Below are 117,584 nucleotides of genomic sequence, written 5' to 3' on the forward strand. Positions count from 1 at the left end.
CCGTGACCGCCCCCACGTCTGACCATCCCCACCCGGTCCCGGTGAGGGGCTGGACCGTGTCCTGGCTCGCAGAGAGCACAGGGGGTGTCCCCAAACCGCGTCACCCCAAAGCCTCCAGCCGCTCCCCACATCACCCCCAAGTTTCACTCCTTTGCCCAGAGCACCGAGACCACCGTGGGGCTGGGAGACAGCACTGGGGAGGGGGCAGATGGGGAGGGGGCACCGGGCAGCCAGCTGCCTACAGACAGACAGACAGACAGACGGACAAACAGCCAGCCTTCCCACACACAGGCTGCTGGGGGATGCACACTGCTTGGTAACAGGGGTGTATCAACAGCAAAACAGGGGGGCTGGCAGGACCTTGTGCTGCCCTTGGCTGGTGAGGAGCTCACCCATCCTGTACCCACGGACATCTCTCCCACAACCCACCTCCCCAAAGGTGGGTTAATTTAATGTAATAATTAACTTAATAAAAGGCTTGATTGGGAGCAGAACAGAGCTCCAGCTGGAGAGAGAGTGTGTGTGTGTGTGTGTGTGTGTGTGTGTGGAGGGGGGTGGAGGGGAGGGGGGTGGTTTGGACAAACAAATGTTGACAAACAGCCTTTTTCTGTGTAATGAGATCTTTAGGATGTTATGTCAACAGCGAAGGGGAACTGTTTACATTTCACCAACGGGGAAAATTCCCATTGAGTCAAAGCCATTTCCTCCCCCACACCATCCTTGGCTTCCATGGGAATCGCTTCTTTTCCAAACAGTGTTTTCCCCCCAGTCCCAGAAGCAAGAGACAAGAGGTTGTTCCACCCCTCCCAGGACTCCCAGCTCTCCCCCCAGACACCATGAAATAATCAGGGATATGGGGTTTCTGGAGGGGGTTGGGTGGTTTGGGTGCCTGCATCCCACCCAGACACACAGTCCCCCCACCTTGACCCGTTCCCATGATGAGCAGAACCAGGCAGGAAGGATTCAGAGCAAGTTTCCCAGTTGGCATCTTCACCCAGGAGCTTAAACACCAAGGATGAACACTGCATTTGGAAATCAGAGGCTGGGGTGCACCCACAGCCCCCAAAACGTGGTGGAGCTTGGTGCTCCACCTTCCCATTTCACAGGTGGGGAAACTGAGGCTTGGAGAGGACACAGCCACGCAGCAAGTCCCCAACCTGCAGCAAGGCAGGATGCCAAGGCACCTCCTCCTCTGCCAGCCACCCCCCCACACCAAACCCCCCCGCCAGCCCTTCTGAAGCTCCATCAGCTGCTCCTGCTGCCATCCCACCCAAGGGCAGCCTGTGCACCCACCAGAGCCCCTCTCTGCTGATGCCACCAAGGGGTCCCAGCTCTGGAGAAGACCCCACGAGGTCACATGAGGGAGATGGTGACCTATGGGGGCTCTGGGGGCTCCAGCTGCCCCAGCAAGGTACCCCCCAAGCCCCTCCGGGGGCAGGAGGAGGGGCAGTGACCCCCCCCCCCCAAACTGGACAGGGAAACAATTAACAAAGGGGCCGAGGACCCACAGGACTGAGCCAAAAATGAGGGAGCAGGAGCTTTGTTCAGGTCGTCATAGCAACAGCCAGGCCGGAGCAGCAGCCGTGGACTTTCACTTTCCTTTCCTTCCTCCCTGTCCCCAGGGGCCGTGGTGGCTGGTGGGTCCCCCAAGGTGCTACTCACACTGCGGCCCCCTGAGCCAGCATCCCCCCCACCCCCCAGGCAGGTACTGAGAGGTGGTGGCCCAACTGCCCACCCCTGGGTGTCACCACCCTGCATTCATGGGTCCTGTCCCTACCCTGGCTCTGCTTCTCCCCGTGTCTTCCTCTGAACCCCACCAGCTCTACCTGCATCTTCTCTCCACCTTGCTGAAGGTGTTCCCAGGATGTGTGGGGCATCCATGGGAACTCCTTAGCACCCTCAGGACCTGCTGAGCATCCCTGGGAGCACCTTGGCATCCTCAGGACCTGCTGAGCAGCCCTGGGAACTCCTTGACATCCTCAGGACCTGCTGGGCATCCCCAGGACCACCAGCATGAGGTTGGACATGAGAGAGTCCCCATCCTTTCAGACAGGTTTGCACCAGGGCTGCTCAACTCCTGCTCCATCTCTCCCCACCTGGCTGCACCCAGGGCCAGCAACCAGAGCTGCTCCTGCCCTGCAATCCCTCCCCCTGGTTTTCTGCTTCCCTCAGCAGAAGGAAATCAGGACAATGGGTGGAGGGACCAGGAAAACTGGTGGGGGCAAAGATCCCACTGCCCCCAGCACACAGGGCACAGAGGGGAAAGGCATGGCCAGTACTTGCCTTCCTTTTCCCAAGCCCCCCCCCCCACCCTGCGGTGCTGCTGGGCGCAGGAGCTGTGCCTCCTGCTCTGCTGGCTGCAAGTCCTGGCCTCCCCATGGCAGGATACTGGTGACTGAGTCATGGAAACGGTTCAGACAATGGCTTGGCCCCTTTAGAACTGGCCAGAGGGGGCAAAGCAGGGAGAACAAGTCCGACCTTGCTTCCTGCAAGGAAGCAGCCCCATTGTTTGGGAATGGGCATGTGCTCTGCTCCTCACCAGCCTGGGAAAGCTGCAGAGGGAGTGAGCTGCAAGGGGCCTGTCAGCCACCCTGGGGCTCCCCACCTCATGGGCTGCCCCTGACATTGGAGGGAAGATGCAGGTGGAGGTGCTGCTGTTGCCTGGGGGGTCACTGCCACACCACACCCCAGGGCTGTTTGGCCAGTGAGTTGCTTGGCTGGCCCAGGCTGGGATGGTGGCACTGCCCAGGCTGGGATGGTGGCATTACACATGCTGGGATGGTGGCACTACACATGCTGGGATGGTGGCATTGCCCAGGCTGGGATGGTGGCATTGCCCAGGCTGGGATGGTGGCACTGCCCGTGCTGGGATGGTGGCATTACACATGCTGGGATGGTGGCACTGCCCATGCTGGGATGGTGGCATTACACATGCTGGGATGGTGGCACTGCCCATGTTGGGATGGTGGCACTGCCTATGCTGGAATGGTGGCATTGCCTGTGCTGGGATGGTGGCACTGCCCATGCTGGGATGGTGGCACTGCCCATGCTGGGATGGTGGCAGCTGTGTACCAGCTCATCTCCTCACTGTCTCAGAGAAGTTGGGCTCACTGGGCCCCTCTCCTGCCTCCCTTCTCTGCTCCTGTCTGAGCCCCCTCACAGCACGCAGAGGAAGGGGCTGTACTGTTGGGTGTCTCACAAACATCACCAGCCTCTCCAAAAACCCATGAGCCTGGTGTTATCCTTGCACTGGGCCTGGGGATGTGGAGTGACCCTGAGAAACAGCTTCAAGGCTTCATAGCCAGGGGAAGGAGAGGAGCCAGGGAACAGCTCAGGAGCTTTGGCCATCCACAGATTTGAGAGATGCTGGGGTCCAAACCTTCCCCTGCCTCCACCTCCAGACCTGCCTCATGCATCCCCCAGTAACCCAGTCACATGGGATGAGGGCATCCCTGCTGTGTCCCCATCTGCATGCCAAGTCCTTGTGCTGCTGCGGGGCAGTGGGCACAGCCACGTTCCTCTTCTTGGAAAGGAGGAGCCGTGCTGGACTGGCAGAGCGAGCAGAGGCACCAAAAAGGGTCCCTTGCAACCCAGTAGGCCCAGTGACAAGCCTCCAGCCAAGAGGCTGGATGTGCTGGATGAGCAGCCATGTGGGCAGACAGACAGACAGACAGACAGACACCTGCAGCCCATCAAACCCAAGCTGATATGATGATAGAGGGAAGCTCAAACTGACCAGAACCACGGTGGCTCTGAGGCTGTTCCCAGCTCTCGTGGTCCTGAGGGATGCAGCACCCCAAGACCCTGCAGCAGAGTTCTGTCAGGGACCTGCCCTGCCCCTACACCTGGGGGTGCTGGTGATGGTCTGGGGTGCTCTGTGCCTCCCAGGAGCTCCTGTTCCCTGTGTCCAGCTCCCTGGCAGAGCTCTGCCACTCACTGCCTGCCCAGTCTGGGGCTCAGGGGAGGGATCGTGGCTGGGGATGTGATGCTGGGAAAACAGCACATCTCAAACCACCCTGCCTGAGCCAACAGCTTCCCCCCTGCTCCCTGCCCAGTGCCTGTCCTCACGGGCTCCCAGCAGGGTGGTGGGTGAGCTCCAGGAATCCACCTACCCATTATTTCCACCCAAACACCAGGATTTATCCTGGCCACTTCAGAGGGTTTTCCAGCTGCTGGGAGCCCGGTGCTGCCTTCCTACCCCCGTACTGGGAGCACCCAGCTACTGCAGGGAGTCAGGGCTGGGTGAGTGAGTCCATCCTCAGCAGAAGGGGCTCTGATCCTGGCCTAATGAAGCCAAGATGTTCCTGGATTGCTCTCTGGGAAGTGCTGCTGGGAGCAGCTCAGGTCTCAGCCAATGCTCAGAGAGAGCCTGACCCCAAAGCAAAGTGAAAAATGGGGTAAATAATGATTCTGTGGGAGACCAGAACTGGGGGTGGGGGTGGGGAGTGGGGGGGGTGTAGGCTGGTACCATGGGTGAGCCCCAGATGGTCCCTGAGCAGAAATACCTGGGCAGGATGCTTAGAAACAAAAGGAATGCTGTGGCTGTGGCAGGCACGGGAGATGATGCTGTGGCTGTGAGTGTTTGGATGCCCACTAAACCCCCACACCCCCCCTGCCCCAGCCCCCTCCCCACCCAGCCCCCAGCCTCTGCCCAGGGTGATGTGCTGGTGGCAGAGGGTGGCTTTGGCCAGCACAAAAGGACACAGAGGAGGTGCCACATCCTGGCTCATGGGGAAGATGAAGGAGAACAGAGCCTGGACCACGTTTGGGGGCTGGAAGGGGGATTTTTCAGCAAGCCCCTGGCTCTGGCTGCACAGTACTGCATCTGCCTGAGAGCTGCCAGGCTACCACCTCCAAACGAGCTAACATCACCCACCACTTCCAAAACCATCACAACTACAAGCAGCCAAAGCACCTCTGGGTGGGCTCCCATCCACCATCACCATCCTCACCTGGCAGCAGCCGGGGGGACTCATCACATCCCCCCCACAATGCAGAACACAGCCAGACCCGTGCGTGCCAGTGACCCTTCCAGGGACTTTCAGCTCCAAACAGGGATTTGACAGGGAGAGGAAACAAAGTGCCAACTGCATCCCGGTGACTCCCTATTCCCAACCTGAATGCTGCTGTTGTTTTTAATCCAGGCACTGGGAATCGTCCTCCCTGGAGTGCAGCCCAGCACGCTGGCCCCATGGACCCTGGTCTAGCCACACACACAGCACCGACCAAGGGATGGCTCCTTTCCTAAGGGAAAAGCACAGCATGGGGTGGATGCAACCCAGGCTGGCAGCCACCCCAGAGCATCCCCAGCTGTCCCCACGCCGCGGGGCTGGGGCAGCAGCCTGGGCAGGGGGCTGCGCCGGGGAGTCTGCGGCGAGGGAGAGGAGGGAGGGGAGCGCAGAGGGGTGATGCTGAGCAGGCTGTGTGGGGAGGGATGGGATGGGATGGGATGGGATGGCCAGACCACACAGTGGGATGGGAGTGGGCCTGGCTGGAGGGCAGCTAGGGAGCAAAGCTGCATCCCTGGGGGTGCTGCCGACCTCCACGCAGTGCCCAAGACAGCATCGCACTGGGGGGGGGGGGGCTGGGCCCATCACCCCCAATTCAAAGATGAAACTGGGCTCCTGGGGCCTCCGCTCCCAGACTTTGGGCTCTATCGGGGACCCACAGCACCACCCATGCCACCCACCTCCCCCAGACCAAGACCCTCCAGCTCAGCCCCACAGAGGGGCTTTTCTTGTCCCCTGCCTTTGTTTTCTATTTAGTCCTTTTGTTCTCCCCTCTTTGGTCCTTTGTTCCAGCTTGTCCTTTGTTCCCAGCCTTTGGTTTCTCTTCCCTTTGATGCTTTGTCACTCCCTTCATCTTGGTGCTTTTCTTTTCCCCGGGTTTTTAAGCTGGCTGTTGGTTTTTCTCTCCAGCAGCTCTGTGCTTGGCATTTTTATCCTTTCTCCTGCCTGGTCCATTCCTCGGGTCACATGGACCCGGCCCGGATTGTCTTCAAATCCCCATTTGTCTTGTTTTGGTGCCTGGATTTCCCTGCCTTTATGTCCTTTCTTAAGAGACTCTTAGGGATTTCTTCTCCTCAGCCAGGAAAGTGTGTATGGGGGGGGGTTGAGACTTAATTAATTAGCCAGTGTAATCTTTAGCTGCGTGGCACCGCGGGACGTGTGGAGCATCGTTATTATCGTCATTAGGCTGTGAAGGGTTAGCAAGGGTTTAAATACCAGCTAATTGCAGCAAAGAGCACCAACTTGGAAAATTTATATCAGGAAGAGCCAGGCTCATGTTCCCTCACTGTAGATTCCAAAGGGAAGCAGAGGATGAGCAGAGGCAACATGCCCTGGGCTCAGCCCCGAGGCCCTGGTGATGGTTTGGAAAGGGCTGCTCTGGGACAAGGAGGAGCAGGGCTGCCTCTCCCAAGAAGACTGAAGAGCATCTTGTCCCCATGCTGGGGATTTTGAGGCCAGGGATTGGCAGCTGGCTGACACGCAGAGCCTGGGGGATGCTCGAGGGGTGCTGCACCCACAGGACAGGACGAAGGCCCCGGGGTTGGTGATTTTTTGCTGGCACTCCTCATGTGGCAGGGCCGGTGTTCCCTTTGGAAACTGGGACTTGGAAAGGGTTTGGCCTCACCAAGCTCCTGCCATGGGCAGGGAAGAGCTGCTTCTCTGGCAAGCCATGGAGAGGGCTTGAACCCAGGGAGAAGGAAGGACTGTTTCCACGCCTGCTTTGCACACTGGGAGCGTGTGCACAGCCAGAGAACCAGACCCCGGGCAGGCAGGATTCAGGGAACCCTTTTCCCAAGAACAACTTCAGACACAGGCTCTTTGCTTTGATTTTTTGGGGCCCAAATATTGCCCCCCCCTTCCCAGCCCCAGCATCGTGCCCTCAGCATCTGGTCATGATTCACGTGGCTGGGCAGGAAAGGGCAGGATGAAACCCCTGCTCACCGTGGTGGCTCTGAGATGTCACATCCCTCTGGCTCACCATGGTCAAACAAAACCCAGAATCCATTTCCACCAGCACCAAAGCACCCCCCATACACCCCTCACCCCCCCCTCCAACACACATCACCCCTGCCACACAGGTTTAAAGCAGCTGTAGCTGCACAACAGCTGTTGAAGGGAGGAAGCAGCCAAAGTTAGCAACAGGATGTACCCTCAGATAACGTGATGGATATCAGAAATACTGCTTTTCAAGTGAGAGCTAAGCCCATCTGCTCAACCTGGGTGTCTCAGGAGATCGGCACCGATACGGGGGCATCTCTGCCTCTGTCTTCACAACACCCTGAGTTCACCTCTCCCCAGTCACTTAGGGGAACTGGGTGACGTCCTCACATCCTCACAGTTTGTGGCAGCTCTGGGCAGGGCTATGGAGGAGGGATGGCTTTCCCACTGTGGGATCTGAGGGGGAAAAGGCATGGGAGCTCTGGGAAGGGACAGGTGCCTTGTGGAACATCATTCCTTGCTCAAACAGATGGGTCCAGCTGGATCTGAAAGCATCTGGGTGCTGCAGATGGGGTGTTCTGATAACGTGCCCCCCCCCAAAATAACAACCCCACGCTGTTGGTAACCACATCAGGGTGACTCCAGGTTCACAAGAGAGCTGGGCTGTTACCAGGCAGGACCAGACATCAGGAGACAACCAGGCCCTCTCCTTGGAGGCCTCAAAGGAGGGTTTCCCAGGCAAAAAGCTGGAGGAAACCAGTGCCAACTCCACTGAAGCCCACAAACCATCACAGGTGAGCAGCTCTCTGTGGCCAGGCCAGGAAAGCCAGTCTGATGGGAGCAGCCACACACCGACTCCCAGGGCACATCCCCAGGGATGCCACTGAGTTCAGCCAGCAGAGGATGTGGGGTGCTGGGGCCAGCAAGGAGAGGAAACCTGCACAAGCAGGAGGCAAGAGAAAGAGGGCACAGAGCAGAGCCAGGTCCAGCCCCAGCCCCGTTAGCTGTGGCAGAGCCTGCACGGCTCCTGCCAGCCTCACAAGGGAAAAGGGGAGCTGCCAGCCCACCCCTTCCTGCAGCTCCAGGAGGTACAAACAACCTGAGCTTGGCAGGAAGATGCTGGGAACATCAGGAACATCCTGACCAGGGTGGACAGACTCTGCTCTGGGCCTGCAGTGCCCAAGCTCTGACCTACAGATTAACCCCCCCCCACCCCAAGCAGTGCCACCACCTCTTCTGAGGGACTCACCAGAGGATGGGCAGGGAGGGATGCCTGGAGCTGTTCCTGGCAGCATCTCAGGTGGCTTCTCAGCCCACCAGACACCTCTATTCCTGGTCACACACTCCAGAGGTTAAAAACTTTAAGAGTTTGCACCAAAAGCTGCTGGGTAAAGTGGAATTTCTGGTCTGCCCAGTTCTGGTTTCAGGCCTGGGAGTGCAGCTGGCTGAATGCAAACCAATGCTTGATAAGCCCTGGACATGAGTCATCAACCACCCTGCCCCAGAGCCCTCCACTCCCATTCCTACTGGGGTCCCAACCTGCCCCTTGCAGGAGGTGGCATCACCTCCAGCACCTTCCTTAGCATCAGTGGGGCAGCTCAGGCAGCTCTGCCCACTCATCCCCCCCTACTCTGCCCTGCTCTCCCAAGGGCTGAACCTGGTTTTGTTCCAGAGCTGCCACCGGGGAGGCAAAAAAAAAAAAGAGAAGAAAAAATAAGAAAAAAAAAAAAGTTTAAAAAGAGAAAGGGACCCAAACCCCCCTCATCTCTCTCTCCGCAGCCATGCAAGGAATATTGTTCAGCCCAGCACAAAAGCATCCCTGAAAATAGAAGCGCCAGGGCCAGGGCTGCCAGTGGCTGTGTGAGATAACGTCTACTCGCAAACAGTGTGCCTTTGTGCCGCTGTCACTGTCCCCATTGTTCAGGAGCCTATTGCCTCGGGGATATTGTTCCCTTCTTTTGTCTCAGCCCCGGCTCCTTTTTGTGTGACTTTACTTACCATTTCATTCCTCTCCTTTGTGCTGGCATTCTTTCTTTTGTCTCCCCCTCTCTCTCTCTTTCTCTCTCTCCCCTTTTTCTCTGTGTGATTTGTATTTAGCAATTGTTCCGTGGAAACACAATGTGCTCCGGGCTCTTTTCTCCCCCCATTCATTACCTATTCAGGTGGGTCTGTGTCTGCACATAGGTAACTGGGAGGGGGAATGGGGCAGGCAGCTCCCTTGGGGTGCAGGAGGAGGTTGGAAGTGGCCTTTGGGGACATCAGGGTGGCCCCAGAGACTGGCACCAGGTTCCCCTCTCCTTCTGTAACAAATGGGACCCCAGCAAGGTGCTGCCCTGCTCCTGGGGGTGCTGGCACAGTCATGGTGGGGGACAGTGTGGCACAGGCACAGCTGGGGCAGCAGAAGCCCAAGGTCCAGCGTGATGCCTGCTCTGAATCCCAGAGCCAGGATGGGAACTGAGCCCCGGATCCAAGCCTGGCCCAGCAACCCTGGGATTGGTGGTCCCTGGATAACACAACCTTGGATCTCCCCCACCCCTGCTTTTTGGGAGCAGTGAAGGGAAGAGGAGAGTGTTTGATGGCAGGAAACACCAAGGCTGGAAACACCAAGGCTGCCTTGCAGCATCATTCCCTCTGCCCAATGACCCCCCCAGCATCTCCCCCACACTGCACAGCGACTGGGTGTCCCCTGAGAGGGACCCTTGGGGCTGCAGGGTGGGCACCCACTCCCCCACACTGCCAGTCACCAGTGCCCAGACCTGCTGCAGCCCACCCAGCCGAGCAGGGAGGGGATTCAATTCACCCCTCTGCTCCCAGACAGCGCCCAGCAGCCTCTGGGGACCAGAGGGCTGCAAAGAGCAGAGCAGGGCTGGATCCTTCTCCTGTGGAGCATGGGGTGGTCTCTGCAGTAACCAGGGTGGGCACAGCCACCAGGGCTGTTTGTAACCCCAGGAGGAGGAGGAGGACACCCCAGGAAGCCTTCAGGGAGTGCCCTGACAGCAAGAGCTGACAAGTGGCCATCCCCAGAGACAACAAAGCCCTGCTGTTCTCCAGGCCAGAGACTGTGTGACCTGACTGGACTTCTCCATCCCTCCCTCTGATGAAACCCCGAGGATCAAAGCCCACTAAAAGCCACCTCCTCCTCCACCTCCTCCTCTCTGACACAACCCCTGCAGATGGGGAGGCCATGAGGACCTCCAAGACTCACCCTGTAAACGAGGGACAGGACCGTGTGGGATGAGATGGGATTGGGGGGGCAGCGAGCAGCAGCGGTGGGTCCTCAGTGATGGTGTGAACCCCCCAAAATGTAGATGGTCCCGGGGCCACGGGCTGGGGCTGCATGGGGGGGGGTGGGGGGGGCAGGGAGGCGTGCCTGGGAATAAAGGGAGCAGACTGTGGGCTATTGTTTCATTGTTATGGCTTCAAAGGACAATGGGGCATTGTTGTCTCTGGGGATCCCATTGTTTGCTTTCGCTGCAGATCCCAGCCACGCAGTGGATGGAGGTTTCCTGAGGGCCAGGCCAGCTCCGTGTGTGGGACACTAAATAACCAGGCAGGCATGTTCCCTTCCCCACCCCCCTTCCTAAAAAGGCACAGCACACTCTATGTGCCCACACAAGCCAGGGCATGGCCTGGCACAGCACAGGCAGAGGTGCCAGGACCACCCATCCAAGCAGGGAGCATGCAGAGAAACCCCCATGCCCCAGGGAGAGGGGGTGAGAGCTGGGGGGGGTTCCAGCTGGAGGGGCTGAGGTCGCTCTGTCTGTCCCCACAGACCCCAGCAAACCTGTGTCAAGGGCAAAGGGAAAATACAAATCCCACAGAGCATTAACAGAGGGACCCAAAACCTCCCCTGCTCCCAGAAGCCAGGATGGAGCTGCTGCTGCCTGGCAGCCCCAGGGGTGCCCAGGCTCTAGCCATGCTGCATGGGGCTGTGACCCTGCTGCCTTCCCAGTGCTCTGCTCTCCATTCCCACAAGAGCTGAACCGTGGCTGTTCTGCAGCCTCCCTGTATTTTTGCTGCCTCATCCCCTAGAGACCAACATCCCCCTGGCAGGCAGAGCAAGGGGCCTCCACCGTTACCCTCTGCACAGCCCCACTTCTCAATCAGCACCCAGGAAAAGGCACTTGGGGATGGAGGGTGCAGCCCTGGGTCCTCCCTTGGCTCTTAGGGATGGGGATGCTGCACAATTTGCATAGCTGCTTCCTATGTAAAAACAAATCTGGGTGCTATGCAAAGGCTGGGGGGTGAGGGGTGGGGAAGGAGCCATCTCCAGCCATCAGCCTGTCGCTGCCCCAGCACATCAGGCACTGCTGGAGGTGGGTTGGGAGATTGATGGAGCAGGAAAGAGATACGTTCTCCCCAGAGACACCCTTTCAGCATGAGGCTGCTCACAACAGCTGGGGAAGGGAGTAACTCATCCAGGGAGCCCAGGCTGAGCCCTGGGAGGGGGCTGGGGCTGGGTGAAGCAGCGCTGGCGAGTTCTGCTGGGGGGAAGGGGACTCCTGCCCTGTCACCGTGCAGGGAGCTGAGCTCAGACCCAGAGGAACTCACCTCCTCAGCAGTCTGACCACCCTCCTAGATAACTCACAGAGAGGGTCTGGATGAGCTGGAAGGGATGGCTTGAAGAGCCTGCCCCCCCTTCACTGCTCCCCCTGCTCCCTGGACCGCAGCCCAGAGAGGCTGCCCAAGGTCTGGGCTCAGCTCAGCTGCCACCGAGCATCTTTCCCCACTGCACAAATGCACCTTGGTGCTGCCTGTGCCAGCTGAACCCCTGGGCCTGTCCCCTCAGAGGGGGAAAAGTGCAGCCCAGGGGGCTGGTAGCCCCAGCCCAAGTTTGGCTTCACAAGAACAAATGGCAGGGGCTGGGTTTGTCAAAGAGAGGGAAGAAACTGCAGTTAATAAAGGTATAAATTCAGCCTGGATTTATTTGCTTGGGTTTTAATCCTGGGAATTCCCACTGTTTCTTAGCAGAAGATGAGGGAGCACCTTGCCTCTTAAATAACTTAATTTCTGGGAGAAGCACTGAGGGATTTGTTCAGGGATCAGTAGGAGCGATTTGGGAAAAGCAGGGAAGGTGTGATGAGAGATGCTGGCTGTGGGCACTGCTGCACTGCCTGCCCCTAACCAACCTCTCCTGCTCCTCAGGTCCTTGTGTCTCTCCCACAGAGCAAGGGGGATGTTTCCTGCCCCTGAGGAGCCCAGCTCTAGTTTGTAGAGGTCAAGCACACTGGATACCAAAGGCACCCCATCCCTTGGGGACCACACTCTGCAGCTCTGGGAGCTGTGACGCTGCTCCTGCCACGGTCCCTTGTCTCTGGGTGACCAGTTCTCAAGCTGCCAGCCCATGGAGGTGGCAGGATTGAGCCCAATTTGGGTGCACAGGGCTCAGCCTGCACTTGCAACGTGCTGACCTCATCCCAGGAGCTGGCAGCAATCTCACCCTGCTCCGGGGGCTCTCTCACACCCCTGGCAAACGTTATTTGCACAACTGTGCACACACACACACGTGTCAACATGCATGCACATGCTCTCCCCCCCCCTCACACCCCCAAAACCCTTGAATAGAGCAATTTCCTCTCAGATAAAGAGCTCCCACCGCAGGCCCCCTTTCCCTCTCCCCCCAAACTTGTGCCTGTCTCACGCACCCATTTCAGAGCCCACCTTGGGCTCTGATACTATCTCACTTCCTCAATATGATTATTAGCTCTGGTGTTGATGTATGATACGGGCTCCAAAGCCCTGCATTTTGGGGAGGAGGCTGTGCTGCAGCACGGGCTGGTGTGCCCCAGCTGAGGGAGAGAGAAGAGAGCAAAGCCTTTTCAAGAGCGGATGCCGGTACCTGCTGCACTGCTAACTCCACAGCCCATCTCCCCCAAAGCGTGGCTCCTGCCAGCTCTGCTTCTCCTGGCCCCCAACCCTCTGACACCTGCACAAGGAGGAGGGGGCCTTGAGAGTAGCTCAGAGCTGTTGGTGCTCCACAGGGTGCCAGGGGCTCGAGGAGCAGCTCTGCAAGTGCCACCGACACCAAGCAGCACGCTGGCTGTGCCCTGTGCTGGGGGGATGCTGGGTGAGGTCCTCAGGGTACAGCGGCCAGTCAAACGTCCTACAGAATCTGGAGCAGCTTCACTATGGCTCCTATCATAGAATCAGGGGATGCTTTGGGCTGAGAGGGACCTCAAAGCCCACCTAGTCCCAACCCCCTGCCGTGGGCAGGGAAACCTTCACTCGATCAGGCTGCTCAAAGCCCTATCCAACCCAGCCTTGGATACCTCCAGGGATGGAGATGACCCCTGTGCCAGGGTCTCACCGTCCTCAGAGTAAAGAATTTCTTCCTCACATCTAATCCAAACCTATCATAGAATCATAGAATGGCCTGGGTTGGAAGGGACCCCAAGGATCAGAGAGCTCCAACCCCCCTATCACAGGCAGGGCCACCAACCTCCAGGCCTGGAGCTACACAAGGTTGCCCAGGGCCCCATCCAACCTGGCCTTATATTTTATATCAAGCACTAATGTTTGGTGACCCTTTGAGATCACTCAGCAGCTGGAGCCATCTACTTCTAGCTCAGTTTACAAGGTGAAAAACAGCCACCTGAAATAGTCTCCTTAACTCTTAACTCCCCCCGCCACACACACACCAGGGAGCAGGGGGAAGGAGAGGAGCATCCCCAGAAAATTCGGGTTTATTTACAGACCAGATTGCCTGGCAGCAGGAGAGCTGCAGAGACAGCAGCTCAGTGCACAGAGCTGTTCCACTCAGCTGAGGACACCGCACCACTCCATCAGCCATCACCCCCCCAGGGGACTGTTAGATATTGCTCCTCTCTTGCAGAGCAGAGGCTGAAGAAGAGCAGATAAAGGGAAAATCTGAGAATCAGGGCCAGACCCAATGGAAAGCTCAGTCTGGTTTTGAAGCACCGGCCCCTGTGCAACAAGGGGAGTTCTCCCACCTACAACTACCTGGCAGAGAGGTGGGCGATGGTCTCTTCAGCCAGGGGACAGGAGATGGGACAAGGGGCAATGGGCTCAAGCTGCCCCAGGGCAGGGTCAGAGCAGATGGGAGGGAAAAGTTCTTCCCTGGCAGAGTTGTCAGGGCCTGGCACAGGCTGCCCAGGGAGGGGGCTGAGTCCCCACCCCTGGGGGTGTTTAACAGAGGGGAGATGAGGTGCTGAGGGATCTGGGTCAGCACAGGACAGGGACAGTTGGACTCAATGGTCTTAAAGTGCTTTTCCAACCTTGGGATTCTGCAAACCCCACCCCAGATAGGGGTTTTTTTTGGGAGATGGGCAAACCCTGGAATGGGATGGAGCATCCTGGGCTGTAATAAATACTCATAAGTGAGAAAAACAAACTGCTCAAACCTGAAGCCATCGCGTGCCCTTTGTTTCACCACATCTGTACCATGAACCCCACAGGCACGGGGAGAGATGTAAATAACAATCCCTGCCTCTGCTGCTCTGGTATCCTTACAGGAAACACCCCAGGAATCCTTATCCAGCAGGAACACACCCCAAAGACACAGCACAAGAAAACTGGGTTTAAATATCCCAGCTCAAGGCACAGAAGGGAAGCAACCTATGGGACTGGGGTTGTTTTCTAGGTGATGGGAGTTTGCTTGGATACCTTGGGCTGAAATCCATCTGGGTTTTTGTGGATGGGGAACAACACCCTTCCCACAGCCCAGGTTACTGCTGGAACATCGACAGACCTCAGGGAAGCAAGTCCAGCTCCTTGCACAAAGGGGCCTGCTGGTATGCAAGGCGGCAGCGTGGGGAGGGAGAGGGGAGGGGGGTTGGGGGGGGGGTAGGGGGAGAGGGCGTTGCTGCTGTTAATGTGGCAGAGTTTCCCTGCTGAGGGCAGGCAAAATGCCCATGACTCATTTTTCCAAGAGATGTTACAAACAATAGTAATGATGCCCCTGGTGTGTATGAATGTGAAAAGGCACGGCAGGGGGGCAGCCATGCTGGGCACCTTGTGTGTGGGCTGCCAACCCAAGGGTACTGCCACCAACAAAACCTGCCCCAGCCAGTTCTTTAGCCTGGTGTGTGGGACAATGCCAAGTACTTGTGCAAGGGGTTAGGGAAGGGGGGAAGAAAGGCCAAAGGGCTGCCCAGCAAACTCCTGGCTCCACGGTGTCCTGTTTGCCATGGGTACCAACCCCAGGCTCAGCTAAAAACGGGACCAGTTTTAGTGGCTGCTGAAAAAAAACCCAGCAAAACCAATCCTCAGCAGCACATCCCAGTGCAGGACTGGGACAAGAACAGGCAGGGAATTTTTGGAAAGCATTACAGCACGCTTTAAGACTGCTGACCCCCAGCTCCTGCCTCTACCCTCCACACAAGTTTGCCATATTCAGATGCTGCCCTAAGGGGACAGCTTCTAAGCCGTTTGAGTCCTTGACCTTCCCCTGTTGTCAGCCTGATACTATTATTTTTAGGCACAGACAATCCTTAAAACATCCCAGCACTCGAAATGAGTTCCCAGATAACGTGCCCTAAAGCAGGAGGTGGTGAGGCTTCAGGAGAAGGGAGCTCTGGGGGATCCTGGGTGGCAAAGCACCGTGGGTGGGGAAGGTGATTTCCCCCTCGTACAGCAACACACCCCATCTCCCTGTTTACTTCAGACACTCTGGAGGTTACAGGCCTGAAAAGACAGTGAGAGCTGAAGGTTGCCCCTGCAGCCATGGGTTATGCAAGGTGCCTGCTCCTGTTTGTAGCACTCCTGCCAACACAGCCCCATGGCCTGGCTGAGGATGGAGCTCGCCGCATGCCGTGACGCCTGAGGAAAAGCCCAATGATGCCTTTCAAGAGCCAGGCAGGACACTACAGAACACCCACAGGCAGACAGTTGGGTTGGAGGTTTAAGGTCAAGTGTCTATAAAACCATTCTGCAAATCATTGAGTCCTACCAAAGAACCACAGAGAAGCTGTTCCATCCCCCTTGGAGGGACAGGGCCACTCTTGCCCCCCTCCTTGGGAGGCTCTTTCACAAGCATGGAGCATCTCATAGAATCCCTGACTGGTCTGGGTTGGGAGGGACCCCAAGGGTCACAGAGCTCCAACCCCCTGCCACAGGCAGGGACACCAACCTCCAGGCCTGGAGCTACACAAGGTTGCCCAGGGCTCCATCCAACCTGGCCTTGAACACCCCCAGGGATGGGGCACCCACCCCCTCTCTGGGCAGCCCATTCCAACATCCCACAGAAGGATTGGGCTTGCCCAGACCAAGCAATTCCCAAGCACAAAAAAAGGGCAGAACTGCAGCCTTTTTTCCCCCAGAACCCCAAAGCCACAGGGACAAAGATTTACTCAAAGCACCTTCCAGTGTTCGTCAAGGTGTTAAAGCTTTTAAGAAAGGAAAAAAAATACAAAAATAATAAAACCAAAGAGCACAGAGCCCCACCTGGGTCTGAGAGGGCTCTCATCTGCCTGCCACCACCAGCACAACGCTCTCAAACTGAAAGGCTGCGTGGTAGAGAGCTCTGGCTCCTGTAAGCTGAGCCATGATGAGTGCAGAAGCAGGTCACATCTGGTTTTTAAGAAAGAGAGAGCTCTATTTCTAGAGAACAGACTTTTGGGAATCTAAACCCACCGTTGGCTCCATTCTGAGATGTGACCTATTGGAGTGGTGGTAGCAGTAAGGAAACTTTCTCCAGCAAATCCCACTCTGCTTCCTGGAGATGCTGCAGCACAGTGGGACATCCCCCTGCAAGCATCCAGCTGGGGCACTCCTAATAACATCACCTCAAGGGATCTGCTTAAAAAAGAGCCTTGGCACACCCACACCCACACCCACCCCCCTCTCCCCTCCCCTCACCCCTCCCTGCACTGTCAGGGAAGGAATTTGCCCATTCTGGATAAAAACCCAGTTTGGAAAAGCAAACCCGATGGGCTTCACAGCACCGGGAACCGAGCCCCGGGGGCGCTCAAAGCACAGCAGTCACTCTACCTTGCTCCTCCTCACCGCCTCCTGCTCAGCCAAAACCTGCCACTCCTCATCCCCTCCTGGCGCCAGGACACCCCAGGGTGCGGATGAGCTGGAGAAGGTGCTGGTAGCCGGGAGATTTGGGCACCCTGTGTCGTGTTCTGAGCGCGGCCCCGCGCCAGGCAGCCCAGTTTGCTTTCTTCCAGGTTGTTTCGGGAGCCAATAGAGCTGCTCGAAGGTTGGGGAACGCTGTGTTCCTGCGGAGGCTTGTGACACTTCGCTGGAGGGGCAGGGGGAGCTGGCCGAGGCCGCAGCACCCTCTTCTGTCTACCGCACTCTTTTGCAGCCAGTTCCCAGTCTCATTCCGTCCCTGGACGGTTCAGGCAGCTCATGAGCAGTTACCTCTTGCTGCCTGCAGCTTGAAAACGCTCAGGAAGCTGGAAGGATTCAGGGTTAAAATAAAAAAAACCCCAGCAAGCGTTTAGATGAGTCAGTCCTGTGGTTTTTTATGAGGACAGACAAGTGCTTCTTGGGAAGCCAATTTTGGCAAAGGCAGAATTGTTTCTGTGCCCCATCTATGTGCTGGTAATGCCCAGAAGCTCTGTTCTAGGACCACAAACACTCCCTGCTGCCAGGAGCTGGGCAGACAATGGGGCTGTGTGTTTCCTCCTGGACATCCCCACGGGCAGGCCTTCTACACTGCTCCCAGCTTCCTGCTGGGGAGCCTCTCCTTTCCTTCTCCAGCTCCCCCCCCCACACATAATTGCTGCCTATTTTGGTACCTCGTCATGAGATGCCTCCGAGCTGATTAGCTCTGGACTTCCTTCCTCCCATCATCAACCTCCTCCAATATTGACGTTCGCTCGCGCTAACTCGATCATATCAAAGAGCAGAGGAGCTTTCAGAGGCATTACGGTGTCTTGAAGTGCCCAATTTGGAGCTGGCAGCAGCACTGCTGATAAGGAGGAGCCATTTCTCTTCATATCCAGCCCTTCTCCAAACGCAGCCGCTCGCCAGCCACGTACGAGGTGGAAGGAGGACAGACCCTGGTGGGCTCCCAGCCAGTTTTGTCTTGGTGGCCCTGGATGAACACGGTGGAACATTAAATAACCCACCTGCCCCATCAAAGAACCCCCCCTGCCCCATCCAATAGCCCACCTGCCCCATCAAAGAGCCCGCCTGCCCCATCAAAGAGCCCCCCTGCCTCATCAGAGCCCCCCTGCCCCACCAGTTACCCCCCCTGCCCCATCGAACAGCCTGCCTGCCCCATCGAACAGCCTGCCTGCCCCATCGAACAGCCCCCCTGCCCCATCAAACAGCCCCCCTGCCCCATCAAATAGCCCCCATGCCCCATCCAATAGCCCCCCTGCCCCATCGAACAGCCCCCCTGCCCCATCGAACAGCCCCCCTGCCCCATCGAACAGCCCCCCTGCCCCACCAATTAGCCCCCCTGCCCCATCCAACAGCCCGCCTGCCCCATCCAACAGCCCCCTGCCCCACCAATTAGCCCCCCTGCCCCATCAAAGAGCCCCCCTGCCCCACCGAACAGCCCCCCTGCCCCACCGAACAGCCCCCCTGCCCCATCCAACAGCCCCCCTGCCCCATCCAACAGCCCCCCTGCCCCAGCGAACAGCCCCCCTGCCCCAGCGAACAGCCCCCCTGCCCCAGCGAACAGCCCCCCTGCCCCAGCGAACAGCCCCCCTGCCCCATCAAATAGCCTCTGACACAAACACACCCCACTAGTGGAAAGTTTATACACACTTGGGAAGAGAAATCATCACTTCAGAGCCCCTTGAGAGCCCCTTCAGCCTGCACTGCCAGCGGGTCTCAAGGCCATCACCTCTCCGTAACAAGGAGCCAGAGGCAGGTCAATTCTACAAACACCCCCTGCTGCAACACCCGAACTACAGGGAAAACAGACACAGGTGACCTCTTCCACCACTTGTATTCCATCCCTGCTGGCTCCTGGTGATGATTCCTGCTACTGCTGGCAGCTGAAAGGACCTCCCAAGCTTGTGAACACAAATCTGAGCGTGTTGGCAGGCCACAGCTGGAGCTGTCGGGCACTGAGCCGTGTCCTGCTGCCTCTCCCAGGTTTCCTGCCTGATGTGATACTCCTGCAGACAACTCCTTGGAATGGGAGAAGCACGTGGGATGATCTGGGCCAGGGACACTCATGTGTTTCTGTCCTTTGAAGGAAGAACTCTTCCATCTTGAAGTTTTCATGCAGAAAATGATACACACAATTAATTTCAAGACACCAAAATGAATTCTGGGGCAGCCTGTGTATCAAGATGAACTTCTCAGCATCCAGGTAACCTTCATTCCTAAGTTACAATCACAGCTCCAGCTTCTCTTTCTCCTCTTCCTTTGCATCCAGAAAGCAGCAGAGGGGAGTGATGTCCTGATGACAGTGATGGTCCTGAGGAAGCTGTGAATTTACCTTGTGGGTGTGAGAAGTGACACAGCTCTCTTGTGGAAATGTGAAGTAGAACAGCCAGACCCTCAAAATGGGTAATAAAAACCAAACCAACATGGTAAAATCCCAACTGGTAACTGATACCTCAACTTATTTAACAGGTTTAATCTAGAGACTGGCTAAAGAAACAAAAGAAAACAGAGATTTAATCCAAACCAACTGCTCTCTCTGCTCTGGAGGTAAGTTGTTTTACCTACCAGGGAAGCTTGTGAGTGTTTGATTGCTACACCACAGCCCCAAGTCCCCCACTAAAACCACACAGATTCAAGAACCATGAGTCACTCCAGTGCCCTGAACAAGCCCCCCTTGTGCACCCACAGAGACTGCACAGACCCAGGGTGAAAACCACCCCCTCTCCCCTACTCACAGAAGGGCAGGAGACTGAAATCAAGCAGATCTACATGGACAATTCCTGTGAAAAACGTTTATTTGTGACATACATTAGGCATCATTTCAAACTACAAAACCCCCCCCCCCAACGTTACTCCAGGTCTGTGTGTGAGCCTGGCTACATGTAACTCCCCACCCACTGGCTGCTCCTGCTCCCAGCAGTGGCTCTCAAGCCCAGCAGCCACTGCTCTGCGTGCACAACACCAGGGCCTAGTTAGACACACTCTGCAGAAGTGTGATATTGTCCCCTTTTAACATGATCCGACCTGCAACACAGAGAAAGGAAAGGGGGAGGGGGATTAGGCAGACCCCAGACTCTGTCAGTAACCTCCTGTCTTCAGAAAGCATTGCACAGAGGCAGAGGTGGTCACACAGAGACACTCAGACTGTAACCCAAAAGGCTTTTACAGGTAACAGAAGGTCCCTTCCTGTCCCAGGTGTGGTCATGCAGGACCCACGTTGCCAACTGACACCACAGCATGTGAGACACAACCTCCCCTTCCTGTGCTCTGTGTCTGAACAGAGCTCTGTCCCCACTCAGAGCCCAGACAAGTCACTTGTCATGCATAAGATGACACACACATTTAATTTTGAGACACCAAAAGCTTGTTCAATGAATTCTGGGGCAGCCTGTGTATCAAGCCTCAACAAATCACTTGTCACAACCTGCAGCTCATCCTCATCAGCAGGTGGTAAAGAGGAAATACAGCCACCCAGGCAGCTCCCTGCTTCAGGGCATGGGTGCTACACGACTGAGGAGCCTGTTGGGAGCCCCCCAGCCACCCTGGCTGCAGAGGAAGGGCAGCTGTACAGCCCACAGGTTGTTACACACATTTGAAAGACAAAAACCACTCAGGCAGGGGCAGATTGTCCCACACACTCAACAAAACCACCTGCAACAGCAGGAACAGAGCCCTAGCTGGTATCTGCTCCCCTGCACCTCACAATCACAGCTCTTCACATGCTGTGGATGTTAAGAGGGGATATTTGGAAGCCCCCCCCCCAACCCCCCCCCCGCCAGGCACTGTGCAGGTTCCACACACACTGACATACCCAGCTGTTTCCTTGATTTTGTTTTGGAGTGAATCTCCTCTGCATCATCCAGCACCAGGTTCATGTATTCATCAAAGCCCTGAAAATCCACCACAAAAGCAGCCAGTGAGCCAAGTCCCCCAGTCTAAACAATCATTAGGTGTGCTGATGCAGGCTGGATAATTAAAAGACCACTCATTAGGGAGGCATCAAGTATTTCCAACCCCTCATGGTAGTTTTTTTCTTGACAAAGAGTTTTATGAATCTGAACAAAGGAAACCAAGCCCCCAACAAAGACTAAGGAGTCCCACTCTGATACTCACAATGATGCAGCCTTCTATCCGCATGTTCACTTGCTCATAGAGCCACACCTGGATCCTGGATCTCTGGAAAGTGATGGAGAAGAGTATGAACCACAGAATGCTTTGGATTGGAAGGAACCCTAAAGATCATCCAGTCCCACCCCCCTGCCATGGGCAGGGACACCTCTCACCAGCCCAGGCTGCTCAAGGCCCCATCCAGCACCCACCACCTTCCTGGGAGGCTGCCCCACCACCCTTGGAGTGAAGAATTTCTTCCTAATACCCAACCTAAATCTAGCCCCCTTCCAACTTCAACTCATCCCCCCATATCCTATCACTCCAAGCCCTTCTAAAAAGACCCTTCCCAGCTTTTCTGCAGCCCTTTCAGGGACTGGAAGGTGCTGTAAGATCCCCCCAGAGCCTTCTCTTCTCCAGGCTGAACAACCCCAGCTCTCTGTCACTCTTCACAGGAGAGGTGCTCCAGCCCTCTAATCATCTTCCTGGCTTCCTCTGGACCCACTGCAACAGTTCCACATCCTCCTAATGCCTGTTCCCCAAGGGCTCCTGGCACTGGGCCCTCAGAACCGTGTGTGTGGGGACCTGCAGCAGCCCCGCCCCGCGGTACTCACGTTCTGCAGGTAGCGGAAGATGAGGTTCTGCAGCGGAGCGTTAAGGACGCAGCCAACGGCAACCAACGGCAACAAACCCTCGGCGACCCGGCCCTCGGGAGTCGGACCCCGCGGCGGCTCTGCGGCACCTCGCGGGCTGACGCTGCAGCTCTTTTCCTCACCCCACCCCCGCCTCCCGCCTCACCGGGCCCACCGCCTCACGGGCCTCTGCCTCGCCGGGTCCTCGCCTCACCGGGCCTCCCGCCTCGCTGGGTCCCTGCCTGGCCAGGCCTCCCACACCACCGGGTCCCCGCCTCACCAGGCCTCCGCCTCGCTGGGCCCACCGCTCCGCTGGGTCTCCCTCCTCACCGGGCCTTCCACACCGCTGGGTCCTCGCCTCACCGGGCATCCCGCCTCACCGGGCCTTCCACACCGCCGGGTCCCCGCCTCACCAGACCCACCGCTCCACTGGGTCTCCCTCCTCACCGGGCCTCCCACACTGCCCGGTCCTCGCCTGGCCGGGCCTCCCACACCACCGGGTCTCCGCCTCGCCGGGTCTCTCATACCGCCGGGTCCCCGCCTCACCGGGCTCCCGCCCCACCAGGCCTCCCGCACCGCCCGGTCCCCGCCTCACCGGGCCCACCGCTCCGCCGGGCCTCCCGCCTCACCGGGCCTCCCACACCACCGGGTCCCCGCCTCACCGGGTCTCCGCCTCGCCGGGCCTCCCGCCTCGCCGGGTCCCCGCCTCGCCGGGCCTCCCGCCTCACCGGGCCTTCCACACCGCCGGGTCCCCGCCTCACCGGGCCCAACGCTCCGCTGGGTCTCCCTCCCCACCGGGCCTCCCGCACCGCCCGGTCCCCGCCTCACCGGGTCCCCGCCTCGCTGGGTCCCCGCCTCACCGGGCCTCCCGCCTCACCGGGCCTCCCACACCGCCCGGTCCCCGCCTGGCCGGGCCCACCGCTCCGCTGGTTCTCCCTCCTCACCAGGCCTCTCGCCCCGCCCGGCAAGTCCGCCCCCGCTCCCCGCCTCCCCCAGCCCCCAGGCAGGATACGATGGGCTGCACCATCACCTTCTGCACCTTCTGTCCCTGCCCGCGGTACGCCATGGCCCCGGCCGCTGCCCCGTCCCGCCTCACACGCTCCCGCCGCCTCAGCCGCCCCCGCCGGACGCAGCTCAGCACGGCGGGAGCGCGCAAGGAACCCTGGGATGCCGAGGGACCCGGCCGCTCTAGGAAGCTGGAGGACCGCCGTCTCTATAGCCCCCAGCGCTAGGTCCTAACCGGGTGTTTGGGGGGGGGTCCCTCCGGTGTACCCCTCCCTCTCCGCCCACAGAGCACGCAGCCACAGCGTTCCGAGGCCAGGTTTATTTAAAAACACCAGTAACTGCTGTCCCGGGGAGCTAGCGGTGCCTACGCTGAATACAACACCTGAAATAGAGACAAATAGAAAAGGGGAGAGGGAAACAGTCCCAGGAGACCCCTCCCCACCCCCACAGCCTGGGCCAGGGGGGATGCAGCAAGGGAGAAGCCTTCCTGGCAGGGCTCTGGTGTTCTTCCTTTCTCCTGCAGCCAGGTGGGTGTCTCTGTGAGGAAGTCCTGTCCTGCTGCAGGGTGGGAGGTGGCTGGAGCCCCAGCAGCAGGCTGGAAGTGCTGTTTCCAAACCTTTCCTCTAGGAACCAAGCCATACATCACAGAGGGGTATCAGAGCACACCAGTGTTTTCTTCCAAAGTGAAACAACCCCCCAAAAAACACAACTATTTACAATCAACTCAAACAACTGGGTTTTAACTCTGCCAGCAGCAAATGCCTGAGGGCCCCCAAGAGCTTCACAAATCATACTGGGAAGAGGCAGAAAGTTCTTCTGGAAAGTTAAGAAAATAATTCAAAATCCAACTGCAAGGGAGAACAATCACTGGTGGCAGGGTACACAATACACCCCTGGCTAACAGGCAATACACCTCTCTTCTGCAGGGTCACCAATTCAGACTGGGAGGGAGGCATACCAGTCACCTCCAGTCCTGTCTCCAGCACCCATGTCTACATGGAGCAAAAGCCTCAGTGATGGGGCAAGGGGGGCAGTGGAGACCAAGGGGGGGATGTCCCAAAAGCAGAACAGGGTTGGTCCTGCAGTGGTACCAGGTTCCCAGCCTGCTGGCTTGGGAAGATGTTCCCACCTTGGGTTGGTGAGTGTCCCACAGCTGTTGGGATGTCAGACAAAGCCAACGGTGTTCCAAGAGGCTGAAGAGCTGCTGCTTCCTGGTGGAAAACAAGCCAGTGGCTCAGGGGAGTCATTCTTGGAACCAAGAGGCACTTAAACCAATCAATCAGCTTACCCATTTACTGCAGGCTGTGAGAGGAATCCTGACTACCTGCCCCCAAATCCTACTGGACATCAGCAAAAAAGCACCAACACCCCCCTCTCTACCCCCTCTCCAAGCTTTGGTACAGTACAACAAACCAGGAGGGGGGTATTCCAGCTGTACTGCAGAGCTGCTGCTCTTCACACTGATAATTGTATCATCCCTGATAATTCCAAGTAAGGCTGGATGGACTGACCCCAACCACCACCCCTGGCAGCATGTTTGGTCCAAAATGCTCCCTCCCACCCTGACATTTTCATTAAGTTCCCCTAAAAGATCAACATCAAACTGAGAGTGTACATATATAAAACTCAAGAGTTGACATAGTAACTCCAGGCTTTAGAGATCAACTGTCCAAGAACTCAAAATACCAAAGCTTTGAAACACACTGAACGTTGAGTTTTGCCAAAAGGGGGTCGAGGAAGGAAGGAAGGAAGGAAGAAGCTTTAAGTTTAAACCTTCAGAGCATCACTGAATTCATACATCAGTTCACAACCACCACAGTTCATAGATGGGCATGTTTCTGTCCCAAAATAAACAAGTGCTTTGTCCTCTTAATGTCCAAGGTAGTTACAGACCAGGTGAGGAGGACCTTGACTCTGACCAGCAGGGAAGTTTAAAACAACAGAGTGCAGATGCTGCCAATCTCTACCAGTTCGACTGTGCTTTAAGACTCATTGCAAAGCCTCAGCTAGAAAAAGGATCATCTCCAGGAATCCAAGAAAATAGAGTTTTAATTTGTTTTGCTGTTGGATGTGGGTTGGTTTTGGGGTTGGGTTGGTTGGTTTGGTTTTTTTTTTGCCTTTATGACTATGGAGTTCAGCTGTCAATCATTTCAGAAAGTTCCAGGAGGAGGTCATCCTCATCCTTCCCGGGGTCCAGGTCAATTTCTGCTTCCAGTTTGCCTCCTGAGATTTCCCAAATAAGCTTCTCAAAGTCATCTTCTACAGATAAAGGTGCTTTCCCAGCCCCTGTTGAGCTCAGCCGACGTGTCTTCATCACTACTTGTGGAGAAGCTGAAGTTGAGCTTGAGACCTCTGACTGTGCCACGGAGTCTCCCTGGCTTCCAATATCCAGTGCAGGACTTGGGAGAAGAAGAAGAGAGAGAGAGAGCAAATCAGCACATGACATTCTTTAACCAGAGAGATGTTACTCCCTCCAACACCTCAGCCTTACACAGGGATTGTTATTCCATCAACCTCAGGCTACTTTTACAGCCCAGTGTATCAGGAATCTCATTTTATCTTCCAAGAGAGAACACCTGAGGGCTGGCAAAGAAGGTCCCACTTCTGTAGCCAAAAGCACTTTGCCACCTTTACTAATTTGACTGTAAAAAGGGTGAGAAGTCAGCCCCCACAGGCATTCACAACACCCAAGAAGTCATTGAAAAGCTGAACCAACCTGCAGCTTTTTAAGAAAAGAATCTAAATAAGCCCTCCTGACAGCTGCTAGGAAATGATTTCAGATTAATTGCTCCTTTGTTGGATTTTGGCATGAATTGTATCAATTCCTGATTTTTCCATAGGTGAAAGAAACCTTGTGTTTCACATGAAAGACTCACTGATCAAGGAAAAGAAGTAGTTGGGGTTGTTACCTGGGTGTGGGTTTTTCTCTTCCAGGTATGGAGACCGGGCTGGCCTCTGGCAAAGCAGGAACAACAGCCTAGGAAGAAGAGAGTTTTTATGAGACACAGGTAAAAGATTTCTTTAGTAGATTCTTCCTCTGCTGCTTCTCCTCTGGTTGAGCCTTAACCAGAATACAGAACCAGGGCACTCCTGAAGAGAAGGCAGTGTTCACTTCACGTTTACTAGTGACACTGTGTGGTCTTTAGGAACATGGCATCAATACACAAAATCCTTCATGCTACAGAAAAACCACAGGGGTGTAGTATTTAAACACCACCCTTCACCTAATGGGAAGCATTTCTGGATTTAAAAAGGAACAAAAGACCCACAGAACATCCAGAGTTTCCCTCTTTTCTCCAAGAGGAGGGTAGAACTTGGGCAGCAATTTTATGAGAGACCAAGTACAGCCACTGTCCTTACCACAGCTGTTTTTTTAGCTGCAGGCCCCTTCATATTGCCAGCAGTGGTATTCAGTGGTTTCACAGCTGCCACAGCAGAAGGATGGCTCTCAGCTGCCTTGCGTTTCAGTGTCTGCTTGGTGGGGGAGGTGGTTTTCCCATCCGCAAGTTTCAGGCACACCTTGGATTTGGCTGGAAGAGGAGAGAACTGATGGAGTCTTGCTGTGCCTTAGGAAAAGAAGCAGGTTCTCTTAACAGTCCTGAATTCTGGGCTCCTCACCCTCAGAAGGACATTGAGGTCCTGGAGTGAGGCCAGAGAAGGGCAACCAGGCTGGGGAAGGGGCTGGAGAGCAAATCCTCTGAGGAGCAGCTGAGGGAGCTGGGGGTGTTGAGCCTGGAGAAGAGGAGGCTGAGGGGAGACCTTCTCACCCCTCCACTGCCCTGCCAGGAGGGTGCAGAGAGGTGGGTGATGGTCTCTTCAGCCAGGGGACAGGAGATGGGACAAGGGGCAATGGGCTCAAGCTGCCCCAGGGCAGGGTCAGAGCAGATGGGAGGGAAAAGTTCTTCCCTGGCAGAGCTGTCAGGGCCTGGCACAGGCTGCCCAGGGAGGGGGCTGAGTCCCCACCCCTGGGGGTGTTTAACAGAGGGTAGATGAGGTACTGAGGGATCTGGGTCAGCACAGGACAGGGATGGTTGGACATGATGGTCTTAAAGGGCTTTTCCAACCTGGTGATTCTGTGAATCTTTTGGTTAAACAGATGTGGGCAGCACAATTCCACCCCTGCTCACCCGATTCTCAGCGGTATTTTCCACACAGTAAAAATGCTGTTTACCAACAAGCCATAAAAAGGAGCAAAAAAGTTACAAACAGGAGCCTGAGTTACAGTGTGAAAACTGCAATCCTCTGCCTTTCCTTCCAAACATGGCCTAAAGCAGCTCCTCAGCACACAGCCAACACTTACATTTAGCTTTCCGTTCCGGAAGCGGAGCTGCCTGTTTGCCTGGTAATACAGCAGCTTCTTTCCCTGGGTTCTCAACCCCCCCTTCTGGAGATTTCACCAATACCCTCTTAGCAAGCTGATAAGATGATCCTGAAACTATGGTGGATTCAGGACTCCCTGATGCTGGAGTTTTATTGTCCTTTTTTGTTTTTTCAACAGGAGATGGCACAGCAGCAGCTGCCTTCTGAAGCTTCTCCTCTTGGCATTGTTTTACTTGCCGCTTCTCCCTCATTATCTCTTCAAGACTCTTCACTTGAACTTTAGAATTCGTTGCACTCTGATCAGAGGGCTGGAAAGAAACAAAAGAGGAGGGTTAATTTGGGGGAAAATATCATCTGTAGAGGATTCATTACGAAAACCTGAGTGGCAAGCCCTCTGAAATGACTCCATGTGGAACACAGCACGTTAATGCCATTCAGCTCCAACACTTCCTCCAGAAAACGTTGCCTGTCACAAGATCCAGCCTTTGCTATGGAAATACTGTTTCAAAAACCTGCAATTCCCAACACAGCAAGCTTCTTTACTAGAACAGAAGGCTCTAGCTGTAATCTACTACATTCTTTTTAAGCACTAGAAAGCCATTCAAGCTCCCTGATACAGCATTCACTGACAGACTGATTTCCTGTCATACAAAGCTCCAGCCTCTTCTATTAAAATACTCACCTCAGGATTTTAAGGTAACCTTCAAGTCTTGACAGATTAAATCACTGAGAAGAAAAACATTCCCTTCACATTAATCTCACAAAATTTATCTGGCACTAACAGGGCTTCTTATTCATCAGCAGGTATAATCAGATTTATTCAGTATGTCTTCAGAAAGGACTCACCTCTGCAGGTGCAGAGACTGCTTTGGGAGAAGGTTTGTTCAATTCCACTACCTTCTTTTCTTCTCTTCCAGGTGCTTTAAAAACAAGGCCCAAAATATTAATCAGTTGGGTTACTTTTGTGTGCTTGGTGTGTTTGTTTCCTCATATCTACCCAGCACTGGAACTCTCTCTCCTCAGTCACACTCTCTCTTCACATGGTTGGTATAATCTTAATGATGAGGTCATTAATGCTCTACCACTTTTGACCAAAACTGGCTTTGCAAACACATACACATCAATAATTAAAGCTAAGCAACACAAAGAGGAAGGGAACCTTGGATTCAGCACAGGGAAAAGCTCGTACCACAAACAAGCAAGAAATTAGACTACAAAGTTCCTCAACAAATGAATTTTCCACTGGGAAGTATGGAAAACTATATTATTTTCCATGAATTACATGACAGTTGTATATTCTGGCACTTTATTGCTTTCTGATTTTGTAGCCTTAAAGCCTTTTATCCTCTAGCATCCATGAAAAGGAAAAAGCAAAGTGAATCTGGAGCAAATAGAATTTGAATCATAGAACTGTATGGGTTGGAAGGGACCCCAAGGATCACACAGCTCCAACCCCCTGCCACAGGCAGGGACACCAACCTCCAGGCCTGGAGCTACACAAGGTTGCCCAGCGCCCCATCCAACCTGGCCTTGAACACCCCCAGGGATGGGGCACCCACCCCCTCTCTGGGCAGCCCCTTCCAGCCCCTCACCACTCTCTCTGGAAAGAGCTTCCCCCTAATCTCTCATCTCCCCCTTCCCTCCTCCAGCTTCACTCCATCCCCCTTGTCCTGCCAGTCTCTGCCCTTTAACAAGCCCATTCCCCTCCTGTTCCTCTGCTCCCTTCAGGCACTGGAAGGCTGCAATGAGGTCCCCCCACAGCCTTCTCTTCTCTTCTCCAGGCTGACCCAGCCCAGCTCCCTCAGCCTCTCTCCGTAGGGGAGCTGCTCCAGCCCTCTGAGCATCTCCATGGCTCCTCTGGCCCCTCTCCACCAGTCCCACATCTTTCTTGTCCTGGGGCCCCAGCTCTGGACACAGGACTCCAGCTGGGGCCTCCTGAGGGCAGAGCAGAGAGGGACAATCCCCTCCCTGTCCCTGCTGCCACCCCTCTGCTGCTGGAGCCCAGGATCCCATCGCCCTTCCCAGCTGCCAGAGCCACTGCTGCCTCAGGGGAAGTTTCTCATCCACCAAATGAGAAATTTCAAGTTGCTGGAAAGCAGCAGCACTTCACCAAGGCAGGTATCAAACCATCCCCTTACCTATCACCTTTGTGATCCGTAACAACCTCCTCCCTGTCAGGGCAGGTTCAGGCTGTGCTGGTGGAACTGGGGAGTTCTCCCCACTCTGCTGCATCCGCAGAGCTTTCTCCTGCTTGATTTCTTCCAAGGTTTTAATCCTCACTTCTCCTCCCAGCTTGGTTTTACCCCCTGGCTCTGTCAGCTGCACTTTGCTGGGCAGAGAGGACGGTGCAAGGACGCTCTGTTTCCTGGGCTCACTCTCAGGCTTTGTCTTGGCACGAAACTCATCTGGTTTTTGCTTCTCTTCTTCCACCCTCTTGTGGTTCTTTTCAGCCAGGGCTCCTGAGAAGGTTTTGATGCGAACTGCTGGGGAAGGTCTCACCCCTGAGCTGGGATCTTCTGGTTTACAACGTGTTTCAGCCTGGGGTTTGGCTTGAGGTTCTCCTCGTCTCTGATTCGCCCTCTCAAGGCGAATTTCCTCCAGTGTTTTCACATGGATCTCTCCTGCTGGCTTGGCAGCCTTTTCTGTCATTGCTAAAAGAAGAGAAGCACCAACATTTAAAGAGAGTCCAACAGAATTCGAAGTACTAAGGAAAACTACATTTGAGTGTTCCCAAGAATACATCTTAGGGCAGTCTAATTCTGCCTAATCCTTTCCTCTCCTCTATGCCACTTGCATTTTGCAACCCAGTGCTATCCAGAGAAAGTGCAACACAAATAAATGAGTCTAATTTATTTTCCTTTCTCAGACTCTGTGTCCCTCTCTCACCCCAGGCTCCTGCTCCTGGCAGTGGGTCTATTCCACTTGTGCACAAGCACACTGAAGCCTCCCACAGTTCACAGCTGGAGCATGAAACCTTGGCAAGGCACAAGTGGAAATCACACATGCTCCCAGAGCCAGTTCTCTGAGAGGAGCCATCAGGACAGCTTCAGCACTCCAGGAAGAGGAATCAAGTGGGGTTTTTAACTTTCAGGACTGTAAGTTCATGGTAAAGAAAAAAGGGAAGGCATATTTAACACTGTGTTATTACCTGTCTCTGTACCAGCCTGTTCAGAGGCCAATCCTAGCCTCTCCTTCAGAGACTTGGGGACTTGAACTACAAGACAGAAGAGAAAACGTTAGGGAGATGGCATAAATACCAACTTTGTGTTCACATCTAGACATGAGATAGGAGATGACTTCAATGTGATTCCAAGTTACCCTGAGCCCTCAACCAACATGCAAAAAGAACCATAGAAGAAAGGACAGACAGAAAACCTTAAGAGAAAATCCATGCATGAAATTGAAGTGTGTGTTTAGGAGCTGTACCTCTCTTTGGGGCTTTGTCAGTGTTCTCCAGAACCTCCATCTTCTTCCCCAGCCTTTCAGCAAGGTTGCGCTTCAGTGGAATGACACTTTTACCAGCTTCAGAGAGAAAGAAAACACAAAATACTTTAAGAACGTTTCTCTGGAGGAGGATTTTACATCAGGCAGCCACAAACCTCAGTCCTTCCAGGTTTATTTCCCTCTATTTGCTTTTCAACTGCTAACAAAATTTGCCATTTCTGCAGACAATCCAGATCGCCACCAATATCCTATTTTCATCCCACATGCAGCCAAAATACCCTTAAATAGAGTTGTGTTTAGATGAGGGCACCCAAACAAGGCTCTTACCTATGGAGGTTTTCCGTTTTCCCAGTCTCTCAGCAAGATTCAGCTGAATCACAGGGTCCTCCCCTAAAACAAGGAATAATCTCTTCAGCACATGGAAACCAGCACCCAGTAAAAGCACTGTCCTCCTAGCCCACATCCCAGAGAAGACATTCTTTTGGTAGCCAAACCATACACACCAACAACTACAAGTAGTAGTAGCAGTTTTAAGCCTTTTGTGCCTTTAAAAAGGAATTTGTGCAGATCTAAACATCACCCTTTGCAGACTCATATTACACTACTGTCCACAACCAACGCTGTCAGCATCTTCAATGCTTCAACAATCAGTTCCTTGCATGATCCCACCACGTACAGGTCTTCTCTTCCATTACTCCCCTTTTTAAGTTACCCTGATTTGCTTACTGACACTTGTTTTGACATTAGCCTCTCTCTGCTGCTACTGCATCTAACCCAGCCCATTCATTCTGTCACACGCTGTCAACACATCAGCTCATTCACAAATCTCACTTCACTTCAGGAACACCAAAGTCAAATTAAGCACATTTCAGAGTCTGTAGGATGGTGATAATGTCTGTTTAGCTACAGTTTGATGTCAGGCTGATAGGAAAAAAAGCCCTTCTTGATCTTTTGTTGTAATACAATAAACCTACAGACGCCAAATCCTCCCAATACAACCAGGGACTTTCAGCAAAAAGACATGGTTTTAATTAGACAAGGCAGCACCATCAGACTAACAGAGCTAAATGATCTTAATTGTTACTTAACCTTTTGGTTTAGGAGGCAAAATGGAAGGAACAGCATTCTCTGTTACCTTGCTTTGCTGAGAGAGTCACAGTTCTCACTACGGTCCGCACGTTTTCCTTCTCTGGCACAGGTATCGTCCGGGATTGGAGCGGATGAACAGACACCCCTGAAGGGCCTTCTGATCAGAGCAAGCAAAACACAAGGATGTTTAGGAAAAAAACACCCAACTAAACAAAACAGAAGAGCTGTCACAAAGACCAAAGCCATTAGTTATTCATTACTGTCAGATCTACAGTGACCAGTGCCCAGAGATAAGAGAAATGAGCCATTTCCCTCTGATTTCTGCTCAAATCTGGAATGCCAATCTAGACTACTGGCTGTTTAAGATAACACATTGCATGCCAAAGTAACTCAAGGGCCACAGCTAAACATGGAAGTCTGTCCCACAAGCAGCTCTCAGTCATGATCATCTCCCAGTCTGAGCCCAGTAACACAGTAAAATCTCCATTCTTTGCAGACAGTTGTATTCACCAATGACAGCAACCTGCCAGGGTGTTATCAGAAGGAATAAAAGGCACACAAAGGCAGCAGGATAGGAAAGTAGTAACTCACCACCTTGTTTTTTTGTTTTTTCCCTTAGTTTCTTCAATTTGATTTCTTCTAGTGTTTTGATTCCAAAATTTAAGTTGTCACCTGAAAACACGAAATGGCTAATGAAACCAAGGCTTAAAGGCACATGTTGAAGATGCTTCAGGTTCTTTCCAAAGTATTTTGAATAAACCCTGTCAACAATCCCCAGAAGTTAAAAAAGCCAAGAAAGGGATGGTGTTTTGGTAAGCAATTAGCACCTTTCTTCACCCCTCCTCCCACCCTTTCGAGTAAAACCTATGGAATTAAGCGTATCAATCCATCTACTCAATATTAGATTCCTCTATCATAAGACATGGCTTTCCACAATGACTCACAGGCCACATCTGCAGGCATTTAAACTCCACTCTGTGGCTCTACTTTGATCTACTAAAGGAACCAAGGAGATCACCTGTCTGACCCAAAGGACACTCAACATTACTAGGCAGCAACGAGCTCATGGAAGTAACTGACTCCACCCAGCTACCATGGGCTCTATTGTATTCTTCAACAACTTGCTTTTGAGTTAATTGCCAAATTCTCCTTCCAATTCACCCTGTGAGAGGTGTCAGAATACCTTGTTTTGTATTAACACTGGATTTCCTAGTTGAAATCATTCTCAATCCATTGTGGGCTTCTGTAGTTGGTTGCTGGACAGGTGTTTTAGCTTCATCTCCTTCTTCAGAAAGCTGGTCTGAAAGGCAAAAATCAACCTGTTTCAGTTATACAGCAGGGAGTAGGCAAAGATTTTTTCATGTTTCTGGAGCTCATGCAATGGCATTTCAGTCCATGGTTTGTATTGTTTGTATTCTTAACTACAAACACAAATGCTTATAGAAGAGAGTTTTTTAAACTGCTGTATTGACTTGATGATCTTCTAACTAAAACTATACTGGGAATAAACCATTTAGGACTCCAGACTCTCACCTGCAGCTTTAACTACACCACAAATCAGGTATTTATGCTGTCACTTACAGCAGAAATGCCTTCAAGAAGTAAAACCCACTTACCATCATCATCTTCATCATCATCTGCGGCATTGATTACAACAGGAGGATGGGTAGGGCTTGGGACATTCTCAGAATTTTCCACTTTCATCACACCCCTCAGCTGTGGAGAGGGATTGGACTGGACAGAGAGTTTGTTTTGTTGCAGTGACATCTGAGCCATTTTCACATCATCTTCAGCAGACTCAGGTGGATTTGGAAGCGTAGCTAGAGAAAGAGGAGGATCACCTGTAATTTGGCTATTGAAAGCTTTGACCCCAAGGTCACACTCAGTGTGTAAATACAGAATCACAGAGCTGTAGGGTTTGGAAGGGACCCCCAGAACCCATCAAGTCACTCTCCTGCCAAAGCAGGGTCCCTAGGACAGATGGGGCTGGAATCTCTCCAGAGATGGAGACTCCACACCCCCCTGGGCTGCCTGTCCCAGGGCTCCCTCACCGGGAAGTTCTTCCCCAGATTGGTGTGGAACTCCCTGTGCTCCAACTTGAGGCCATCACCCCTTGTCCTGTCCCCACAGACACTGAGAAGAGGCTAGATAAGGTAGGTAACCCATCCAGCTACTGAATTTAGACTCCCCTATCCCCCACCCCTGGTTACCCTAACAACAGCAGCATCCCCTTCACACACAAATCTCACCATCCTACCCCTCCAAAAGAGGGAAAGCAACTTGAAAAGTCACCAATCACACACAGCACAGAGAAGCTGAGTGTGAACAAAGAAATCAAACATCAGAATTACATTCTGTTTAGCTGAGAGCCTATGCCTGCAGACTTCTCCCTGCACTCATAACCAAACAGTTACTTTGGTACTGTACCCACTCATAAGTAACACTGAAAATAACTCTTTAATACTTAAAGAAAAGGACTTAAACTCACTTTTGCTTGGTGGCAAGAAGAGTCCATCAACGTAACGTCCTTTTGTGTGATGAAAAGCACAGTTGGATTTCTGACAGCCTACTGGCTGGTTCTCCCAGTAGCAAGGAATCTCACTGCGTTTCTTCTGGAGACAGAAAGAAACACAAGCTCATGGCAACACTCCCCTTTAGACTTGCAAAGAGACACAGTTTCCCATCACACCAGAGGCAGGACTGAAGCACAGTGCTGAAACATCATTCCAAAGTCCAATTTATCACTACAAGTATTCCAGGATATATACAGACAAGTTTGCACAAGCTGTAACAACCATGGATAATCAGGTTTTCCTGGAATTTGTTTTCAGATAGCAGGCAGTCACACACATCAATTCAGTGTGGGTTAAACTAATACAACATGCAAAATATTCCACAGGGAAAATGTCTTTAGTTGGCTACATCAAATCTGTCTGACTTTATCTTTCAGAGCCATGGTTCCTTCCTGTCTTTTTCTCTCCCCACCCTGTACCCACCCCCAGAGGTCAGAACAACGTTATCTGAAAAATCCAGGAGAGAAGAGATCCAACAGGTCATCATCCAACCCTTGGGATGGTAGTGCAGGCTGTTCACTGCCACCCTGCTCCAGCACGTTTAGGCAGCCTGATCAATGTGGTTGTTCCTCCCTCTATTAAAAATACAACGTCAGCACCTAATCTAGAAAGTTCTTGCTGAGATAGAACCAAGGAATTGATTTTTCTTCCCACAATTTCCTCCCCCTAATAACAGAAGCCACTATCATTTTAAACCAAGTAAATCTATCAGGTAAAAGCACATTCAGGCCTCCTGGAGGAAGGGAAGATGCTTTTGGTGATTTAGTTTGAGAACAGATCTTTACCCAAACACTCACATCAATTTCCATGTGTCTGAACCTGCAGATGTTCCTGAAGCAGCGACCCTCCTGCCAGAGGGTGCAGACTGTCTCATTGCCCAGAGCAGCTTCGCAGTGGCGGAAGGAGCAGCTGTCTCCCTGGGAGCACAAGGAAATCAGCAAAAAGGAAAAGAAAATGGTACAGCCTTATAAAAAAACAAAGTCTGTGCTGATGGGATTGAATCATAGAATCATAGAATGGCAAGGGACCCCAAGGATCACGGAGCTCCAAGCCCCTGCCACAGGCAGGGACACCAACCTCCAGGCCTGGAGCTACACAAGGTTGCCCAGGGCCCCAGCCAACCTGGCCTTGAACACCCCCAGGGATAGGGCACCCACCCCCTCTCTGGACAGGCCCTTCCAGCCCCCTCTCTGTAAAAAACTTCCCCCTAATATCTAATCTAAACCTTCCTTTAGCTTGAATCCATTCCCCTCTGAAATCCACTCCCCCGTGAAAGCAGAGTCCAACTGCTTATTAATTCATCATAAATCTGTATGTCTCCTCCCACACTTCACCTTCCTCTCTTAAAAAAAAAAAAGGCAACCCCCCCCCACCCCAAACCCCAAAGTAAAAGAAACCCAAACACACCTTGTTACATGTGGAATAGAAATAGAAGTAGCAGTCATCTCCTTGGTTAGACATAACGGGGGAATTCTTAGGACAGGTGCTAAGGGCTCACACTCAACAGCGACTTACTCCAGTCTTGACAAAGGCTGGCTTCACTCTTTCTTGAACTGAAAGTCTTCTACTGGCTTGATCAGTGAAATCTTCTTTTTAAAAGTAACCCTATCAATAAGTGAAGAAGAATTAAGTAATAGTTCTCATGGAATTTTTTAACAGTTGCTTTCTGTTAATTAGATTAGTCTCTTGAGGGAGGGGACAAAACAAAAACTATCCCAACTATCCCAACACTGAGTCAAACTTCTGTAAAACTACATGTTTTTTGTCAGCAGGCATTCTCTTTGGTGTCCTTACCAATAGTTAAACACAGAAAAAAACTACTGCATGTGGCTGTAAACCAACAAGAGAGCCCATTCTTCAAAAAATAGGTCACCCATTAGAGTTACCCACCACCAATTAACTGTGAGCACTAACAAGTCCTCTAAAATGCAATTAACCACATTAAGCATTAATTTCCCATCACCACAGTCCACGTACCTGGACACACTTCAGCACAGGTATTGATCTTCAAAGACTTCCAGTTAACTTCTCCTGTAGGCCGAACCAAGACTGAATCCGTGAATTAATAATAAAGGGGTAGAAAGAATTTTCCTCCTCACATTGCCAAGGGAACCTCTCATCCACAATTCAAACATAGGATGTGCTTTTAAACATCTTACAATTAATGGAGGAAGCGAGTCCATTGGAATAACTGTCAGACTGGAGACAGCCAGGGTTAGTTAGCTCTTCAAAAAATTTAAAAAAAAAAAAAATTTAAAAAAAAAACCAAAAAGAAAAAAACCACAAAAAAAAAAAACCACCAACAAAAAACCCCTGGGTATTTAAAGATGAACTTGTGGCTGCAAAAATGAGGATCCATCTTCCACAGCCGGATAATTTTTAATTTTGGGTTTGGTTTTGGGTTGGGTTTTGGGTTTTGGTTTTTTTTTTTACATTTAAAATTCAGGAAAGTTGCAATTTCTTGTCTTCCAGATTTCTTCACCTATTAAGAAAACACAAAAACCTTCCCCCATCTTTATTACCTGCACAGCAAAAAACATTAACTTGTGGGTATAAATACACAGCTATGTATATATACATACACATATGTGTTTATACACACATCAAGAGCAAGTGATAATAAAGTCAGCAAGAGTGATAGGAAAAATTAGAATTTTGGGCTATTTGCCACGTAAGACTGACTAAAAAGTCTCTTTTTTTGTGGGAATTGGCAAAAAAATGCAAGATCTATGTAATATTTGGATGGATATGCCTTTGAGGCTGATGGTTTATGAGTGGTTTGGGGGCCAGCACACAAATATGCATACATATGTACATGCATACAGGAGAAACATCTCTATACACACAGCGTGCACAGTGTATGTTGTATGGGGTCTGTACTGAGAACGACTTTCAGCCCTGATCAGACACAGGAGAGTTGCAATCCATTAACAGCAGGAAGACAGCAGATCCAGGATACAGCAAGCTTGGAGGCAGGGAAATGCTCACTTTGCAAGTGGTGTGGCTGCATGAGACCAGGAATTTGGAATGATTTTGATTTTTTTGGAAAGAATTTAATGTCTTTTTTTTTAACACCAGAGCAAATATTACACCTTTGCCATCACATGCTGTTTCCTAATCCATATATCCAGCATTAGCCATTGCTGCAAGATCACAGGAGGTTTGAAAAGATGGCTTAGGTCCAATTCAACAGCTGATTTTGGGGGGTTTCTTTGAGCGCCATCGGAGCTGAAACCAATTTTCTTTATCCACAAGCACTTTTGATTTTGTTTATTTGTTCTTTAAACACGTCAAGTCACATACTTTGACTCTTATTTTTTTAAAAAAACCTACTAATACACCATAAAACCTGCAACCAGACCAGATAAAAGTTCAAATTAAAGTGATTCTGACCCCTTTCATTAAGATGCTGCACAATTCCGTGCAAAGGTTGGGTTTTTTTGGACTCTTTTGGACAAAACCAAATGAAATAGTTCTTAAAAATTAACAATAAAAGGTTGGAACCTTTTACTCACACAAACACTAGTGAATTTTCCAGGGTATTTTTTTTTTGGCAGGGAATTTCCCCAAATCTAAAATAAAGAGAGGAGAAGTCGAGTTCTCATATTAGTTATTGGTTTTCAACTGCTTGACAAAGGGAATAAAAACAGTAGTTAAGTGCAAGGTTTTCTTCCCTTCTTCAGTACTTCTGTGACTATTCACTTTTGACCTTCAGCACCTTCAAAAACAGACTTAGTGCATAGATTCCTGTGCCATCTCCTTCTGAAAATCACTGGTGCTCCTTCTACTGGTGTAGAAGTCTGACAAGAAACTTTTTCCCAAAGGTATTTCCAACACCACCAAGAGCTAAATGGAATTTCAAGCACATTTCTTCAGTTTGCACAATAGATGGCAATTAAGGACAAGGAGCAGAGGCATTCAAATCCAAATCAGAAGGAATTAATTGTCTAGAAAGCAGCATTTCTTTTCCCTAGGAAGTAGACACCTTTAATATAACCACCACCTTAGGGGAACAAATAAAAAAATAGAAGAAATCCCCTTGGATTTAGCTCTTTTGAATGCCCAAACAGTTCAGCAGTTTGCTTGCTGCCTTCCATATTCCTGAGAAGGCTTCAGGAGCTGGTCAGAACTTGTATGGGTCTTGTTTAAGGAATGGGAAAAAGTAAAACTTTAAACCAAAAACAAAGCAGAACAAAGAAACAACCCCCTGAAAAAATAGGAAAGTCCTTTAGCTTTAAGGAAAAGGTTAAGTCAAAAAGTGTTTGGGGCTTTTTGTTTTGCTGCTATCAGTTGACTGACAATCTGAATGCTGAACAGGAACCAACTGAACTAACCCTGAGAATCTGAATAACCATGAGTAACTCTGGTGCACTCAGCAAGTCTCTAGTAGTAGTGGAGAAGAATTTTAAACACTTCTTTTTTTTCTCCACAACTCTAGTCATGTTTATGTATTAAAAGAGATTTTGAATTTGTTTTATTAAAAAAATAAAGAAAAATAGAATATAATGACAGATGCAGTAGCTAGGGGTCAGGAAAAACAGGCCAACAAGTGCCATAAACTGTACCTTTCCTAAGGGAAGATAAACAGTATGACAGTCTGTGTAGTTTGAGAAACAAACAATTCCCTGCTCTACCTCTCCAGCTGGCTGACGTGCTTTTGCCTTGTACTGAAGAGCAAGAAGGGACCAAACTGTTGTTTGCACCTCAACAAATGCACAAGAGAAGTCTTATCTCCACTTACCTAGGGGAACTCTGTGGTTATAAAGCACAAAGTTTCTCACCTGGACTCTTGCTGGTCAACTCTGCACCTTTAATTTCTTAAAGGTGGTTAATGCCCCTGTGTATTGGGACAGCAAGATGACAGGGAAGGAAGGGCAGCAGGCACTCTGTGTTCTAGCCCTGTTCTGGCCTGCTTTACCTTACTACAAACCTCCTGCTGGTGGCTGTGGTAAGGCTGGCAGAGCAGTGTGTGCCAGGTGTCACCAACAGCAGTGCATTATTATGCATATGCAAGTCACGTCAGCTGAAGCACAGAAGAACCTCTTGCTAACACATCTCATCCTCTGTATGAAAATCTAAAGGTAAGCTGTCCAAAGCTGAAGCAGAATAGTCATGTTTTCTACTCTTTATGTTTGTTTTAGTCAGTTCAAGCTGTTAAAACAGTGTCTAAACATGGCCTGGGGCTGGGGGGTTACAGAACTCAAGACCTTCTCAGAGCAAAGACTGCATGGGTGCCAGCCAAGAAGGCAAAGGTTACAGCACAAGATCATCTCAGCTTCCTCCATCAGTGAGCCAGGGTCACCTTTCATCATGGTCTAGGAGAGTCAGAGCCATAAGTTACCACAACCACGAGGCCCAGGTTTCCCTTGCTGGTTGGGCTGGAACAGCTCTTTGAAGATGTGCCACCTCAGAGACCTGAATCAGGATGTTCTTCCTCAAGATGAGTGGCAAATCAATGCAATGCTGAAAGGGCTGACTAGCCTGGTGTTCCTTTAACTGTCAAAGAATAACCTCATACTGAAGCACCCCTGAGATCAGACACTGCTCAGTACAGACCTGTCTTTAGCTTGACACCTCCAGCCTCAGGAGAAGCAAATTCTTCAAATCAGCCTTTAGCAGGGATGCAGTAAAGTGGCCAAGAGAAAGTGTTTGAGAGGAGCACATCACTCTGTAGAAAACCAGTTTCAGGCCTGAGATATTTCACCCACTGAGCAGTTCAAGAGTGACAGTGACACCTTTGATTTGAAAGTCTTGCAAAGCCAGGAGGACATGACATGACTGATGCCTGACAAAGAACTGCAGCTCCCCACCTGCCTCCACCTGAAGGCCAAAAGTCTTGCAGCCAGCAGACATCTGGGGCCACTGGAACTGGCTGTGAACAGCTTCATTCTCTCTCCTCATTCTGTTCCACCTGCTGCTATTTCAAAGTCACTTTAATGTAAGAAAAGGTGGAGAGAGGTTCACTGAGCAGCTTTTTCCTGCTGCAAGTGATCCCATGGAAGATGGTTTGAATGCTGGAGCTCCTGAAGAATCACAGGGTTGGAAAGGACCTCAAGAGATCATCGTGTCCAACCCCCCCCCCAATTTCCTTGGGACAGAAAATTCCATGGGCCTAATGACAGAAAATCCAATGGGCCTCAGCAGAATGAGTCAGTCTCTCTCTTAAGCACTTGCAAACCTGTTCTCAGGTAAAGTCCCCAATTATTAATTTTAAAATACAAGTAAAACATGGCAGCTGGCACCTACCACTGCAAACACAACACTGGCAGTGTTGTCAGAAGCTGGAAAGCTGGGGTGAGGGGATTAAGGGAAAGCCACACATTAATTTGGTAACTTGGCTCTTGTAGGACACTGCAGAAGTCTTACCAAAGCCACTGTGAGGAAGCTGCCTGGTTTCTAAAAGGGGACACTTCTGCTGGTGCAGTATACCAAGATAAGTAAGATGTCTGAAAGATATCCACTGTCAGGCAGCCCATGGTTGGTTCAGGGTCCAGGTTTTGACAGTTAAATCCACATTTTTGTGTTGTGCTTTCTCCAAAAGCCATGAAGAATGTTTCTTCTACAACATCCTACAGGCACACCTTGTAAGTGGACAATGACTGTCTAGTGTCAGGATCTGTATGAACTTCTAATAAGCTGGCATTGGAAAAAAAAAGTGTCTTCAACAGTCAATTTTAGAACAGTTCCATTTAGCAGTTATTTAAGTGTGTTCCAATACTCAAGTTTCTTCATAACAGTAAACAGTTGAGAGTCTCCAAACCCCATGTTCAAGATTTATGTCCTTCCTCCTAAGATGCACGTGGTCAGCAGGCAAAGATGGAACAGGAACACCCAAGTATGGAGCTGTTAAACCACAACTGGCTCTAAGACTAGCTGCTGAAAAGGAATAGCTCAATACATCACCTTCATGGGGCAAGAGTTCATGTGGAACAGTAGGAGAATCCAGCAGTGTTTCCCAAGCTTCAGGTTACCAACAGCATCAGCACATTTAGGCCCTGGCCCAGGGTGTGTGGTCCTTTCAACCCCAGCAAGGTGTGTGCCAGGCATACTGAAGGTCAGCTGAGAAGTTCCAGACATTCAATGTGTTAGTCCTTATTTCTGGCATCAAAAGGCTTTTCCCAGTGTTGCTTCCATGGAGAAAACTCCATCTTCTCAGACCTTCCAGAAGCCACTATTGCTGCCACAGCTGCACCAGTACAACCAGCACCTATGGCAAACTTCTGTCAGCTGCATTTGCAGTCCACTCCTCTTCCAACTGGAAAACCATCCTGGGGGCTCTGTCCTGCTGTCACTGCCAACGTACACAACGCTCTGCCTGGAGATGTCACCAAAGAGCCAAGTGTCCCCACAGATGAGGCTTGCCATGGTTGATTACCTAATTAATTTTTTAAAAACATGATGGATATGGCACACCAGGTAAACCACAGATCTGAAATGCCACACAATGGAAGTCTTTGCTTTCCTCCTAGGCAGCAACACGTGCTTTAACATACTGCATGCAATGGGGAAGCTCTCTCCATCTTGCTCAGTGGCAACAGGTGTGACTGCAGCACACACTGGTGTAGCAGTACCTGCAGCTCCCAAATCCTTAATAACTTTTGATATAGCAATGATTTTTTTTAATGCAGTGGCTTTCCCTTAATGCATAACCCCTTCTCTCCCATATTTTTAGTGGGTGGCTCTGTTTATCATTCTTTTCCTCCTTTCAGTCCAAATGGGCATCAGGAATCAATTCCAAGCTAAGATGACTGCTAAAGCTGCTACTTCCACACTGAGAGACATACTTAAAAGACACTAATTCTTTTCTATTTCTGAAATTAGCACCAAGGCCTGGCAGCCATTCACTAGGATGATTCATCTTCCTCACCGAAATGTTTTATTAAAGCTCAAAAAGAGCCCATTTCCCCTGGAAGCAGTCATTTGGAAAGATGCCATTTCAGATGTGAAGCAACAGCAAGAGGAAGTTTTCTCCAGACTAGCTTTTCTCCTGAAACACCCCATCATCCAGCAACAAATTCAGCCCGAGCAGCTTAATGTGCACCCAATTCAGCCAGGCATGGCAGCAGAGTGGTTCTGATATCATGTCAAAATCCCCTATGCCCAGGAGTTCTCCTTTTTTTTTTTACAAGTAAATAACACAGGGCTGTGTTTTGAAAGCATGGCCTTGAGCTCAATCTCAGAGAGCAGCACACACCCCAAAGCAGTTCTGGCAACAATCTGGAGGCTCCACATACTGATCCCTCTCCCCCCAACAGTAAAAATCACCCTCACAGTTTCACTATAAACATCAGCATAAGAAAACTGAAACCTCTTCGATCCAATGCTTAAGAAACAAAACCAAACATCAGCCCACTGGGTTGTTTTAAACAACCTAAAGGGGAAATTAAGGTGACAAGCGTGTGCATCCAGAGTTAGTCAGATCCTGAAGGCAGCTCCTTCGGGGAACAGAGGAGCAATTTGTTGATGGCTACATTACAGCACACCCCTTGTACGCATTGCTACAAAAGGAAGACACAAAGATTCAGCTGAAAATAATGTATCCTCATAAGAAACCCGCTCTGGGATCTTCAGTTTGCCCACCCGAACCTCTCCAGAGCCTGCCCGAGGACGCTGTTCCACCGGGGAGACCAGCGGGAGGGCCGGGGGGCTGCTGACAGCTGAGCCCTATAGAACGGTGACCAGCCCATGGAAGGGCCGCGGTGAGGGACGGGAGAGCTGCGGCCCTGTCGCCGGGGGGACAGGTAGCTCCCCCCCCCCCCCTCGCTGAAGTCCCGCGTTGCCGAGGCCGGGGAGACCACCTCAGCCCCACCACTGTTCCCAGAGGGCCCGCGCTGCGCCAGGGGCCTCCCTCCCTCCCGCCCGCCCGCCCCACAGTGGCTACGGAAGCCCCGGTGAGGAGAGGCCGGGGCCGCGGCCTGGGCCGCCCGGCCCGCCGGACGCGGGGGCCGCGGCCTGCTTCCCCCGAGGGGAGCGGAGGGGACGCGGGCCTGGCGAGAGGCCATTCCCCCCCCCGCCCCCGCGGTCTACGAACGGCTGTAGTTACCGGCGAGCGGGGACTTTACCGAACCCCAGGGGACCGCCGCTGCCGTCGCCACTGTGTCCCCCTCGATCCGCCGGGGCCGTCGCTCCGACCGTCGCCTTCCCCGCTGCCAACCTCAAAGATGGCGCCCAGCAGACGGGCAACCTCATCCCGCCCGCTGCCAAGATGGCGGGCGGAACGGCTTCACCAAGACCCACTTCCGCCCGTCGGAGGAGGCGGAGGGCGGGGCTCTGCGCGGGAGCAGCGGCCGGGCGGTCTCGCCCACGGGAGCGGCAAAAACAAGCGCGGGCGGGGCCCGTAAACAAAGCGGGCGGGCGGCTTTTCTCTCTGGTCTTTTAACAAAGGCTCTCGCCAGCACCCCCCAACCCAAAACAAAGCCCTTCCCTGTGGGGCGCACGGGAGGGTGCCCCCTTCCCGCCCGCCTCCTCCCTCAGCGCCCACCTTCCCGTCGAGGTGCGTGGCTGAGGTGCCCATCTCCTCCCTCACGCTACCGGCTGCTGCCTCAAGGTTACTCTTTCCGGGCTGGAAGCTGTTCCATACTTTCCACCCGGCTTCCCGGCATGGCAGGCGCTTGTCCTGCAAACCCTGGAGGTTTGGGACACTTCCCAGCACGCTGCACCCCGGCCTGGGAGCGGCCGTTTCTCTCTGGGAATGGCACCAGCCCGGTAAAACTTCATGACACACCTACCCCTAAACGCTGCCCTATTTTCCCCATTGAAATGGCTAAAAGTCCCGTGATTTGTTTCTTACCACCCAGCCTGAACCATTTTGGGGTTTGTTTTGTGGGTTTTTTTTAAATAAAAGAAGCAATTGTAGAACCAACTGTGGTTATGGAGTTTAATGAAGAGGCGGAGGATGGTGTCAGCGCAGACACATCCCTGAGGAAGCGGGGAAGAGGGTGACGCTGCACCATAAAGCTCCCACGCCCTGCGCCTGTCACTTGGCATCGGCTCCAAAGGTCAGATGCTGGGCTGGGAAGGGTTGGATTGCTGAGTTTCACGCTGACAGCCTCACCCAGCTCCCTCTTCCCATCAGGGCTTGGCCCCGCAGTTATTGCAGACCCAGAGAAGCCACCGCCAAGGAGTTAAACAAACAGCTCCAGCGCTATCAGCTGGCTGGGGAATGAGTTATTTCAAAGGCCAGTTGCTTTCATTTCCCACTGTCAGTCTTGTTTGGTACAAAAATGCCTCTGTGGAGGCAAAAACCCTCTCAGCTCAGAGGCAGGACACAGCTCAAAGCCAGTCCCCGGGAGATGGAGATCACACCCTCCACCCTGCGTCACCTTAGAGGCACCAGAGACACAAGGCATCAGGGAAGGGGACAAGGGAGGATCTTTGCTCCAGGGCAGCTGGCACAGCCCAAGGACACTGGTTCGGGTGGCATCTGACAGCTTGTTTTAGATTTTGCTGTGCTTCAGGCCAGATCCTGCCTCTCAAGAGCGACGCTTATACAGAGAGCAAACCCCACGCTAAGAGGTGTGTCATAATGGCAGAGCTGCTTTTAATCCCCATCCCTCTTTCCACCTCCCCCAGGCCCCACTTTGGGAAGCCCAGCCACTCATCCAGTGCTAGGAGAGGAAGTGGGATTGATTTTACAAGCTGGTGGACACACTGAGGACGTCAGTTACACGTGGGCACATTTTATTCTCCGGATGCACTCGCGCATTGTTTCTGCTCAACAGCCAAAGCTTTATTGATTCAAAACCACCACCCCTCTCCTCCACCCCGCAGCAGGCTTGATTTTTTTTTGGCTATGTACCCCCTTTCCCACCCCACAAACCCCTCTTCTGCTTCCACTTTGAGTATTATCTCTGCTTGGAGTCTTGTTTTCTCAGAAGCCAACTGACAATTCATTTAAATTGGTTTGTTTTGTCTTTTTTTTTTTTCTCTCCCAAGAACCATATAAATTACATGCAAAACATTGTACATAGAGATTAATATCAAAATGCAATACAGATCAGGTGCACTTGAAGCTGGACTCTAGGATATGGCAAACACACCAGGGTACATATTGCTTTGAAACCACCATTATTTTTTTTTTTTAATATATCATGCATACCACATAATATTCAGTCTTTTGTTTTGTATTTTTTCCCCCGTTTTTTATACAAAAATACCAGTGCTTATTATAGTTAGTTACTGGAAAAGAAAAACTCAGATCCACGTGCCCTCTTCAAAAGAAAGTTTTGTTGTGAGAGCATTGGATAAATATATATACACACACAAATGTTGGTTTAATACTGTATATATATATATATTTATTTAAGGGGAGGAAATAAACTAAAGGCAGTTTTAGCCATGGGCTTTGCTGAATGAAAATCCTAATTTCTGTCGAGCAGGAGGAGAGCAGAGGTGGGACAGCCAGAGAAAAACCAGTCTCGGTGGCAAGGGACAGCCTTGGCAGAGGGATGCTGGAGAGGAACAGCCAAGTGCCCAGACCCACGCTGGTGTTGCCCCGTAGCTTCACTGTTTGGGGCAGGACCAGGAAACAATGTCCCCACGTCACTGTGCCCCGATGGGGTTTGCAGGAGGGATGTTTTACAGATGAACTTGTAGGAGGAGCTGGACCCAACGGTGAGCAGCGATGGCAGGCAGGTACACGTCCTTCCCCTGAGAGGTACAAAAGCTTGCAGGGACTCTTCGTTGAGGTGCTTGGTCCCTGCAGTCATGGAGGGCAAGAGGAGTTGGCTATGGCGACTTGAAGATGCCCTCCTTGGGGCTGAGATGGGGCTTTTCCATTCACCCCAATGTCACAGCGCCCCGAAAAGCATTTCTAAAGGGGCTGAGCACAGCAGGATATCTAACTCCTCGGCTGGGGAAAAGCCAAAGGCCGCCCATGCTAAAATGTGGTTTAGTTTTTTTCCTTCTTGAGATTGTTTCAAAATTATTTTTTTGTTTTCCTCAAAGCTTATTGCACAAAACCTTTAAAATTAAGTGTAACCCCTGTGCAAATCAAAGGAAACCTCATCACATAATGCAAATGCCTAAAAATGCCTGTTCAGCAATGCACACAGGACATGGTGTAATAATGTCTTTGGTACCGATCCACCAATTTATTTCACAGAAAACCACCACCACCACCACCACCAGAGACCCTACTGGTATTAAGAACTGGATGCAAAATTATGTTCAGAGTGTTTTAATAACAAAGCATTCCAAGGCAAAGTTAACACGTATCACAGGGTATGACTTCGGTTCCTGTCTGGCATGGCACTCTCCCCACGTGCACACTCGTGGCAGTTCAAACAAAGCAAAAAAAAAAAAAATCAATTAAAAAATAATATATATATATATATATAATCTCCCCCTCTTTCAAGGCATGTTGCAAAGTCCCCAGAAGTTCATGCTGCCGACCATGCCGTTCAGCGTAGAGCACCAATCTCACCCAACTCTTTTTGTAATGTCCTCAATAACTTAACCCAATAGTCATCTGCTGCAAGGATATCGCTGAAACTAAACAGAAAATAAAAAAACAAAACCACTTTACAGAAAAGATGTATGCACAATAAACGTTTATACTTTAAGCAACCAGCCATACCAACATAATTTATATAAAAAAAAAAAAACAAACCCCAAAACCACCTCATTTGTGTCATCCAACTAAGTATAAAGATGGCTGCTCAGAGAAAAGGAAGCTGGACTGGCATCCGATCGCTGAGATATGGAATTAATTCATTACCTGTCACTTTGAACTGCCGTCACACAGCCCCGTGCCACCACGGGCACGGGACTCGAGATTTCTTTTATTTATTTTTATTTTCTTTAAACAAAATACATATGGCTGACGTAAAAATATCCGTTTCTGATCTAAAGAAAACTATATTTCTTTTTTTCTCTTTTTTTTTTTGCATAATATTTTATATATAATTATTTCTCCCCCTCCTTTATATGGAAACTAGAACAAGAAGAACAAAAATATAGAGCAACTAAAGAACAACCAGACCCTTGTGGCAAGAGGCCAGTCAGAGATTTCTGGGAGCGGCTTTGAGAGCCTCCAAAGTTGGCTTTTTTTGTTGGTTTGCATCGGTTTAAGTCTCTATTTTTTATTTGAAACAGGTCTGAGGTAATTAAAAAAAATAATATCAAAAGAATAAAGAAAAAAAAATTGGTGTATCCCCCCAAAGTATTTAATAAATATTTATGTAAGCTCATAAGAACACCATATTTTCACCCCTTTTTTTTTTTTGCAAGTATTTAAAATAGAAAAAAGTGATCTTTTTAAGCAATGTCACCTTTAATACAGAACCAAACCCCACAACCACCCCCCCTTTGTGTCTTTCCTGTCACCGCTTGCGTATAACCCAAAATAACCCCCCCCTTTCCCCCTCAAACACCCCCCTCCCCGGTCCTGCTCAAGGTATTTGTATGTTTTAGCTCATGCAAAGAAGGGATGGGGAGGGCAGCGCTGGGTTTTGTCTGCGCAGAGGGGGGGTTTTGACACTGAATTTACAATTGAGATGGGCAGTGGTGGCAATTTCTTCTTGCTGTTGGCAGTGTATGGAGCCCGGCCTTCACCCCCAGCACCGAGGCAGGAGGCCCGGGAGAAGGCCCTTTCCTCAGGGAAGGAATATGGGGTGACCTCGTCCTTCCTTCCTCCCACCCCGAGGAAGGGACGAGTCGGTGCTGGGCTGGAAACAAAACAAAGACACTTGAGTTTGTGTTGTGGTTTTAAGGAACACTTAAATTTCTTGGCAAAGTACTGGGCCCTCGGCGTGGCAGGCGGTGCTGCAGGCAGTGCTCGGAGAAGGCACGGGAGATTCTGCTGTGCGTTCTTAAAGGAAAGAAAAAGAAAGGAAAAAAAAAACAAAAAACCACCCCAACAAACTAAAACCAGCCAGCCCATCCTCTCACTGAAACCTCTCTGCTTCTAGGGATGGAGGCTGGGCAAAGATGATGGTGCTGTGCAGCCTGTTACAACCAGGTTCTCTCTGCTTCCAACCAAGTCAAAGGGGATGAAGGAGAGAAGGCGGCATCTTCCTTCAGCCCTGCCCCCAGGGCCAGTAACCAGGGGTGCACCAACAAGAGCCAACAGGGAAGAAATTAAGCCCAAACCAAGCAAACTCCTGTCTCATGGCTTCACAAAGAGGGTCAAGTTCAGAACCGGCCTGCTCAGGACCCCTGGGCCCTCTGCTCCAAAAAACAAGACTCTTACCAAACGGTTACATGAGACTTGAGGTAAGGCAGGACACGAGGTGAAGACAACCTTCAAAAAATATCAGCAAGTGAGGAAAAGCCTCCATGAAGCACCTTCTCTGGAGGTCAGGCATCCCAACTGACCCGCCACCTCTGCGAGGAATTGCCTCCATGGCAAACCAGCTGCAGAAGTTGTAGGGAAATGAAGGGTCCTCCTCATCAGCCCTGAGGCCTTCCTCCCTCCTTCTCACCAGCTAAAGGGACAACCTGACTCATCCCACCCCTGATTTACAAGCTGTACTGTCAATAACCGGGTGCCTGTCCTCCCCTCAGCCTGCTAACGCTTTGGCAGCAACACGGAGCTGGTGGGCATGGCTTGAGCATCCTCTGGGAGCTCCTCAGCAGTAACCAGGAGTTCATACATCAAGGCTGAAGGATTATTTAACCCGACAATACAGACAAGCCAGAACAGGCCAAAAAAGTAATCATTCCCTTTGCTCCTGATGGCAAGACTCCCCAAGAAGGAGCCCTGTTTCTTACAGCCACAGGGTTTTTCTTCACCACCTTCCACTGCCACCTCGCTTGGCAGAAAAATCAGCATCATTTACACCCAGCAAGGTTACAGCCCAGTCACTCCCCTAACACCCCCCACACCCTCTGCCTTGTCTACTAATCACTGCTTTGGCAACAGAGAGGAAAGCATGTGTGCACACACACAGGAGGGGCTAGTAAAGGCTGGGTACCATTTTCAAGGTGGAAGACTGGTATACATCCCTGTATCAACCTGTGATTAAAACACCTTTTCCCTGGCTGGGTTTGGTTGTTTTTCTTTAATTTATTTTTAAAGTTTTGCACTAGAGTGCTAACTCCCCCCCCCCCCCCACTTTCCACTGAGGAGTTACTGGGGGGTAAATCCCATGAGCTAAGAACAAACCCCAATGTTAGAAGAAAGCCCTAAAAACTGGAAGTGGAGGAAACAAAAAAGTCCTAAGTGCACCCCAGCCCTTGGGCTGAGAGCATGTGTGTAAGACTATGATCTGAAGTTCCTTTGAACATGCATTTTTCAAAGTGAAACCCCCCCCCCAACAGACACGTGGAGCCCAACTCTTGGAGAGAAAATAATCTGTCTGCTTCATTTGGGCAAGTACCACTGAAAATGAGGGATGGAGATGCACAATTTTGGCTTAGCCTCTCTCCCAACACCCAGCATCGTGGTACTCTGGTTCCCACTGCTAAATAATTGGGTTATTTTAAAACAAAACAAAAACCCCTGAACAAAACAACCCCCAAACAAAACCACCAGAATTATATACGTATGAGCAGTTTGACACGAAGTGACCGCAGTGTGTGATCAGTTACTGGTGCCAATATCACACAGGGCGAGGGACGAAGGTGGAAGAGGAGGAGGAGGGGGGTTTCATAGTTCTAAGGTCAAACCGATGTCTCCAAGCTGTGTAAGGGGCTTTCAGGCTCCGGGACGGTGACCTCAGCTTGATCGCTGTCCACTGCATTGTTATTTCTGTTGAGGGATGTAGATCCACCCAGGCTACCCCCACCTCGCTTTTTGAGTCCGTCAGTCTCGGGGTCGTCTTCAGCGCCGTCAAGGAATGGTGTTCGAGGCTCGTCTTCCTCCAGGATGAACTCTGGGTGAGTCATGAAGTTATGGATGGAGCTTCTGGATTCGGGTTTCTCGAGGCCTTCGTACAAGGAGCTACGGAACGCATTCACCACTTTGATCTGGCGGGAGGCAAGGAGCGTGGGGGATAAACAAAAGAGGGGTTAGTAACGGCTGTGAGAGGCTGGAGCTCCCAGGAGAAAGTAAAAATAAATCAAAAAAAGACACAAAGAAAACAAAAAAGCACAACAAAACCAACAACAACAACAACATCACCACCACTGAACAGACAGCTGAGTCAGAATGAGAGATCTATGGTGAACTAGGAGGGCCAACATGGATCAGACTCAGGCACTACGGGTGTGTGATGGGGAATCAACCGACTATGGGGCGGCTTCAGAAGCTGCAAGAAAAGACATAAAAAAACCCAAAAACACTTAAAAAAAATATTAAAACAAACCCCCAAACCCCCAGATCACTTTGAATGAATGGAAGCCAGAATGCATTAGTTGTCATGACGTGTGCGCACGTGGATCTGTGGGGACCAACGAGGACAAAAATAATAAAGGTGGAACTACGACTCAAAAGAAGAGGTGGGTTAGACAAACAGTGGGGTCACCCCAAGGCAAGGACCCCACTCTACTGTGGGAGCGCTGTGCGTGTTTGCTCTAGTTCATTTTTAGGCCAACAGACAGGAACGGGCTTTGAAACGGTGTCGCACACTTTTCAAGCCCAGGTGAAGCAGCAGTTCCAAGTGAATGCCATGACCAGTAAAACAAGACCCAGCTAAACATGCAAGAAGGAAGCTGGATCTGTGGGAGCTTCCCCACACAGCTGCCACCTGGATGGAGCTCTGCATCCTTCCCTACGCCAACATGCTGAAGAAGACCCAGTGGCTTCCAAAGGCTGCATCTTTCGGATGCTCTGCACGAAAAACAAGTCTCCAACTTGGCTAGAAAGCCCAGTCACACACCCTTCCTGTGAAACCCACGGGCTGTCAGCACCTCCAAAAGCCAGGCTTAAAGTGTTACAAGCAGGAGATCCAGAGCCTGGTTTGGATAACTGGGGTATGGCTCTGCTACCTCCATTGCACTGGAAGGGAGAGGTCTGGAAACAAGCCCAGAGGGTGGTTAGTGAACTCACTTCTCTGTCCTGGTCCTCTGGAAATCCAGCCTTGAGCTGACCCAGCTCTCTCCCTTCCTTGCAGCCAAGTCATAATGATTCAGTCAGATGGGTGACAAGCATCCGATCCAGCATACAAAGGGGCAGGGGGGCTGCAGCAGACCTCTCTGTCCCAGCACGGATGCTGGCATGGGTGAGACAACCAACATGCACACCTTGGGTGCAGCAGAGTGCTCCAGCTCTCCTGGATGACTCATGGCTATAATCGCTCGCTGAAGGAGAGCGATGTGGTAAGTGGGCTTTTGAAGCAGAACCAACAAGGTTTTGAAGCTGAAGATCTTGCAGATCTTGAGAGGATCAGGTGGAATCAGACATGGGGCTTTGCCTTCTGCTGCAACGCTCAGTGCTACCCACCAGAAGTGCCCTCTAAAGCATGCCCCGGGCTGCTGCACCATGTGCTATGCCAGTGTTCTCCCACTGACTCCTCTTCAAGCTGGAACCAGCAAGCTGCCTCTCTCCAAGGGGTCCTGTCCCCTCCCCGTCCTGCTTCAGCAGGTCACACCAGCACCCTCTTGGCTTGTGGCATCCTCCCAGTCACCTGGGAAGTGGGTCATCTGCTCCCCTTATAGAGGGAGAAGCTCGTGGCAAGAGCAAGAACCAAGCATCTCGCATTGTATGGAATCAATGGAAGTCTCTGCTTTGTTAAGCAAGTTCATCTGGGATGAGAAGGTGTGCTCACCTCCTCCTCTCAGGAGAAAATACCTCCAGACCACTGTGAGACTTTGTTCAACAACCCAGAAGCAGTGGGGAAGGTGGTAACATCTCCCCGTAGCAGTGCCAGTCGCATCCTGCTCCCTCTCCTGCCCCAGAGAAGCAGCATTGCTACTCAGGAACTACTTTCTCCTGCTCCCAGCACCAGAGGAACGCAGTCCCCACCCATGTCCCCTGCCCTCAAGATGTTCCTGGGTGCTGAAGCTGGGGGCACCAAGGGGAGGTGACCCACAGATCCCACAGAAGGGGTGGCTCCACCACAGCATCCTCGTGCTACACCCCAGAGAGCCTCCCCATCATTCAGCCACCAGCCGAGGGAGCAGAGAGTGTGCAGAGCTGCTGGAGGGAGAAGGATTTAGGTATCTCCTTGTACAGATGTGTGTTCTGCCACTTGTTTACGAATGGGCTGCAGATCTGGTGGGAGACAATGCCCCCCTCTTCCTGGTGAGATGAGCTGGGTTAAACTGTCCTCCTTGGTCTGGTACAGAGGCAGGCTAGGAGGGAAGTCACCAACCAGCACAGGCAGCGAGGGGCTCCTAGGGATCTTTGGTCTCAGCACAAACAGCACTCACAAAACCAGACCAGAGAAGTTACTCAAAGAAGAGTCTCATGCCTGGAACCCTGGAGATTTTACCTGCAAGGTGTGCCAGGGTTCCCCTTTCACAAGGGATGCCCTTTGAGTCCGCTCTCCATCTGGCTCAGGAAGATGGTGCTGCCCTACACAGGGCAGCAACGGGGCATCCCCTGGCACAGGCTCAGCAGATCCAGGCTAGAAACGAACAAGCCAGCTCTTCCACACACACACACAGGCACACAGAGGCACACACACGAGCTGGATGATGGACACTCATGGAGATGAGCATGGGCCTGGTAACCCCCCCATGACACTGGAGCACCAGCTTGGCCTGCAGAAATGGAAGGTTTATATAGCTGGGAACAGACATTCCAAGTCGTGGGCACCGTGCTAACCACCACAGTAAGATCAGGGATAAATTCGGTGTTTAGTGTGAGTGCACCATACAAGGGACACCACCAAGCAGGTCTTCCCCTACCAAGGCTGATAAGCTGTCGCATCATCAACATCTTGAGAACAAAAAAGCAGCACCAACAAAAGCACGGCCCTTAAACTGCAGTGGGCAAAGCCAACTACACCCAGTATCACTAACCTGAACCGGCCACCAAGTCACCCTAGGTGACTGCCAAAGAACTAGCTGGTCAGGCCAGTCCAAGCTCAGAGGTAAGAGCAGCTTCACAGACACCTCCCTGCTCCACCACCTCAAGCATTGGTGAGGTCCAACCCTACCTACCACCTCACTTGTCTTCAGCTCCACCAATAAACTTCCACTAGAGATTTCCTCAGATTTTCTCTCTTTCATTCAACCACCTCTGTCAGCAACCATTCCCTCAGAAAAGGAATTTAACAACAAGGAAATGTGTTTTGAGGGAACCAGGCAGAGCAAACAAACCCCAAATCCTCCCCAACCAAGCTGAGAGGTCACCTCCCTCCTGCCCATGGCCAGACTCACCCCTCCTCACCACCTGAAACCTTTTCCACCCATGTAACCTCCAAACTGGGGATTTCTTCTTGTTTCACACCATCACCACAGCACCCCAATGTGCTGGGCAAACCCCACAGAGGTGGAAGTTATATCTGTGTGAAGCCAGGACCAGCTCCACTGCCGGCTCCTGCCTTGCTTTCCCTCAAACCAGGGCAAAACCCCCAAGGGAAACCAGCTTGGCTCTGCCAACCACCTCAGGATCGACCCTCGGGAGACCTCCCTCTCCTCCATCACCAGGAGCAGCACAGCAGGCAGGGCTGCCAAGGTCCAGCCCTGGAAAAAACACTCATCCCCAGAAGGGAAAGGGACACTGTTAATCTGTATGGAGCGAAATGGGAGCTGAGAAAGAGGGAAGGGAAGCAGCAGAGGTAGAGAGGGAGAAGTCTAGGCAGAAAATAGAGGGGAAACTTAGCGATCTGGGTTAGCTCCTGGGAAAGCTGTTTGCTGCCTGGAAGCACACAATCTACCCAAGTTACCTATTCCCTTGCTGCACATCAGGGAAAATATTAACCCAGAGACTGCAAAACCCCCATGTTTTGGTCTTTTCCACCCAAGTCTCCTACTCTGAGACCCCTCAAAGCCGGTTTTCTTCTGATTAGAAGAAAGTCTTGGTGGTGCACAGATGCAGCTGGGAGCAGAAACACTGGGGTTAAACAAAATTCAAGCATCAGTGTTGGCTAAATAGAGGAAAAAACACCCTAAATTATCAGAAATTCTCTCTTCTCTCCCACAGTGCACAAACAGCAGAGCCTGTAAGCTATTCCAAAAGTCACCAAGGGTATTTCTTTAATAAGAAGAGAACACGGAAAATGATTGTGTAATAAAAAAAGCCAATTACCAGGGAAAGATGTGGTACCCACTCCTAGCCTGGCACAGCCCTGCAGAGAGAATTCACAAGCCCATCTACACAGCTCACAACCAACACAGAGAGGGGCCCTACACCACAACCAGCTTCTCTTTGAGCTGGAAACCTGGGGGTGAGCTCCAGGACCCAGCTTTGCTGTTGAGTTTCCAGCAAGGCCACGCTTTTTCCCTCTCCGTCAGCATGCAGAGAGCTGCGTGTCTCCCCAGACACTGAGAACCAGAGTGTGCAGGACAAGCTGGGCACCCAGGAGCCAGTGCTCTGGCTATGACAGGGAGCCAATGGAGCCCCAACGCTGTCCCCCCAGAGCTCTGGGGCACACGTAGGTGGGTGGGCTCGCTCAGCTCTGTCTCACACAGCATGCAAGTTCAAGGGAAGGCTGCTTGCTTACAAGCCAGCTCTGAGCTGTGGGTGAGCAGCTCTGAGGTGTCACCACCGGCCAAGCTGAGCCACGGTAACCGGCTGCTCATCCAACCTCCCAAACGAGGGAGCCAGGAGGAAATCCCCCTCCTCACAGCAAAGAGCACATGCAGGCAGCCTGTTACAGCAGCTCAGCCCACCCCAGTAACACCCTAACTGCTGTGAGAAGGTCTGAGCGGCCGCTTTGCCTCCAAACACACTTCTAGCTTTGGTAAAAGCAACAGCTCTGCCCATCCCTGGGGATGCCCCGAGCTGCAGTGGAAAGGAACAGCAGCTTCTGGGCGCAGCGTGCCCTTTTCACAGCGATGCTTTTAGTTGCTCATGAATGATATGTGGTTCTTTTAACAAGAACCGCCCCGTTTTTGCACCCCCTCGGGAGGGTGGACTCATACATCAGTCCTGCAAAGGAGGAGAAGAGGTAAAAACGGAGGGAAGCAACAAGGAGTGGGGGGGAGGGAAGGACCAGAGAGTATTGTAAACTTATTAAAGATGCAACAGCATAAAAACTTGGTTGGTTGGGGTTTTTTTTTTCCTCCTCCTTAAAATGCTCTCCCGCCCCATCCTTCATTTTGGCTATCAGTGTGCGAGTCAAGGTGTAAAGGGAGAGAGAACAGGCTGGGTTAGGTTGGTGCAGGTGCTCTCTGTGGTTATTAGAAGTCATGCATCGTAATAGACTATCACTCACTGCCCGCAGGAGGAGATGCAGCAGCAGCAGCAACAGCAGAAGTGGTGGGAGTGGAATTGACGGAGGAAAGAGCTACATGGGTTGGGCTAGAAACATTTTTTACATCGTGGTGCTGGCTCACGATGGAAGGCTGTCTCCTGAGGGCTCCCTGCAAAGAGGAGGCGCCGGTCTGGAATGTGTAAACTACGTCCATCTGCAAAGAACCAGAGAGTGAGATAGCGTCGCCCCGGCCAGAGACAGGGAGAGGGGGTCAGGGATGGAAGGGGAGCAGGGAGGTTGGGCAGACACACACACACAGACAGGAAGGAAGGAAAAGGATGGAGAGGTGGGGAGGAGGGAGGAGAAAGGCCCCCCCCTCCCAAGCCCCAACATCCCCAACACCCCATGCTCCAGTAAACCCACACCGTGTATATGGCTGGTGTTTCTGGAAGCTTCCAGCTTCTGCCCCACTCTCACAGGCAGGAGAGGGACAGGGTTTAATCCCACCACCCAGAAAGAGACCGCAGTGGGAGGGAGCAACAGAGGAAACACCTTGGGTGATCCTGACAGGAGGAGCAGAGGAGAGAGAGGGCAGGCAGAGGTGCGAGCTGGCAGGCGATGCTCCAGGAGGAATCTGCACTGGGAAAGGGCTGCTGGCCCCATGGGATGTACACTTGAGGTGCTGAACCCTGGGACACACCGTGCTGGAAGGTGTTCCAGCCCCTCTCCCAGGAGCAGGGCTCAGCAGAGGGCTCAGAAGCAGAGCTGGCAGGGGTGGGCAGGGATGCAGCAAGGGAGCATCGCCCTTGGTGACAAGCCACAGTTGGATGCACACCAAGGCTGGAGGAACCAAGTAGCAGCCAGGTGCCACCATGGCTTCCCAGACAGTTTGCAGCTGGACTGTCCCTGGCCCTGTGCTGGCCAGGATGAAGGCACAGCCCTGCACCAGCTCAGCTGCACGGCTCCTGGGGCAGGGGCACCTCATCCAGAGCCAGTGCAGCTCTACTTCACCCTGGAGGTATTTACACACAGCAGCTTGACCTCACGTGCAGGGCAGAGCCCTGTGCTCTCACTTCAGACACACAGAGTTGGGACAGAAGACTTCAAGATGCCCAGGTTGGACCTGCCAGCTGCTCTGCTCGATGCACCACAGCCAGGAAAGGAGATATCAAAGAGGCTTCAAGACGTGCCGACATCCAGGAGCATCTTTCATGTTGCAAAAGCTCATTTGAGCCCAGGTCTGGCCCACAGCTACAGGGAGAGATTTTCCTGGAGGCCCTGGGCTCCATCCTGGCAGCACTCCTGGCCACTGGCACTGCAGCTGTTCACACTTACCAGGCCTCCAACACATCTGGACCACTTCTGGAACAGCCTGGTGCTCCCAGCACATCTGTCATGTGAACAAGCTGGACCAAGCTGGCAGCTCAGCCCACTGCAGCACCAGGGACCAGCACAGCCGTGGGCCCCCAAAAGAGCCCAGTTGCCCCTCACCGTGGGCAGGGAATCAAGGCTGAACCTCACCTTGAAACCATCAGGGCAACATCTCACAGAGGAGAAGCAAAAGTTAGCACAGCACAGCATGGCTGCTGTGCTTGCTCCAGTCCCCATGTCTGGGGAATTTTGGTTATCCCCATCTGTCCAGGGGCCACAGGAGGAAGAACAAAGAGGCAACGCAGCAGCCCTGAGTGCTGGGAGCTACTGGGGACCTACAACTTTCTCCCAATGGGCAGCTCTGCCCAGACCTCAAGGAAAAGGTGAGGGGCAGCGACCTCGCTGCAAGGAGCTCACCCTGCCCTTCCCAGACAGCAGTCCTGGGGAAAAAACTTCCCTTTCAGGATAAAAATGAGTCAGCTGATGTCAAAAAAAGACATTAATGGATAGATTCTACTCCCCTTAGGTTCTGCTCTAGGGCCAAGAGCTCCAGGTGAGGAGCCTAGAGCACTGGCAGGGAGGGGTGGCCAGATGAAGGAGAGAGCGGCAGAGCGAGACCAGAGAGGGTCTCATGGAGGCAGATCCCTCCTGGTTACGTTCCCCACTGGGAACAGCATCCCAGCAGCAACCAAGAGCAGCCTCAACACTGCCCTGCTCACTGTGCAGCTTGGTAAAAGCCCAGGGTGGCTCTGGGGCCACCCCACAGCTTCCAAGCATCTTCCTCTGCCACCCGAGGTGCCCATCAGCAGCACGTCCAGCCTCCTGCAGCCCAGCCCAGCCTCAGGCTGCAGGACAGCACATTCTGCATCAGAACAGCCCCAAATGTCTTCCTGCCACAGTCTGTCTCTGACAGCCAGGCTTGTCCTGGTTCCCCAACCAGGACACAACCCTAAAGGCACAGGTGGTGGGAGAAGTCTAGCCCAGGAGGCGACGGCATCCTCCGAGCAGCATCCGAAGACTCTTTCCAGACAGAGCCCCTGGAGAGAAAGGAAGAGAAAGAAAAAAAAGAGAGAGAGAGAGAGAAGGAAGAGCCCCCCAGTACCCGCTGCCCCACAGTACCTGTGTCTGTATCCTGTTGAGACCCCGGAACCAGAGGATCTGCCCACGCCGCAGCTCCATTTCGGCATGGTCGATCTCATCCACATCTTCGGGAAGCTCCTCCTCTGGGATCTCCTCCTTGGTGATGCCGTGCCCAGCTTCCTTCAGGAACTTCAGGTGGCTGGTTGGGACAGTGCAGATCAACTGGGGAGAGGCAGGGAGAGAGCAGCTCCTTAAGCTCATAGGCTATGACAGCACCAAGCCCACCGCCCTCCTCGAGCAAGATCCCACAGCGAGCTGCCAGGGACTCAGCCCAGAATCAGGGGAGCAAGGAGTAGATTAGCAATCTCCTCTCCTCACTGCTGGCATGATACTGGGATGCAGCATCGCCCAGTTCCAAAGCTGCCTTGAACTGGGAAGAACAAAGGCATGAGGCAGCAAGGAGAAGCGGGCTGGGCTGTGAGCACACCGTGGCATGGAGAGATGTGGTTTGCTTTGCAGACCAACTCTTACCTGGCCCCAGAGGAGCTCTCCCACTCCAATAAAGATACACCAGAACCACTGGCTCAGGGTGAGCCCAGAGCAGCTGAATGGCTTCCCACCGAACTCCACAATGATGATCTGCAGCACAGGAAAGAACCAGTCACACACTGAAGAGCTCCAAGGGCTGTGGGGCACAGCCATGGGATGACAAGGTCCCCCAGGAGCACATGTCTTTCCCCTGCCTTCCCCAGGATTATGAGTGGAGCAAGGATGTCGCATCTAGGCCAGTAACTTTACAGGACACCAGAGGCACACTGCCTGGCCAGTTCTGGCATCTCCCAACACACACTAGACCCCAATACTCAGGTTTTGTGTCCCCAAGAAGCTGCTGGAGAAGAAAAAGGGGACAGGACAGAGTTATGAGCTGTGACTGCAGCAAACACAGGTCCTGCCTACATCATGGTCCCTTCCCAGCCCTCCCATCTTATTCCTGGGCTGTTCCTTCAGCTTCACCTGAGCTGCAAACGTGCCCAGCACCACGGTGCAGAAGATGGGGTTGCGGTAGATGGACTCAAAGACGTTCCTTTCCCCGTGGATCTTGCGTGCGTTGATCTCGTTGAACAACTGCATCATGACAAAGGTGTTGAAGACGATGGTGTAGTGCTCGGTGGGTGGGGAGTGGAGCGGGGCGTTCCGGCCACTGTCGATGTCAAAAAACTTCTCCCCTAAGTAGACAAGGGGTTTTAGGGCAAGGATGGGGAAAGGCAGGGAAGAGAAGATGAGATCCTGTTGCTTCTGCTCTGCTCCAGGTGGAATTAGGATCCCAGGGTCTTGCTGAAGATCCCTCAAGCCAGCTGGAGCCCCCTGTGTTAGCCTCACCGAACCCTTATTTCCTTCAAAATGATGAAAACCTGTTGTCCTGGTTAAAAACTGTCTCTATACCCAGTGAGGTCTTGAGCAACCCCACACCCCCAAAGTACATCCTCTTCCTTAACACCCCCCCACTTCACATCCATCATTAAACACTCCTGATCCTGGCCAAGGTGAGGTCACCAAGAACAAGGGTCCCCAACACTGGTGAGGGAAAGTGGCTGACGAGATAGTGCTGGAAGTTCATCCCCTTCCTTCCTCCTACCCCATTTCTCAGGGTGTCCCAAGCTCACCTGCAAAAAGCAGCGTGAAGATGATAGTCAGCTGGTACACGGCGTGTCCCAGGATGTTCTTCATCATGGTGCGGGAGATGAGCGGCTTGTTGCGGCCGTACGGCTTGCGCAGCAGCAGCGATTCAGACGGGGGCTCCGTGGCCAGGGCTAGGGAGGCGAAGGTGTCCATGATCAGGTTCACCCACAGCATCTGGACAGCCTTAAGGGGAGAGTCCTACAGAGAAAGCAGGAGGGGGGGGGGAAATAACGAACCAACCATGTCACACCCCCAAAACCACCTTCTCTTCACTCTTCCCCAGGGCTTTCCTCCTGCTGAGCCCAAGGGGCCCTGTACCTGCGTGATGCAGGCGCCCGTGAAGGCCACGATGACGGCCACCACGTTGACGGTCAGCTGGAACTGCAGGAACTTGGAAATGCTGTCGTAGACGTTGCGGCCCCACATCACCGCCTTGACGATGCTGGTGAAGTTGTCATCCGTCAGGATGATGTCCGAAGCCTCCTTCGCCACATCCGTCCCCGCGATGCCCTTGAGGACCCAGGAGAAAGCGATGGGGTGAGTCACAGAGTGAGCTCTGCCATTCAGCCAGCTCTGCTTCTTCCCAGAAACAGCCCCAAAAGAACACCCCCCCCCCCCAGAGCCAGAGGAGCTGGTGTCCGTCCTCTGTTGGACAGTGAGTCCTGCTGCGGCTGCTCCAAGCCACCTGGGAGAGCAGAGGCTCCAAAGCAGGAAAGCTTTCAAGGACAGACACCAGCTTGGCTCCAGGACAGGGCTCTGAGTCAGTGCAGCCTCAAAGCCTGTCACCGTGAGTGTCCCCAACAAGGGCCACAGTACAACAAAGCTGGAAAACAACTCGGAAGGGCAGCTTCCTCCTTATGCCAGGGAACACAAGGATCCCTGGCTGGGCATCTCTGCTGCACGCAAGGGTTGGGAAACCCCCCCAAAATGAGAGGGCGGGCTCAACAGCTTAAAGCCCCAGCACCTTCCTACTGCCCCCCTGCCCCATCCAGGGCAGATGAGAGCTCTGCAGCAAGCAGGGTTGCCTACAGCCTCCCAGAAAGTCACCTGCAGCATCTTGGAAGGATGCTGGGCTCACTGTGTTTCTCACCACCTGCACACAGAGGCACTGGCTTTGAGGTAATTAAATGCACCACCTGTAATGAGCCTGTTCCTATAATGAGCTGGTTGGTTCCCCTGTGCTTTCCCCAAAAAGCTCTCCCAAAATTTGCAAGACCCAGCTCAGGAGGGAACCCCCCAGCTGTTGCCAGACATAAGCTTGAGGTGACTGGACAGACCTACCCCGTGTGTGGTTTGATCTCCTCTCCTCAGAGCCCCAAGGGCAGCACAGCACCAGTGCTGAGCTCTCAGCAAAGCCCATGGCTGGCCAGGGAATGTTCCTGCACACAAGGGCAAAATCCCCCCACCCCATATGGTGCCCAAGAGCCTGCCTTCTGCTGCTCACCCTAAAGGCTCCAGAACTCACCTGGATATTTTAACACCTTCCTAAAAACACCATCTCCCCCAAACTTTGCTCAGAGCTCCCTGATGGGCTCACATAAGGCTCCATCCAGGAGCTGCCCCCTGCTCACACACCCAACAATTCACAGGAATCCTGTTGAAGCTGATGGGTTTATTTGTTTGCTGCTTTCAGACTGGGCAAAGAAAAGCAGCAAACCAGGACATAAAGAGGTCTTCTCCTTAAGTAACCCCCCAAAGTCAGCATCAGCACAACACTCATACCCTGGGTGAAGAACTGCAGGGACAAACCAAATCACAATGGGCTCCCCCAGCTCTCCTGGATCCCACAGCTCAAAAACCAGGGCCAGAAAGGTCCCTGCAATCACTGTGTCACCTTCAGGTTGACATGGTCCCTCCAGGTGGGACAGAGGAGCCCACCCCAAAGCCAGAGGATTGCTTCTCATCAATCTTTTGCTAATTGTCCTATAAAGCTCAGAAGAATTAAATCAAGCCTCCAAAGGAAGTTTCCTTTTCAATCCACCCTGCAGATTCCGAAAAGAAAGAGATTTCCCCTGGTTCAGAAAGAATTCCAGTGCTGGGAAGGAACCCATCATGAAGTTCTCACCCCAGAGAGCAAAGGCCACCCCTGGGGACACCCCACCACCCAACTGTACCATGGCAAACCCAACGTCAGCTTTCTTCAGAGCTGGGCCATCGTTGGTCCCGTCCCCAGTCACAGCCACCACCTGCCTCTGGTCACCAACGGTGCTGTCGATGATTCCTGAAACAAGGACAAGCAACTCAGAGAAAAAACGCCCCAAGAGCTGGTCCCCAGCATGGGTTATGGTGGAAAGCAGGTGGGCAGAGCAGGATGAGACCCTCTAGTGAGGATGCTGGGGATGCCAGCAGGCACTCACTCACCTTTCACCAGCGTGTGCTTATCTGTCGGGGAGGAGCGGGCCAGCACACGCAGCTTGGGCCAGATCTTATCCAGCTGCTCCTGCTCTACCTGCAGGATAAAGCAGATGTAAGAAAGGGAACAGGACTCCCCCATTGCCCCCCCAACCCCAGAAACCCTCTGGCCCACCAGAGAGCAAACCCTAACTGGGACAGGATGGAGCTTTGTCTCCAAGCATCCAGCCATGGCGCTGGATAAGCATCCCAGCTGGCAGAGGGACCAGCTGCATTTATCCAAGGAGAGGAGGAAAACCCAGTGGGATTCAGCTCCTCACACTGCTGGGGCTGTCAGAAAGGCCACCCATACCCTCTGAGGACCCAGGGCTGCTCTCCCACCTCTCCCTTCTCGTTGCGGATGAGCCGGTTGAACTCCTTCCCCTCCAGGCACAAGAAGTCCTCCCCTGGCAGCAGGATGCCACACTTGGTGGCGATGGCACGGGCAGTGTTGATGTTGTCCCCTGTCACCATCCGGACAGTGATCCCTGCACGCTGGCACTTCAGGATGGCATCTGGCACCTGGGGGATGGGGACAGAGCTGTCAGGGAGGGTGAAAGGCAGGACAGGGTCAAATGCTCAGATTGAGGACATCATAGGAGAGCCAGGCAGCTCCTCTCCCCTCCTCCCTAAAAGCATCAGGTGGGGTCATGGACCAGCAGCCACCTGTATCCACCCACAGCTCAGCTTGGTGCTCACACTGGGGATGAGGTGCTCAACCAACTCCTTTACCCCACCCCAGCCCAAACCCAGCTCAGCCATTTATCCCTTGGGTCCAGGGATTGGGGAAGGATTCCTGTCCCTACTCCTGCTCTGCAGCCCCCTGCCCTCACTGCAGCTCCAGCCAGACCCGCATGCACATCCGGAGCAGCTGCTCCAGCAGATCCAGCATTGAGATCTTCCAGCCCCTGCCCCAAGGGGAAAGCAACCTTCACTGCCTCCTCCTTGGCACACCACGGTGCCGGGCGCCAAAGCCCTGCCCGATGATCCATTACGACAGGAGCATTTTGTCCACCCCACCACTCTGGCAGCACGTTGCTGCTTTAATGGGTTTATCTATTAACAGAGCGATGGGGGGAAGAGGATGTTAGTGAGAAATTAGCAAATTGAATCACCAGCCTCCAGAGCCGGTGCAGACAGGGCATCTGTAATGCAATTCCCAGCCCCAGATACTTGAACATCTAATCAGGGAAGATGCAAGCAAGGCAGGAGCGCAGGGGCGAGCTCCAAAATGTAATCAAGAGGCAGGTATGGGAGGGCTTATTGCATTAGCCCAGCTGCCTGCCCGTCATCCCCGTCAGCTGCGAGGGAGGAACCAGCTGAATCAGCCTTGTCCAACTGTCACCCCTACCCCGTGGCTCCACGCACCTTTCAAGTGCGTGTGGAACCAGCCTGGCTTGGGAACAGACCCCCCCCCCCCAGTAGGAGCTGGAGAGGGGGGAGTTGGGGTGGAAACAGGCTGTGCTGGGTCATTTTATCTGAGTACAGGAGAGAATCACAGAGCTGTAGGGGTTGGAAGGGACCTCAAAAGCTCATTGGGTCCAGCCCCACTGGGGCAGGGTCCCTAGGGCAGGTGGCACAGGTCAGTGTCCAGACAGGTCTGTAATATCCTCAGAGAAGGAGACTCCACACCCCCCTGGAAAATGCCAGCAGCGGGGAGCTGGGAGCATGGGACACTTTGGGGATGGATGCAGAGGAGAAGCTGGTGCTTTCTTAAGTGGCTCATGGTCCTGAGCAGCAGGGAAAGGGGCTCCTAGCCCAGGAATGGGGCCGGGGTGGAGGACAGAGGGGTCAATACCTCTGGCCGTACAGGGTCCTCTATGCCCACCACAGCAATGCAGGTCAGGTCAGACAGGATCTCGTTCTCACTGTCCCAGTCCGGCTCGGCATCAGCAGGGAAGTCTCGGAAAGCCAGGCAGATGGTGCGCAGCCCGTGGCAGGCCATGGGCTCTATCACCTTCTTCACCATCTCATCTCGGTCCTTCACCTTGAACACCCGGGGGTCACCATTCTTGTCCAGGATCCTGGTGCACCTAACACAGGAAAAAGAGAGGGTGAGGGAGACTGGGGGTGGCACGTGCCGTCACCCGTGTGCCTCGTCTGCAAAATGGGGACATCCCCCTTGCCCACAGCTCCTCACAGCTTTACTAAATCCACCATAAAAAGAGTTGAAACACTTTGCATGGCAGCACCTCCCTGTGCCACAGCAGCTGGGCACCTTTCACCCACAGCCCCCCGAAAACAGCTCCATGGGGCATCAAGAACCTAAAGCCAACGGGACTGGGAGAGGACCATGATGATGATTAAAGGGCTGGAACACTCCCCCTATGAAGAGAGGCTGAGGGAGCTGGGCTGGGTCAGCCTGGAGAAGAGAAGGCTGTGGGGGGACCTCATTGCAGCCTTCCAGTCCCTGAAGGGAGCAGAGGAACAGGAGGGGAATCAGCTTGTTAAAGGGCAGAGACTGGCAGGACAAGGGGGATGGAGTGAAGCTGGAGGAGAGAAGTGTGAGATGAGATATGAGGGGGAAGTTCTTTGCAGAGAGAGTGGTGAGGGGCTGGAACAGGCTGCCCAGAGAGGGGGTGGGTGCCCCATCCCTGGGGGTGTTCAAAGCCAGGTTGGATGGGGCCCTGGGCAACCTTGTGTAGCTCCAGGCCTGGAGGTTGGTGTCCCTGCCTGTGGCAGGAGGGTTGGAGCTGTGTGACCTTTGGGGTCCCTTCCAACCCAGACCATTCTATGATTCCATCTGACCAGTGAATGGGGGACAGTTACTTGCGGAGGATGATCTCAGAAGCTCCCTTGCTGTACATGCGGAAGCCACCGTTGCCGTTCTTCAGCACGGTGCTCATGGACTTGCGCACGGAGTTGAAGGTGTAGACCTTGTAGAGCTTCTCCTCCGGCACCTCGTTCCGTACAGCCTGGTAATCCTGCTTCAGGTCCAGCACGAAACCCAGCAGGGCACACTCAGTTTTATTCCCCACTTGCCGGGGTAGCCCCCCTTCCTTCTCAGGTGGCTGGAGGGGGAAGAAGAGAGGGAAAAGTGATGCCAAACCTGGGTACAGGAGCTACAGGAACCGAGGACACAAGGCTGTGGGTCTCAAACTCACCAAGATCTTGGATGTGTAGGCAGAGTTGATGGCGACACCATTAACTATGAGGTCCAGGATCTTGGGCAGGATGGCTTCAGGGTCGGGGATCTGGCGGTAGTGAGTGTCCCCCACGTAGGCCTGCACCACGGTCATGCGGTTCATGGTGAGCGTGCCCGTCTTGTCGGAGCAGATGGCGGTGGCATTGCCCATGGTCTCACATGCATCCAGGTGTCTCACGAGGTTGTTGTCCTTCATCATTTTCTACAACAGGCACCAGGACCAGAAAAGTCAGAACAAAACACTTGGATTTCCCCATCATGCTTCCAGCAACCCCTCTCCATCACGGCCTCACCTTCACAGAGTAGGCCAGGGAGATGGTGACCGCCAGCGGGAGCCCTTCAGGCACAGCCACCACCAACACAGTGACACCGATGATGAAGAACTTGACAAAGTACTGGATGTAGATGGGGGTGCACTCTGCCAGCCAAGGCCGCCCCTGCACCCCAAACGTGTCGATCACGAAGTACAGCACCAAGATGATGACCGTGATGGCTGACATGATCAACCCTGAGGAAAGAAGCAGCCGGTGAGTGGGGAGAAGGGGACAGCCCCCTTCTCAATCATAGAATCATCGAATCATAGAATTGTAGGGGTTGGAAGGGACCTCAAGAGATCATCAGGTCCAACCCCCCTGCCAAAGCAGCTCCCTAGGACATATCACTCAGATAGGCATCCAGACGGGTCTTGAATATCTCCAGACATGGAGACTCCACCACCTCTCTGGGCAGCCTGTCCCAGGGCTCTGTCACCCTCACTGTGAAAAAGTTCTTCCCCATATTGATGTGGAACTCCCTGTGCTCCAACTTGCAGCCATTGCCCCTTGTCCTATCCCCACAGACCACTGAAAAGGGGCTGGCTGATTCCCTCTGCATCCCCTGCTTAAGATGCAGAGGGAATCAGCCAGCCCCTCAACCCCAATGCCACCTCCATCGAGAGCTCTGGGGAGGGGACAACTCATGATGGGTCCCTCCACTCACCTGCCTTCCCAATCTGGACTGCCAGACGTGTCAGCTTCCCTTGCAGCACAGATTTCTCCTTCTTGGGCACCTTCACCTTCTTCTTCTCCTTCTCCTCGTTTTCTACCCCTTCTTGGCTCTTCAGGGGCTGGATCTCTAAGGCCACACCATCCTGAGTTTTAGCTACAGCCCAGGATAAAATAAGACACCACGTGTGAATAGGAAAGATACCAGGAAAACCTGCAGGACACCACTGAGGAAGATGGTGGTGGGAGAGAGAGAGAGAAAACCCAGGACAAGAACCATTCCCGACGACACATGTATCTGAGCACATGGAAACCTTGTGTCCTGGGACCCTGCCACCTCTCTACAGGGCAGTGTCCTACCCCAGCCCCAGATAATGGATCCTCAGGGCTGACACTGATGATGTGACCCCTGCACCAGTCACACCTCTAAGGCAGCACTATGAGAAACCCCCTAGCCAGGCTTTGTTGGGGGAAGGAGGGAAAGGCAGGTCTCCTCTAGCCTCCTCTGAGGACTGCTTTACACCCTGCAGCAGATGGGGAGCGCTTTGGGCACCCCAACAAGCTCCAGTCCCCTCCCTGGTCCTGCAGTGAGCAATCCCACTCCCTCCCTGGTGCTGCCCTGTGGACAGCTCAGCGGGAATCACTTGGGGAGAGTGGTTGAGGGGGGTGAGATGGAGGGGGACGGTTAGAAATTTGGATGGAGATTGAAGAGGAGTGAGCCAAGCTCCTGGAGTCCCAGCCCTGAGCCACCCAGCACAGTTTTAGGACCAGGGACAGCCAGGCTTCCAGTTCCTGTAACTGGTCTAAGTCCAGCTGAAGGCCTGCACCAGGATGACCTAGCTCAGTTGGAAGTTTTGGAGAGGGATAGGAAGAGGGTGGGAACCACCCCCCCACTTTCCCCAAGAGGTTTCTCCTCAGCTTGTGGGGCTGGAGGAGCAACAGTGGCCCCATTGTTGGCCACAGACACCCCAGGACCTGTCCCCTCCTGGCTGCTGCTCGATGGCTTGAGACACCCCAGAGCTAACGGCAGCTCCACATCGGACACCTCCACGGGCACGACAGACCCCACACGGACAGAACAAGCACCCAGACACAGTCTGACGGGAAGGAGGGAAACTCAAACTGCTGAGAGGAGAGAGAGAGAGAGAGAGAAAGAGAGAGAGAGGTGGAGAGAGAAAGGTGCAGGAATGGGCTTCCTCCACAGCCTGCAAAGAACAGTGTGAGAAACACTGGCGAGGAGACGCTCACGGAGTCGAGGCCATGGAAGGAGAGGGTGCAACTGTCACCTTGGCCAGGCCCTGGGAGAAATTTTGTCCCAATAACAGCAGGAGGGGACCCCCTCCCCCATGTCTCCACAAGCCCCACAAAGGATTCTGATGGGCACAAAGGGCTTCAGAGCCACCAGGTCATGGCTGCGGCTCAACATGGATGAAGTTTGCCCTGAGAAAGGGATGCTCTACCAATGGTCCAAGCTGTTGGAAGAGCCCTCTCCTCCCTCCACTCTCTGCCCCATGCAGGGGGCAACAGGGCCATGGGCAAAGCCAGCCAGCCCCATCCCAGTTACACAGAGCCCCATGATGAGGTGCCAGAGGGCACCACGATGCCATGCCAGGGCCACTGGCCGGGGGACCATTGCACCCTCTCCCAGGACAACGAGGCGAGAGTCCCGCCGGAGCAGCAAAGAGCACAGACTGATGAGAAGAAGGAAGGAAGGAAGGAGGAATGCTCAGTAGTTAGTGTGGTGCTGGTTCAAAGGATGGAGAGGCTGGTTACCTTTGTTGCGATTTTCGGGGGCTCCGGTTTTTTTACCTGTTCAAAGAGAGAAAGGGTGGAGGGCTGAGCACATGGACTCACGGGCACCATCCGGCTGGTGGGACAGCCTGGGGACAGCCCTGCTCCAAAGGGCCATGCACTGCTCCAGCAGCATCCATGTGCAGGGCTTGGCACCCTGTGGGCACCCTCCGGACATCACACATGCCTTGGTCCACAGCTTGCGGCACTGGGGAAGGGTCCAGAGCATCCTGGGCTCCCCCAAGCACTCTATCCCCAAGGTTTCAGACTTCCCCACCTGTGAAGCACCCATTACAACCCCTGTCAGTGCTGCAGAGGGTGCAGGGGATCTCTCAGAGCTTCAGGGAGAAGAAACCATACAGCAGAGCTCGACCTCTGTGCAGCATGGACCGAGCACCAGTGCTCCCTACCTCAGGCACGAGCAGATCTGCCTTGGAGGCACAGACTTGTCCCCCACCCTGGGGAACACTACACCCATAGCTGGGGGCTCAGCCCCCTGCCCCTCCATGTCTGTGGTGGGCAAGGTCTACACAAGGGGGTGCCCAAAGTGCCTCCACAGCACGGGGAGCACAGGGCCACTGCAGCCTAAGCAAGCTTTGAGCATCCCCCACCAGCACCATGGTGGGGGGATGAGCTGGTGAAGCCCCCTCCACCCAACTTTACTCTGAAATTGAGGGCTGTGAGGCACTGAGCTGGGTTTACCATGGGATTGAGTGACAGAGCTTGAAGGCTGTGGAAACATCGAGCACCATCCCTGGGTGCCTGGTGCTGCTGCTCAGCTCCAACAGCAGTCCCAGTCCTACATCTCACCCCATATTCCCACCTTGCAGCTGAACCCCAAGAGCTCCACAGCCACCGAACCCCAGAAATGTGAACCAGCCTGCCCTGGGTGAGCAGAGCTGGAGGAACCCAGCACATGTGCAGCCCAGACTGGAAACAGCTTCCAGAAGACACCCAGGAAGCCTCTCCCTGCCTGGCATCACCTCCTGGGAAGGGCTCCATGGCACCAGGACGCCTGTGCAAGGCAGCAATGCCAGTCAGCAGCTCCCTCCTGCCAGCTCCTCGCACCATATGGCTGCTCCCAGTGAGCCCAGACCTGCTGAATGGGGCTGCAGGGACACAGGGGAGAGCAGGAGCTTCCCAAGCCTGGCTCTTACTGATCCTGGTTTTACAGGAGCTGGCACAGTGCAGTGGAACAAGCAGCAAGATGCAAGAGCTGAGGCAGGAAAGTGTTCGAGTCTCAAGAGGATGAGGAACACCTCAGCCTGCCTGGCTGCCCTCCTACCCCCCCCCCCCCCACACACACAACCCCTCCTCTCCCTCTCAGCATTCTCTGTGCCTCTCCCCCTTCCCTAGGGAGTTCAGGGGATGTCAGCAGAGATCCTCAGCAGAGTCCTCAAGATTGTGGATGGGCTGCAGCCATCCTGTAGACAGCCCAGACTCACCTTCCCACCACGGAACAGGCAGTGAGCACCACACCACAGCACTCAGCCTTAACCCCACACACACCCTGTGACTCCAGCTGGAGGAGAGAGCTGGAGCCGTGTCCAAAAGACCTGACAGCCTGGGAGCACAGGGTTGGGGGGGCTGTTCTCAGTCAAAAGGGCAGCAGGGAGGGTTCCCCCCCAATCCCTGCTGCCTCGACAGCTCGCTGTACCTGCCTGGCTCACCAGCACTAACACACAGCCAGGTCCCAGGGCTGTGGGTGTAGCTTGTTGCACACCGGTGGATGCTTCCCAGGAAAGGGAGGAAGGCAAAAGGAAGCCAAAAAGCAGGCTCAGTGCATCTCCTTACCTTTCTTCACCTTCTTTTCTTCGTCTCCTTCTCCTGCACCCAAGAGAGTGAAGATGATTCCTGTCTGGGAGTTGATACCCACAGCAGTCACCACCATCCTACCGGAGCCCTCCATCACGTGGGTACCTGGCACAGCACCGAGGGCACAGTGAGACAGGACACCAGCACACAGCTCCCACTTCCACCCTCCAGCACCAAACCCAGGAGCAATCATCACAGGCACAAATCCATCCCAGCCCCACGCCCACCATGGGAGATCCCTCTGGATCCTGACCTGACAGCAGCATGGGGTCTTTTTCCAGGGATTTCTTGACCTGGTCTGATTCCCCAGTCAGTGAGCTCTCATCTATTTTCAAGTCATTGCCCTGGATCAGGATCCCGTCTGCTGGCAAGAGATCACCTAGGAGAGGATCAAAGAGGGGGTTCAGCCCCAGCCCAGGGAGCTGCAGCTCAGCCCAGTCCCAGGAGGAGGCTTCATACGTCAGCAAAAGGACTCAAAACCCAGTCTCAGACAAAACCTAGAGGGAGGAAAAGCAGCAGATGGGTTTTAGAAGACAGATGGGTAGTATAAGATGATATCCAATAGCTCCAGAATCCACAAAAGCATTCTTTGAGAGGACTTTCACTCAGCTTGCTCCATCTGGTCTTACAGAACTAACACCACATCCTTCCCAAAGCTCCTGGTACATCCAAACCATTACACAATCAATCCTGTCACCTGCCTGCTGAGGAAGGCAAAACCCAAACATCACACTGGACCAATCTCCTTGCTGACAGGAGCTGCATGGGATGAGCATACGCCCTGGTAAACAAGGAGCAGGACCGAGTTCAGCCCAAGGGCAACATCGTCCTTGCTCAGGAGACGTTCACCAACAAGGACACAGTTGCAAGAGTGAATCATTTTTTGAGACCAGCAGATGACTAAAGCAACCCAGAGCTGTGAGAGAAGCCTGGCTTCGCTCCACCAGCCAAGCAGAGCTCTATCACCTCCACAGGAGCATCTTCCATCGCTCCCAGCCACAGCACACCGGGAAACTCAAGAACTGGAGGAACCATGCTTCTGCTCAAGGCAGGAGGAGAGAGGAAGAACCCCCACACTCCAAGCTGGAGGGACAAGACCCCAACCACCACCACCTCCACTCACCATACTTGATCTGGGCGATGTCTCCCACCACGATCTCGGCCACCGGGATCTGAATCACCTGCCCTTTGCGGATCACCGTGAACTTCTGCTCCTGCTCGATGCGGCTCTGGAGGCCCCGGAACTGCTTCTCCTTGCTCCAGTCATTGAAAGCAGTCACCAGCACAACGATGATGACAGAAAACAAGATAGCTGCCCCCTCGATCCAGCCAGCCTGCGACTCGCCTTCGTCTTCCACGCCGCCAGTTGACTGGCCACACACTGCAGTGGGACAGAGAGTACAACAAGATGACCACCTTCCCTCAAGGAACACTCCCAGAGCTGTCTAGACACTTATTCCTCCTCCCTGAGCTGGTCCAAGGGCTTTCCCTGCTCTCAGAAAAGGGATTTCACATTCCTGGAGGTATTTCCCCCCCTCCCTTCTATTCTGCTTTTCTTTTTTGGCTGAGTCTGGGTGGGAGATGGGACAACCAGCTTCTCTTTCCAGCTGCAGCACACATCCATCCCTCCATTGCGTGACCCTTGAACGAGCCACCATCTCTCTGCAGCTCCAGATCCCCAACCCTGCTCAGCTCCTCCAGCCACACACGGGGAGAGCCCACCCTGGACACAGGTACAGCCTTGTCCTTCCATGCCCAAGCCAAAAAGAGAAGCCCATGGTGGGAAGCCACTGAGGTGCCTCTCAGTCTCTGGGCATCTCATGGGGGAGCAGCAAGGAGTGGCTCTGAGCCATGCCTTGGTGACAGCTGCACCCCTAAAGATGTCTATTGGTGCAGGTCCCTTGGTGTGGATGGGGCTGTGCTGAGAACCTCAAGAACAAGGAGAAGCCACCCAGTAAGAGATGAACATAAAGAGCTGCCAGCTCCACCTGCACCAGGGTGGAGGGGCCCACAGGGTGACCTTCCAGCAACAGCACCTGTCCCAAAGCCCTGTTCCCCCCCAGGCTGGGCACAGCAGCTCAATCGGATGTCCCATCAAGCACCCCGCTGTGCCATGGGGACCCCAGGGACTCACATTCATTGTCCCCACCAGGAGGGTGGTAGAAAGACAGGCCCAGGGAGATTATGGCTGCGATTTCCAAGATGATCAGCGTGACGTCCTGGAGTGCCTCCCACACTAACTGCAGGAACGTCTTGGCCTTTTTGGGAGGGATGAAGTTCTGACCGAAGACCTGCCGCCTCTTCTCCAGGTCAGTCGGGTTCCCGGACAGTCCTGGAGAAGAGAGAGAAGTTGATGAGGATAAACCCCATCACCACCACCCCCACCAGCACCAGCGGGACCCCCTCAAGGAGCAGCTCCCTGCCCTTCATGTGGGGGCACCCAGGCAGGGGCTCTGGTCCTACGACCCACGGGGCAGGTGACATCCAGCCGGTGGGACGTGATGGTGCTGGAGACACGGGCAGGAGAGCACACAGGGATGGGGTGAGCACGCCAAGCCGCCTCTCCCCAGTGCTACAGCCTCCCGAAGCGCCCGAGCGCCAGTTAATGCCAGTTGGCACTGGCCAGCTTGTTTACATGCTGCATCAAATTAGCCGTAAATCTGGCAGCGCGAGCGGCGCTCGGAGCTGTTGGAGCCACCTGATCCCTCCTCTCCTGCCAGCTCTGAGGAGCAGCCACCACCGAGAGCGACTCGGCGCAGCGGGATCGTCTCCGAGCTCGGCCCGAGCCCCACGGACGCATCCCGGCTGCAGAGGCTGGAGCAGCTCCCACGGGGAGCTGGGGGAAATGATGTGGGGGTGTTTCTGCTGAAAAAATAGGGGTGGTGGGAGTGAGGAAAGGGGCAGGGCAGCTCTGAGATGCAGCTCCCCTCCAGCTGCTCCCCTCCAGCAGCCCCAGGGAGAGGTGAGTTGAAGGGGACCCCGAAGCCCTGCAGCACAGCAGCCTTCACACATCCCCCCGTGGGGAGCAGCCAGTAATGGAGATGACAAACTTCCCCCGCTGCCCCCCAAGTCATCCCTGCGGCAGAGCCACTAAAAACCAACTGGGTTCAAGAGACAGACAGGACAACCAGCCTCCCCTAACCAGCACCACCTTAACCCAGCTGGGCCCCCCAGCTCTCCACCTTAAGATGGCCCGTGGGGCTGCTGCCAGCTCCCGAGATGCACCGGGCAGGGCAGGCGGGATGGGCTGTAATGCCTGGCCCCGGGCACGTCCCGGTGCCTGGAGCAGCCTGGCAGCGATGCCCTCCTGGGGGGTACCAAACCCTCCCTGCTCAGGGGATACCTCCCCCACCACCTCCATCACATCCCAGCCGGGAGGAAGCAGCAGGGTGAATTCCATTCCCCCCCTCACACACCCCCGCACCCTGCTGTGACTGCACCCCAGGGCTGCGGGGAGGGGACACGGCCACAGCTGTCCCACCCAGCTGTGACGGGGCAGCAGGATCCTGGGATCTCCCGGCCCCCAAGAACCTCCCCAAGCCCAACCCGTGCAGGAAGGCTGCCCGCCCCGCGGATGGAAAACATGGCTAACCACAGTGCTTGAGTCACACCGGTGCTGGAGCTGGGCAGACGCAGCGTGTGCCGCGGGCAGGCGTGTCGGGCACACACACACACACTCCTGTGTAAGGAGGAAGGATGCTGCCACAGGAGGTGCCATGCGTGGCTTCTCCAAAGCCATCGTCCCACTCGTGGGCAAGCCCCCCACTCTGGGGGGGCTGGGGAAGGAGGGACCTTCCAATCATAGAATCCCAGACTGGGCTGGGTTGGAAGGGACCCCAAGGGTCACAGAGCTCCAACCCCCTGCCACAGGCAGGGACACCAACCTCCAGGCCTGGAGCTACACAAGGTTGCCCAGGGCCCCAGCCAACCTGGCCTTGAACACCCCCAGGGACGGGGCACCCACCCCCTCTCTGGGCAGCCTGTTCCAGCCCCTCACCACTCTCTCTGCAAAGAGCTTCCCCCTAATCTCTCATCTCACCCTTCCCTCCTCCAGCTTCACTCCATCCCCCTTGTCCTGCCAGTCTCTGCCCTTTAATAAGCTGATTCCCCTCCTGTTCCTCTGCTCCCTTCAGGGACTGGAAGGCTGCAATGAGGTCCCCCCACAGCCTTCTCTTCTCCAGGCTGACCCAGCCCAGCTCCCTCAGCCTCTCTCCATAGGGAAGCTGCTCCAGCCCTCTGAGCATCTCCATGGCTCCTCTGACCCCTCTCCAACAGTCCCACATCTTTCTTGTATCCAGGGACCAGCTCTGGACACAGGACTCCAGCTGGGGCCTCGTGAGGGCAGATGTGCCTGTGCTGGTACAGAGGAGGGCTGCAGAGAGCAGAAGCCATGGGCAGGTACCCCTGGGCACGCACAGAGGGTCCAGGCTGCCACCACATCGCTCCAGGCCGGGGGTTGGGGGAAGCAATTAGAGATGGGGTGGATTAGACAGTTTGGATGGAGGCCACACGTGACAGCAGGAGGACAAAACCCTGCGCGGTCACCAGTCCCTGGGTAGAGGGGAGGCACTGCAGGCCAGGGGAGCTGCTTTTGGGCAGCAAACCCCCCAGCAAAGAGCCCCCAGCTCAAGGCAGAGGCAGCAGCCCCAGGAGCTGGCGGGTGAGTCAGGGCAGCGCTTGCTGACACTGTCACCCAGGGGAGAGCGGGCAGGGAGACGCTCACATCGCACCGGTGACTCACCAGAGCCACCCGTGCCTCGGCGCTGCGCTCCGCTCCCCTTCCCACCCCTCTCAGCTCCCCTTCCCACCCCGCTGACCCAAGCAGCAGCTGATGGAGGAGGTGGAAAGCAGTGAGCCACCCCCCTCCCCCATCACCCAGCCCTGTGAGAAGGAGCCCTGAGGGGCTGGGGTCCCCCAACACCTCTTAGAGCCCAAGGGAGAGCAGTAGGTCCCAGCAGACTCCCAGCCCCACGCTGGAGAGACCCTGGCTGTGGAGGGAGCTCATCCTAGGAGAGCAAACCACCCAGGGAATTCCTGGGGGATGGCTCTGTGGTACCCGCTGCCTCTCCTGGTGACCCCCAAAGAGCAGTACCCTGCCCATGCATCATCCCAGCAGGATAATGAGCAGAGGGATAATGAGCACGGGGCCAGACACAGCCATCCATATGGGGCTGCCTATTGCAGTACAGAGCTGGGATGTGCACCTATCTCATGCCCGTGGGCCCAGAGAAATTCCTGGGCTTTGGCTGGCAGTGACATCTTGGGAGGGGTCTACAGATAGAGGGGGGGCTCAGTGTCAAGTCTGAGTCATCCCCACCTCTCTGCAAAGGGCTTTCCAGAGGGAAGCAGCCCCACACCACACGTGCCAACACACAGCCAGCATCCCCCAGATCATGTATCACTAAACCTCAGCCAGGCTGCCCTGGGCTTTCGCTCTTCCCAAACATCCCAACCTGTTGGAAATAACCTCTCTTTACTCTCTGTGTTCAACAGGATGGGATTTGGGCCAGGCAGAGCTCACCTCCTGAGCAAAAGGGTGAGGCAGGGATACACCAAGACGCAGCAACAGCCACCAGCTCATGGAAGCAGCCCTCAGGATCAAAGGTCAGCCCTTTGCCTCACCCTCAGCAAGAGCCTTCGGGCCAAGGCAGAGCCTTTCGGGTTTGCTCCCCCCCTCCCCTCCTGCCCCACCCCCAAAGGAGTGTGCTCCCAGTTTGGCAGGGCCAAGCATATTGTTTTGCGACCTGGACTTGGTATTTCCACCGGGAGTCCCCCCCCTTGTCTAATGACATCCCGATATTGTCTCCCCTTCCCGGTCCCGCTCACAGCTGGGAAAGATGCTAATCCCCAGCTTACTGCACTAATAATAACAACCTGCAAGTTTGCAGAGCCATGGCCCCTCTGTGTCCCCTCCACAGCCCCTATCCCACACAGCCACCATGGGGCCACATCCTGCCAGTGCCAGTCCTGGCCCCAGGTAAACCCTCAGTGCTGTAAGCACGGGGGTCTTTCCCCCAACCCCCCTTCTAAGGGTGCATCGCCATGCAACAACACCCACAGCCACCCCACCCTTTGAAATGGGGGTGCCCCAAAAAGCCAGCCCAGTTCATGGGGAGCAGGGGGTGACATCCTTCTACCATGGCTTCCCAGGGCTGACCAGGCAAGCATCACTTCCACTGCTCAACTCTGCGATGCTCAGAGGCACCCAGAGAGGTTTCACACTCACACAGCAGCTCAAGAAGCCCTACAGATGTGGGGTGCATCTCCCCATCCCCAACAGCGAGCCCCTTTGGGAACGTGCTGTCCAACATGAACACCCTCTGAATGAGCTCGGCGCAGCCCAGACACCTCCCTGGGCACACTCCAACCTTTACCCCCTCCATCCATCACCCACAGCCCTGCCCTAAGCCATGTAAATTATTACATGGGAAAGGTTGGGCCTGACCTGCAGCGCTGCTGAACAACCCCCCACCCCCTTCTCATGCCCCTTCAACTCCATCCCCCTGCCCACACCCCGCCTCTGCTCCATCCTCCCAAGGGATGCAGGGCTCCGCCTTGGGGGAACCCCCAGGGAAGACGCTCCCCTTTTGCTCCATCCTCCTTTCTCCACCGTCAGCGATCGCTGCATCACAACGCAGGAGCCACCTCCCACAGGGGTGCCGATGGACGATGCCTGGTGCAACGGGACCACGCTCTGAGCTCAGCCATGAGACATTTATTTGTGCCACCACCACCTCGAGCCCCAGCAGGACTCCAGCAGCCTGGTCCCACCTTGCAGACCCCAAAAATGGCCGCTTACCTTCAACTGGCGACGTCTTCAACCTCTTGCAGACGTTCTGCACGCCACCGTAGGAGTCATTGAGCCGGGCGACCGCCTCGGCACTCCTTAGCTCCATGAGGTTCCTGAGCTCCACCATGGAGCAACCAAAGTCCCCTTCATGGTTGCCTTCAGCAACCGAGTTCCCGGGGTGATGGTCGGCCACGTTGTTCGTCATCTTGCCGGCACAGTGACGGCGACGCCGGCTCGCGGCTCCTGCAACACCCTCCCTCGAGGGTCCGGCGAGGGGATGCTCAGCACGGCCCCTTCCCTGGGGGCTTCCCGGGTGAAGAAGGTGCCTCTAACCGAGCCCAACTTCTCCGGATAAAGGTGTAAACAGGATGTGCATGTTACCGCGGAGGCGACCTTAGCAACGACCAGCGTGCATCTCCCGCAGAAGGAGGAGGGCTCCCTGGATACCACAGCAACTGGAGCTGCAAAAACAAGGATGGGAAACAAAAATATCATCGTTAGGAGACCTACTAATAACCGCACGTGCCCCATGGGATGGGTGAGAGGGAGCGATGGGACCTGAGGGTGGGCGCCCCACTGTCTGCTCACCCAGCGCTGGGAATTAACATGATTTGACCAAAAATAAATCTAGATGAGCAGAAGTTGAGCTCAGAGGAGCTCAGCACTGAGCAGGGCGTTTCACAGGCTCTCAGCCACGCCACGGGGAAAACCGGGAGCAGCTGGTGGGGCTGGGCAGGAAGGGCACCCAGGTGGTTCTGTGCTCAGCCCCCCCCCGCCCGCCCCCGAGCTGCCCAGCCCAGGAGAAGGGAAAAAAGAGAAGACAAAACCAAACACAGTCCCATTCGGTTTAGGTTAAAAATACATCTCAGCAGTGGAAAGCAGCTGCTTCCTCTGCGGGCTGCTGTCCCAGGGCAGGAGCGCCGGCTCGCTGTGCTGCCAGCAGGTAAGCAGAAGGGTTTTGCCAGTGCTGGTGGAAGGGGGTTCGCAGCACCTATTAGGCTCCTCGTGGGTCTAGAGGCTTGGCAGGAACCAGGGAAGGTACTAAACCCACACCATTAGTGATCCTTTCTGTGTGCAAGCTCTTGTGCTGTCCCCACCAAGGCAGTGAGCGGGCTCTAAGCATCGGCTCTCGCCACCCCGAGCTCCCGTTACGCCCCAGCCCTGCCAGGGACCACGAGCATCCCACAGCTCCCCCCCCTGCCCCAAGGGTTTGGGGTGCTCTGCTGGCATCCCAGACAGAGAGGATGGGTGCTGGGCACAGCTAGGGACACGGGAGTGGGCAGAGCAGCACAGGCCAGAGGGGGGAAAGGATGCTCCAGCTCTGCCCCCAGACACTTCCCCAGCGCTGCAGAGACAAAGTGTCTGCAAAAGGGGCTCTCTAGGAGAATGGAGACACCCCTTCTGAGAGCAAGATCAATGAACAGGGACAGGAGAACAGCCACTGAGGCAGCATCAGCACCGGGACAGAAGTGGGGAGCTGGCAGAGCAAGTGGCTGGGTAACAGGAGGAAGGAGGGGAGATGCCGGTTGCTGCTTCCCTGGAGCACGTGGGCTGCACCAGCCCTTGCACACCCAAGAGATGGGCTCCAGACAATCATGGGACCACACCAGCATCCACCCCACAGCAGAGGACCCCAATTCCAGCCCCAGTCACACCAGCTTCACAACCCCTGGAGCAACAAGACCCCCTCCAAAAAAAGCAACACCCCCCCCCCCCCTTCCCTGCACACCCAACCCAGAGCCCCTGCAAGCAGCTCCCCCCACCCCCAACAATGCCCAGGGCAGCTGCCAGTGTTATCAGGAGGCAACAAGCACCAACTGAACCCCAGACAAGCCACCGCCATGGGAGGGGTCCCTTTATCAGCAAAGGGCTGGGGAGCACAAGGATGTCCCTGTTCCCCCACCCCACCACTGCTGCAGCTCCAGGGACACCCAAACTCACACTTCAGGGACAGAACTTTGCTGCTGCCCCACAATGTGGGGATCCCCAGCATCCCTGCCCTAGCACCCCTGCCCATGTCTAGCCTGGTCACCCTGCAGCTCCTCAGGAACTGAGCTCATCTATCATTTAAAGGCACTCAAGGAGCTGGCAGTGGGAGGTAGGAGGTGGCAGGTCCAATTAAACAGGCTCCTGCTGATCAAGAGAAAAATAGATAATTCCCTCCACCTCAACACTCTGGGTTTTCTTCCTCTTTCATAGCAACTGAGAAGAGCTCAGAGGTTAAGAGAAAGACAGTAACAGCCTAGTCTGTAATTATCCCTGAAGGAACCCACAGGGCACCGATCATCACCAGCCCGTGTCCAGCCACGAGGCTCCTTCCCACCAGCAGCTCCAGCCCTGGGGACTCACTCCAGCGGTCAAGAAGAAAGGAGGTACCATGACAGGGGAAAAACTCCTGCTGCTTGCTTTAAGCATCCTCTCCCAGCCCTGTTTTGGGGTCAGAGCCCCCATCTCTGGCTCATCCCTATACCATCCCAAACAGGACAAACTCCCTGGTCAGGCCAGGAAGGATCCATCCCAGTCAAGTGAAGAGCTGTGCTCAGGCTTCCCTAAGAGTTAAGGCTCTAACGAGCTCCTAATGACTCCAGCAGCATTCAGCAGGCTGTCCCTAACTCTAATAATTCATTTCCAAAACCCACAGGCACTGCAGAGGAAGAAGTGCTCCCCAGGGGTACCCTCAGCAAGAAAACACAGCCTGGGGCTGGGGGGGGAAACCCAAGCAGGAGCCCAACTGCCCAGCCCTGCATGGGGACCAGCCACACAGGACCCCCCACTGGAGCTCCTTCACCTCCTAAACAGCATCCCCAAGCAGCACACAAGGGTGGCTGCAGAGTTTGGGGGTGACAGTAGTAAAGGACGTGGAGTATCTCAACCCATTGGGCTGGGGTGTGAGGGGAAGGAGCACACAGGCTCTGGGAAGGAGGGAGCGGCTGGCGAGGAGCAGCGAAGCCGATGCGGTGCTGCAGCCAAACCTGCCCAGAATAATAAACGGCTGCATTACACCTCCGTCCTGTCTGGGGACAGCGCTGGGACAGCCTTCTGCATCTTCCCACCTCAGGAAAGGAACCTGCTACTGCCTGAGCAGCTCTCGCTGCTCATCCTCCCTGCTCAGCCCTACACATCCTCCCTGCTCAGCCCTGCGCGCTCCATCGGTCTGTGAGCAGCACCCTGGCAGTGACCAGGGATGGAGGAAGCCCTACCCAAGCTCAGGTGGTGGGTTCTTTCTCCCTACCCAAGGATGAGATGGAAAATCCATGCCTCAGTTCAGCTTCCCCCTGTGTCTTGCTCCAGTCTGGACATGTCCCACCATCCAGGGTACAGGGAGCATCATGCTGAGGAAGGGAACACCAGGCGCTGCTTGCCCTGCCCAGAGCCACAAACCCTGCTCAGCCAGGCAGGATCAGGCCCATTGAGCAAAGTTTCACCTTCTCCCAGCATCTTCCCAGCTGCACTGGTACAGAAGCTGCCCACTTCCCAGCCCCACAAGCTGGCCCTTGCTTGGGGACCGTCCTGCCCCTCATGCAGCACCCACCAGGGTTCGTCTCCTCTCCCACTTTAGGGGTGGGGTGTTGGGAACACTTGGCTGCTGCAGGTTGCCATGGCAAACTCAATGTAAAGCTGTCAGGGATGCTGGTTATGCTGCCAAGCCGGGGGGTGGTGTGGTAAAAAACCCACCCCAACCAAACCTCCAAACCCCCACCATCACCCTTCCTGGCCTGTGTCTAAGATTCTTCTCTGTGGCAGTTACCAGCTGAGCTCCATCCCCAGCAGAGCGGCTGTGCCGAGCTCCAGAGCATGACCACAGACAGACAGACAGACTCTCCAGATGGACACACAGGCTCCAAAAGCCAAAACCAGCCAATTAAAGTAGAAAAACTGTTCTGTTAAGGCTGAAAGCATCCTAGGAGAGACCACGGAGCTCTTCCAGCTCTCCTTCCCACTGCACCACTGCTCAGCACCCGCTGTCAGCTGCTGGGAGCTGTGGTCCCACATGGGAGCAGGGTGCCGAAAAAAGCCCCTGGAACAGCTGCATCTGCTGAGAAAAATCACCAGGGGAGTCCCACTAAGCACTGCTGCTGTCAGAGGGTGTTTCAGGAGGGGAAGGGACCCTTCAAGGGGTGCAGCCCCTCGCCGTGAGTGCGTGGGGAGAGCGGGGGTGGGCGCAGGGCTCTCGGCACAGGAATGCCTGAGCTGGGACCTTTGCACAGCACACCCTGCCTGGTGCCACCGATGAGCAGCTCGGGCAGACACTGCGCTTGGCAGACGTGGGGAGCACAGGGAGGGTGCAGCTCCCCATCCCAGCGCCTGCTGGGTTGGAGCTGGGTGCATCTCCCACACAACGGAGGTGGAGTGACGTGTCTGGGGCAATACAGGATGAGAAGCACTTCCCAAGCCACGGCAACACCGATGCTGGGTGGGTTCTGAGCAGCAACAGGTCACAACCACGTTTTATCTCTGTGCCCCCCTGCTCCCCAAATCCTCCTCTGTACCTTTCCCCATGGAGCAGGGGGGCCACAGGCGCTGGGGATCGGGGCCCCTCCCCTGCACACTCACCAAATCGCAATGTGCAGATGGCAGCACACACAGCCTGTTCCACCAACACCCATGGCAAGCCTTCCCCTGCTGCACTTAACCCCTCCCATGCCAGCCTGCCGGAGCACCCCGAGGAGGGGACACCCCAAGGAGCGCACCCCACAAGCTACCAGGAGCTGTCACATCCTTGGGAGATGGATGGAAGGAGCAGGGATGGTGACTCACAGTCAGGGCAGCTCCAAGGGGCCATGGAGGGGCTGTGCCTGTGCAGGGGAGGGTGGAAGAGGCAAAAAGGGTGTAACAAGCACAGGGTGCAACACCCCGGAGAGATCTCTCCGGGGATGAGCTCCACTCAGGGCACCCTGCACCAGCACCCATGCAGCAAGGGAGTGGGACCAGACCCTCTTCTCCCAGTATCACCAGCATCCATATTCTCCTTGCTTCTTCCCCTGGGACAGGGGTGCTGAGACCATCCCCAGCCGGGAGCTCCTGCATCACCCCTGGGAGCTCACGGGCACCTCCTCCCACCGCAGCATCCGCTTCCTCAGGGCGGGCTGCAGGGCTCCCCAGGGGAGGGAACAGGGGCATTTCCCTCCCCAGTAGGGCCATCCCAGCACCCAACAGCGGGGAAACCCCTGGCAATACACACCCTGCAGCTGCTGCACCCAGGAACAAGAGCCCAAATCCTGGGACGGGGGAGACCCCAGTGACTGCAAGACCCGCTCATTTCCCTGGCACTGCAGCAGGGGAAGAAGCTCCCAGCCTTCACCCTGCAAAAGTGGGGGCACTAAATGTGCCCCCCCCCCCAAAGCCCTGCAACTGGAAAAGGACCCAGCAAAACATCCAGGAAGTGGTAGGGCCGCACACAGCCCTGGCAGAGCTCAGAAGCAGCAACACCACACCTGGGGAAACCGAGTCACAGCACAGAAGCGACTCGGTCTGCAGCACAGGGGACACCAACTCCAGCAGGAAATCACTGCAGGGGCCAGAGGAGCTCAGGGTTTGTCCTACACCGACCCACCAGCACCCTGGGGAAGGCAGCATCTTCTCCTGCTGCATCCCCACAGAGGAAACCCGGGGTGGGGAGGGGGGGTGGGGGGGTGGGGGCTTGGCAGCAGCTCCACAAGGCAGCAGAGTGAAAACTCCCCAACTCCCACACGGTGCCGACTCCCACCCCCCTCTATACCCCTCACCCCCTGCGCGCTGGGATGCTGGAGGTGACGGGGACACAGACACACACAGAGACAAGAAATACACACCCGGTTACCGTAGGCAACGTGTAACCCTGTCACGCGTGGTCGCTGGTTCCGAGTGACACGCGGGAAGGAGCTGCCGGCCCTGAGATGTCACCGTCACCAGCCCCAGCTCCCCGCCCTCCCCTGACGCCGGAGCATGAATTGCACCAGCCCACGGGCAGCAGAGCCTGTAGTAACTCTCCCACATGCCTCTGCTGAGACACACGCTGCCCAGGTGCTGGGAGCAGGGAGAGCCCTGACCTGGGGGCTGGGAGCAGGGAGAGCCCGCACACTGAGCATCAGCACACGTGCCGAGGGCTGCCCATGGTCAAAGGGCACAACTCAGGGCTCGTGGCCCCAAACAAGCTGTTGCACACACGCCCTAGTTTGCACACTCATCCCAATTTGCACACTCATCCTCACACAGGGTGTGCAACCGCGGTGGTTTGAGCCTTGCTGGAGGCCTGGCGCCCACCCAAGCTGCTCCATCACTCCCCTTTCAGCTGGACAGGGGAGAAGATAGATATTGGGAGGCTCAGGAGTCGGGATAAGGATTAAGAGGGATCATTCCACAATCAGTGTCATGGGCAGAAGAGACTCAACACAGGCTAAAGGAAACAAAACCCTCTCATTAATGACACTGCCCTGCACCCCCAGTGACACCAGAGTCAGGGGATGAGAAGTGTGACCAGCTCTTTAAACACCCCAAACACCAGCACCCAAGCGACCACAGATGGGTAAGAAACAGAAGCATCATCCCACCCCAAGCACCATCTTCCTCCTCCTGCTGCAGGGACCAAAGAAAAGGATGGCAGCCCTGAGCCAGCACCAAGGGCCAAGGCTATGGGGACAGCACAGGAGAACGGCAGGCAGAGGCGACCCCCTCCCAAAGTGCATCCCCTCCATAGGGGAACACGAGCTGCTGCCATCAGCCCACTAATCCCAGCTGCTGCTGCTCTGTTTTCACTGGTGTTTCGCCTCCTGTTAATGAAGGTAGGGAAACTGTTGGGGTTTTTTTTGCATGCCCAAGGCAGCAATTAGCTCTTGCGAAAGGCAGGGGAAGAGGCTGGAGGCAGGAGAGCAACCAGGCGCGGTGCGGAGGCGTGGAACAAGCGCGGCTCTCAGGATCCATGACGTGGCTCCCCAAAAAACCTGCTACCCTGAGCCCGCCACCAGCCCAATGGCCAGGGCAGCCCCTGGACCAGAGCCACCCCCCCACCCCGAGTCCTGCTGCCCAAGCCTCAGCGTGATGCATCCCTGATGCATCCACGTGTGAAAGCCACCGGCACAGCTGCTGGAGGAGCCTGGGGTGTGGGGGGCTCAGGAATCTGCCCTCACCCCTGGGTTTTCCCCCTGCTGAAGGGCACAACTGCCCAGGAATTTCGGGGGGAGGGGGGGGGGGGGGATATGGAACAAAAAAAAAAGAGAGAGAAAGGAAAAGGAGGGAGTCTCCAGGCAAGCTGTCAAGGGGAATGTTTCCATCTAAGGCCTTGGTATTTCTCTCCCGGCGCCTGCACTAAATCACCCCAGCTCCTCTCATTATTCTTTGGTGCTTTACAAGGTAGCGCAGACGGTGGAGGAATGCAGAAGTATGCAGAGCCCAAACCCCAGCCCCTCCTGCACCGCCAAATACCTGCTGTGCTCAAGCCTGCAGCCTTCAGAGAGAGGGGCACAGCATCCCCTTCCCATCGCTGGTGTAGGGTGAGGGCTGTTGGACTGGGGGGGCTGCACTGGACCCCCACCCCCCCCCAGCAGCAGGCTGCATCTGCTCGTTCTCCCTCCCAACTCAGCACTGGGAAATAGGTTCCTCCTACCTCAGCCCCAGAGCACAGTGGGCACCCAGCACCCTTCAGCGGACCACGAGGCATCAGCTGGCATGTATCAGGCAGCTCTACTCCAGCTCTTCCCCCCCACCCCCAGTCCAGTGCTTCCCAGTGCTCTGTGGGGAAGGGGCTGGGACAGACAAGTTACCCACCCCCCACCCCCTCTGCTTGCAGGGGTTGTCCTCTCATCCCACACTTCAGCCTGCCACAGACCCAGTCCCAGGCTTCTCCCAGTGCTGTTTCACAGCCTACAGCAAACAAGCAGGTCCAAAGCAGCACAGGGAAAGGTTTGGGATTGAGCTGACACCAAAACCCAGGAGGAAGACATGGGGATAGAAGTTCTGCACCAGACCAGGGCTGGGGCTTCACCTCCCAAACTCCTCTTGCAGCTCCACCACCCCAGCTGGGCTGCTCCCAGGATGCACATCCCAGCCCCATGCTCAGATTGATCCGGATCCTCACAGCACCCCTGGACACCCACCCGTCCCAGAAGGGAGAAAAGCCCTGACAACACTGTTGGGGGGGGGTGGGCATCCCATCCTCAGGCACCCCGTCCCCACACAGCTTCACCCAGCTCCTGCATGGCACAGGGGTGCTGGGGGGGGGTGTCTCCCAGCCCACCCTGTGGAGCAGAAGTGCTGGGGCACAGAGTCCAGCTGGGAGCAGCCAGCCTGGGGAGAGGGCATGGACCAGGAGTTGTGTGGGAAGCAGGATGAGGGGAGCCAAGAGCCCAGCCTTGAGCAACGGGTGCTCTCTGCTCCAGAGCCCTCCCGAACGGTCCCAGAGCAGGGGCACAGCCAGAGGACACCAGCACTTTGGCAGAAGCCCAGGCTCTGAGCCAGACCCAGCACAGCCCCCACCACCAGCCCAGCACCAAAGAGAGCAAGGGGGGAGGCAGGGATGCTGCAAGGTGCCTTCTGCTGTGCCCATCAGCACTGGGTACAGATCCAGCACTTAGCTCCCTGCACAACCCTTACGCAGGTGGGGAAACTGAGGCAGCAACACCCCTGAGCAGGGAGGAGATCCCCACTCCCCCAAGCCTCTGAGCAGGGAGGAGATCCCCACTCCCACCTTTCTCCGTCCTATTCAGGAAGCAAAGGAACTGCTTAGCTTAAAATAAAGGAAAAACCAGCAAAGGGAGCACCAGCCTAGGGAGCATGAGGGTGTTTCACAGGCCAAACAGCACCCGAAGAACAAGGGAGCGATCGGCCAGGAGACACGGGTACAGCCATGGTATTTTTAGCAGTATTACACAGGGACAGGGGATTCCTACCCTGAAGATCCCCGGGGGCTTAAAATAGGTCCCGTCACTTCCTCCCAGCAGCGGCTGGGAGAAGCATCTGCTTTCTTTGGGAAGCCAGGAGGAGAGGTTGAACCTGTGGGGTTGGGGCAATTTGGGGTACCCCGAGCCCCGTGGAGGGGGAGCGCAGCACTCACCTTCTCTGCTGGAGTGCTGGGATGAGCTGCTGCCTCCAGCCCTGCTCAGCGAAGAGGAAAAAGCCGATGCAAACACAGAAGAGAGAGGCTAACCCAAACAGCCCCCTCTCTCACAGCGAGGGAAACTGAGGCAGGAGAAGCAGAGCTTGAGTGACAGCACAGGAGTAGTCAGTGCTTTGCTGGGTTGCGCAGCCTGCCCAGTGAGCATGGGGTCCCCCAAAGTGGGGATGCACTGGAGGGGAACCCCAGCTGCCTCCAAAAGCAGGCTGGGACAACCCACTGCTTAGATGCTGACCCTGTGGCTGGCAGCAGCCCTGAGGCCACAGCAAAGGGCTGGGGATAGAAACACACCCCCTGGACAAGGCAATGGGATGGGTGCTTCTGGATCCAGGGGGGTCCTGCACCCTCAGCTCCCAACTGTCACAGCTCTCAGTCCTCACACACAGTCCTGCTCTGGATCCCATCCCATCCCATCCGACCAGCTCGCTGGGCTCAGGGTAACTTCTCCAATCCCCAGCCAGGAGTCATCCCTCACCACCAGCAAATCCATAGATTCTCATTTCAAATCCCAAGCAGAGAGAGGCTATTCCAGGCAAAGGAGACAAGCAAGAAACCAGGGAGAAGCAGGGTGTGGGGGGGGGAGGGGGAGCTGTGTGGCCCCCTCCCAGCCCCAAAGGGTTAAAAACTGAAGCAGAGGAAAAAGTGTGCCTGTGATAGGAAAAACACACAGGCTCCCAGGGAGAGCGCGCCGGCTGCTCGCCGCTTCCCTTCCCGACATGCCCCGCTCCTGGGAAAGTGTAGGCTGTTTTCCATATATAACTGCAAACTGTTCCATGCAGTAAGAAGTCTAATTAAAGGGAGGGAGGGAGGGAGAGAGGGAGGGAGGGAGAGAGAGACGGCCGAAGACCGAAAGGCAATATTTATACGAAGGGAAGAAAACCTCCAGCCCGGGCACCAAATTAGACCCTCGCAGAGCAAAAAGCCTGGGACATCATCAGGAGAGGAAATCTGGGCAGGGTGGCAGCTTCCACCAAAGAGGCAAATCAGAGCTTGGAAAATATGTACCAATAAATAAAGGGAGAGAGCGCCAGATGGGCCAGGAGAGCACGGGGAAGGAAAAGCTAATCCAAGCTAATCCAAGCCAGTTGTTGGGATAAGGCAGAGTGCTATGGGAGGGGGCACATATAGCCCCCTCCCCTCCAGTCCCCAGCAAGGCTCCTGGGGTCTGTGCTACGCCCTGTCCCACACCACCCTGGTTCTCCAGCCGCAGGATGCACAATGATTTAAGGAAATAGTGGGAATCTGCTTGAAAAATGAATGCTGAAGTGAAGCTGCACGGGCAGGAGCAGGGCTGGGAGGATGGGAAATGCCAGCAAGGAGTGTGGCATGCTGGCACAGCACAGGAGCCAGCTGCTGTGGCAGCTGGGGAGGGGTTGGAGATAAGGGGACACCCATCCCAGGCACCCACCTACATGCAGGGTGACCCACAGAGCACCCAGTCCTCACCTCACGTAGTCACACCAGCCCTGGCTCTCCCTCCCACTCTCTGCTGCATCCCACCACCCCAAGGCTTTAGGGGTACCCCCTTACCCAGAATCCCCAACCCAGCCAAGGCAGAGGGATGCAGGGGGAGGCATGTGGGGCTGGGAAAACACCTCCCCAGATCTGCTCTTTAAAGGTTCTCAGTTGGAGCTGCACTCCCTGCAAGCGCCAGCCACAGCTCCAAGGCGATGCCCAGCCAGCTAACAGGCTCCAGGCAGCATCAGGTCCCTGCCTGCACTAGGTGCCCATGCATTCTACAACCCTTAACAGGTATTCAAAGCTGTTAACTGTGGCTTTAAAAGTCACCCTACCCAGGCTGGGCTGGCACAGAGAGGCCAACTCACCCTAGACACAGGGTTGGCCCTGTCACTCGGTGCCACTGCCAGCATCCTTACAGGCACCACACGCTTCACTCCCAGCAGTGCCTGGGGACCATCCCCTCTGCACCCCAAAGCCAGACCTGGCACGATGCTGCTGTCACCCTGATCCAGCAGCAGAGCCTCAGCACGCTGGGCATCGCCACTCCTGGCACCGCCTGGCCCCTGCGCAGGCACACACGCCCTTATGCCCCAGGCTCCCAGCACTGTCCTGACCTGCCATCCTGTTTACACAGCGTCTGAACCCCACACACTCCCTCCCCCTGTTCTTCGGGCAACACCCCAGTAGTTCCCAGCTGTACCAGTAACCTGGAGAAACTGGGATATCCCTTTCCTCAAGTGGCAGCGGGAAGTTGTTGGCACGGCTCCCACATCCCTCTGGATAGGACACAATCCCAGAATCCCAGACTGGGCTGGGTTGGGAGGGACCCCAAGGATCACAGAGCTCCAACCCCCTGCCACAGCAAGGACACCAACCTCCAGGCCTGGAGCTGCACAAGGTTGCCCAGGGCCCCATCCAACCTGACCTTGAACACCTCCTGGGATGGGGCAGCCTTCCCACCCCTGTGGCACTGATCCACACCCCCCCAAGGCTTTGCCACCACACACATCCTTTGCACCCATAAATTGCTCCCCATGGTGCTGAGGGACAACAGCTTGCAGGCCCCCCCCTCAAAATACCAACCCAACCCCAACCCACACTACTGCTGAACCTGGAACAACGCTCAGAGTCCCGATCTTGGGTTGAGCTCTGCTCAAAGCAGAGATGCTCACTGCAGAGCCAGGACAAGATGTGATGGGGATGAGGACACTATGATGTGGGTGGGGAGGGGTCACAGTGCCCAGCACCCCCACCCCAGCCAGCAAGGCAGAGCCAGCCAGCAAGCACGAGGAGCAAACCAGACACACGTGGCACAGCCCAGCCCAGTGTGGCCCTGGGGTCACTCGAGGTGACTCACAGCCACTTGTACTGGCTCGACCTGGAGGCACAGGAGCCATGGGAGGCTGGGTAACAGTCCCTGCCCATCTCTGCCCTTTATACAGGTGGGTATCACCAGCACTAACCCAGGGTAACAGCAGCTCCCCCAGTGACAGGGCAGAGATCACTGCCGCAGTGTGGGCGTGAGGGGTGATCCTTCAGCAGTGAGTAGACAGAGCAAGGCAATCCACTGGGAATAAAGTGTCACAATCCAGCTCCCCAGTTGACACCAGAGCCCCAGACTGGTCCTGGGGGGACAGGAGGCAGGCATGCTGCCTGCAGTGAGCCCGCCTGCCACCCGGGCAGAGAAATGCCAAGTCCCGCTTAGTGCCGGGGGTTTTGGGAGGGTCAGGATTCCCCAGGCATCCTACCTGGGGTCACTCTGTAATCCCCTCCCACCCCAAAGCTTTGGCTCCTTTTCTCTGCCCCCACGTTTTCCCAGCTGCCCCATGCACATGAGGGCAGCTGCCCAAAGTAGCTGGGTCCACCATCATCATCATCACGTCCTTTGGCAGCATCCTCAGGCCCTAGGCTGGGTCTGGGCAGGCATTTTTGGTCTCTGCCTAACAAGGTCAGTGGGAACACACAAAGCCAAGTTTCACTGCTTGGTCTGGAGTCCCCATCACCACTGTTTGGGATCTCCCAGCACCACCTGGGCTTGTTCTGCCTGGGGAGCACCCTGCTCCCACACAGCCCCCCCACAAGGGGATGTAGCCAGACAGGTCCCAGGGCTGAGGGCTGGGATGAGGGAAAGCAGCTCCTCCTCTCTCCATCTGCTTTTCTGGGTCCCTTCTCAGCGATGCTCTGCCCAAACTGCTCCCCTCAAGCAGGGCTGAAGCCCAGAGAGGTCTCAGGCACTGAGAAGCAACACAGTCTGTCTGCACAGGCAGCTGCGTCCGGGGGAGCGGGAGGAGGAAGGGAGGATCCTCTGTTGTCCTTTCCAAAGGGAAAAGGGACAGTCCCCTGAACCAAGTGCCAGATGGGGCAGGAAACACCTCCAGCCTCCTCACTCCAGGCTGCATATGCCCACAGAGAGCAGAGGACAAGCCCCCCCCTTCTCACAGCTCCATGCTGCAGAAGCACAGTCTGCAACATCTTGCAAGGATTGGATGCATTTCACGTTCAGCTGCAGGAACGAGAGGATTCCCTGGCTGCTGCCCTGCAGAGAAACACCCAGCTGCTGCAGGGAAGGCAAAGGAGGAGGAGGAGGAGGAGGAGGAGGAGGAGGAGGAAGGGCCATTCCTGCACCAGGAGCTGGGTAAAGGCGGTACGGGATGCGCTGGTACCCAGAGAGGTGAGACCCAGAGAGGAGCGGGTCCACAGATATGGGGATGAGATGGGAAGAGCAGGATAACAATGCCAAGAAGGGAGTCAACGAATGGACAGAGATGAAAGGCAGCGGGTCAGGAGTTACCACAGCAGAATTTAGCAGCAGACACGGAGCCAGAGCATGGTGCAGAAGGATTTTGACTCACCCTTCACCCAGGGGACCAGCTGCCCCAAGCCCTCAAGCATCTGCTGGCTACCAGAGCAGCCACCTCTCCACTCTCCAAGGCAAACCACCCCCAAACCAGGCACCTACAGAGCAACATCTCAGCAGTCTGACCCATGGCTCCAGCCTCTTCCCCCCCACACACACATCCCCAGCAGACAAAACAGCCGTCTCCTCTGGGAGCCACCATCGGCTGCGTTTGGCACCCAGAGCACACAGAGTAATCCAAGCTGCCCCTGGGAAGAGCAGCCTGTGGATTTAATACTCCACAGAGCAGAGGAGCGTTTGCAAGGCCGGCTCCCAGGGGCACAGGGGCATCCCTGGGGATGCCGAAGCAGGTAGTGGGATGAGGTTCTGCTGCTGGGTTGTTCTCCACGGGGAGGTGGGCAGGCCTTGGCTGCTCGTTTCCTCCTTCCCCCAGGAGATCCCTTGTTCGCTTGGGAAACACCCCCCAGGTGCCCTGCAGCTCTCCAGGGAGGAAATCCTGCCCAAACACAGGCAGACATTTCGGTCCTTCCCTTCATTTTTGGGGCAGTCCGTTTGGGGTCAGATGCAAGAGCAATTCGTCACTGGGGAAATAACACCACTCCAGGCCTCCTCCCTCAAACAAACCTCAAAAGACATCGTTTAGGCAAGCTTAATTTGGACAACTAAAAATAGCCAGCACTAGTCACACTGGAACATGCAGGCTGAGGAGCTTCACGCTTTCTCAGCTCAAGCTGGGACACGGGGGGGGTTCTGGTTTTAGGAAGGGTTCCCCCCTCATTCCACAGCCACATCCCTGAGTGATGAGCACAGCCCCGTTCCCATAGGTGGGTACAGCAGGACCCTTCAGAGAAACCCATCCTTGGGGCCAGCAGCACCCTGCTTGGCAGCTCTGAGGAAAGTTTCGGGTCCCCTACACTTTCCCAAGCAGGATGCGGTGACTCAGAGCCACGTCTGCACCAGGACACCCAGGAAAGATCAGCTGTGCTTTCAGTTTTTCCACAGCCAAGCCAAGTTCCTGGTCCCAGCTCCTCATGGCTGATTCACCCTCACTTCCCCCAGCAACCCCGGGCAAATACAGTCAGACCTCTCTGCCTGCACACAGGATCAATCCCCCTGCTCTGAGTAATGCAGAGAGGCGGGTTGTTACTACAGCTTTCCTCCAGCTCCACAGCATCAGGACCATCACAAGCATCATGACCCTCACGAGGCACAGGTCAAGCCCTGCTACAGCCCAGCAGCTCAAGCTCCTCCATCACCAGCCTGATTTTTCCCCCCACTACCAGCATCACAAATCCCACCTGCCCTCCTTCCCCTGCATTCCCCCTCCTCCATGCACCAGCCTCCCTGCTCCAGAGGCAGGAATAATATTTAACTCAGGTTCACTCTGGAACACGAGCTCCCTCCCCAGCTTGGGTCACCCCCCAGGCTGTCTCCATCACAGAGGCCACACCAGATCCATGCTCCCAGCATAGCCATGTGCCCATGGGGAGAACCTGATGCTGGCAGAAAGCTCCTCTGGAGCAGGCAGCACCGGGAACCCCAGGGAAGCTCAGCACCAGGCGCTGCCGCTCGCCAGCTGCAGCGATATGTCACGGCACGGTGTCTGTATTGCAGCTGAGGCAGCTCTGCCGGCACACGAGACCGCCAGGCAGGCTGTACAGGTGCCACGCTGCTCTTGGGAGCCTCAGGCAGGGAGGAAAAATAGATAAATAAATAAATTAGAGAGTGAATTTCGTAGCCAGATCACGCCTGGAGCTCTCCTCGTTCCCTGGGGTACAGCCCGGCTCACAGCCTGTGGAGCCAAAGATAAAGAGGGAGGGCTTCAGCCCCTGCCAAAGGGAGAGGAGATGGGAAGATGCTCGAGGCATCTTCTTGCTTGTCCTCGTGTCCCTTGGCCTGGGTGATGGCACAAGGAAGACAGCGGCTTTCCCACCGTTGCTTAAAAAGCACCCATGCAGCCCAAGACCTGCCAAGCACTCCAGCAACCCAGGGTTACTGTCAAGGAGCTGGTGAGAAGAGAGATGAAGAGCTGAACAGGCGATGCCACTAAGCCCCTGGAAGGGGTGAAGTGGAGACATGTGAAGCATCAGCTCTTCTAAACAAGAAACCAAGGGCAAGAAGGGGGATAAAAAGGCAGCGGAGGGCACAGCAAGGGGCTGGCTGGGGGCAATCGGCACCTCCAGGGCAAGGGAGGGCTGGGGAAGGGACAGTAAAGCTCTCGCTGCGGCAGCAGGGTCCTTAATTAGCATCCTGGGAAAGGGAGTTGAAAATCAGACACCTTCTGTCCGACATCTGAGCCCAGACCTGAAAACCCGATCGCTGGATCCGATGCTCAAAGAGCAAAGGTCACAGCAAGTCCCAGGCAGGGCCGGCGACCAGCATGCAGGGCTCTGCACCCTGGGGTCCCCTCTGACTTTAGCCCCCACCCCCCCCCACCCTGGTGAGAGCAGAGGCAGCACGGTGAGGGCCAGCTGCTTATTTTTAGCCTGGGGAAGGCAGGAGCCTGTGACCAGCCCTCCTGGCTCTTGCCCTTGGCACGGGGCACGCTGCTTTTACTGCTGCCACTGCTGAAGCGAGTGGCTCAGGCCTCAGCCCGTCCCACCACCCCCTCCACCCCCTTCCTTCCCTAGGGCTCTGTGGCATCAGATTCAGCCCCCAGCTGGCATCACTGTCCAGCCCAATCCCTTCCCTGGCACCCATCCTTTTCCTGTCCAGGGAGGAGGAGGAGGAGGATGCTGGGATCACCCCAGGAGCCAACCGCTGCCGCAACCCGGCAGAAGGATCTGGACTTATTTACAGCTCCTTAACGGACCTCGGTGAGTTAGGCAGGGCTGAGCTAGGCAGGGCTGAGTTAGGCAGGGCTGAGTTAGGCAGGGCTGACCTTTCCGTGTCTCAGACAAAGAGGAGATGTCAGCAGCAGCTGTGGCGGCGGCGGAGGAGTTGCAGGACCCGGCGGCGCGAAGATCTCCCCTGCCAGCCTGGGCAGAGCAGGAGGCCAGACCCACGCAGGGCAGGGGGGGGCTCAGGAGTGGGGAGCCAGTCAGGGCCACGGGGAAGCAAAGAGCGCTGGGATCCCAGCCTGGGAAAAGGAGGGATCGGATTCCTCCCTCCCCGTCCCCGCTGGACAAACTCTTCCGGGTAGGGACTCCTACGCACTGCGCTCTGCCCAGGCACGGCAACGGCTGGCTGCTCCCTGCAGACCCTGGCTGCTTTTGGGGGGGTTAGGAAACATGGGGAGACCCCATGAAATGAAAAAAGAGAGGGGGATGGAGACTTGCCCCTGGCACCCGCAGCCGCACTGGGCTCCTCTGGCTGCCGACTCATCCCTGCCATGGAAGGGAAGAAGGAAAAGTTTCCCTGTCAGCACAAAACAGGGACAACTGGGCAAACCTTCAGCCTGGCTTCTGCCACCCTGACTAGGGGTCCCCGTGGTGGGGACCTGCTGTGTAGGTGCCTGAGATTGGGTGGGTGGGGGGGATGCAGGGGACCACCCCGCTCCCTTTGTTAGGGGACTGGTGAGCCCCTTGTCTGAAGGGCTGGCTCAGGAGAGCCCCTGGCCTCAGCCAGCCCTTGGCACTGCCCCATGGGATGATCCCTCCCTTGCTCTGCAGCAAGTTAGCTGGAGGATTCTCAGCAGAGGATGCTACACAGGGCTGCACAGTGCCCCCTCCCAGTCCATATGGCATTTAGGACTGGATGCCACAATGCAGAAGGACAGAGATCCCAAGGAGCCAGTCTGGGAGCACCCAGCATCTCACCACACGCCTACACCAGGGTCCCCACATCCCTCTCCATCTGCCAGGGCAGCAGTGGCCCGTTCACACATGCAGGAGCAGGACCAGCCCCTTGCCTTGCTGCCAGGCAGGGGGATGCTCCTGGACAAGACTCCCACAGCCCCCATTCCTGACACCCCCCAGCAGGCACATCACCATGCACCAGCCTCCCACACTTAAATCCACGACCCCTCCCAGAAGCTCACAAATGCAGGAGGACACCAAACTCCTCTGTTACTCACAGAGAGCATTCCAAGGATCTAAGCTGCTTAATTAATGCTTTCAAGAGAGTCACCATCCAGGTGGGTGACACACCAGCAGGATGTCACGTGCAAGTCTCAAGCATTCCCTTTCTTCCTTTCTCTATCCAGGGTTTCCTTGGCCTTTTTTTTCCCCTCCCCTCCTCCTTTTGCTAATGAACAAATAGAGGGGCAGGTTTTATAAGTCCGTGGAAACTCTATTATCCCTCTGCATTAAAGCCAAAAGCAACTAATTAAAACATCAAAGTCAGAGGTTTCATTAGTTTGGCCTCAGGAAGGGCTGGCAGGAGGTGGCAGGGAACACAGCTCCTACAGCTGGCTGCACTGAGGGACCCTTGCACCCCAAAACACACACCCCCATCCCAGCGTTACTGGGAAACCCAGTGGGGAGCTCTGGGCTGGCTGCTGGGCAGAGAAGCAGGGTGCTGCCACCAGCCTGGTCCTCTCCTCCAGCCGGTCACTGTCCATTGCAGCGGCATCTGCACACACCAATTCTGAGAGCAGGGGGCTGGGGAAAGGTGCATCACCCTCTCCCCATCAAAGCCACTTCCCCCAGGGACCACCTCTGCCACCAGCACCATGGGACAGGTCCTTATTCCCTTCTGTGCACAGCACAGGGGCGAGAGGGATGGGTTCAAACTCCCAGCTCCCCCAGATCCATTTATTTCTTCTTCCACACACTGGTTCTCCACCCATAGGATGGAAAGGACTTTGCTCCATCCATCCATCTATCCATTCATCCATCCCAGGGGAGCTCCAGGCAGCCAACAAGCATTGACCAGCATGCCTCACCCTGCCTGGATCAGCTCCCACATCCCCAGTGAGACACAGGAGCCAGGGAACACCAAGGAGGTGGCACCTCTTTGCACTGCATCAGCCACCTCCCCATCCAAGGACGTGCATCCCATTGCCACAGTCACACCACACACATCACTGCATCCCTCCTGGGGCTCCTGCTCACCAGCTCTGGCACAACTGCACCCAGAGCAAAGCAGGGTCCCCACCCCATGGCTCCCAAGTTTTCCTCTAGCTCCCAGAGAGCAGCAGTGATTTGCTAAGCATGGCACAGCCTTCCCAGGGCAGGGAGGGGGCCCTGGGTGAGGAAGGGGCTATTCCCTGGGGAATGGCAGCAAACAGGCACTATCAGCCATTCGGCACCAGGCTCCTTGCATCCCCCAACTCCCTGAGGCTCCTTCCAGCGCTGCTGCAACAGGCATGGGCAAACTCCAGGGGAATGGGAGATAAAAAAAGAAAGACAACGGAAAAAAACCCCCAAACAAAACCCACCCAAGGAGCCCCCAAGCCCTGTGAGGTGCAGGCAGGGAAGAAGCAGGTCTCCCAGCTCCCCTCCCTGCCAGGGAAGGCCTTTGGGGAAGAGGGGGGAACTCCAGGCACAGCTCCACCCCAGAGCTGTCTGCCTGCAAAACAATAGCGGAGAGGAGCAGCGGTCCCTCCCTGCTCTTACTCACCCTGCCTGAGGACCTGTGAAACCCTACGGCTCACCCCCAGTCCTGGGGTGGGGGGAGCTCCAGCATGGGGTGTCCCAGAGCTCCCCTGGGCACAAGGCGCAGTGATGCTCCAGCAACACAGAGATCCTCTGCAAGCAGAGCGAGCACCACCAGGGCCAAGACCCATGGCACGTGTGTGGGGAATCCCCTCTGTCTCCATCTCAACAGAAAGGAGAAAAATAAATACAATAATAATAAAACCCAAACCCAGCCCCACCACAAGCCAACAACACCCTTCACCCTCTTCTCAAGCCTCTACCTGCAGCGCTGGTGGCACCAGCCCAGAGCCAGGCAGCTGCTCTCCCACTACGAGGAAGCAGCCGAGGTCCCTGCGAGTCCCTTGGCACCAGGCAGCACCCCAGGGCAGCGCCCATGGCCCCACCGCCGGCCAGGGTGGGACAGGGACAGAGCCTGCACCCCGAGGGGCTGGGGAAGGGTGAGGCATGGGGAAGCTCTGCCTGGCTGCCCTGGGTGCTTCCTGCTCGGCTTGGGTTGTACAACCGTCCCTGCACCCAGCACACACCCCCCACGTATCCCAACAGGCTTGGGGAGGGGGACCTAAGGGTATGTAGCTTTTGGGAGGCCACCAGCACCACCCAGCTCCCTCCCTTCAACCCCACAGAGCCCTTCGCTACCCAAGGTGGGGGGTACCCACAGCCCCTGCTGACCCCCTCCCCAGGCCATCCAGGGGATGGGTGGGATTTCCTGGGTGAGCCCAGGGTGCAGCCTGCTGGCCAGGGAGCCGGGGAGGGAAGCCCATGGTGCTGCGGGGTGGGGCTGGTGGAGCGCGGGGGCGTCAGCTTCTCTGGCTCATGATTAAATAATTTAGGTGCGTTTCAGCGCTCAAGGAAGCGAAAGATTGAGGCCACTGTCTGGAGCCAGGCAGAGCCTGCCTCAGGAGCAGCCAACAACACAAGCACCCTGCCTGTTTGAGGTAGGGGGCACCCCTTTGTGCCCTCTCCACCCTCCCCCCCAGACCCAGGGCAGCTCTAGACACCCCACAGGGAGCTCGGAGCACTCACCTCCAGCCCAGCTCCATGCCCCTGGTCCAGTTCACGGGCAGAAACAGGCTGCACTGGTTTGAGATTCGCAATCCAAACCCCCACCCAACCTCAGGTCTCCAGAGATAAGAGCACAATAACCTATTGTCCCTCCTCTGCTCCCTCCCCACTCAAGATCTCCACTTGCCTCCGGCGAAACAGGGAGGGACCACCCTGCTCTGTACACACACCCCCCCCCCCTACAGCCAGGGGAACCCCTGTACCCCACGAGGGGCTGGACCCCAGCCCCAGCCAGGCCCCAGGCAGCCGGAGTGGATGCTCAGAGCCAGGGCGCAGGCAGGGAGAGCACCGGAGGCAGAGGCAGGAGGTGGAAGAGGCTCCAGCCCCGCTGGCCATGTGGGCCTGAGCCTGGCTGGTTTGGGGCTTTATTTTATTCCACCCCCCGTCGCCCCTTTTCTTCCCCCCCCCGCCCCATTTTCTCTTGGGGATTTGCTCGGCTGGATTGATGCAGACAGGAGGGGGACGTGTCTGGCCGTGATGTGGGCAAACACCACCCCCCACCCCACCCCAGGCAGCCTCCCCCCTCCCTGCGATGCCAGCACTCTGCATCCCACCCTCCATCCCACCCGTGTCCGGATCCAGCCCCACGGACACCCTGCCCGGGCTACCCCACTCCAGCCCCACCTCGCCTGGCTCCAGGCAGGGAGCAGCACCCCTCCCACCCCACGGATGGGGAAAGCCACCCACGCAGCACCTTCCCCGCTCTGTCCTTGGGCTGCCGCAAGGCGCTTCCCCCTCCCACCCCCCCTTCCCACCACCACCACCAACCACCTCCCCCCCTCCTCCCCGCGCTGTCTCTGCCCTTCCCTCCGGCACCAGTGCCAAGCTGCAGCGTGGCCTGGGATAGATGGATGGATGGATGGAGGCAGCGGCCAGACGGAACCCGACCCACGGCGGTCGCATCCAGTCCCCCCCCCACCTCTCCACGGTGCCACAACACGCTGCCATCCAACAACACGCGCGACCGGGAGCCCCACGCCCCTCCCCACCCCCCCCCACCACCCTTTCCCAACAAGGGCAGGCAACAAGTTGCAGTATACGACCCGAGCGGGTTCCCACCCACTCCAGACGCCGCGGAGGGGGTGCACTACACGCCTCACAGCCCCCTCTTCCCCCGCACGAAAGCGGAGGGGGACCGTTCGCATCCCACCATCCCGCCCACCTCCAGGGACCCGCCCGGCTCCGCGCTGCAGCGGGACCGGCGAGCACAGCGTAAGGAGCGTGGGGCTGGGGAGGGGGGGGCGGGGGAGAAAGGGCACAACACCAAGCCCCCTCCCCACACACCCCCCATCCCACCTGTGTGCAGCACCCCAGCGCACACAACGCCGCATACTGGGAAGGACTGGGAGTGGGGGAAAGCGGCGGGGAAGGAGTAGGGGGGGTGGGGTGGGTGGGGGGGGGTGGGCGTTGGGAGAGCCGCTTTCCCCCACCCATACACCCAGCACCCACACGCTCAAGCACCGAGAAGCACCCACGGGATCTCCACCCCACTCCCGTCCCGTTCCCCCCCCCGCTACACCCCGCAAACCCCGGACTCACCGGCTCAGCCCCCGCGGCGCCCGGCTGGCGGCGGAGCCCCCGCGACTGGCCATGGGATGGGGGGCGGAAGGGGAGAGTGGGGGGGGGGGGGCCCGGTAACAGAGCGGTCCCGGAGCTAGCGGGAGAAAATGCTTGTCATGGCAACCCGTGCCGAGCCGTGCACAGCCCAGCCGAGAAGGGCTCGCCCCAGCCCGCCGGGGGAGGGGCTCTCTTAAGGTGGCGGCCCGCCCCGTCGGCTGCTTAAGGGGGACGGAGGGAGCGGGCGGGGTCCGTATCCCCCCCACGTCACACCCGCGCGTGCACCCCTAGGCAGTGTGGGGACCCCCCACCCCCCGGGCATGCCCTGCGTGCACCCCTGGGAAGGGTGTGGGGGACACCCCCCCCATCGGGGATGCACTCTGTGTGTACCCCCCGGGGGGGTTTGGGCAGGGCGGGGTGGGTGTTTCCAAGCAATGTGGGGGGACCCTGGAGGACCCCCAGGGCAGTGTGATGCATGCACCCCCAGGCAGCGTGGAGACCCCCCCCACTCCGTGTGTGTGTACCCCTCAACCAGAACGGGCCCCTCCCTATGGCACTGCAACATGTGCCCCCCTGAGCAGCAGGGGGGTTCCTCCCCATGGCAGAGGTGTACGCACCCCCCAGAAGTAAAGACCCCCCATCCAGGGCAGTGTGGGTACCCCAATAAGTGGGGGGGGGGGGGCGGCACAAAGCCCTCCTGACTCTGGGCATGGGGAAAGATGGCAGATCTGCAGAGCACTGTGAACAGTGCTAAAATTGGGGTTCCTCATGGGGTGCTGGGCTTTTGGGCTTCACCAGGAGCTGTGCCCAGACCTGCAAACCATGGGGCACGCTCCTCTGACCTCCCCTGAGAGCGACTGTCCCCTCAGGTGACAGCATCACTCGGGGGGGGGGGGGGGGGGGAGGGGTACCCACACTCAGAGGGATAAGTGTAACTCACAGCCCCTTCCCCACTGCAGATCTGCCCCTCACCCATGTTTAGAAGCCAGCAGGAGGAAACCCTTCCCCAAATCATCCCGGAGGCGTGTGGAACCCTGCGGCTGCCCTGAGAGCCCAGCACAGCACCCACGCAGCAGCGCTGGGTGTAGGCAACCTTAAATCGGCCTTAACCCAGTCCCTATCCCCACGTTTGGGCACGCAGCTGGGTTCAAGTTAAACCAGTGGAACATCTGTGCACGCACCAAGCCCTAATTAGAGCTTGTAACGTTTTTTTTTCTTCCCCCCCCCCCCTTCCTCCCCGAGGGCCTGCACCTCCTTAACTTTGCATTCCTGAGCAGTCCCAGGGCAATGTGGTGCTGCAGGAGGTGGGTTATCCCAGGAGAGACAAGCCCTGCTGAGAATCCCCCCCCACCCAGTAAGCACCTTGGGCCCTTTGCTGGGGAAATTCCCCCCACAGGCTTCTGGAAGCCGCTATCCCAAAGGTGGTAATAATCTTTCCTGGAAAGCAGGCTTGCCCGTTCAGGGGAGCTGGTTGGGGTACAGCTTTGGTGTGTGGGCAGTTTTGGGGCATGGGCAGTTGTTTGAAGGCAGTTGGATGCCTTCAGAGCTGATGGATGTGATAAAATCTCTGCCTCCTTTCCAGCAGCACAGAAGGCATCAACCTGCTCCCCTCTTAACTCCTTGGACATCTTCAGTGGTGGGATCCTCTGGCATTTTCCTGGGGAGTTAGACAGGGTTAGTCCTTCAGTGGTGGGATCCTCTGGCATTTTCCCCAGGAGTTAAACTGGGTTAGTCCTTCTTAACACAAAAGACTCCAGGGATGGAGACTCCCACGATGAGAGCAAACCGTGTCCCTCAAAGCAAGCTCAGGCACCTTCCACTTCTTGGCTCCACGGCTTGTCCACTACAAAAGGTAGGAATAAACCAGCATCCCTTCCAGGACAATTAAAAACCAGACAATACCGACTACATCAGGTCTAGGTGATTGCTGAACAGCTTGAAAAATAGATGGTGGTGCAGAAGGCAGACAGTGCTTCCAGTGGGCTGGGATGCAAAACTGCCATCGAGACATAATAGCCTTTTAAAACAGGTTTTTCTGAGCTTGGAAGGAATCTCTGACCATCTGGATTTGGACTCCTGAAAGGAAATTAGCCTTCCTGCCTCAAGGAACCTGTTGTTAACAGGGCAATTCATGGCTCTCAGAAATGCTGGGAATTTGCAGCCTCCTCCAGGCTTCAGCTGAAATGGGGGGGGGGAAAAAAGGCCCCCAGATTTTGCAGCCTGGGGAACTGGCCGTGTAAGGAACTCGCCAAAATCCATTTGGAAAAACGTGCTTCCCATCCAGTGGCAGCCTGCAATTACATACAGAGCTGGTACTTAGCAGCTCCTGCCTGGTGTGTTTCCATTACAGCGAGAGCAACCATAAACACTGAGCCTGAAAGCCCCTTCCATTTTTACATTTAAGGAAAAGCACATGGAGGAAAAGTCCAAAAAGCCTGGCTGGAGAGGGAGCAGGAGCGGGCCCCTGGCTCTGAGCGAGCAGCCAGACCCTTCCTGCACCCACGTGTCCCCAGCGCTGCGCAGCGAAGAGGGGCAGAGCGAGGGGAAAGTTGCTTTGTGGGGGATTTTGAGGTCATGCAGACCCATGGCTGGTGTTGAACTAAACCTGCTCTGAAGACCCTCTGTGTACCCCTGCTCCCCAGCGTTGTGGATCCCTGGTGCTTGCTGGTGCCTTCCCTCACGCCTGGACAGTCACAGCATCACCCTCTCTCCTGTTGTCAGGAGACACACGGGGCTTTGGCATCCCTGGGGAGGTGACAGGGGTGTCCCCATTGCTGTTCTGACACAGGGCACAGACGATACTCCTGCACCCAAAAGAGAAGGGAGGAGGAATCAAGCCAGCAAAAGCTCCCCACTTGTCTCCCACGTGGCCAGCCCGGAGCTGTGGGAAGGGACATCCCAGGATTAGCCAGGGCTCCGGCTGCTGCAGCCACGGGGGTGGCAGCGGGGACAGGCTGCTTCTCGTTTGGCTCTTGGCAGGCACTCCCAGGCGAGCTCCAAGGGAGATGCTGGATCCTGCTGGCAAGTCTCTGCGGGGCTGCTCCACTTTGTGGTTCTGCCTTTGGCCTCCTCATTTGCCTTGGATGATGGCTGGGAATTCATTTGTTCCCTGTTGTTTGTCCAGAACCAGGTCCATCCGCGTGTGCGGGACCAGCTCCATGCTGGGCATGTGGCTGTGGGCAGCACATTGGCTTTCATGGCTGGGATGGTGACAGGAGAGGTCACACTCTGTGCTCTGGCTGGGATGATGACAGGAGAGGTCACGCTCCGTGCTCTGGCTGCAGGAGGGATGCACGGACCCAGGATGCACATAGAATCATAGAATCATAGAATGGTCTGGGTTGGAAGGGACCCCAAGGATCACAGAGCTCCAACCCCCTGCCACAGGCAGGGACACCAACCTCCAGGCCTGGAGCTACACAAGGTTGCCCAGGGCCCCAGCCAACCTGGCCTTGAACACCCCCAGGGATGGGGCACCCACCCCCTCTCTGGGCAGCCTGTTCCAGCCCCTCACCACTCTCTCTGGGAAGAAATTCCCCCTAATCTCTCATCTCACCCTTCCCTCCTCCAGCTTCACTCCATCCCCCTTGTCCTGCCAGTCTCTGCCCTCTAACAAGCCCATTCCCCTCCTGTTCCTCTGCTCCCTCCAGGGACTGGGAGGCTGCAATGAGGTCCCCCCACAGCCTTCTCTTCTCCAGGCTGACCCAGCCCAGCTCCCTCAGCCTCTCTCCGTAGGGGAGCTGCTCCAGCCCTCTGATCATCTTTGTGGCTCCTCTGACCCCTCTCCAACAGTCCCACATCTTTCTTGCATTGGGGGTGCCAGCTCTGGACACAGGACTCCAGCTGGGGCCTCACGAGGGCAGAGCAGAGAGGGACAAGGGCATAGCAGAGACAGACAATAAGTAACCCCACCATAGAGAAGATCAACCCACCAGGTTCTTCTGTAAAAATCCGGCTTAACTGATGATTTCCCTTTAAAACCAGTATGAAACTTCATCATAATTTGCCTTTAATGTCTCCCAGGCTGGGAACTTGTAGGTGGAGTTTTAGCCCAAAATGAATTGAATCAGCCAAGTTGTATCAGCCAAGTTACAAACCCATCAAAACCCGAGGCCAGATCCTGATCTCATCCCTGTGGGTATAAATCCAGCGTCGCTCCGCTGGAATCAATGGGGAAGAGATGTTTTGTCATGGTGCTGGGTAGCAGAGAGCAGGATTGGACCCCCAGGGTTTCTAATGGAAACACTGACTGCCTCTTAAGCACAAGGCAGCGTCGGGCGTCTGTAAAATCTCTCTCCATTCAAGGGCTAAATATAGGGAGGGAACGCGCCAGCAATTTGACTTTCAGCGCTCAGGGATAAATAAACCCCCGATCGCTGCTGCTGGAGAGGCTTTGTTGGAAATGCCAGGGGCTGATGGGGAAAAGGGGGGGTCTTAAATACTCCAAGGTCCCCTCCTGTGGGGCAGGGGTCCCAGCAGGGCTAGCCAAGATGCTCCCAGGTGATTCCCACATCTGTGCGGGGCTGGTGTAAAAGGGGTTTTTGAGGGGTGGGTTGGGGTTTGTTTTCTGCCTCTTCTTCCTTCCCCTTTCCTCTCTCTGCTCAGCCCTGAGCGCTGCTGAGAGTCGGCACCCGCAGATGCCTGTTTGCAAGGCTCAGACTCGATGCTCAAAGCAAGGAGGGTGCAATCTGAGTGCTGCCTGTGGGAAGGGTCCCATCACTGACCGCCACACCAGTTCCCCTCTCTGCCTTTTCCCTGCTTTGCCTTACTTGGCTCCAGGATTTTCCCTGGCTCTGGGATTTTTCCCTTGCTCCAGGGCAGCTCTCCACATCTTTGCAGCCCCAGAAAGATCCCACAGCCCTGGGATTGCTAATAAACCCACCACCATGCTCTTGCTAATAAATCTCCCTCCCTGCTCTCAATTACTCTAACAGCCCCGTTAATTTCTAATTAAGCAGTTGATTGATTTGGGGGGTGGTGCTGGAAATAAAAAGCAAAATAGAAAAGGAGGGATTTGGGCCCAGTTTTGCTTTATGAATGTAATTAGGAGACAAAATTGTTCGCTCACCTAAGGAATTCGTCACCGAAGCGCCTGTGAGCTGACAGACACGCTGTGTTTTCCCTGGGAGCCCTGTGACTGACGGCACTTTTCCTTTCCCCACCCCTACACGTTCCCATTTCGAGCTGGAGCCATGACAGGCTTTAAATCTATTAGTGCCTGTTATTAAACCCCTAATATTTGTAACGGCTGAGGAAGAACCTCTGAGCTGCTTCCTCCCGAGCACCCGTGGGCAGGGTGAGGGGGAACACCGTGTCACAGGGATGTGACAAAGCCTCTCCAGGGCTGCTGGCAGGGCAGAGCTCCTTCCTTCTCCTTGGAGCACCCCACCAAGGCACCCTGTTTTTTAGGGCAGTGCAAACATCCCCCCCCTTGGGATGTGGGAGGGGGGCACTCAGTGCTTTCCAGAGGGAGTCAGAGGGAAATAGCTACATCTTCAGCTCGATCTCAAAATGAACATTTTTCCCTCCAGTTCTGACCTCGTTTCATTCCTCACATCAAGGAGGAACCTTGTACTCGGTGTTTGCATCACGGTAACACCTCCAGGACCTTAGTGGGACTGAGGAAAGTCCCTGCTGCCGGGAGTGACAACGCGGTGGGTAGTGCTGAAAGAGAGGAGAGAGAAGTGACAGCGCGGGAGAGCCGCTCTCCCATCACGCACAAGCTGTCAGGCCTGGAGCTGGGGAGGTGGAGGAGCACCCGGGCTCCCGAGTCCTACTTTGGTGCCTTCCTTCCAGAGATGGGGGGGGAGAAGCCAGGCTGGAGCAGGAGGCTCTTTCCCCAGGCTGGAGATGCTCTTGGTCCCAGCCTGAGTGCTGTGGTACCCAGCGTGGTGATGCTGCAGAGCCCATGAAGGGCCATGGTACCCGGTGTGGTGATGCTGTGGAGCCCATGAAGTGCTGTGGTAGCCAGTGTGGTGATGCTATGGAGCCCATGAAGGGCCGTGGTACCCAGTGTGGTGATGCTGCAGAGCCCATGAAGGGCCATGGTACCCGGTGTGGTGATGCTGTGGAGCCCATGAAGGGCCGTGGTACCTGGTGTGGTGATGCTGCAGAGCCCCTGAAGGGCCGTGGTACCAGGTGTGGTGATGCTGTGGAGCCCATGAAGGGCTGTGGTACTCAGTGTGGTGATGCTGCGGAGCCCATGAAGGGCCATGGTACCCAGCATGGTGATGCTGCAGAGCCCATGAAGGGCTGTGGAACCGGGATGTAGCAGGGATGGGGACACCACTGTGAGAGTGGGGGTAATGCCAGCAGGTCCCTTTCTGGGGGAAATTCGTGCCCTCTCACTACACCTCCACCACACTGCAGGGTCCTCTCTGAAAGGAGGACTTCTGCCCAGCCTGACTCACCCCACTGCTCTCAAAAATCTGCTTTTGGAGCCCAAAACACTCATGAAAGCCCAAAGAGAACAGCCACAGGTGACCATGAGAACTGAGCCAGCATGCAAAGACCAGGCAGGGCTGTGGTGTCCTGGCAAAACCACCCTGAGCCTGAAGACCATCACCTCCTCCACCCCCCCAGGCCCTACATTAAAGCTGCTTGTCAGGCCCATGGGTGATAAAATTAAGGAGCATAGCTGGTATTGATAGCACAGAGCAAAGCTGGGGCGAGCTCAGCCCCTGCAGACCCCCTTAGTGAAGGAGAGAAGGGTGGCCAAGGCGGGTTGAAGGAGCAGAAGATGAGGAGGTGACCTCTTCTCCCAACAGAGGAGAGAGAACCATCAATGCTGGCGACGGCGGCCGCAGGAAAACAAACCAGAAACGACTATTTTATTTGAATAATACCCATCAATAATGCATTGCTAAGGAGCTGCAGATGACTGCAATTAAAAAAAAAAAAAAAAAAAGAGCCTTGCATTCCCTGAGCAAAATCTAAATTATTCCTCACAGCTTCTCCACTCGCTGAGTTATGTGAAAATGAAGCGGTTCCTGGTGCGGCGTGGCTCAGCAGAGCTGGGGAGCCCGGGTGGAAGGCATGAAAGGAGGAAGAAAAGGAGAGGAGAGAGAGAGAGAAGGGCCCTAATGTAGGGGGGTTATAAATATTTTACAGCTGAGGAGGAGTGGGGAGCCATGGATATAGATGCAGTTGCGGGCGGCCGTGGTGGGAGGGAGGAATTAATCACATCAACGGCCAAGGAAACTTTGCTGGAGGAGCACATGCCCACACCCACAGCCAGGATGGCTCAGGAGGGTCCCTGGGTGCTGGGGATGGGCAGATTCAGGTTTGCTTCAGAGGGTACAGGTGTGATGGCCCTAATGCTAAAGGAGGAAAGGGTTGGATGAGATATTAGGGGGAAGTTCTTTGCAGAGAGAGTGGTGAGGGGCTGGAACAGGCTGCCCAGAGAGGGGGTGGGTGCCCCGTCCCTGGGGGTGTTCAAGGCCAGGTTGGATGGGGCCCTGGGCAACCTTGTGTAGCTCCAGGCCTGGAGGTTGGTGGCCCTGCCTGTGTCAGGGGGTTGGAGCTCTGTGACCCTTGGGGTCCCTTCCAACCCAGCCTAGTCTGGGATTCTATGATTCTATGACCTGCCTCTGCTGGGTGCTGAGTCCAGGACAGGCCCCAGTGATATCTCTTGAAACACAGAGTACAAATATTTACTTGGGAAACCCCAAGAATCCCCACAGGAAGGGCTGGAAATGCTCCCAGCCCAGAGCATGCCAGCTCCTTGCTGGGGCCAGGCTTTACCTCCTGAACGTCGTGCAGGGTCCTGCCTCCCCAGGGCCCCAGGATGGCCCAAACAGCCCCATACGTGGGCTCCCTGCCATGGGTGCTGCTCCAGGGACTCAGGCTCAACCTGCCTCCATGCTGGGGCTGTGGGAAGGGGGGGTGACAAGCTGAGTCACACAGGCAACACTGCACCCCGGGAACAGTTTCCAGTGTCAGGATCCTGTTGCAGGAGAGGCTGTGGCTGCTGCTGCTGCAGCCTGGGAAGCAGGAGCACACGGCTGCACCTCACACCCTGACGTTCACAAAGCCAACACGCAGAGCAAACACCAGCTGGCAACCTCTCCTATCACTATCCAAACACCAGCTCCGCTATCTGACCGGCAGCAAACAGACCCAGGGACTGAGCTTGCTGCCCCAAAACCCCTCCCTCACCTCCTGCCCCTTTTTGCCCTGTTTGGGAAGGGTGTGGGGACCCAGCCATCCAGCAGTGTCCCTGGCAGAGAGCAAAGACCAGCCTGGAGGTGGCTTCATCACCTTTCCAGGAGAGAGAGAATCAGCAGAGCTGGAACCAAGGAGGCCAAGGGGTTTTTTTTGCAGCTGGAGCCATTCCCCACCCTCCACAAACCACTCCATCCTGCAGTCAGCGTGGGAGTCTGTGGCTTATCAGAAACCGCAGTGCCTGGTGGGACCAGGGAATCCTCCTGAGGCCAAACTGTTTTCTCTTTGCCTTGCAGCTCTCAGCTGGTCCTTCCCAACCATTCCAGGTGCTTCACAGCCATGGGGACATCCCCCATCCTCTTTGCCTCCTTCCTCTAACGAGCTGAGCAGAGGGACAATCCTGCAGGCAGCGTGGGACCCAGTTCCCAGCCCCCAGCCTGGTGTCCATCTCCTGTGTACCTGTTGCTGCATGGTCCTAGGTGTGAGTGGAGTGCTGCTCCTTGGGACCGCTGGCTCCAGCCATCTCCCCTCCTGTATCCCCATCCACCCTTACTGGGAAAGCTCAGTGGCACCTGCTGGGAGCCTCCACAGGTATTAAACCCCCGTGCCTAAGAGTACCTCTTTAAAAATTAAAAGCCTCAGTGAGAAAGGAATGAGTCATGGCAGGGAGGGATGGAGCTCACAGCATCTGCAAATCACTGAGGAGAGGAGAGCCGGCGGCAGGGATGGGGCTGGCTGGAGCTGTGGCATTGCTGGAGCATCAGATGAAAGGGTGGAGGTTAAATGGAAAGCAACCAAGGCAGGGGACACCCAATGGAGGTGTTGGGGGAGCCAGATATTTGGGTGAGAACACCTTCCCAGGCCTTGGCTCATATAGCCCCACCAAGCTGAGAGTGATCTTGTGTCTGCAGCCCTGCAGACACTCAGCATCCAGGCACACAGGACATGGAAAGAGAGATCCCTGCTGCCTCCCACCTGCCTGCTGCGTAGGAATCTCCTTCTCTGGAGATATTCCAGACCCATCTGGACACCAGCCTGCGCAACCTGTCCCTAGGGACCCTGCTTTGGCAGGGGGTTGGACTCACTAAGCTCTGGAGGTCCCTTCCCAGAGGGGTGTCGGTGACGATCAGGCTCTAAACACCTTGCCTGGATCTCAACCAGCCATCCTCACCCACCGCTGAGCTCTGTGCCCAGGGCAGGTGGCACAGTGGAGGTGACACTGTACCTATAACACTAGGATCCCCAAAGCCACAAGGATGCCAAAATCTCCACTCCCCCCAAAACCAACCCAACCCCCTGGCCACCAGCACTTTCCACCCTGCAATGCCGCAGGACCGCGAGCAGGGTGCGGTGGGGGGGATCACCTCAAATCCTGGCTGCCAACCGACCTAACACTGCAATGCCTCAGGCTAAGGCAGAGGCTGGGATAGCTTGTGCTGCAAACATGGCACAGATGTATCTCTTCTGCAGGACGTGCATGTGTCTCACAGCAGCGGTGACGCCAGTGACTCGGTTCCCCGCTGACTGCTGAGGCGGCTGCTCCGCTCCGCCGCCGTGACGTGTGAACCTGCCCTTCATTTCCAGTGGCACCAATATGTTCTGTTCCTTCCCTATTTATTTTTTGTTCTCTGCCAGCCCCAGATTGCTCCATGTGGGACACGACAGGCAATGGTACAACACCCTGAGCGATGCTGGGAGCCCAAAGGCTGCCACATCCTAGGCTCCTGAGGAGACTGAGGGCTGGGCTGGCCTTCACCAGCCAGCAGCATCCCTGGCAACTCATGATGAACCCAGGTCGTGCATGACACATCACATACATAAAGGATGCGTACAGGAGTCTAGAGCAGAGGTCCTGGACAAAAAAAAACCCCAGCCTTTGCTTCAGGAAGGGAGGCAACATGGTGTGTAGGCAGGAGGGTGAGCGTGCATCCATCCCTGAGCCCAACATACAGCTGCACCCCAGCCCAAGGGATGCTGCAACAAACAAACAGGACAAGGGATAAAGCTCCAGGATGCAGTGTATGTCCCATGAAGGACACATATACCCAGGTCAGGTGTTCAGAGGCAAGGACACCAGCCCACAGCCAGGACACTTGTGCGCTCAGCTGCCGGGTGCGGCGGTTGCCAGGGCTGTGTGCTGTGTGGTCTGGCAGCTGGGGAGCTTTGTACACATATTTGTAAATACATTAAGCCCATGGTTTGCAGAGGAAGATGTGAGCCAAGTGCCTGCAATTGTCTGCACACGAGCGTAACCTTTGGGGAGCGGAGCCTTTGCTCTCTTCACCGAGCTCAACAGAAATCTGTTCTGCTCTGCCGAGCTGGAAATTGGCTGCAGATACCATCACCCAGGCAATGGGGGCTGAAGAATAGACTCTCCTTTCAGTCATTAGTGATGGGCAACACTGCAAGCTGATGGGGAGGAGGAGAAGGACTGATGCCAGCCCTCAGGCCCACTACAGCAGCAGGTTTGGGCTCAACTCTGCCCATCAGCTGTAGGAGGAAATGAGGCAAGGGGATGTCTGCACAGGGGAGAGGGGGCAAAGCTGCCTGTGTAATGCCAAGGGGAGTCCTGGGAGCCCTCCAGCCCTGCCAGACTCACAGCCTCATCGCTTATCCTTTGTCCTGCTCCTCCTCTGACTAATTTCCTTCTTCCCCTTTGTCCTGCCCTCCTGCTTCCACCCCTGCCTGCAGCATCTTCCTCCCCCCGCCGACCCGCGTGGGGATCGGGAACTAATCCTAGAGCAAACCAAGAGGGGACAAAGCAGCCTCAGGACTGAGATGAGTACCTCTGGCAGCCCAGGAGATCCGTGTCCGGCTTCTGGACAGATCAGATCCTTCCTGTCACTCGTTATCAGCTGAGGAACGGCACCGGCAGCGTCGGGCAGGGGAGGCAGATGGAAGCACAGCCTGGCCGGCAGCGTAACCCAGGCACTGCCTTTAAAGGGAAAAGGGCTCCCGGCAGCCAGAGAGACCCGTGGTGCAGGCAGCCCTATCTGCCCGTGATGACTAACTGACTAACTCACTTCCCAACACACCCTCTGCTCCGGGGCCACCTCAGGAACCGCTATCAGAAAGCAGAAGCTGGTTCCTTCCCCCTCTTGCTCCCCACTAAGATTTTCCAGTGACCCATCGTTCTGCCACGCTGACGGAAACTTGCCCAGTCCCCAGCTGGTTCTTCTCCAGGGCCTGTGTCCGAGCTGTGGTTGATTTGGTTCGTTGAGGGGGTTTTTTTTCCCCTCCCCAACTGTCTCTCAGTGTCATCTGCCCCGAGCTGACCACCCTCAGAAGACAAACAGGATCCCTGGCATCACAACGCTGCCTGCGAGCTGGAGACTCACTGCTCGGAGCATGGGAGACCCTCAGGTCATTCCCCTGCACCCAGCTCAGACATGGGGGGATTGGGGTCCCCAGGAAAGGGGAGCTGGCCCTGGGCACAGAGTGCAGCCCAGCACAGCAGCAGGGGCTGGCTCCAGTGTTAGGGACACAGCTCTACTGGGGACAGACTCTGGAGAGCAGGCAGGGAGCAGGGAGGGAGATGGGTGCAGCAAGCTCCCCCCTCGCCTGGGGTTTGTTAGGGGGAGGCAGGAATGGCAGCACAAGCTGCAGAGGATGAGGTGTCACCTGAGGGGACAGCACGTGCCTCCAGCACCCCAGCCTGAAGCACTCAAACATCCAGCTTGAAGAGCCTGAACAGCAGCTGGCAAAACCCTCCCAACCCACATGCTGGGGGTGGGGGGCCAGGTCCAACCAGACCCACCCAACAGGGCACCCTGCAGCCCCCCAGCACCTTCACACTTCCTTCTACACCAGCAGCAGGCCTCTCAGCCCTGCTGGCTCCAGCCCAGCTTCCCAGCCAAGGCCACTGACACAAACCACAGCATCATCTCCAGCTCCACGACTCACCCTCACGCCCAGCCCACTTCCTCCAGTGCACTAACTCAGCCCTCATCAACCCCTCAATTATTAATTAAAAGGCTCCACAGACTGCAATCCCCTATCCGTGCTCAACTAGAGGCAACCAACAGCCCAAGAGCTCTCCTAGTGCTCGTTCCCTAAATCTGTTCCTAATTAGGAGTGGACTTACCCCTGCAATTAACTGCTGGAGCCATTCCTTAGGTATCACAGATGATCTGTTTGGAAGAGGAGGCAGCAGAGTGGCTAATCAGTTCTCAATGAATGGGGAGAGTGTCAAAGCCTCTCTACCTAGCCAGGGGACAGTGGAGGCTGGTTGCTTCCAGCAGAAAGCTCCTGGCTGTGGAGCAAGTGGGTTTGGGCTGTTGGGGTGGGGTTTTTTTCCCTGCATGGCTCTGGGAGTCATGCAGAGATGATGCTTGATGCTTATAGGTATTGCTGGCCCCAGGGGCTGCTGCTGCTGCAGACCAAGGAGCTGCACCCAGTGTGATGCAGAGTCAGCGTCCCAGCTTGTCCCAGCTTATCCCAGCCCTGTGTCCCCAGCTGCCCCTCCCCATCACCACATCCACGCCCTGAGGGAGCCGGGACTACAACAACCCTTCCAAAGCAATTACTCTGAACCAGCTGGTTTGACTCATCTCCAGGTATCAGCCAGCCTTTGGGAGGGCACTTTGCTCAGGGACAGAGCTGGGGTGCAGGAACCCTGTTTTCTCCAAGGCTTCCTACCAGACACAGGGTTGGGAAATCAGCCAGGTCAGCTTGTGTAACCAAGGATCAGGCAAGGACAGGGAATGTCCCCCATTGTGTGGCATCAGCAGCCTCACACAGTGACACAGATGGGGTGTAAGGAGAGCACCACCCACTAAACCAGGTTAAGGTCTGCCGTGCCTCAGTTTCCCCAGCTCCCCACCACCCTCCTCTCCCGCACCGCAGGGTGCACAAGGCACGGGCAGCCTGTTGGCTCCTGTCACTGCTGAAAGCATCAGGTGCTATTATTAGCTTTAAGGGAAGTGAAAGTGTTTCTGTGCCTCAGCGTTTACTTGTCCCTACTAATAGAATCTGCATGGAACCAAATTAACCCCCCTGCACCCGGATCCACCCAGGAAATCACCAGCCTGTGGGGGAAAAGGCTTTGGGGCTGCTCTCCAGGGCCAGGGAGCTGCAGCTCAAGGCTCCCAGAGGGTCACAGCTCCAGTTGATACTGGTTTTCAGGACTTTTGCCACAGAATCCCCAGGTTGGAAAAGCCCTTTAAGATCACAGAGTCCAACTGTCCCTGTCCTGTGCTGACCCAGATCCCTCAGCACCTCATCTCCCCTCTGTTAAACACCCCCAGGGGTGGGGACTCAGCTCCCTCCCTGGGCAGCCTGTGCCAGGCCCTGACAACTCTGCCAGGGAAGAACTTTTCCCTCCCATCTGCTCTGACCCTGCCCTGGGGCAGCTTGAGCCCATTGCCCCTTGTCCCATCTCCTGTCCCCTGGCTGAAGAGACCATCGCCCACCTCTCTGCACCCTCCTGGCAGGGCAGGGGAGGGGTGAGAAGGTCTCCCCTCAGCCTCCTCTTCTCCAGGCTCGACACCCCCAGCTCCCTCAGCTGCTCCTCAGAGGATTTGCCCTCCAGCCCCTTCTCCAGCCTGGTTGCCCTTCTCTGCACTCGCTCCAGGACCTCAGTGTCCTTCTGATGGTGAGGAGCCCAGAACTGGACCCAGCACTCGAGGTGCAGCCTCCCCAGTGCCCAGTCCAGGGGCACAATCCCCTCCCCAGACCTACTGGCCAAAATGGGGCTGTTTGGGTTGGGCATGAGCCCCATGCTCTCTCCACCAGCACCACCAGGTCCCAACCCCTCAGTGCCTTTGAGCTGCGCAGTTTCTCAGCTGATGATGCTTAGGGGGGCTAAAAGAAACAGAGTGTTAAGTGAAGGAGGGTTTGAGCTGCCTTCTGGGCTAATGGCTGGTGAAATTACATTAAAAAAACCAGAGCAAAGCAAACCCTTGAAGGGAGATGACTGTAAACAGCAGGAGAAACTGGGACACAACTTCTAAGCTGGAGTCTTTGTTTATTGCTGGTTGACAGGGGAAGCTTGGCTGACTCACGCTGGGGTGACCGAATGGTTGGTTCCAGCTCTCCTGGGGACTGGTTCAAGTCAAGGCTGAGTGGTGACCAGTGTCCTGGTGATGGGCTCAGTGACAAGGACCTGGTGGTTCTTGGCCCTGCTCTTACTGGGGACAGATTTCAGCAGCTCCAAGCCTGGCCAGCCTCACCAAACCATGTTTCCCCCAGCAGCTCATCCACACCCCAAAGCTTTCCAACCACCGTAGCCCAGTCAGGGCTAAGTGGATGCCCCATCCCTGGGGGTGTTCAAGGCCAGGTTGGATGGGGCCCTGGGCAACCTTGTGTAGCTCCAGGCCTGGAGGTTGGTGTCCCTGCCTGTGGCAGGGGGTTGGAGCTCTGTGACCCTTGGGGTCCCTCCCAACACAGACCAGTCTGTGATTCTATGCTGATCACCTGGGTAGGCTCTGTGGTCCACCATGGGGTCCTTCGGGGAGCCCCAAAGGAGGGTCATTTGCTCCTGCTGTCTGGAAGCTGGGGACAGCGAGAAAACCCTGGAGAAAGATCAGGAGAGCACTGGGACAGAGGAGCAGCATCCCCTTAAATACCTCCTTCAGTCCCACACCAGCACCTGGGCAGGTGGATGTGGGATGAGCGAGATGGATAAAGAGATGCTGTGAGGAAAGCTGTGAAGAATGAAGACATCAGACATAAGACAGACCAAAGTGGGCAGAATGGTGGATGCAGAGGGACAGAGAGACAAGAGCATGGCCAGACAGACAGCTGCATGGCCAAGAAGGCAGCAGGTACAGGATGCCCTGGGGATGGAGAGGAGAAAGATGGGCAGAGGCAACATGCAAGGTGCAGCTTACCCATGCTACCTCCAGAGAAAAAAGTAACCTGATGAGTAATAATGATTAATTATAGTAATGAATAAGCATCTGGGCTCAGCTGTGCTTCATGCCAGGCGCAGAGGGGCAGAAGGAACAAGGTCTGCTGCAGCCCTGCCTGCCCACTGCCCTCCCTGGCCCCATGCCCCAGCCAGCCCTGAGGCCACCAGGACATTAACCTGCTTTTCCACCAGCAGCTGCTGGCCACGTCAGCCAGCTTTTAATTAGACAGAGCACTTCCAAGCATCCCCCACAGCCCATTTGGGAAGTTCTGGGGGCTGGCAGAGCCCAGCCTTACAGCCAGAGCCTGCACCGAGCAAGGGCAGAGCTCAGGACTCCCTCCAGCAGCACCCTGTGCTCTGCCTGACACTCATGTACCCCCAAACTTGCCCTGTTCCCCTCCAGAGAGCCTTCCCAGCTCTCCCAAGCGTTCACTGCTCCCCCCTCCCCAAGCTGGGGCTGTGCCATGGCCCGTGGCTGGCTGGCAGAGGAGCCAAGCTGGGAGGAAATCTGGTGCATCTCCCAAAGCCTCCCCTCCCAGAGCCCTGGGATCATGGGGATTTCCCTTTCTTTTTTTAATTTGCAGCCTCAGTGGTTGTGGTAACACTGCTCCTCCCAGGGGCAGCAGGGCCCAGGGAGGGAGGGGACAGCACCCATCCTGCCAAGGCACAGACCTCCGTGCAGGGTTCAGCTGGCACAGAGCATCCACATTCCCACCCCCCCAACCATCTATTTCCTGGGGTATGGGGCCACCCGTGCCCACCCCATACACCTCTCAGGGGAAGTTGAGAGCAGGTACCTGCTCCTCACTGACTAATCCCACTCACTGCCACCAGCCAAGGGAATAAACACACCCATGAGCCTGCTCACAACATGCCTTTCCATAAGGGGAGCAGCACAGCACGCTGCTGGTGGAAGCACTGCTCTCTCCCAGCTCATTTCCAACCTGGCAGGTCAGCAGGCAGGGAAGGGGCTGTGGGGCTGAACCCCTTTTTTGCTGGGCACCCCTCACAGGGTGCTCAGGATAAAAGCCCACCCACAGCCCCCATCCTCCCAAACCAACCACCCCCATCCCAGCAGAGCATCACCTGCAGTCACCACCCCTGACCCCAGCAGCAGACTGACCTGCTGGTCCCAGCAGCATAGGAGCTGTATGCAAAGAGGCCATTAATAAACTGATTAGCAGGAGTGTTAATTAGAGATGAGAAGGCTCTGGGAGAGCAGGTGGGAGGGAAAGGGTTGGGTGATCAGTATGCCCCCAGCAGAAGGGCAGCCCTCTTTGGGGGGGACTCTCTAGTGGGGCAGCTCTTGCCGTGCTGTGGGCACAGTGGGACTATGGTGGGGACACAGCAGGGGGGGCAGTGGGAGCCCCACATGGTGCAGTAGGCTCCAGGTGCCACCTCACCCATCGGCAGAGATGCCCCTGCACAGACAGCATCCCAGCATCACTTCCAACATCCGTCTGTTTCCCCATCCTGCCATGGAGACGCCTCCTTATATAAACCCTGGTAAGTAGGACGGCCTTTTATATCTCCTTCTGCCATCCCTGCTGGTGGCTGTGGAGGCTCCAGGCCTCTCAGCCATCCCCACTGCCTGCCAGCCAGCCAGGGAGAAAAATGCATGGGGGGTGTGTGCTGGGCTGCACTCACACCCACCCCGTGGCCATGGCAGGGCTGGGAGGGGCTGATCCCAGTCCAGGCACTGGCCACCGGTGCCATCTGGGTGTGTTCAACACCAGGTCAGGTCCTGGAGAACTCTGAGATGGTTTTGAGCCAGGAACAAGGGATGGGGAGTGAACTGAAGTGTCTGAGTCCACGCAATGCCCTCCCTGGGGCAGGGGATGTTGTAGCAGAGCAGATGGGGGCTGTGATGACATCACCATGCTCAGATGCATTCTGATCCTCAGCAAGGAGGGCCCTGTCACCAGGGCAGCCCCCTGCCCAGCCCAGCTGCCCGTGGGTACCACAGCATCCCCCAATTTACGATTCTTTACAGCTCCCTCCAGCCAGAGCATCCCCTCCTGGCTGCCCTCTCCGTGCCTCCCCACTGCCTCCCCTCCAGCCCTGTCAGAGGGCTCAGATGACAGCTTTAACAAGGGTAAATTTTTGATGAACAAGATATTAAATATTTGTGGCCGTTGCCTGAGCTTTCAATTATTCAGCAGGGAAGTGCAGGCAAGGTATTGGCAGTGCTGGCAGCAGCGTCCTCAGCTGCTGTGTGAAGGGAGGTGGTTGCTGTGTGGGACATGGACACGGCTGGGGACCAGCTAGAAACCTTCCTCTCCTCACTGTGGGAGGAGAAACCTCCAAGGACAGAGCTGCTTCACCAGCAAACCCATTTTAATTCCCAGGGAAACACTCCCAGGGTGAGAGAGGCCACTCAAAGGCTCGCTGGGATGGAGGTGATGCTGTGACATCTTGCTGCAAACTGAAATTCCCTGCCTGGTTTCCATGTTCAGGTGTTTTCAGCTGCTCCTTGGACCTGCTGCTTTGCCTGTGGTGTTGCTCCCAGCAGCGTAGCCAGCATCACCATCTGGGACAGCACCAGGCTGCTCCCTAAGGGAAGGACATCAGGACATCCCCAGGATGCCAACAGCACCTCTGGGTTCCCAGCTGATGATCAAACCCTGAGCATCTCTTGAATGAAAATCCCATTTTGAAATGCCATTGTTCCCCCCAGAAGAGTGATGTGGAGCTGGGACCAGCCTGGGAACACCCCTGCATTGTTTGCAGAGACAGGGGCATCCCACCCTGCCTTGGGCACGCTCCAGCTTGGGTGTTTCTTCTTGCCCTTCCGAAGCTGCCACTCATATTTCACTCCTGGTGTGTGCAGAATATCCAACTGCTGTAGGATATCCAACAGCCCCCCTCCTCTACCTGCTTCCAGCTTTCAGCAGAAGGATGTCAGCATCCCTGGGGAGGTGCAGAACATCCTGGGTTCCCCAATCCTCCCTGGGTTCCTCCATCCAGGGAGGGATGGGGAGGTGTCAGCATCCCTGGGGAGGTGCAGAACATCCTGGGTTCCCCCATCCCTCCCTGAAGCCCGTTCAGGGAGGGCTTCAGGGAGGGATGGGGGAACCCAGGATGTTCTAGTTTGGCTGCATTACTGAAGGAGCCCATTCTCACATTGGATCTCCATCAGGTTGTTCCTCCTGAGCCAAAATTGGGGGCACAGCCACTGCCTAAACCTGCATCCCACTGAACATGGGGTACCCGCTGTCGTGCGGCTGCTCCCGCTCGGTGCGTCACAGTCGGCTGGTCCCAGAACATACCTGGGGGAAGCAGCCAAGAGGCATAAAATCCCTGCTGAGCCTCTGCCAGCCAGAGGAGCAGCAATTAAAACAAAATGATTAATCACAAACACTGAGTGGCTATAAAACTTTCCAGTAATAGAAGAACAGGATAAGCAGCTGAAGAGGCTCCTGGCTGTAGCAGGGGAGCGGTGCTGAGTTTCCAGCTGGGTGTAGATGAGTGCAGCTCCTTCCCAGGGCAGGGACAGTCCCAGGCTGCTCACAAAGTGCTGAGTTCCCTTTTGGCTTTGGAAAGAGAAGAGATACTTGGCTGGAGATATCCCCTTGGCTGAGGGATGGTGATGCTGGCTGGGCTGGATGCTCTTTGCCATGGCATTGCTGCCTGCTCCTGTGTGCTGGGGCTGCTCCTCTTCAGCTGGGGTGAGGGGGATGGAGGAGGGCAGGACTTGCCCAGGGATGCTTGGGGCAGGCTGTATTTTGGCTTGCCTTTCCATGAGCATCCTGTTGGCTGCATCCATCTGCAAGGTGCATCCCTGCATCAGTCTGCTCAGTGTCTTGGGGGGGGTATTCTGAGCTTAACCCCAGTGCTGGTCCCGACCATCCCCACCCACACTGGGGAAGGCAGGGATGCGGGCAGGGGTGTAGTGTAGATAAATAACCATGGAGCAGGATTGCTCAGCATCAAGTAGCAATGGAGACCAGAAACGAGGTGCTCTCCCCTCCTCCTCAGCCCAGATTCAGCTTGCTTTTACTCCAGCCTGTGTGTGTGCTGGTGTGGGAGGGCTGGCAGCACAGAGACCCAGCATCCCGCCGGGCTGCTCGCGCCTGCGGTCAGGTATGCAAACTTTCTTCCCTTTGAAGAAAGGAAATCTAAGGATTAGCCCAGCTCTTTCATTGCCATGACAACCCAAAAACATTTATCAGAGATAATTGCTGAGAGGCTGGATCCTGATTTACTCTGGGCACAAGGCTGTGGCAGGTTGCCTTCTGCCCCACTGCTCCTCGTGCCCTCAAAGGCTGCATCTTCTGAGCATCACCATCTGGGTGCAGCTGGGCTGGAACATGCAAGTGGAGGCTGAGGATACCATCCCCAACACTCTCCTGTCCCCAGGAGGTGCTGGGAGGGTCAGGGCAGGGTTCCTGTGGTGGCTGAGGGTGAGGGAGGCTCTTTCCCTTTGATGCACTGGCTTAATACAAGGGGCATCCATCCTTCAGGAGTACCTGCCCATGGCAATCGAGCTGCATCGCTGTGGTGGGAGGCAGAATCCATTTCCAACAGCTTATTATTCTTATTAATAATAATTTAAAAAATTGCCTTAAAATGGTGGTGCTGACCTTGGCACAAAAATATGTGCTGGGGCTCAGCACCACTTGG

General features: G+C 55.3%; 3 protein-coding genes across 5 annotated transcripts; all 3 read right to left on the bottom strand.

Moving 5' to 3' along the window:
* Positions 1-19,814: 19,814 nt before the first annotated feature.
* SNRPE (small nuclear ribonucleoprotein polypeptide E) lies at positions 19,815-22,852 on the bottom strand. Its single transcript, XM_084275940.1, has 5 exons — positions 22,734-22,852; positions 21,704-21,730; positions 21,096-21,158; positions 20,794-20,872; positions 19,815-20,006 (listed from the first exon to the last, which is right to left on the bottom strand). The coding sequence occupies exons 1-5, from the start codon at positions 22,785-22,787 to the stop codon at positions 19,951-19,953; spliced, it is 279 nt and encodes a 92-aa protein (XP_084132066.1). The 5' UTR covers positions 22,788-22,852; the 3' UTR covers positions 19,815-19,950.
* Positions 22,853-23,030: 178 nt separating this feature from the next.
* Positions 23,031-43,269, bottom strand: ZC3H11A (zinc finger CCCH-type containing 11A). Of its 3 annotated transcripts, none has more exons than XM_084275797.1 (18): positions 43,196-43,269; positions 36,130-36,183; positions 35,560-35,757; positions 34,950-35,069; positions 34,068-34,191; positions 33,196-33,399; positions 32,763-32,879; positions 32,171-32,251; positions 31,626-31,736; positions 30,818-30,880; positions 30,473-30,568; positions 30,195-30,260; positions 29,185-29,697; positions 27,893-27,966; positions 27,027-27,354; positions 26,087-26,256; positions 25,636-25,703; positions 23,031-25,125 (listed from the first exon to the last, which is right to left on the bottom strand). In XM_084275797.1, exons 3-18 carry the CDS (start codon positions 35,611-35,613, stop codon positions 24,861-24,863), a joined length of 2,454 nt encoding a protein of 817 aa, XP_084131923.1. In that variant the 5' UTR covers positions 35,614-35,757; positions 36,130-36,183; positions 43,196-43,269; the 3' UTR covers positions 23,031-24,860. The 3 variants fall into 3 exon arrangements, with proteins under 3 accessions (XP_084131923.1, XP_084131922.1, XP_084131924.1); XM_084275796.1 differs by lacking the exon at positions 43,196-43,269 and adding an exon at positions 37,668-37,724; XM_084275798.1 differs by lacking the exon at positions 43,196-43,269 and having other exon boundaries at positions 32,174-32,251; positions 36,130-36,804.
* A 6,023-nt stretch (positions 43,270-49,292) lies between these two features.
* Positions 49,293-97,965, bottom strand: ATP2B4 (ATPase plasma membrane Ca2+ transporting 4). Its single transcript, XM_084276060.1, has 21 exons — positions 97,931-97,965; positions 76,393-76,844; positions 71,728-71,925; positions 70,717-70,974; positions 69,847-69,972; positions 69,573-69,698; positions 67,761-67,796; positions 65,983-66,144; positions 65,298-65,512; positions 64,964-65,206; positions 64,629-64,870; positions 63,658-63,892; positions 62,202-62,381; positions 61,830-61,917; positions 61,583-61,689; positions 59,787-59,978; positions 59,453-59,666; positions 58,803-59,014; positions 58,320-58,427; positions 57,828-58,010; positions 49,293-50,061 (listed from the first exon to the last, which is right to left on the bottom strand). The coding sequence occupies exons 2-21, from the start codon at positions 76,586-76,588 to the stop codon at positions 49,756-49,758; spliced, it is 3,627 nt and encodes a 1,208-aa protein (XP_084132186.1). The 5' UTR covers positions 76,589-76,844; positions 97,931-97,965; the 3' UTR covers positions 49,293-49,755.
* Between the last annotated feature and the right edge of the window lie 19,619 nt (positions 97,966-117,584).

Source organism: Gallinula chloropus (genome assembly GCF_964237585.1).
Source record: "Gallinula chloropus genome assembly, chromosome: 27".
Lineage (NCBI taxonomy): Eukaryota > Metazoa > Chordata > Aves > Gruiformes > Rallidae > Gallinula > Gallinula chloropus.

Excerpts from the sequence above, each read along its gene's own strand:
- SNRPE (XM_084275940.1), bottom strand. The coding sequence starts at position 22,787 with ATGGCGTACCGCGGGCAGGGACAGAAGGTGCAGAAGGTGATGGTGCAG. Across the intron at positions 20,873-21,095 it reads GGATAGAAGGCTGCATCATT|GGCTTTGATGAATACATGAA; the intron begins GTGAGTATCAGA and ends GTGGATTTTCAG. Across the intron at positions 20,007-20,793 it reads AAAATCAAGGAAACAGCTGG|GTCGGATCATGTTAAAAGGG; the intron begins GTATGTCAGTGT and ends TCTGTGTTGCAG.
- ZC3H11A (XM_084275797.1), bottom strand. The coding sequence starts at position 35,613 with ATGTCTAACCAAGGAGATGACTGCTACTTCTATTTCTATTCCACATGT. Across the intron at positions 34,192-34,949 it reads TCAGACACATGGAAATTGAT|AAGAAACGCAGTGAGATTCC; the intron begins GTGAGTGTTTGG and ends TTCTGTCTCCAG. Across the intron at positions 32,880-33,195 it reads TGATGATGAAGATGATGATG|ACCAGCTTTCTGAAGAAGGA; the intron begins GTAAGTGGGTTT and ends TTTGCCTTTCAG.
- ATP2B4 (XM_084276060.1), bottom strand. The coding sequence starts at position 76,588 with ATGACGAACAACGTGGCCGACCATCACCCCGGGAACTCGGTTGCTGAA. Across the intron at positions 65,513-65,982 it reads AGTCCAGATTGGGAAGGCAG|GGTTGATCATGTCAGCCATC; the intron begins GTGAGTGGAGGG and ends TTCTTTCCTCAG. Across the intron at positions 59,015-59,452 it reads CTTCACGCTGCTTTTTGCAG|GGGAGAAGTTTTTTGACATC; the intron begins GTGAGCTTGGGA and ends TTGTCTACTTAG.